The sequence below is a fragment of the Megascapheus bottae genome, chromosome 13, assembly GCF_031878675.1.
Source record: "Megascapheus bottae isolate mThoBot1 chromosome 13, mThoBot2.hap1, whole genome shotgun sequence".
Lineage (NCBI taxonomy): Eukaryota > Metazoa > Chordata > Mammalia > Rodentia > Geomyidae > Megascapheus > Megascapheus bottae.
In genome coordinates this window covers 48,764,368-48,908,546 of record NC_143521.1, presented here as the reverse complement: position 1 = coordinate 48,908,546, position 144,179 = coordinate 48,764,368, and the positions used below count along the sequence as shown (strand labels likewise).

General features: G+C 39.1%; 1 protein-coding gene and 1 pseudogene across 2 annotated transcripts; both read right to left on the bottom strand.

Annotated features, from left to right (window-relative positions):
- Positions 1-34,999: 34,999 nt before the first annotated feature.
- Adgra3 (adhesion G protein-coupled receptor A3) lies at positions 35,000-133,408 on the bottom strand. 2 transcript variants are annotated; one of them, XM_090343765.1, is made up of 19 exons: positions 133,158-133,408; positions 102,761-102,832; positions 94,910-94,981; positions 91,429-91,500; positions 89,625-89,696; positions 87,275-87,435; positions 84,661-84,874; positions 78,525-78,689; positions 75,005-75,206; positions 73,589-73,744; positions 64,530-64,691; positions 61,060-61,263; positions 55,459-55,672; positions 55,059-55,267; positions 45,397-45,521; positions 44,244-44,367; positions 39,757-39,902; positions 36,679-36,774; positions 35,000-36,540 (listed from the first exon to the last, which is right to left on the bottom strand). In XM_090343765.1, exons 1-19 carry the CDS (start codon positions 133,406-133,408, stop codon positions 35,307-35,309), a joined length of 3,951 nt encoding a protein of 1,316 aa, XP_090199891.1. In that variant the 3' UTR covers positions 35,000-35,306. The 2 variants fall into 2 exon arrangements, with proteins under 2 accessions (XP_090199891.1, XP_090199892.1); XM_090343766.1 differs by lacking the exons at positions 89,625-89,696; positions 91,429-91,500; positions 94,910-94,981; positions 102,761-102,832; positions 133,158-133,408 and having other exon boundaries at positions 87,343-87,416.
- On the bottom strand, positions 47,698-47,787 carry LOC150055933 (small nucleolar RNA U3; annotated as a pseudogene).
- Positions 133,409-144,179: the final 10,771 nt, after the last annotated feature.

Genomic DNA, 144,179 nt, shown 5'->3' with positions numbered 1-144,179 from the left:
TAAATCCCAGATACAACCAAAATATCTGACACATAATAAGTGTTCAATATATTTTAATTTTTTTTGCCAGTCCTGGGGCTTGAACACAGGACCTGGGGACTGTCCTTGAACTTTTTCATGGCTAGTGTTCTACCACTTTAGCCACAGCAACAGTTCTGGGTTTTCTGTGTATGAGGTACTGAAGAATTGAACCTAGGGCTTCACAAATGCTAGATAAGCAATCTACCACTAGGCCACATTGCAGGTCCTCAAAATACATTTATTTAACAAACACAAAAATCAAAGTAAAATGTTTCAAGTATATTCATTCACACTCACATATAAATGTTGTATAATTGAGTGTACTCTTCTACTTTTATTTATTAACTATGGGATTTGTATAGAAGAAGAGATACAGTATACAATAAAAAAACTATGGTTGTGATCTAGATATGTCACAACTAAAATAAACTTCTGTTTAGGGAAAAGAAACCACAAACAAGTTGCTAATGAAGTGGAAATCTTTTGAGCCTATCTGGTTGTTTAGTTTACTTTCATAGAAGGATTTTCATACATACTTATTTCATAAATGGAACTTAACTAGATAGAATATTTTACCTAACAACTTCATTTGGGCTATACAAATTATATATGAGCAGAGTACTTTGGAATGAAGTACTAAAATTCAGGTGGCATTTAAATTTAGTATCTTGGGAGAGAGAATAGTTGATTTTTAAAGACCCTAGCAAGTGATCGATTACTTCTCACACGAACTGACCATAAGGATTGTATTTTCGGGAAGATACAGCACCAGTTGTTTCAGAAGGGTGTTCATTCAATGTAGCACTGATTTTTGTTGCTGTTTCTGCTTTTGATAGCTCACACTTTGCAGAAAAATGGAATGCTTAAACCACAAAAATCCCAGGTGGCTCCATCAACAGGTCTAAAAAGCAATACCATACAAGCATAAAACATTGGTATGTCTTTCATTAACAGTCCCAGAAGCTTTGATAGATCACACAGCTTTGATTCATTTCCCTTCCTTTCCAATGCCGGAGTCTTCTATAAACCTCCACCCACACAACCAAAGCCAGAAAGCACAAAGAAAAATAATTCTCTTGATCGCAGTTGAGAACACAGAGCACTGAAATTCACTCCCTGTTAGCATTGTGCCAGCAGACAGACAGAAAACTATAGATATACAAGAGCCAAGGTGATCATAGGATTTGGTGGCTCAGAGCTGGAAAATGGAGCCAAGGCAGGCTGTGGAATCTATGTTTCTTGATTATCAGGTTCTGCCCAATATGTCTTAGGCAGGGTGGGTTAGAGAAGAAGATGAAAACACAAGCAATGATCCTAGTCCTTAGAGGATCTTCTAGTAAATGTATTCCCTATGACACCTACATTGTTGTATTTAATACATTCCTATCATCATATTTTAAAGTAGATTTATATACTTTAGGCAAGGAAATTGCAGTTCAAAAATGATGGGGAAGAACCTTACACAAAACTTTTTTTTTCTAATAAAAGCAGGCCATAATACAAACACATGTGGATCCAAACACACCATCTATCCTTGTTTCAAATACATTCTGGATGTGTGCAGATGGATCCCATAGTGAAGCATAGCACACACATCTAGACTGAGGTGAGTGATGCATGCGCTGGTACCATCAGAGACAAGAGTCAGAATAAAAGAACAGCTCCACTACTTTGTCTGCTAAAGGTTGCATTAGTTCTAGGGAGAAAGAACTAGATTTAACCCAAGAGGGAAAATCAACTGAGCATAAGTACTCCCGAGAGTATGCATTTCATTCCTTGATGTATATAATAAATGTGGCTCCAAAGCATAAGCTGTTTTTCTCTTCACTGATACTGACCATACCAAGTAAACCTCTACAGGTTGGGTGCTGTTGAGAAATATAGCTGAAGTCAACTAATCTATCTGTTCAGGAAGTTAGGAGTTTCATTCCCTAAAAGGAAATATCAACTGAGCTTAATTGCTGGAGAAGCTGTTCCTTAAAGAGGGTCCATCGCAACTTGAATATACCACATGCTAAGACAAGCACCAGTAGCTCATAATCCTAGCTCCTCAGAAGGCTGAGACACAAGGATCAGAGTTCAAAGCCAGCCTAGGCAGGAAAGTGCATGATTCCCTTATCTCCAATTAACCACCACATGGTATAGGGCCAGGCTTTAGTGACAAAGCTAAGGTCCAGCACCTAAATCCTGTGTTCATGCCTCAACCCTGGAACAAAAATAGTAAAATTGTGTTACTGTATTACTCTGAGAAAAATGTACATATCTATAGCATTTAGAATCTGAGCCTACCTGTTCCCACCTACACAGCTTAAAAAGCTATCATAAATAATACTGACCCCAATTCATCATAGCCAAACAAGAGTCACTGGCTTTCTAACCTGTGTCTGCTGTTCACTGCAAATACTGGCTGACCCAATATCACATTTTTAGGTTCAGAGAAGGCCAGGAATCTAATTCAAAGTCTGGAACTCTGATAGTTTGACTATCAGAGTCTCATAGATCTTAAACAAGGTAGTGCTTTATTTTTGTCTCATATAAAATCCAAATGAGAACAGTGTTTCAACTGTGCAAAAAGTCCTTAGAGGCAGGATGACATTCTACTTGCTTTTCGATCAGTACTGGTCTATGGTCCTTTCTACACAAAGTCCAAAATGGTCCACTACCACAGCCATTCTCTTAAGCAGTGGAAGTTGAGTTGTGACATTTTTTTCCTTCTTTTTTTTAAATAGACTATTTTTAAACAATTTTGTGTGTCAGAAAAATTATGCAGTAAGAACAGCAAACTCTTTTATTCATATTTTATGAGCCAGATTTCGTCACTTGCTCACACCTAGCTCGAATAAAGACTAAGAAGTAGAGTCATCATTCCTTGTGGCTTTTTTCCCAGCTTACAATAATGAGAGAATAATGGCCACTAAGCATCAACTAGAGCTCTATCACAATAACTATATCATAATTATAATCATATACTAATTTACATGATTATATACAAGGTCTCTATTTCCTACTGTATTTTAAACTCTGTTAGGACACACACTGATCTAATTTATCGTTAAGCCCTCACCACAAAGCATGATGCCTGGTATTTGACAGACATTTTCAAGAAATCTTAAAAAGTTAAATAACATACTAACTTTAGAACATTTAAATAAAATTTGCTGATAAAACATACTAGAAGTTAGATGTCAGTGGCTCTCATCTTTAATCCTAGCCACTCAGGAGGCCAGGATCTAAGGATCACAGTTGAAAGCCAACCTGAGCAGAAAACTCTCTGAGACCCATCAAGCCAATTAACCACCAGTAAACTGGAAGCGGTGCTGTGACTTAAAGTGGTAGAGTGCTAGTCTTGGGCAAAGGAGGAGCTCAGGGTCAGTGCTCAGGCTCCAAATTGATTCCCCATAACTGACCAAGAAATAAAACAAACATACTAGGAAGTATGGGCGACTACAAAATGTATGAAGAAATATTCAACATCCTTAGCTACAAAAGAAAGGCAACCACTCAAAACCATGTCACTCCAGTGAGAATGGCCAACATGAAGAACAGCAACAGCCACAAATGCTAATGAGCACGTGAGGAAACAGAATCCTACTACCATTAGTGAGAATATAAATTAGTCCAAGCACTGTGGGAATCAGTATGGAGACTTCTCAGGAAATAAAATTAGATTCAAGCACAAATTTAAAGGACTGTCAATCAACATACAAGAGAGCAAATTGCACACTATTTACAATAGCCAAGATATAGAACCAGGCTCGGTGCCTGGTTCAATGACTGTCTAAAGAAAATATAATAAATATATATAATGGAGTCTTATTCAGCTATAAAAGTGAATGAAATTAGGAGGTATACAAAAAATGGATATGTGAGATAAGTCAGACTATTACAGGTTTGAACTCATAGAATCTTGTCATACATTTGTATATGTATATATAGATGTAATATGTATTAAACATCTATTTAATATGTATATACATCTACATATACATGCACCTGTAATATATATCTATAATATATCTATCTATGCATGTACATGTAATGTATATGTGTGTATGAATGACATGAATGTAAAAGAAGGAGTATTTGAGGGGCTCCAGCTGGTGTGGGGAGGGGTAAAGAAGAGCATAATGGAGCAAATATTATCAAAATACATTAAATACATGCATGAAAACTGCATGGTGAAAATGACCAAAAAATGTTTCAAAGGAGATGGGAGGATGGAGAGTAGTTAAGAATAAGTGATATATACATATGGAGAATTTGCCCCAAGTACTTTATAAGCATTTTGCAAATATTACAGCTAAGCCTCTTTGTATTGTTAATTTATGCCAATAATTTAAAAAAAGTAGTTGGGTGACTGAGACTGGAAGATCTCCAGCTCAAAGCCAGTTTGTTTTTTTGAAACAGTCTCATATAGTAAGCTCCTGTCTCAAAAACAAACAAGGAAATGCATACTAAGGAACAGAAAGGGAAAACTATTTCTTTGAGAGAGATTTCTAAATACCAGAACTTGCCATTTGTTGTTTTTTTTTCTATTCCCTATTTCCAAAATTTTCTGTAAGAACTCCAGTGTCTTAGAAGGTTTACTATATACTTCATGAGCAAAAAGATTTATGGTAAGATAATATAAAACACACTACCTGATGTAATTTATTTCATATATAATAATTTGAAACACTGAAAAATCCTGTGCTAATACATTCAATTAACTGAATATTTTTCAGAATAACTGGACCACAATCCCCTTAAAGACCTCTCGATGAACACTAGTGCGCCAGTGAGCTCTCACTTTGGAACAGGATGCCTTTGGAACAGCTTTTGAATGCTTTAGACCAGAGAGAGTTCTTTGTCAACATGGCATTTGTTAGAATCTTAAACCACGGGCAGGAAAGTCAGTGTGGGTGACAGGCTTATTGATAGTTCTCTAATGCCTATATTTTCAAAGATAGGCCAGTAATAACTTGGATTTCTTCAACTCCAGCAGAAAAAAAATCTTGTGTATTTTTCCTGGTTTAGTTAATTTTTCTGTAGTTTTTCTCCTCTTCAGGATCTTACCAAAGAATATTTAAATTTCATTCATTAAATCATTAGAAGTTCATTTTTTAAACTGCCTACCTATCTAGCCACAACACATGCCATATACTGAAACTTACAAAACGATGGAACTAATTCAAGTATATGAAGCTTACTGTAAAATGTTGTTTTCTCTTTGTATTTATTTTCAGGTTACAATCTGCCACAGCTAAGAATGTGCATGTTGTTTTAGCATCATACTCATATCATGCCTTCTGTAATTTCATAATTTAAGCTAAGTAATTTTTCCCTTTCTTCTTTCCACCATTTCACTACACTTGTTTGAAAAGAAAAGGTTCTTATAATTTAAAAAAGATTTTCTTTTATTTGTATAATATAGGGAATCTCCTCAAAGAATTCCCATTCTTTTTCCTCTTCTCTTCCTTTTCATATGATATTGTCTCATGTACAGCCTTTATAATACTTAAAGAAAATAAAATTTTGTAAATACTTTTTATGAATCATTTGAGATTTCCAATAGACTGTTAATCACTCTCTTGCTGTACTGTGTTGCACTTACTGATTTCAATATATCAACAGATCTTATGCCCATGGAGTGAAACCAATGTGATCATGAGGTGTTTAGGGGAGGAGAGTTATAGGGTTTGACCTCAGTATTTTGTATTTGCCAGGCAGACATTCTGGGAGAGTGGAGATAAAATCTAGCACACTTCTTTTTTTTTCCAGATTGGCTTCTGACCACAATCCTCCAATCACTGCTTCCTGAGAAGCTAGGATTACAGTCATGAGCCACTAGTGTCCAAATTGTATCATCTTGTGAATGCATTATTGAATTCAGTTTGAAAGTATTTTGTTGAGAGCATTTGCATTTACTTTCATCAAGGAAATCGATCTATAACTAGCTTCATAGAATAAGCTTCATAGTATTCCTTTCCTTTCTAGTTTATGGAATGATTTGAGGAATACTATGCTAAATCTTTTTTTTTAATTTTTTTATTGTAATTAGTAAAAGGGTTACATGATATTTGCCAGATAGAAGGTGCATTAATTCACATACATTGATACCCTTTCACATGTCTTGGTGCCCATTACCCTACCCCCCGCCCCCCCCCACCCATCTTGGTTTTCCCCCCTTCCCTATCAAATTTCAAATAACCAAGTACAACTAAATTCGATATATCAGATAACAAAGTGAGATACTGTAACAATATGAGATGACCAAGTGACAGCAAAGGAGATGAGAGACAACATAGTACATTAAGGACAACAATCGTTTGTTATATGGCTTTTGTTTCAATATCCTGGAGGTCCTTTCAATTAGTTTCATACTATATGGCCTTATGTATCAGGATTTTGCTCTATTGCAGATCTCTGCTAATAGAGCCCAAGGTTTCTACTGATTATGACAAATGAGGGAAACCATTGAGCCTAAGTTCCTTTGAGTCTGGCTTACTTCACTAAATATGATTTTTTCTAAGTCTTTCCATTTCCTAACAAATGGGGCAATGTCATTCTTTCTGACAGCAGCATAGAATCCCATTGTGTACAAATACCACAACTTGTTGATCCACTCTTCAACTGAGGGACATCTAGGTTGGTTCCATATCTTTGCTATGGTGAATAGTGCTGCAATGAACATTGTTGTGCTATATGCTAAATCTTATTTAATTGTGAAGTTGGCTTTGGCAGTAAAATCATCCAGTCCTACATTGTTGGGGAAATCTTTGTTACTGCTCCACTATTTTTAAGTTCCATTCTGGTAGGTCAAAGGCACATAGAAATGTATCCACCTCTACGATTTTGCCAGTTTATAAGAACCTAAGTTTCAAAGTACTCCCTGTTGATTCTCTGGGTTTTATTATTGTTTGTTGTTGCAATATTCTTGTTTTTCCGTTTTAATTCTGTTCATTTGGTTAATTTCCCTCATTCTTTTGGTTAGTTTGGCCAAGGGCCTATTTCTCTTTGCAAAGAACCAACTCTTTGTTTCCTTGAATTCTTCTTGTTATTTTCCTTTCATAAGGAACAGGGAGGTAGAGGATAACTGGTTGCATCTCCTATTTTCAGAGCACTGGTGAACATCACAAGTGAGCAGAAGAGACACTGGGAAGTTAGCATCATCATGGTGCCCTCTGCAATGCTGCTGCGAGGTTAGGTAATTGAACCCCATTTATAAGGATGCTGATTGCCTCTCCTGAATAACTTGGGAAAGTCATTTTGGTGTCCAGACAGTGAAGTAGGGATGCAGAATCTAACTGGTGCCATCTTGGCCAGGTGGTGGACGTTAGTGTGTTGGGTTCATTTGGCACCATCTTGTCTTCATGGTGGAGTCAGGAAAGTCATCTCCTGGGTGATGGAAATGGTTAAATTCCTAGAAGCAGGGGTGGGGACTTGAAGAAAAGGTCACTAGACCTGCCAGCCTTGGGTCATCAACTCTCAAGTTCCTTGTGACCCCTGCCCCCTGACTTTCGTTCTTTCTTTCTTTCGTTTTTTCTTTCTTTCTTCCTTTCTTTGTTTATTTATTTATTTATTTATTTATTTATTTATTTTTGCCAGTCCTGGACTTGAACTCAAGGCCTGAGCACTGTCTTTGGGTTTTCTCAAGGCTAGAGCTCTACCACTTGAGCCACAGCACCACTTCTGGCTTTTTTTTCTATGTGTTTGGTACTGAGGAATCAGGCAAGCACACACTACCACTAGGCCAAACTCCCAACCCCCCCTGACTTTATTTAGGCCTGGACCAGTTCAGAAACCATTATACCATGCCACATGTCTCTGTGTTCATGGCCTGTCTCGTGGTTCCTGGCTCTTCTCCAGTCACCATGGTGTCCCACTTCAGCTTTCCATTGTAGCTGACCTGGTTTGTTGGTATTGTTGTTCTGCTTTTTCTTTCCTCTGGCTCTTGTGGTTCAGTTTTCTGACAATGCTAAGTGTATTCCTGAGTTTGCACATATTTGTGACAAGAGTCCATTCGCAGACTCTGGCCTTTTTGACCTCTCAAAATGTGGCTTCTCCATTTTCTTGCCTTACAAAAACAGGATTCGGGTCTGCAGATTCCGGAAAATAATATATGCCTATTTCTTTTTCTGTGACTATTCTTCCTCCTCACTATCTCTATGATTTTTCTGTGAGTGGGTGTGTGTTTATATGTAGGTGTGCAAGGCATATGAAACACAGCCTGCCTCTACTATAGGGAAAGTGCCAAGGATAAATGTCAGGCTTTTCAAAGTCCTGCTTTAGGTGGGCCAGGTGCTCAGGAACACTATAAACCATTTATCACTTTTCTTTTATATGAGCAGATATTCCTATTTCCAAACAGGAGAGTCACAAAATAGTGGTTGAAGTAAAACTGGCTCATAAATTGAGAAATGTCTATAAAATTAGAAATTTAAATTTTTCAGTCACAATTGGAACACCTAGGGGACAAGCCAAAACATTTTCTGAAGGATAAATTACACAACTCTTTATCTCTCTTTTATTGAAATATGAACTGAGGATCATGGAAACCATGCATGACTCTTAGGACAATGTAAGAACTCAAGAAATCTTAAGTGTGTTTCAGGAATAGCACTGTTTTTAGTGTTTGACCTGGAAAATGTAAGAGTTCATAATAGTGGTACTGAAACTTCCCAGTCTCCCAAACTATGAGTGAAATGAACTTCAGTTCTTTACAAATTACCTGCTATCTGATATTTTGTTGGAAGAACAGAAGACCCGCTAAGATCAGGTGACTTCCATGGTCATTTCTATGTGTACATACATTTTCTGGTTCTTGACTTAGGAGTAAGTTATTGGAAGCAAATTTATTATATAGATCCTGAAGATGAATTGCCTGAGATCTCAGTCCTAGCTACTTGCTGGGCAACCTTGCATAAAGTAATTTACCTGTGGGTACTTCTGATTTATCCTTTATACAACAGAAATCATATGGAAACACCTCACGGAGATGTCATAAGGAGTTAATAACTATAAAGGCCTAGGATAGTATCTGGCTCATTATGTACACCCTAAAAATGAGTTCCATGTAATTATGAACTATTCTTATTACTGTTATTATCACAATGGTGACTAGTATCACTAGTACTATTTGTAATCCCACAGACTAATGCAATGCCTTTCAATTATAAGCACCTTTCCATAATAATGACTCACTCAACTATTATATAAAAGGATTTTAATACAGTATTATTTTGTTGCATTGTGTAATTTTTCACAGGAACCAACTACCAAATCACCATGAGGCAGAACTTGCTTACTCAGAATTCCTTAAATGTTTAAAATTTTCCCACCTTGTTTCAGGTTCATTCTTCACCTTGCAGTCCATTCCTTCATTTAATATATCTTTGACTTTTTAGCATAAATCCCTCTTTCCTACCAGCCAATGGACCCTAGAATGTAAGTGACAGATTTTTAACCTCAGCATTTTTTTTAGTCATTATTAGTTACTGATCTGCCTCTTTGTCTTAAAAATAGTCTTGTGGCCAGTGAAGTCAATGTAATTCCATTTTGAAAACAGGACTACAAAGCCATTCACTGGTGGTGCAGCCTGGAATCCTACCTACTCAGGAGGCTGAGATCTGAGTATGCAGTTCAAATTCAGCCCAGGCAAGAAAGACTATGAGACTCTTTATTCCCAATTGACCAACAAAAAACTGCAAGTGGTACTGGGGCTCAAAGCAGTAGAGTTAAAGAGCTCAGGGGCTGTGCCCAGGCCCAAAGTTCAAACCCCATGACTGATAAAAGAGAAAAAGAAAGAAAAAAGTAAAGTAAGAAAGAAAGAAAGAATATAAGACTACACTTCAACTCTAAAGGAGAGTCCCTTGTTATTTAAATTATTAAAATATACTACCCCTAATAAAGACAATATTTTAACTTAAAAAAATAGTCTTGTGGGATTACCACACTCTAGCCTTTCATACTAGAGGATCAGTTGATATCAAAAGACTATCTGTTCAGTTCTAAGTTTAGTCCAAACAGTCATCAGAGTATAACCTCTAAGACACAGGAAGTAGTTGATAGTATGTCTTTCAATGGGTTAGGAATGGAAGTATACAACAACAACAACAACAACAACAACAACAACAAAATGAAAGTACAATTTTTCTTCAGGTAATATTTTGAGGTTAGAAAGCTCAATTTTCTTTGGCCAGTATTCTAAAGGAAAGGCATTGATGCAGATGGGTTTATGTCACTATTCACAATCAAAGAGGGAAGAAGGAAAAAAATGCTGGTTGCTAGCACATCATGAGGCCTATTGAGCTCTACTTAAAATAATACAATAGTTAGTAATGGCTTGGCCATTTGTAATTGCTGATCATCATCACCAGCCCGGAGGCAGAATAATTCCTGAAGTAAAGTAGAAGGCAAGATTAGAAGGCACAAAACCCACAAAGGCATCTATTGATATAAACATCAACTGTTTCCCATGTGCTAAATTTGCAATGATTATCAGTAGGCCCACTGGAAGAATAGAATGCTCAGCTAAGGAAGAAAGGAAACATTAATGTTCTATTCGTAATGTTATGAAAGACATAAGTATCTTCACCACGTGAATGCAAGATGTACTCACTTTACTAAAGCACATTTACTATACTGGGAATACAACTAAAGAACATAGAATTCTAAACTCCCAGAAGTTCAATAACAGAATTTTAAAAGGAATTCCGAATTTTCATGTAACCAACACACAAACTATGCTTTTAAATGTGAGTACACTGAACAGGAAACTCTTTTATATAGTTAATTCCAAACTTATTACAGGTACAATTACATCTATTAAGAAGTTATATAATGTAAAGGGCTGGTTTTGAACCTCAGTCCTCAGAGCTCTACTTCCTGAGTAGCTAGAAATATAGGTATGAGTCAACAGCCTCCAGATAGAAAGTGACTCTTTTTCTTTTACACAAGAAATATATCTTTATTTGGATACATATAATCTGATTTCGTTTTTTTTAAGTTTATTATGGCTTGACTTTATTTTAAAATGTATATTTCATCGTTATTATAGAGGTTATACTGAGTGGTTACAGCTACAGTCAGTTAATGAGTCCAGTTCTTTTTGAACCATGTCTTCCCTTTCTTCACTTTGTCCCAGTTTTTCCCTTCCATCTCTACCCAAAAGATGTATACTTCCTTTTCCCCATAGTGTTTAGTGTTCATCCTTTGTTCCATCCTTTTTGGTGCCCTCTCTCACCCTCCCAAAGACAAACTAACAAGATAAAATAAAGAAAACAAAAACAGCAGAACTCCTGAAGCAGATATCTAAATATGGAGACATTTCAACAGTAAAAATTATAGATAAAAAATACGCTATGAGTGGAATTATTCAAGGGAGCAATGACCCAAAAGTATAAAAGAATGACAGAATTCTGGGTACTTCTGATAGAATTATGTGCTGGGCAAAATGGAAAATGTATGTACCATAGCAGACTGGGAAACGGATTCATGTAGACCATAAGTTAAAAGTAGGAGGCTGGACATTTTTACATAGTTAAAAGAATCGTTAGCTATCTGGAGCATCACTTTTAGAGCTATATCTTAGAAAAAAAACTCCAGTGTCAGAGTGGAGTCTATATTAGGGGAGGACAGATTACTGTTTGGGATGCTTATTTTTTTTTTTTAAAGCTCTTGGTTCCATTTTTTTAAAGTTCCTTTCATTTAGTGTAAACTGATTTTTTTGTCATCAAGTGATAAATCAGAATTGGACAGTGGTGACTTTTCAGGATACAGAGGACTACCTATGAATATCATATGTAATCCAGATGTGTTTTGAAACTAAGCAGGATATGAAGAGCAGATCAAAAGAGAGTGGTTCATGGAGTGCTGTGATGTCAAGAACTAGCACCCAGAATCCCTAGGTGGATGCTTATTTTTTATGTATTTTATTAAACATCAACTATAAGTTTGCTTTCTTGTATTGCTTATCTTTTCCTTGTTAAATGTTGGCTTATATTCTGCTTTCAAAGATATTAAGTTCTTAAAGACAGTGGCCATTTTGGTTTCCTGTCAAGCATACTATTTCATTCCCAAAAGTTATTACCCTGCCTTGAATATTGTCATGATCATTTTCACTATTATTGTATTAGCTGGGGTGCCATGAAATGTCAGTTATGTACATCACCTTTAAAACTACTATAATGTATATTCTCTTCTGATGAATATGCAAATATGAACTCAAAGTTCTTAGCCATTTGCTCAAAATGGTAACAAAGCACTTGTTAGCCAATAGAGTCAAGATTTGGAATGAGTTCTTGTGACTCCAGAGCTGTTGAAAGCAGTGTCTCTCTATTACGGCCAATCTATAAAAAAAAAATCATTACATGAATAGAGACATTGGATAAAAAAACTAAGCCTTTTTGGATAGGTTGATTAACTAAATGTGTTCATTAATATTGAGAAGATGCCCTGTGTTTCAACTATGCCAATGTGTTTATTCAGTATGTTAATATAATGATCAGTTAGTCATCATAATGCTATAAGGTATTGCTTACATAGATGAAGAAGTACATAGCAAATATATCTGTACTATCCTTAGACTTACTCTTATTTTTTATATTGTTTTTGCATTTTCATAGGCTTTATTAGGCTTTTGTTTCAATTACTGATAAACTATAGAAAAATTTTTGTTGTTTTTAATTGTCAGGTTGATGTATAGAGGGGTTACGGTTACATTCCCCTTCCCTTCACTATTTCAACTAATCAAATAAATGTATATAAAATATATTAGATACCAAAGTCAGATCCAGTAACAACATGAGATAAATCATAAGGGAAGAAAAAGGGAAAAGAAATAACATAGTATATAAGATCAACAATCACAAAGGTATACCTCTTGCTTCCCTACCCTGGAGTTCATTTTGCCTGACTTCTTCCTATATGGTTATATGCATGTAGCTTTTGAGCTATTTTGCTCCTCTAATAGGAAAATCCTAGATATGTGATAATTATTACAAATGAGGGAAATCATGGAGCCTGTATTCTTTCTGATGACAGCATGGAATTTCATTGTGTGTATATACCACATCTTTTTGATCCATTCATCTACTGAGGGGCATCTGGGTTTCTTCCACATCTTAGCTATGATAAGTAATGCTGCAATAAACATGGTTGTGCTGGTAGCTTTAGTATGGCCTTGTTTCTGGACATTTGGGTAAATGCCCAGGAGTGGGGGTCATAGGGGAGCTCTATGTTTAGTCTTTTGAGGAACTTCCATACTGCTTTCCAGAGTAGTTGAACAAGTTTACATTCCCACAAACAGTGTAGTAGTATTCCCTTCTGGCCACATTCCCATCAGCATCTGTTGTTATTAGATTTCGGATAATGGCCATTCTAATTGAAGTGAGGTGGAATCTCAAAGTTGTTTTGATTTGCATTTCTTTTTTTTTTTTTTTAGACATTCATTCTTTTTTTTTTTTTTTTTTTTTGGCCCCCTTCTCTTTTTTCTAGCTCCGCTCGCTCCGGCCCTGCTCGCTCCGGCCCCGCTCGCTCCGCCCCACTCGCTCCGACCCGCTCGCTCCGGCCACCACTCGGTTGGGCTCTGCTTGCTTGCTTTCGCTCTCTGTCGCTTGTTGCAGTCTCGTCTCTGGCACTTCCAGCTTGGTTGTGTCTCGTCTCTGCCACTTCCGGCTTGGTTGTGTATGTGGGATACCGAGGAATCGAACCCGGGTCCTTGTGCATGCTAGGCAAGCACTTTAACCGCTAGGCCAAACTCCCGGGCCCTGATTTGCATTTCTTTTATGGTCAGAGATGTTAAGCATTTCTTCATGTGTCTGTTGGCCATTCTTATTTCCTCTGCAGAGAAGTCTAAGTTTTTAGCCCATCTTTTAATGGGATGGTTATTTCTTTATGGATTTGTTTTTGAGGGATTTAATTTCGTGAGACTTCTGTTGTATGGCAAGGGAAGATCTATTCCCTTTCTGTGGGCTTTCTATTTAACTCCATAGAAATTTTTGAGGTCTTTCAATCTACTGAAGTCTTTTTTTAAAATTGAACATATGGAAATTTATATCATGTTAATGTGTGACCTCTTTCCAATGCCTGGTGAGGGAGTACGGAAGTCCAGATCTCCTGACCCAGATTAAAGTGTCTCTGACATATAATGTGCTATTGTCTGGGAGAAAAGAAACAGTGACAATATAAAATAGCTGTAGTAGAATCATCACTCAGAGTACAAACACAATTAGGAGACATGGTAATTGGTGGTGAGAGGATGAGGAGATTTATGTCATAAGAAAGTAATAGAGATTTTCTAGAACTCTATTTTTGTTAAGCAATAAGGGGAAATGACTCATTTTTGAGACAGTGATTTAAAATGCTGGAGAACTGTTGGAGAAGAAGCTGGTTTTCTTTGAACTTTCCTCAAAACTGATTATAATTAACAAGGCGGTTGTGTAATTCCTGTAATTTGAGAATATGGAAATTATACATACCCTTGGACTTTTTGCAATACAGCATTTTTCCATACTATGGGTAGATGTGCATGTTTGAAATGCAGCAACAATTGCTTGCCATCATTACCTATCTTAGGATAATTATCAACCTGGATGGAAACAACTTGGTCTAAAAGGTTTAGGTTCTTTCTTCAAGCTCCCAGGCCTACTCCAAATGTCAGAACAGGCACAGCAGCCTAGATTCTGGACCTTTGGAGAGCAGTCTTCACATCCCTGGGCAGTGAGTTAGCAGATATACTCATGGAAGGCTTGCTTATCAGTGGTCACCATGCATAGAAGGCTTTTCATTCCCCTCTTCTATCAAGGCATCCATAGTGTGATCTTTCCCTCCACTCACTACTCTGCATTTCCCCTTCCCATTTCCCAGACCCATGAACTCAATCTTATGTTTTATTTTTTAAAGGGGAAAAATTTAGAACACAGACCCCAAAAATCCACTGTTTTAAATTCTGTTTTGTTTTGTTTGATGCCATACCAGAACTTGAACTCAGGGCCCTTGGTTGTTTGGCTTTTTCTCTCAAGATTGATATTCTACCACTTGAGCCATGGATTTCTGGATTTCTGGTGGTTTATTGGAGATAAAAAAAAATCTCTTGGACTTTCTTACCCAAGCTGGCTTTGAGCTACAATCCTTAGATCTCAAATTTCTGAATAGCTAGGATTACAGGTGTTCACTACTGGTGTCTGAGAAGTCAGTATTTACTTTTTGATCAGTCATCTGAGTTATACTCTTGCTATACTATCCAATAGATGCATAATGAAGAAAACTAATTTCTGAGAGTTTACTGGCCTCAGCCTTAATACACATAATATATGGGTAATTATTATAACAGACCAGAAAAAAATACAAAATTATTTTTGCTATTTTACAAATGAGATACTAGCTCAGAGTGGTTTAATATTTTGCCCAAGGCTACACACTGATGGAACTTGAACTCAGAGCTTAAGTTGTTCTGTTCTAGAATTAGGCATGCTCTGCCATTTTTGGGGGGGTGGGTCATGGGCTTGAGCTCTGCGCCTGGGCACTGTCCCTGAGCTCTTCAGCTCAAGGCTACCACCCTACCCCTTGTGCCACAGTCCCACTTCCCATTTTCTAGTGATTAATTGGAAGTAAGAGTCTCAAGGTCTTTAGTGCCCTCCCTGGCTGGCTTTGAGCCTTGATCCTCAGATCTCAGCCTCATAAGTAGCTAGGTATGAGCCAAAACACCCGGTGCTCTACCATTTCTTAAGGACAAAATTGTATTGCCAGTTTTACTGAATTATTACTTGTTATAAGTAAAATCACAACAATTATAGGTACTATTCCAAAATCAAATAGTATTTTTGCATTAGCATCTTATAGAGAAAGATTATTGAAGTCAGAAATTTTAAAATGAGATTCTTTGGCTCATTGGACCAGCTACAAAAAGAATATTCATAGACATCTAGTGAACAGAATCATATTGAGAATATTTTCTGCTAGACTCTGAGTGGGTTGACAGCAACTAGTTATGATAATTAGTCTGATTTACATTTATGACTTTCAAAACCACATATAACTTGCTGTGAATGCATGTAGGTGGTTGTTAGATCTATGGAGAAATGTGGGAATTCACAAAATAGATTTGTCTCAGTTGGATGATATCAATTAAGTTTTTAAATAAGTGCTTTATACAACGCTTGAATAATTTGGATCTCATCTGTAATCACATAGTGTGGTTATGTCATATGAGTTCTCAGATAGATAATTATAGCTACCTTTATGAGCTCACTATAAATATTCACCAATATCCAAGTCAAACCTCCCAGAGAAAATCATCTAGGGATATGGAGATCCACTTTTTTCCCCTGTGAGGAAACTACAAACTGGTAATTATACATCTGTTTTCCATAGAATTTCTATATAGAGTTATTCCTTCTTTAATGTCAGCATTTAAAACCACAGCTCTCAATCTCTCATTTGCTCATTCAAAGCTGCTAGTTATGTCTTTAACCTGTAAATTTCCAGACACCCCCAGAGTTTTGATTTTGTTGGGTCTGGGAAGGATGCCAGAATCGTTATTTTAAGCAGGCTCCAGTAGGATTTCTAGTGCAGATGGTCAGCTCACCTCACGTTGACAAACATAAGTCAGACAAATGCAGTCGAGGTAATGTATGACTGTTCCTTGCTAACTTGCTTTTCTCTGGTAAGCACATAGTCTGCTGGCCACTTACCTGTATTTTTCCACTGTGAAAACCAGCTGAAAGGGTATGTGGTAAGTGTGGGGCTGAGCGGTGAAAACACTACTAGAATATCCTATATCTTGAGATTTCAAAACTAATGCAAGAATTTATTGAAAAGGACTGAACCAGGAATCCAGAATAAAGTACTATAAACAGTAATTGAAGAAAATGATATAAACTGTTCATTTCTATTCTATCTTCACTCAAGTTTAATAAAACTTTTGCCCAGATGAGGTTAGGGATGATACTTTTATCCTATTACTATATGAATCAACTTCTTTTTCTCTATGTGACTTACTGGGATCTGATTTCCATTTCATCTCATAGGGGTTAATATCAATTCCGTCATTTGATAACCTGGCAGAATTTAATATTTTAGAATAACCTGTAATTGTTCATAAAGTCTTCATCAATTATATATCCACAGCTTTGGGTATTCATCCTTTTGTGATAAATCATCTCTAACTGTATGGAATCTAAGTGTGATTGTCCACTCACATGGTAAATATGGGGACTGGGTCCAGGGTGACAGGCCAGAGACAGCTAGCATCTTTGTTATGACACAGGATAGCAGAGACAGCCTTGTCTTTCCCCAGAAAGAGAGGCTGCCAACTCAGGATGGCTGAAACAGTTTTGAGCAATGGCCAGAAGGTCTTCCTGTTTTTAGTGTGTGTCCCACAATTTGGTACCCAAATATATGCTAATCTTCCAGTCATTCTGCCTTCCTTTGTGGGCCACCCCATTTGCTAAATGCTTCCATGTTGGTTCTTGAGGGACACACATTGGGCTGACTGAAATCTTGTTGCATACTTTAAGGGTTACAAAAAGAACGTATTTTTTCGTGTTTTTCAGTTTGATATCTCAGATGGCCATATAAAATCATACAGGATAAGTTTTCAATGTGCTAAGACCTGGAGAGAAGGTTGATCATTTTCTTCGATTACGTTTTGTAAGGATAATGTAAATTCCCAGGAAAAAGAAGGAAAATATATGACTAGAGTATTTTTCTTTATATAATTTATATGTCTCATTGCATGGAATTTAAAATTTGTTTGAAATACAAACACATCGACACTTTTTGTTTTCTTTTTGTGCTGGTATTAGGGCTTTACCTCAGGGCTTGATCATGGTACATTAGTTTTATTTTTGTTCAACACTTGCACTGTACCATATGAGCTGCAGTTTCCATACCATATATATTTTTGACACATAGTAACTGTATGTATTTCTGAGCTAGAGTGTGGCATTTCATCACACACACACACACACACACACACACACACACACACACACACAATGGATAATAAACGTAATTTTACATATCACTTCAGAAATGCATTTTCTTTGTGTTGGGACCATGAAAGGGGATTCTTTGTGGCTACTAAAAAGTTTTAGTTTATAAAATATATAGTGTCAAAGGATCAAGGGTAATTGTATATACAGCTCAGTGGTAGAGCATAGCCTATGTTAGGTCACTACAATCACAAGAAAAAGACAAAGGGAAAGGAAGAGTAGTTCTCTTGGGATTCTATAACAAACATTTCTTGTCTTGAAGGCATTTCAGGTAACTGATGCAAATGCAGTAATTTGCACCTTAGGTAATTACAATCCACATAGGGAAACTCCAAAGCATTCAAGGCTAATTATCTGCAACTCAGAAGTATATCAAGGAACAGTCAGTATCCAGTCAGAAAGAATTCTATGTTTTAGTACATTACAATCTATATCGAGAAACTTGATGTCCTAAATACAAAGAAGTCAAAATGAATCTTGAATTTGTCTTTGAGGCTACTCTTTTAACAAGAAAAAAATAGCGGAGCAGAAGAGCATCTGTTCATTATGTGTTAACAAAACTCATTATAGTTATTTATTGTAGCTCTGCTGATTTTTCAAAAAAGCAGTTGTCTTAGTATTTTTTTTATTTCCATATACCTCATTTTGCCCTGGGCTACAAACCTGGGCATGACAGGTACACGCCACTGAGCTTCTGCTGTAGCTGTGATAAAGATAGGCACATGCTGCTGCCCAGTCATTGGTTGAGATGAAGGTCTTGTGAACTTCTGTTTGCCTGATTTTGAACTACAATCCTCAGTCTATATCTCCTGACTTGCTAGGGTTATGGGCTAAAACCACTGTGCTTGGTGTTCCCTTGTAATTTTGATGGTTATTTTCAAATCAAAGAATCACTCCAACATGTTTAAACCAAAAGCAAAATAAAAAATGCAATTAATCTCCAACAAAAATTCAAAGTTCAATAGGACATTTCTTCATTAGCTCTGACAAATGAATTGCTTTTAGACTTTTTGTTTCATAGTTATAATAAAACTCATGGGGTCTAGTGATTTATAAAGAATTTTACTTGGATCACAGATTTGGAGACTTCCCGATATGTCAACTCATGGCAGGAAGCAGAAGGGAAGTGGGTATGTGCTGAAGAGAAGGGATGCTTGAGGGACAGAAGGAAGGCCAGGTTATCTCATAACAACCTCCTCATGGATATAAAAGATCTAATCTCCTAAGTCACTCCGTGAGAAAAGCAGGAACATTTCTTAATGACTCAATCCCCCATTAAACATGCCACTTCCCAACACTACTGCACTGGGGAACAAACCTCAATGTGAGCTTTGGTGAAGACAAACCATGTTTATATAACAATAGTACCATAGCAATGTAAGATGAAAAGAATAAAACTGAGATTCAGGAAATGAGAGGTCTGAAGAAACTAAGAAAAGAAAGAATATATCCCAACATAAACAAAGGCTATACATGATGAATCTAGAATCAGCATCACATTAAATGGGGAAAAAATGAAACCATTTTTCCCTAATCAGGTCTAAAACAAGAATGCTCATTCTCCCTATACTTGCTACATATAGTACAGGAATATTCGTAGGCACAACAACAAAGCAAGAGGGACTCAAATAGAGAAGAAAGAAGTCAAATGCTCCCTGTTTTTTCAGATGGCATGAATCAGAAATCTTGTACCCAAATGCTTCTACATCTGATAGCATCTGAAAATCTGCAGATTCTCTATATGCCAACAAACTTGCTGAGAACAAATCAGATGACAATTCCAGTTAAACTAACCTCAAAAAGTAAAATATGCAAGAATAAACTTTACTGAGGAGGGGAACAACCTCTACCATGATCACTCACTATTGGACCTTGAAAAAGGAAATTAACGATACCAGAAGATGGAAAGACACCCCACTCCCATGCTCTTGCCTTGCCAGAATGAGTATCATGGAAATGACTATACTATCAAAATATTTAATACCATTGCCATGAAAAGCACAAAATCATTCTTCGCAGAGACAGAAAACTCAATACTAAAATTTGTATAAAAGGACAAAAGACCCTGGATTACCAAAACAATACCAGACTTCAAATTATATTAGAGTCACAGTAACACACACACACACACACACACACACACACACACACACACACACAAAACCTACATGATACTAGCACATGAATAGACATGAAGTTCAAGGGAAGAGAAGATGCAGAAATAAATCTACTCAGCTATAGAGCCATCTAACTATTGACCAAATATATATATTAAAAAAATAGTGCCAGGAAAACTGGATATTCAGCACAGAGAGGTCTGAAATCAGATCGCAATTTCTCCCTCTGTACTGAAACTATTACAGAGAGCATAGTGAAAATATGAGATATATTGGCATAAATAGTAACTTTCTGACTAGAACTCCAATAGCTCAGCAAATCAGAGCAAGTATTGACAAATGATATTGCATTAAACTAAAAAGCTTTTGCATAGCAAAGGAAATAGGCTGTAAACTAGAGATACAACTCATAGAATGGAAGGAAGATATGCCATTTTTGAGCCTGGCAAAGTATTAATAAAATTATATTCAGGAATCTCAAAAATAAACTCCCTGAAAATCAACAATCAAATGAATAAACAGGCTATTGAATTGAACAGATAACTTCTCAAAAGAAGAAATATTTAACAGCTCTAGCCAAAAAGAAAAAGGAATATTACATTGAAATACCATCTCAATCCAGTCAGAATGGCCATCATGAAGAACACAAACAAAAAATAAATGAAGATGAGGATGTGGAGGAAAGGAACCCTAATACACTGTTGATGAGACTACAAATGAGGGTAACCCTATGGACATCAGCATAGATGTTCCTCAAAGAACTGAAACTGGAAGTACTGTACAATCCAGCAATAACACCATTGGGCATAGATCCTTAGGAATGCTAAACCTAGACCCAACAGAGACACATTCATATTCATTATAGCACTAGTCACAAGAGCCAAACTATGGAAACATCTCAGATGTCCTATACCGGACAAGTGGATCAAGAAAAGACTGTACATATACATGATGAGGCATTATTCAGCCATAAATAATGAAGTTATGCAATGATGTTATTTGCAGGGTAATGGATATAATTTGAGATCATCATATTAAGTGAAATAAGCACAGGTACAGAAGCACAATGAAATATAGATGCACACACATATATGTAATCATGGGAATGCTTGAGTTGAGAAAAAGAATGTTAGAAGATGAACAATAAATACATTGAATTTGTGAGTGAAAAAATATCAGAAAAAATTCACACTACTTAATATAGAGTTACTATGGATGGGGAAGCAAGAGGGAAAATAAGGGGGCAGAATTCTACTTCAAATACTATATATATAAAACGGGGCCAGGAGTTTGGCCTCATGGTAGAGTGCTTGCCTAGCATGCACAAAGACCCGGGTTCGATTCCTCAATACCACATACATAGAAAAAAAACTGGAAGTGGTGCTGAGGCTCAAGTGATAGAGCTCTAGCCATGAGAAAGTCCAAGGACAGTGCTCAGGCCATAAGCTCAAGCCCAGGACAAAAAAAAATACTATATATATATATATATATATATATATATATATATATACACACATACATACATAATTTGTGAAACACCACTGTGGAACACCCTTTGAACAATTAGCATGCATTTAAAAGATGAATAACAAGCATGTAAAATAGGCTTTTATTGGGTGGGGTCACTAGTGGAAAGGGGTAAACAAATGGAAAAAGTGAAGTGATTATCTTCAAAACATGGTCAAAGCAATGAAACTGGTTGAGACTGGTTTGGAAAGGAGTCAGGGGCATGAAGAGTTATGGCAGGAGTATGATGAAGGTATCCATATATGCACATGTATGTCAAAATGAAACTCTTGCATAATTGCTGCTAATAAAGATGTAAATAAAATGATTTTCAATATACTATTATCATCAATTGTTAAGGTAATGAGTAGAATTCTTTTTTTTTTTTTTTGGATCAGTCCTGGGGCCTCAACTCAGGCCACTTGAGCCACATCACCACTTCTGGCTTTTCCTGTGTACATGGTACCAAAGAATAAAACCCAGGCTTCGTGCATGCTAGGCAAGCACTCTACCACTAAGCCATGCTCCTGGCCCCATGAGTATAATGTTTTTTGGACAATGTCATCCCTTTCTTCACATTCCCTCAGTTTCCCCCTCCCATGCCTGCCTGCCCACAAGTTGCACAGTTCATTTTCCTCACAGTGTACACTGGTCCATGAATGCATTTGTTCACTTCCCTCCATTTCTGTGATACCCTTTTTGTGACCTCAACTAACTTTTTTTTTTTTTTTTGCCAGTCCTGGGCTTGAGCTCAGGGCCTGAGCCCTGTCCTTGGACTTCCTCAAGGTTAGAGCTCTACCACTTGAGCCTCAGCACCATTTCTAGTTTTTTTCTGTGCAAGTGGTATCGAGGAATTGAACCTGGGCCTTTGTGCATGCTAGGCTAGCACTCTACCACTAGGCCAAACTCCTGGCCACCCAACTAACTTTTTAAATTATGATTTTTTTAAGTTACATGAATACAATCTCTCTGAAAGCATCTCACTGTACAGTGCTGATCTTAGTTGTGAAAAATGAAGTCACAGGTGAGAAAGGACACCCACTTACAATAAAAATGTTAATAATGTAATTATTCAATACGGTCGTTATCAGGATTTAATATTATTGTTCATGTAATCCACTGAACACATTAGCTAATAAAACAACTTTACTTAGTGCCAGTGTTAATAATAATCACTCTTATTTCTCCTTCAGGCTAAGAAACTCTTATTTTTCTTCTCTGATGAGTCTTTTGCTCCCTCATCCTAAGCTATGTGTCCTAATAGGGCTCCAGGGGGCCTGTGATCATGGATTAGTCAAAGCCTATCACGCCTGTGGGGCTGGATGCATACATCCTAATAATTTTACCTAATAGCCCATTTACTCTTTTGTGTCATATCACAATAAATTCATAGCAAGCTGCCAAGTAAAACCCCTGAGTTTTCTGATCTGGAATCTTCTGTCTTTGGAGATTTCTATCGAGCCAAGCCTCATTCTCATCTATTTTGCAATGCCAATTTCCTATCACCAAAGTCACAATTATTCATTCATCTATATTAAACTTTACCAGGTTAGCATTCCCACCTTCAGCTCATTCTCTCTTCTAGGTGCTCACAAATGATCTCATTTGTGACATGAACAATTTATTCAAAAAAATCTTTCCCATGATCTTTTCCACTTTTCTGATTTGTGTACTGGGCACAGATCAGTGCAAACAAAAATGAACCACAGTTTCTTACCACCTCTTGGGTGTCAAGGAGTGTAGGCCTTCTTTCCTACCTCTACTCAAATCCTCAGAATGGAGCTGTGGAAAATAAGAAGCTCGAGTATATATGTGGTCTCTTACATCCCATACTGCTAGTAGTTCCCTTCTTGATTGCATGCTATACTTTCTGGGGGAGGAGGGAGGCCGATACCCAGGAGTTGGACATGTAGGTCTGTTCTCTTCATCTCTATCAATGGAAACCATCAGTGGTACAAATCTAAACATCACTGTCTTTTTTTCCCAGTACATCAAGAAGCCATGGATTCTGCCTGATTTCCCAAGTATGGACAGTGGTAGACATTTTTGGGTTTTTTGCCAGTCCTGGGCTTGAGCTCAGGGCCTTAGCCCTGTCCTTGGACTTCCTCAGAGTTAGAGCTCTACCACTTGAGCCTCAGCACCACTTTTGGCTTTTTTTCTATGTATGTGGTATTGGAGAATTGAACCCGGGTCTTTGTGTATGCTAGGCAAGCATTCTACCACTAGACCAAACTCCCGGCCCCGACATTTTTCAGAAGTAATCACTTTTCCCAACTCTGAGTCTTCCTAAATTTTTTAAATTCCTTTAGAATTCCTTTACAACTGCCCGTAAGTGTTAGGATTGTTTACTTCCCCATTTCTCTTGGAGCCCCTAGATCATGATTTATAGAGTTGTTTGCTGCTAGTTGCTTTCTTATAATGTCTTCATCCATTTCACTTTTACCCTACGTCAGTCCACACAACAGTTTATGTTGCCTACACACAGTTCTCCTGCCAACATGCCTTATCTGACTGGTTCAGCTCAAGACCAGCCTCTCCCTGCCCAAGTAGGCTCTGGCTTCAATGCTCATCATCCTCAAGGCAGCGCATGGTGCCACATAATCACCTAGTAACTTTATCCATGGCAGTTCTAAAACCCAACAAACTGCAGCTTGTCCAGGAGCAGAAAATATTCCATATTTGGGACCCCATTTTCCCTGAAGGGTACGACCTTGAAGCTGTCTTATTCCTGCTCTGCAGTATCTTTCTCTCTCAATCAATCAATAAATGTTGGGCCAGGAGTTTGGCTAGTGGTAGAGTGCTTGTCTAGCATGCACAAAGACCCAGGTTTGATCCCTCCGTACCACATATGTAGAAAAAGCCAGAAGTGATGCTGTGGCTCAAGTGGTAGAACTCTAGCCTTGAGAAAGCTCATGGACAGTGCTCAGTCCCCAAATTCAATTCCCAGAACTGGCAAAAAATGTCCTATGTTCATGCCTACACTTTTTCTCCTGACATAGCTTCTTTGCCTGCCTGTCTTCCTTCCTTCCTTCCTTCCTTCCTTCCTTCCTTCCTTCCTTCCTTCCTTCCTTTCTTCCTTTCTTCCTTCCTTCCTTCCTTTTCTTCCTTTTCTTCCTTCTCTTCCCTTCCTCCCTCTCTCTGTTTTCTCCCTCTCCCTCCTTCTTTCTCTCTTCCTCTCTGTCTCTCTTTCTGCCTCTCCCCCTCCCAGTATTAGGGTTTGAAATCAGAGCACTCTTCTTGAGCTTTCTCAAGGCTAGCACTCTACTGCTTATGCCATAGCACCATTTCCTGATTTTTTTTCCTTTTCTTTAACCTTTTAAAATTTTTTATTGTAATGAATAGAAGGGTTACATTGTATTCGTCAGATAGAATGTGCATTATTTCACAAATGTTGATACCCCTTCTCATGTTTTTGTCTCAATTTTCCTCCCCCCATCTTGTTTTCCTTCCTTCCCTATCTTAATTCAAATAAGCAAATAAACATATATACAATATACCAGATAACAAGGTAAGATACTGTAACAACGAGATAACCAAGGGATAACAAAAGAGATGAGAAATAACATAGTACATTAAGAACAACAATCACACATTATATGGTTCTTCTTTCCATCTCCTGGAGGTCCTTTCATTTAGCCTCATGTGGTCTTATGTATCTAGATTTTGCCCAATTGTAAACCTCTGCTAGGAGAGTCCCAGGTTTATACTAATTATAACAAATGAAGGAAACCATTGAGCCTTTGATCCTTTGAGTCTGGCTTACTTCACTTAATATGATTTTTCCAAGTCTTTCCATTTCCTTACAAATGGAGTGATGTTGTTCTTTCTGATGGCAGCATAGAATTCTATTATGTATGAATATCACATCTTGTTGATTTAATCATCAACTGAGGGGCATCTGGGTTGGTTCCCTATCTTTGCTATGGTAAATAGTGCTGCAATGAACATCGTTGTGCTAGTGGATTTAGTATGTCCTTGTTTCTGGATGACTGGGTAAAAACCAAGGAGTGGATTTGCTGGGTCATAGGGGAGCTCTATGTTTAGTCTTTTGAGGAATCACCATACTGCTTTCTCCAGCTTTTTTCTGTGTATGTGGTACCAAGGAATCAAACCCAGGGCTTTGTGCATGCTAGGCAAGCACTCTATCACTAGACCATCTTTCCTTTTTATTGTTCGTCATATTTTTTTATAAATTGAATTTTATTGTTGGGATAATGTATAGAGGAGTTACAGTTACATTCATCAGGTAATGGGTACATTACTTCTCAAACCATGATACACCTTCTCACATTTTTGTCCCCCTCTCATTCCCCCACCCCTCCCAATTATCTTATTTCCCCCCTTCTGTTCCCTAGTTCAAATAAAGAAATAAGTGTATATACAATATACCAGGTAATAAACTCAGCTACAGTAACCACATGAGGTTAAGTGTAAGTGGAAAAAAATAGTGAAAAGAAATAACTTCACATAGTACATTAAGAATAACCATCACAAAGATAAACCTCATTTCTATAACCATAAGGGCCAGTGGTGCACTGGATCATGCATCTGACTACAGATCAGAAGAGTCTCTTCTTTTTCTAATGATGTTCAAACAGACTATTCTTTTCGGTCCAAGCTGGCAGTACTTATGTCAGTGTACTTTAAAATTATCTGAGTGTCCTATAAAAATGATTTCATTTCAAACTGCCCAAAGACAGGCCTCTCTGCATCAGGCTGGTTAATGAACAACTGGACAACAGTAATGCAACCCTTAGCTACATTTCTCTGATTCTAATCATAACCGCCCTGGACAACTATGGCCATGTGTGACTGTGACTCTCTGTGACTATGGGTGGCAACAGTAGAGGCAGTATTTTTTTTTTCCTGTCCTGGGGCTTGAGCTCAGGGCCTGAGCACTGTCCTTGGGCTTTCTCAAGGCTAGAGCTCCACCACTTGAGCCACAGCACAGTACCACTTGTGGTACTGAAGAATCAAACCCAGGGCTTCATGAATACTGGGCAAGCACTCTACCACTAGGCTACCTTCCTGGTCCGGCAGTGGGTTTTGATATGGCCAATTTCAAAAGGAAAACTCCTCAGTTTAAGGTGTCAGAAATGATTCTGAGGGGAAACAAAATCTCATATACTTACTTCTCTTTTTGTTTGTATTTTTATATTTCCTCATCCTTTCTAAAATTAGTTATCTACTTATTTGGGACCCAATATCTATGAAAATAGAATTTCTGTAATGAAGTTGAAAAACAAACAAAAATCTCTACCATAAATCTTTGGCTTTTCTAAATGAATAATTTCAAGTTACTGCTCCCCTGAGGGTGCTACATAAAGCTACAAAAAGAGAGAGAGAGAGAAGTTTATGTAATTTCAAATCAGATAAACTGATCCAGGAAAATAAAGTTCCTGAAAGTCATATCAACCACAAATGACTCCTCAGTATGCAGAGATAATGTGTTCAGAAAAATAATGAAAATGGCATTATTGTGAGGCATGTGGACAATAAAAATGTTCTGCCAAATTTAGAAGGGAATAGCAGGATCACACAGTTCTTTCACAATAATTCTTCCTTGACCAACCTAATGGTACTTAATTACATGGTTTAGTTTTGTTAACTGGAAAACACTCTAAATAGCCCAGAGCACCTCTGTTTTTTACCTCCAGTTATATAAATTTCTTAGCTCCTCTAATTTACAAAAATTTATTTTTAATGATCCATTTTACAAATAGGAACTGCATTTTGAATAAAGTTTTTTGTATCTTGGTTACTTCCATAGTGAGTTAATAATCTACCTAAGTTAGAAGTTGTTTGAAAATCTACTGAACTAGAACTTCACATTCAGATGTAAGTCAATGATGTGTCCATTCCTCATAAGGAATTAAAAAGTGGACTGCATAGGAAACAACTGTTTGTTCTGAACATTAAAAAAAAGTACATCAAAGGGTTATAACTCCAAAAGATAAAACAGTCAACACAGACAATCAAATCTGCCTCCTGGGATTTACAGATTATGCTGGGAGAATGAAGCAAAGCCCATTTTAAAAGCATTACAGGGTTCATGACAGAAAGACTGGAGTTCAGGAAAATGCATGCAACTGGAATTTGCTGGAGATCAGCAGAGCTGAGGGGGCATATAAGGGAAAAGCTCTGGAATGTCATAAGGATCTGCCAGACTAACAGATGCTCAGTGGAGGAAAGTAAGTGAAATAATTCTCTGAGCTTCCAGGGTCTGGTGTGCTGGATGGAGTTCTAGCCATCTAGTGTATACAGGCTGTATTGCCTGGTAAGTGTACTGATAGCAAGAGTAAAAAGTCTGAGAAGTACCATGGCTAAACAAGTAGAAGCAATTCAAACTGGTAGCAAAAAAAAAAAAAAAAAAAAAAAAAAAAAAAAAAAAAGCTATACTATGCACACAGCGTTAAGAAAAGTCAGTACTTCTTTATCAACTTCAAGTGTTGTCCAGTACTTGTCTATGGGAGACCACCTCTTTCCCCACATGCTATCCTGTTGGCCTCTGTTGAAATAGCAGCCCTTCTGAGATGGGTCACCGACACATGTGCATTTGTGTTTCATTCCTCAGGGTAAGCATTCATACTGCTGGAGACTGGATACTTAACAATCAGTTTAACAGGGCTAAAATGGAAAGAGATGAGTTCCTCTGCATTTCATGTAGACACTTCTATGTGTCTCTTACCTTTTCAGTATCCTGGCAGCCACTGAATTGGTGTTTTGGTTGACTTGGAAGCAGGATGAATTCTACTCTAACATCCTGCATGCAACTAAAGTAGAAAATATGACATTATAAATGGATTTTCATGAATTGCTAAATTCTTAAAGCATGTCCTCTATGCTATGACAGAATGGATTTGATGACTCGAAAATAATTTTTATATTCAAAGGTGAATGTTAAATAAATGACATTCTACAGAACACAAGTATATTTTTAGGGGAAGATTTTTGCTTCTGAATAGCTTTTCACTCTTGGCTATACTGTTTTTCTTGAATTAAGGATTATAATTCATTCAATCTCCTGCTCATAGGAAAAGGGATAATTTTACTTAGAGAGCAAACTTCACCTGGCATAATATTAAATTCGGATATAAAACAGATATACTATATGAAGAAATATATGAAGTATTTCTTCATTCTAAAATACATCTCTAATAGTCTAATAGTTGACATCATTCAAAATACATAAAAATGTAAGTCAATAAGCTATATCTAAATTATTCTTAGATACATTCTCTCAAACAATGAGAAATAATGAGAATAATTCTTTTTGTTCACAAAAAGAATTAAGCATCTGTCAGATCTGCAGTATTTCTTTTACCAACATTGGAATTAGAACATGAAGCCTGGTTGGGTATTCCTGTAACCCTAGCTACTCAGGAATTAGATATATTTGATCTCAATGCAGAATCTGGATGTGTCAGGTCAAACTTCTAATCCTACCTACATAGGTAGACCACAGACCAAGACTGGTAAAAATGGCACAGAGTGATCTGAGATTGATGGCTACTCTTGGTGCAGCCACGTACATAACAGGGATCAAGAAGGATGAGACAGAATCATGCGAACACCTGGAATTCCTGGAGACTGTGAATTTGCCTCCTTGCCCCTGAAGTGCCACCTAACAAGGACACTTATGTGGCCATTTCTGGTTGGGGACAACCACAGAAGGACGTGGCAGTGAAGTTAATCTGTACAGTCATAAACTAGGAGATCAAGAATGCAAATGAGGATGGATAAACTTCACAGTTCTCAAGTCCTAATGTGAAGGTATTTCTTCCTGGTGAGGTGGCTCCCCTGAGACCCTAAGCTTTATTTGGTCATCTTGCTTACAAATCCCTGTAACTCTGGGCATTTTCTATTCTGTTCCTGTGGATATATTAACAAATAAGGTTTTTAGTTTAAAAAAATTAACAATCACCTACCATAGTGTGAGCTTGCCAGATTAAACCTTTATTCAGTAAAATGAAGGAAATTTGAAATAAACATTGCTTATCAAGCATGATTTGCATTTAATGTTAGGAAGATTAAAGTAAAAGAACTGTATTTTTTTGGTTTGTTTTGTTTTTTGCCAGTCCTGGGCTTGGGCTCGGGGCCTGAGCACTGTCCCTGGATTTTCTCAAGGCTAGGGCTCTACCACTTGAGCCACAGCACCACTTCTGGCTTTTTTTTGGCTACGTATGTGGTACTGAGGAATTAAACCCGGGTCTTTGTGCATACTAGGCAAGTACTCTACCACTAGGCCAAACTCCCGGCCCTAAAAGAACTGTATTTTATCTGCCATGCCATTTCCTCTTTAATATTTTCCTTTCATTGATTATAGCAAGTCTGGGGTTTAAAGGATTCACCACCTGTTCATAAAGCTAACCTGTTTTGGGGAGGGTTCGGTGTGAGGAGAGCATATAAATTGTGTCTTGAAAGCCATTGTTCGGCAATTACATACTTTTTAGCATTTATCTAAGTGGAGGTCCATGTACACGAGACAATGCATTTTCAAATGGGAGCCCAGTCAAGAATCTTCCGCACATTGAATTCACTTGGGAAATTTCTAATGGCTTAGAAGAGGAAGGAGAAAACTATATAAACAGAGAGTTGTGCAATTTAAGTAGTTAAGGCAATCTGGCAAAAAGGTAAAAACAGTTTTAAAAAAATAGTTTCTCACTGTGCTTTAGGGAAAAATAAAAGTAATGACTTATTGTCTCCATAGGAAAACAGGTAAATATCTGTGTTTGGTGCTAACATAGTATCACAAAGTGGATAGCTTATAAAGAAGTTTTATTTTGGAGGTCTGAAGCTGGGGAACTGCAGCTAGTAGTCACAGTGAAGGTTATTCTTGTACACACACACACACACACACACACACACACACACACACGTGTGCATGTACCACATATGTGCCTTTCTATCCCTGTCCGTCTATCTCCTGATATTCTTTCCTCTTCCTTTAGGATTCAGTCATGTAGATTCTATTCTGATGACCTAACTGAACTATTTTACCTCCCAAAGGCCCCACATGTAACTAAACAGAAGGGTAAAACACCTCCCACTCATACTTCACAATGGCAACTACTAAATTTTCCCACATCTCTAGGAGCAGGAGACATGCTCAGACCATCGTCAAGGTGATTCATACATACCTTACAGGTTGTAGATGAATCGATGCATCTTTTGTTCTACATTATTACAGAAATAGTCATTGGGAAAAAATGAAACTGTGAATGCAATTTTCAGAAGACAAAAATGGTTCAAAATCTACTTTATGAAACTTGTGTAACAAAATCCCAATATAAACTCAGTACATTAGAAAATAGACCAGAGAGAAAATCAATAATGCCAGAATTGGTTTCCTAAAAATGTTAAAGTACCCAATAATTATTTTAATGAAGCTTCTCTAAAGGAGGAGAGGACAATATGAAGAACATGTATCACAGGAGGGAGTGATGATTTTTATTACTGACTCACTAAGGTTAATAGTGAGTGTTGCCACTCTCATTTGGAGGGCAAAACGTCAAACTAAGGAGGATTATTTTCAGTTCTTAAAGTGTAATAGGATTTGCCTCATTAGGCTTTAGACTTACTGTATTCTTGTCACCCTTCTCATCCCTGCTTCTCCCTTTTGGAATAGGATTCTTAGTAATATTCTGCCTCACAAAAGGAAAACAACACAAATGTTTGGGTACCATAGAGATAACTTCAAAAAATTTAAAAAAGGTTTTCTTGGGATTACTATGGTATATATTTTTCCACAATTATTTAAAGTAAAGTAACATATGCCTTCAGTTAATTTACTTCCTTATCTTTTATGATTGTTACCAAATAAATTCATTTTGGGCATTCTAAAATCAATACCTGAAGCATGGGTCTACTTTAATGTTGTTTCTTCATACCATTTGCTCTGCTAGTCAGCAGTGCTCACATCCTTTCATCCACCTCTCCACAGGAAGTGAGGCATTTTCTTTCGCATTTTCTTCATACTCTTCAAGGGTACTAGCATGTATGTTGCCTTCTATGTCTCTTATTTGTAGAAATACAATGAACATGCATAATAGTTATATGAATATTCAGGATATCTAAATCTTCAAGATTCAGAGATCAGTTACATTAATTACTTCAAATATTAATACATATGTTTACACAAACAGAAAGCACCACAAAAGTACTCAAACACAAAACAAAATTTGAACTAAAATGTAGGTTAGCGTAACATCAAGTAATATATATATACATACATGTTTGTATATAAATAATACACACATAACATACATAACATGCTTGGCATACATATTACATGGGATGATTAAAAAACCTTTTATGAAACAGCATAAGAAACTGTATGTCCCCACAAGTATGTTCTATTACATGCCACAATGAAACTACACAGGATGAGAATTAAGTAAACATATCAGTAAACACAGCTCTAATCCTGGACATGGTATAATGGCCATCAAACAGCTCAAATTTGTTGTCAAAGTTGTCAAAATTTTTAAATGAGGGGGAAAAAAAGAGACATCCCAAAGAAAACAGAGATATCTTTTAACAGTTAACAATTTCATGAAAAATAAACTCTTAGCCCAAAACATCATAAATCATAAATGGCAAAGGTAGAAAGAGACAATGTATTATTTACATCCTGTGTGTTAACATCAAATTTTAATTCTATCACATTCTGAAGAATGCACGAAGTGCTTGCTCATCACTTTCTAGAACACAACCACTCTGGATATTTTTAGAGAAGTCTTCATTTTCTTCAAGTCCTTGTTGAGTTCTTTCCAGGTCCTTTCCTACCCTAACTCCTGTTCTTTCTGCTCTACATAGGAAGTTATACAGGATTTACTACTTAAGGAAAGGGAAGGTCTCACTTCCTTTGGAGAGGTGGCAAAAAGAAAAGTAGCAAGTTCTCTCTGTGAGTACAGCTGACCAAGAGGGTAAATAGGCTCAACATTGTGAAATTACACAACATGAAATGCACTTCAAAAAAAGTAGTACAGAGACAAAATTGGTTTATTTCATTTGGAGAGGTAGTACTGGGATTTAGACTCATGGCCTTGTGCTTGCTAGACAAGTTGCTTTACCACTTGTGCTACACCTCCGACCCATCCCACTTTAGTTTATTTTTCAGAGTCTTGTTTTTTGACCTGGGGCAGTCCTTAAACTATGATCTTCCTACCTTTTTTTAGCAGGATGACAGATTCATACTACCACATCCATCTGAGATCTAACTTTTTCCCTAAGCTGATTTCAAATTGCAAATGTTCCAGAGTGGCTGAAATGGTAGCCATTAGTCACTGTATCTGACTGTACATTTTTTCCTTTCCCTTGTTCACTTCATGTTCATTCTTCTTCCTTTCCTTCCTTTTGTTCCCCTATTTTCTCCCCGCCCCATACTCTTTCTTTGCTAGTACCAGATTTTAAATCAAGGTCTATAACTCGCTTAGCTTGCTTGCTTCTTCTGACTTGGCTAGCATTCTCTCTACTCCTTGAGCTACACTTCCAGCATGGTTTTTTTCTGATTTTTTTTTCTTTTTGAGATGGAGTCTTACCAAAGTTCATGCCCAGGTGGGCTCTCAATTGGCTCTCAACTGTGACCCTCCAGATCTTAGCTTCCTGAGTAGTTTAGATTACAGGTGTGAGGTACCAATGAGTGCCTGGCTCACTCTACTTCTTACCAGTTAATCTTTGTCATTCTCAAGTGTCTTGCCCACAATAAATACATCAATACATCAGAAGACCCTGTAAATCTAAAGACACCATGTGCATTTTTTTTTTTTTTGCCAGTCCGGTGCTTGGGCTCAGGGCCTGAGCATTGTCCTTGGACTTTCTCAAGGCTAGAGCTCTACCACTAGAGCCTCAGCACCACTTCCAGCTTTTTTCTATGTATGTGGTACCGAGGAATCGATCCTGGGTCTTCATACATACTAGGCAAACACTCTACCACTAGGCAAAACTCCCGGCCCACCATGTGCCTTTTAATATGATTGTATATTAAAAAGTACAAACAGGTACCACCTCGGTACCACATACATAGCAAAAAAGCTTGAAGTGGTGCTGAGGCTCAAGTGGTAGAGTGCTAGCCTTGAGAAAGTCCAAGGACAGTGCTCAGGCCCAGGACTGCCAAAAAAAAAAAAAAAAAAAGTACGAACAGCAAATCTTTTGGTTAGCTGCCTTGCTTCTGCCCAAAAAGGAATGTCAGTAATATCTTTAAACAGGGTTTAAATAGAAGTACCAGTATTATTCTTGTAAAGCAAAATAACTTGTTAATAATGCAGGCGCCTAATGAAAAGTGAATGAGGCCATGACAATGGTAGCTCTGTGGTGTCGCTGAAAATTGCTCTGTAAGGAAGCAGTTAATCTCAGAATTTGAGGTTTATCAAGTTAAGCTGCTTGCCTCCCTTAGCACTTTGTGAAATATGTACTTTGCCGTCTGATTTGATTTAAACCTTTTGACTTGGCTGAAAATAGACCTAAGCTGTGAGTATTTTGAAACACTGTCTTGCATCCGTGCAGGAACTGGGAATCCAGGGAGTTGGAGGACAAAAAGAGAAGGGACTGCAGTATTGGTGGCAACTTCAGATGCAAAGTGGACTGGTGCCACTTTGACACCAGCGTGGAATGTAAAGGTCAGGACTTCAGCATCCACCTAAGAAATGTGTTCTGTGTAAGCACAAACAAAAGCCAACATCCACACTCATTTCGAATGAGTGAACATGAACTTTATGTGGTAATTGTGCACTTACAGTCCTGAGTAACATACCTGCAAGAGCCAAAATACTCAGTAAGAAACACATACTCATGGCCGGGAGTTTGGCCTAGTGGTTAAAGTGCTTGCCTAGCATGCATGAAGACCTGGGTTCGATTCCTCGGTACCACATATAGAAAAAAGCTAGAAGTGGTGCTGAGGCTCAGGTGGTAGAGCTCTAGCCTTGAGAAAGCCCAAGGACAGTGCTCAGACCCTGAGCTCAAGCCCAGGACTGGCAAAAAAAACAAAAACAAAAACAAAAAAAACCCAAACACATACTCAGATATAAACAACCCCAAAGCCAGAGACATGTGGGAAGCTGTGTTAATAGCATCAAAGGGATGTGACAAAATTATGTAGCTTCTGACAAGTTTTTAAGGCATTTCCATTGAAAAATAGTATTCTGAAATGATTTTTAAAACTTGCAGATTCAAAGATACATTTATAAAATATGCCAAATCAAGAATCACATTGATTCTAATGTCGTAATTGGTACAGTTAACTCATGGACCCAATAAGAGGCTGATGGATAATTCTCATTTAAATAGCCTACTGCAGAAAATATGAAAATAGTGAAATGCTTTTACATGGATAAAATATGAAAATAAACATGACACAAAGAAAAACACCTTATTATTTTATTAAATACAAGCTTGAAATGCTAAGTAGATATTATTACAGATTCTAGGAAATTATAGTTCAGGTTCCCAAAATGTCCTGTTGCTACTTTGACATGTAAAAATAATTCTTTCAGGGATTCTTCCACTTTCCTTGCAAAAAAAGAAAAAAGAAAACATTAGGGATATAAAATAAGTAAAATCAAAAATTCAAAATTGTTTTGAATCCCTAAGGTGGCTGTAAACAGTTTGGTTTTTGAATGTCCGTAGCTTAAAGGAATGTGCCAATCACAGTTTGTAGCAACTTCTGCCAAGGATATGCCCAGCAACACTACACAGTAGTTTCATGTTTCCATAACCCAGTCCTAACATTGCCAGTGCTGTCAGGAGGTCCTTCCTGCCCACCGCTTTTCACTGGTCCATTTTGAATGGCCAAGTTGAGGCCGTAAGACTTCTGCTGACTTTCAAGTTCAACCATGGTTGACTTCCTTAATGTATCCTTTTTGCTGCTGGTTGAAACAGGCTTTTCAAAATTCCGGCTACTTTTGGGCAGCGTGCTACAAGCATCGCTGCTGTCTTGCTGGGGTGGGTTGTACTGTCTTTCCCTATAGGCTAAATAAGCTCTCCGACTTCTCGAATGGCCTTCGTTATTGCCTGGCCGGCTCCTTGGAAAGCCATTCTGCACACTTCCTTCCACGCTAGTGGGGACGTCGTAGGCATATTCTCTGAGGACCGTGAGTCTGCTTGCCCGGTGGCCTTTACTTCGGTTTTTATGATGGCGACCTGAATGCCCATTGGTTCGAAATTGTACATCCACAGGCGCCACATGCATTTTAATGTCATTATCCATTGAGTGTTCAGTTAGACTATTATCGAGCTGAGGCGTGGAGTTCAAAGGCAAGGAGTTGGCATGGCACTGCACAGCAGCAGCCTGAAGATTGGTCAGCTTGCAGCCCTGGGAGGAATTTTTGAAGCTTGAGGCACTTTTGTTGGTGCAGGAAGACTCTGCACTACTGTTGGTGCACTTGGGTGCCTCGCCATTCGTCCCACTAGAATTGGGGGGCTGCACATTGACCTGCACCGAGTAGGAGCTCCGTCCAGGGCAACAAGTCACCATCCACGCGAGTCTGACGTCCTCCCTACTGACACAGTGGTGAACCATGATGAAGGCACTGAAGCTCAAACACGTGGCTCCAAAGAAGAAGCTGAAGACCAGGTCCAAAGGGTAATACAAAGAAACAGCCAAGGCCCCGAACATCCACAGGGCGACGTACAAGAGCAACGTGAGGCTGGCCCCCAGGAGTTGAGAGTGAAAAGGGTGCTCGTTTTCCAAGGCGGATGTGGATATTAGAGACAGAGACATGGAATCCTGGTGGTTCATTTCACCATTTTCATTGGCTGCCAACCTCTGCTGCTCTTCCGTGGGCTCCTTCAGCTCATATTTGCGCTCAGGGTGTCTTTTCAACTGAATAAATATGCTTAGAAAGTACATACAGTTTACAAAAGTGATGAAACTGGCAGGTCCATAGAAGGCTCCCAGGGAGGGTTCCCATGCCATCCAACAACTAGGAAAGAACACAGCAAGCCGGCTTAGAGGTCAGGCATTTCAACACCACCTAGGAGGCTATGCTAAACCCTGGTATCCAGAGATGCTCACGAGAGGAGAGAGGGGGTCAGGTCTACAGAGAATGCAAAATACTCACTAGGGTGCGCTTGGGCGACTGCCGTAATTCCTGATGTTTGCTGCGGCGGTTATACCGCAAACAATGATGGGAATCCCACCACCAATCAGGTAGAACCTGTGAAGAAAAATAACAGGGATACATGCTCATTAGCCTGTTTCCTTTCTTACAGGCACAGTTTGCAGTGCCACCACACTTCTGAAGTCACTCCTTGAAAATCAACTTTTTAAAACATTTACATCAATAATACATTGAGACTTTGAGGTTGCTTTATTTAAAAAGAAAAAAAAAGACTGTGAGGAAAAAAATTGTTCTTAAAAAATCCAGCATCAATATATATATATATATATATATATATATATATATATTAAGGATAATGTACAGAGGGGTTACAGTTACATAAGTAAGGGAATGAGGACATTTATTGCCTAGCATTGTTACTTCCTCCCTCCCCCTCCAAATCTCCCCCCCTTCACAGCTCCCCTCCCTTCCAACTTTGTGTCTTGTGAGTATTGATGTTGAACTTGAACTGGTTTCTGGTTTACCCTTTTTCCTTTCTCACCATTTTATGATTCCCCAAATCACAAACATATATACAAGACATAGGGTACCAAATCAAAAAACAGTGATAACAGGGGATAAACCAAAAGGGGGGAAATGAAGGAAAAAAAGAAATAACCTCAACAAAGTACATTAAAAAAAATACACACACAAAATAATAAACCAACCAAACAAAAACCCTCCTGTTTTTCATATCTTGGAGTTCAGTTCAATTAGCATCATTTTTATGGTCTAAGCAGAGGATCACAATAGCTTAACGTATATACATTTTTTTTTTTTTTTAAGTTTGCAAGCTGGGGAAAGCTGGTCAACTCCTGCCACCCTGTGGACAGGCAGAGGAACAGTCAGGGTTTTTTTAGCTTTGTTTTTTTGTTGTTTTAGGAGGAAGAGGTGTTTTAGGAGGAACTTTACGGCTGCTACAATTAAGATCTTGTTGGACTAAAGTTCAAATAGAAAACTGTATACTTATGTATTTATTAGTGATTAACTTGGCGCATCGTGGGCCTCCAGGATCCCCTCAAGTCAACAGAGAGTAACAAAGATTTGGGGAGGCCAGCTATCAGAGTTCAGAATGCCCCGATTTCTCGCCCATGCAGCAGTTAGGGACAACCAAGAGGGACACAGTGTAGTGATAAGAATGCAGGGAGATAGGGTGGTAGCTGCACTTAAAGAAGAAAAACTGTTTTTCCTTTGTGGGTCATGGGGTTTGAACTCAGCCTGAGCTCTTCAGCTCAAGGCTACCACCCTACCTACCCCTCTGGGCCTGGGTATTGTCCTTGAGCTCCTCAACTCAAGGCTACCACCCTACCCTTGAGCCAAGCCCCACTTCCCATTTTCTAGAGGTTAACTGGAGATAAGACTCCAAGGTCCTTTTGTGCCTGGGCTGGCTTTGAACCTTGATCCTCAGATCTCAGCCTCCTGAGTAGCTAGGATTACAGACAAGTGAGCCACCAGGCCCAATGTAAAAAGAAAAACTTTGTGCCTAGAAGACTATCTGAGCTCTCTGTAAAAACAAAGCAAAACAAAACAAAATCAGGGAAACAGCCCTGGCTAGTTAGTCATCATAGAGCTAGAATCTGACTTCTGCATCTACCCATTCCTCAGAAACGGCTCCACTCCTAAGTGAAAGGAAAAGAGCAAAGACTCTGCCATGAACCAGCAGCTGGGCCACCCGCTGCCTTCCAGAGAACATCTACACTGTCAGGTGTTATGTCTCCCAGAAGTTCTTCCATGGCCTACCTATGAAGACAGGGATGTAGCCCAGGTTCTACTTTTTCTTTACCAACCATTCCTACTGCTCCAACACAGCACGTGGAAGCACTGGAGCTCTAAAACCAAATGTTTCCCACTGGAAAGCGCTGGTGAGCTCATCACCCTCTACCTCTTGTCTCTCCCTCTTTCCATGTTCCTCCACTGTTTTTAGTTTCCCCTACTTTCTCATGGGGTGAAAATACCATCTCCATGGAGCCCAGTGATCTGGAGCAGGCTGTGTGCAGCCACCTTCAACTTCCTCACTCTCACTCATTCTTCTACCCTGTTTGTCATGAATCCAGAAGAAAGATTTTCATGGCCCCTGAACATTTCTCATGTCTCTGACACTCTCCGGCGGCAGTTCTCATAAGGATCACAGTAATGACCTCAGCAGATTTCCTTGTTATCCAGTCAAACATGCCAACATAGGCTCCATACTAATATAGCCAATCTAAAACAATAGTTGTGTTCATCTATACTCCTAGTTACACATCTTCAGAGGCTGCTCACATTTTAATGTGATGCCCAGAGGTCTGGAGCCTAGAGTCCAGCCAAAGTGTATGCATAACCCACAGGTCACCTAATAGATTGCAAAGCAAGGTTCATATCAGAAGTTCAGTGCACAGTCCACCATCCCTAGCTAATGAACAGTTCCTTTCTTTGCAGAGTCAAGGAATCTTTATATTTTCAAGGTTTCCACACCACATTCTCCCAGGTCCACAGCCAGTTCTGCTCCTGCAAAAGCCTCAAGGACAGGGTATGTGGGGAGCTCTCAATTTCAGTCCATTGCCAGGCACTCACCAGATATCCCCAAAACTCAGTGAGCATAGAAACTCAGGGATCACAGATAAGAGTTCTACTCATCCCAGCATGATGATTCACTTGGACATCTTTTTATTGCAATGGGCTAGAAGGACATCACTCCAGATGTGTTTTATCTTTCATAAGAATTAAATTGATGTTCTGGTGAGATTAAAATCCATGACACACGCATGACCTCAAGGCAATAAAAAGTTACCATTTCAGAGCCTTCTAAGCCACAGCCAGTGCTTGCATATGAAATCTGCCAAGGATAAGGCAGTGTCAGACCTGCTTTGGCATGAATGTGAGGCGTGTGTTTGGGGTGCGGGGGAGAGGAAAATAACCTATATTCACAAGGAGGACAGTAAAGTTCATAGATTCATTATTTTATGCCTATACGTTTTGTTGTATCTTGTGATCATGATTCAATTAAAGCAAACAAATCATTGGATACTCATTTAAGAAAATTCAACAACAACCAGATACCTGAGCATGGGTCTTGGTGGAGGGGGCGGCTCGTCAGGATCCTGGCATCTTTTAGCTTTCTTAGTGACTTGTTTATAAATATTTCGAGCGGTTACTCCCACCCATAATACTGTGGCAAGGGTCGAATAATGAAGGATTATCCCAACCTACAGGGAAGATTGAAAAACATACATTATCTAAAAGAAGATGAAGCTATCACATGTTTGATTAAAAAGCAGTATAAAGGTGTCCTTTGATGCTTGAGTCCTTCAGCTGCTAACCACACTAAGCATGCTTAAGAGGTCACCTTCCAGGGGCCGGGAGTTTGGCCTAGTGGTTAAAGTGCTTGCCTAGCATGCATAAAGACGCGGGTTTGATTCCTCGGTACCCCACATACATAGCAAAAAGCCAGAAGTGGTGCTGAGGCTCAAGTGGTAGAGCTCTAGCCTTGAGAAAGTCCAAGAACAGTGCTCAAGCCCTGAGCTCAAGCCCAGGACTGGCAAAAAAAAAAAAAAGAGGTCACCTTCCTCTAACAGTCTAGGAAACCCACATGTACTCAAGATGACCCCTAATACACAACAGGGTATATACCGGCTGGGTACTGGGTGACATGAGGTCTAACATGGCTTTTTCAAAGATGCAGCATATAAGCAGGCACACAGAGAGTAAAGGTAATTACTCATGTATGAAAAGTAAGTTTTAGAGTATGTCATCCAAGCTCTAATTCAGGGCTGTCATACACTGGTAAGAGTGAAATAATATTATGTCCTGTGTTTGAAGCAAGTCTACTCGAGGATGAAATTCTAGATGACGATGTGAGAGGAGATGAGATGCTTAAAACTTCTTATCTAAAGAAAAGGAAGTTGGGAGTATAGTGTAGTGATAAGAGTGCTTGCCCGACACGCAGAAAGTCTTGTGGATGCTGTACACAGAGAAAAAGGCAGAAGTGAGTCTATGGCTCAGGTGGCAGAATGCTAGCCTTGAAAAAGCTCAAGGACAGTGCCTAGGCCCTGAGTTCAAGCCCCAGAACTGACAAAAAAAAAGATGAAAAGAAGTACCATGTATCATGAAGCATCCTGGACAAGATCTAGGACTCTCTGATGAAAAGACTTGGTACTTTTTTATCCTTTCTTTTTGTTCTAACAGATGCAGATAAAATTCTACTAATAAAAATGTCCAAGAAAAAAATGTCATTCTAAATGGATGGCTTTCCAACGTCAAGAGAAACAAAAACAGTATGCACCCCATTGTCTGGAGTGTAAGGGGCAGCAGACTCCTGCTCACAGCAAAGCCTCATTCTTATCATATAGAGTAAAAACTCAAGGCAGTCAGGGTCCAGGGTAAAGCTCGTTACAACTCTGGAGGTATGAGGAGAGTGGATTCCACTGGCCAAAATAGCCAAGTCACAAGTTATCTTCTTCCTTAGGACAGAAGAGGCTCCTTGGGCCCTGGTAAATTCTGTGAGGCCACATGGAAAAGGAAAAAAAAATATAGACAGAAGTGGAACAAGAGGCACAAAAGAACCCACTGAGCTCTTTGCAGCCACACCAGATGTTGAAAGTAAGTAAAAATAGCAAAAATGAATTCAGTGCATAGAAAGCAACATATTTACAGCAAATCACTGATTTTGACTCAAAAGGACTGGTTCTACTACTGCAGGAATATTTTTGAACGAAGGTCAAAAAAAATGAGCTAGAACACTGGACTAAACTACTTTCCACACCAAAGGTATGGTGTAGCGTTTTCTAAGGAGGGAAACTCAATCATTAAGGCTGTGAAATATTTTCTGTGGCATTTCTAAATTCCCAGAAAACTAATCACTTAAGGATATTAAAAATTCATTTAAATGGCTGTGGCTAAATGGGAAATTTTAGGAGTCTCATTGACATCTGACAACAGAGTTACATAAAAGAAAAAAAATCACTTAAAATGAAAAAAACGAACAAACAAAAATCACACACAAGTGTGGGAACTGAGATCTCAGTAGAGACAGCCTTCTCTGGGATGTGGAATTCCCTGTTGGGCCTTCCATCCTACCTCGGTCTGCACGCTAAATATATTCTCGCCATTCTGTTTCCTTCCAAGTCACCAGCAGCCTACACAGAAATTTTGTGAGTGGTTTGGAAACAAGTAATCGAATCCACAGGGCATGTAAACCATTAATAAATGCAATGCATTAATACTGTAGAAAGACTCTTAACAATTTTCACAGCTATACAATAGGTAGAATGACACTAAAGACCTACATTTTCTTGTATCCGCTACTCAACTATAAACTCTCATAAACAGGGAGAGCTTTTTCAACTGGAAGTAACCTACAGGGTAGCATACACAACTATTATTAAAAAATACTGTGGTAAAGAATATACTTAGATATGAGCAGAGAAAAATTTAAACAACAGTCTCCACCAGCGAATGTCTACGTTTCTGGGTATGCTTTGACTTTATCTTTGTAGCAGCTATACTCCTATTTGGCCAGTGGTATTAGCTCTGTGTTCCATACTCAGATTCATCTAAGAGGTCGTATGGTCAGCAACTGGTCTCCCAGGTCTCCATCCTTGACAGTGCTGGGTGCAAGGGCTCAGTTACACAGACCCACTATGAGTCATGTCTCTGCCGTGAAACAGTTCCAATGATCTAGACTAAGAGAATTTTCTGTGCCTTACCTTATATAATTTAAATATATGTATTTATGTACTAATAAGTTTCATACTAACCCCTACAAGTACGTTAAGCTAAAGGGCTTTGCTACTAAAGTTCTTTGTAAGGGTTAGTGCTTCAAGACCTCAGTGAATATCTTTAGTTAACACAAATACAGTCAAACTCACAATGGCCTGTATAGTCAGCAGACAGACTTCTTTTTGTTCATAAATATGTATTGGCTGAGTACCTACTAAGAGTCCCTGGATGATACAATACACATCGGTAAATCATACAACTCTTCCTCAGAGAGTCCAGAGACAATAGTTACTTGTAAGGTTTTTTGTTTTGTTTTGTTTTGTTTTTCAGTCAGTCATGGGACTTGAAATCTGGGCCTGGGAATTGTTCCTGAGCTCATCAGCTCAAGGCTACCAACCTACTCCTTGAGCCAAATTGCCACTTTGCCAATTTTGGGTTTTCTGGTTATTAACTGAAGATAAAAGTCTCATGGACTTCAGTGTCCAAGCTGCCTTTGAAGCATGATCCTAAGATCTCATCTTCCTGAGTAGCTAGGATTACAGGCATGAGCCACCACGCCTGGCTTACTTATAAAGTTTTTATGGGCACCATGAGATTATTTTTTAGCAATATAATGTTTTAGGAGTGGTAGGTGAGAGGCAGGATTTCTGAAACAGTAATAGTAAATAGGAACCAGTCATGTAGAACAGAGGAGAAACTGAAAAGAAAGAGGCTATGACTTCTGTCCAGTTGTCAAGTGCCTTCCATCCCATTATCTGACTTCCCAAGAATACAGCAATATAGAAAACAGAAATACACGGTATCCCTGAGCCACCTCACCTGGATCCTATCTGTTTTTCTTGTTGTTAAAAGCATGCTGTTTAAGCTGGGCACAGTTGTGGTATGTGCACACACACTCACACTCCCTTTGAAGGGAAGTAAGTTAATCACAGAAAGATAAATGTATATTTCTACTTAGGGCATAGAGGCAAAGGGTAGAATTATGATAAGCTACTGGGGCTAAAAGGAGAAGAAAAAGCAACTGTTGTTCAACAGGTACAAAGTTAAAATAGATGGTTTCACAGATACACACTGTATGTAGTTGGGCTTTATAATTAACATTACTGAACTGTATCTGGAAATTCTGCCAAAGGCAGACTATGATTTCTTTGCTATAATTTGAACAAAAAAGAAGTTAAAACATATGGACCATAAAAGCACAGCCAGTAAATAGTGCGGCTGAGACCCAAACCCAGGTGGTCCCAACGTAAGTTATTACACTCTGCTTCTTGCTGTCATGCACGGAAGAAATAACACAGAAAGGGGAGATGGGCATTAAAATGGTACAAATGTTCTAATTTTAATCTTAAATGGAAGCATTTCCATTCTTTATACTTATACAAGGAATAGGCTGTACATGTTATTAAAAAAAAAGTACGAATGTAGTAACATTTGAAAACAAGAGTTCAATATTTAATTCTATTTATAATTTAATTTTACATGTTTAAATCATTACATTTAAAGTGTTATTAAAAAAAACTAATGTCTACTGTTTTCATCAACAGATGAAGTCAATCTCCAAGTCCTGTAGAAAATGACACTTTTGATTCAAGTTATGATTTTTTAAAGTATTTAAATGAGCTCTCAGGCTCTGTGACAGACATGGGGAATATCAGCTGCCAAAGATGCTCCGTGAGGTGTTGGGTGGTGAAATGGTAAAATTCAGTGTGTGAAGTATGCTGGTCTCCGCTCAGAGGGAAAGCACTTAGGGTTAGTTCTAACTCAGCAGAGAGTAAAAGGAAGACATGCTCCAGTATCAGCACTACTTTCACATTTTCTCCAGGACTTACTGCTTGGCAGACGCTGGCATTTCTGGTTTGGGTTATTCCTCCCACAAAGACCACACAGGTCAGGAAAACATGGAGGCACAGGTTCACAAGCATATGCCAGCTCTTGAGGCTGATCCGGATCACACTTGGTTGAGAGAGGAGAAATGTTAAGGAAAATAATCAGTCTGGTACAGCTGACGTAGGACACTGTGACGTCTATTTACAAGTTCACTCCCTATGCATGAAAGGTCAACTTTAAATTAAATTCAATATTTGATCACATACTTACTATCACACACACCCAACTTGAGAAATCATTTAACTTAATATAGTTTCTTCATATTTAATTTTAGGTATTCAAAAGATAAGCCATTTATGGAACCATTGCCTAGAGCCAAAGCTAAGCAAATTCTCCGCAGTAAGAAGCAACTAAACTTACATCACTTACCATGTCTCAGGGCTGGATCTACTGCCAGGGCACTTAGGTGGCTATGGGTGTTATTCTAGACCAAACAGGAAAACATGGCCTGGATGCCCAGTATATTTCTGCTTGGCCTTTCCCAGTGAAATGTTCAAGTGTTTCTTTTCTTTTCATGTCAAAACTGCTTTTTGTTTTTTAACAAATGTCAAGAAATGCCACCGCTGGCTAGCTTAAAGAGGAAAACAGGTTCTAGCAAAATCTTTTGCAGAGTGTGTTTGTGCTTAGCAAGTCCTTCATTATTTCTGATGATAAAATGAACATTTCTATAGCTTTGCATCCAATTAAACAAACAAAACACCATATTATCTCTTGATTAAATGCCAAAAACTCTCTGAGCAATGCTAGAGTATTACAACAGGCAAACAGCCACAAAACTTAAGTACTAAGCCATTCCACTAGACACCTTCTTAAGGGAATAATACTGTCCCTTTTCTCATGGCTTCTAGTTCTTCTGCTCACTTGCCTGTGTTCTTTTCCAGATACAAGCCCAGCAATCTGTATCCTACAGAAAAAGCTCCCATCTCTTATATTGACTACTCCTGACTATGCTGGCATGAAACACAACTTGTGTATTTTCTACGATATTCATCCCATCTTGGATAGGGTATCACAGCATCCAACCTATCATCAGCATTAGTGTGAAATGAGTCATGCAAGGCACAATCCACAGAGCTGTATCTTATCCCGTCTTACCTGTGATGGTATATGTAGCTCACAATGACAGCCAAGAGGCACAAGAGGAGAATGACTGCAGTAGTGTAAATCACAGGGTGTAGGAGACTGGCTGCTGGGGTGTACAGTTCAGATCCTGTCAAATCCTGAGGGAAGAGAGACTCATTCTCAGCACCCTTCATAGACCACAGGGATTTCAAGTGATTGAATCATACTTGTTCATCAAGAACTCTGGTTCTCCATCTCTGCACTTTTCTCAACGACTAATATCTTGTCTTCACACTACGTATGATTCTGATTTTCTACTGTGTTAACTGTATGCAGTTACACACAACTGAGACTAGGAGCACCTAATGCTGTTCTGTCATGAGGGTAAGGGAGAGTGATATTTCACACACATGGGAGTTTTGATTCCCAAGGACAACAACAGGCTCCACCCTCCATGATGACAACCTGGCTGAGAAAACACAGGCAAGAGCAGGGTCTGAGTGCCAACCAACCCCGAGGACAGAGGCTATCAGAAGTCAGCTCCAAGTTCCACTAACACAAATGGAACAAACACCACAAAAAGTCCTTGGAGACATAATGCTAAGATATCTCCTGTCCTGACAGAACACAAAGCCACAGGAGAGATAAAGACAAATGATGTCAGCAAAAATTTGCTGGCAAAATGAGTGGCGCAGTTATGGGAGTAAGGAAGAGTTTTAAAACAATCAACAAGTAAGTCACTCACAAGTAAGTCATCATCTGGGCAATGACTGTGCCCAACACTTCACCCAAGTAGGTATATTATTATCCCCATTTTACAGCTTGGAAAACTAAGTGAGACATGCTGTGCATGGCTGCTGAGTCTATATTTCTAAATACACTACAGACATTGCCTGGCTGAAAGGACAACAGCAGGCCGAAACCTTAACTCTTTCCTTCCTTACAGAGCCTGGGCCATCTCACCTGGGCTACAGGTCACAGATGTCAAAGCTGCTGACTCATCAAATCCCTTCTCTGGCTTTTCTTTCTGCACTGACCCCTCAAACGGTTATGATTTAGGGCTTTAATCACAAAACTACAGAACAAATAAACAAAAGCCAGAGCAAAGGTAGGGAAAAATTGGCCAAATCAAGGATATGGAAAGTGGCTTAGGATACAGAGGGAATGAGCCAATGTTTCCAGGGTACAATCAGAAGAAGTAATTTGAAAGTGTAAATAGACAAAGACTGCAACAGGACAATTAATGACAATCAAGACAAATAATGAACAATTCATGACAAATTCTGAACACAAGATCACTGTTACAGGAAGCTGGTGTTGAATTACAACTTGATAGCCCCACAATAAACTCCAATCTGTAACTCATCTGTTTACCTGACAGATATGACTGTGGTTCCCAGCAGGCAGGAAACTGTGCTGGACATAGATCCATAGGGACCAGTAGGACACATTTGCAGACCTCAGAGGAATCTGGTGTATAAACTCAGTGCACAAAAGGGCAAGGCTAAAGGAAAGCTATCACAAACAACAGTTTATATCCTCTGTGCATCAGGACATGCGCATTCTGCTAAAAAGTCCAGAATATTAGTAGGAGTTTTTAAAACGTCAGGAAGATGAAAACGAGTGCAGACATGTTTCTCCTGGGTTTCTATAAAAAGCTGTGGTGGAAGTGTTGAGTTAATGAGTGAGGATGAACTTTCAATATCTGGGACTTAGCATTCAGACTACCTTTGTGCACTGCCGGCCTCAGATTCTGGAAAAGACGGAGGGATTGGGGACCAGTGCCTCTCTGTAAGTCATCTCACAGTACTGAGAGGCAGAAAGAACATGAAAATGTAACTTCTACCATCCGAGGCAGAGTATAAGGTTCAAGTTTGGAAAAAAACAAAAACAGACCTTTTCAAAAGTCATGCCCACGTAATACAGAATGAGAAAGCGATTATTTGGCCACAGTCACAGGAGATGCCACTCCCTGGGTTGTCCCAGCTGAAGACACACCCAGAACTCCAGCTGAAGACACACCCAGAACACCAGCTGAAGACACACCCAGAACGCCAACCGAAGACACAACTAGAACACCCAGCAAAGAGACACATAAGAGGCAAATTGCAGCTTTTATACAGGTACATATTAACCTTTCAAAAAAGTATAAATCCATTTGAACTTTTCACTTAAAAAATAAAGAAAGGAAAACCCAGCAACTGAGTACATTGAGCAACACAAGAAAATGGAGGAATACTTTAGACAATTGAGAAGATTAGGATTTTAGTACAGTGAACATGTCCAATATCTACAATGAGAGATAAAGCAGAAATTTAAATCAAATTATTCCCAATTACAGTGGCAAGCAAATACAGATTCTGCCTTTGATATTAAAAACTACTAAACACATACTATAGAAATGATCCCTGAAAATATAGTCTTGTTCTTCTTCAGGTACTATGTTATCTCTCATCTCTTTTGCTGTCCCTTGGTTATCTCATATTGTTACAGCATCTCACTTTGTTACCTGATATATTGGATGTATTTGTATTTGGTTATTTGAAATTGGATAGGGAATGGGGGAAAATAAGATGAGGGGTGGGAGTTGGGGGGAGGGAACGGGGACCAAGACATGTGAAAGGGTATCAATGTATGGGAATTAATGCACCATCTATCTAGCAAATATCATGTAACCCTTCTATTGATTACAATAAAAATATATGAAAAAAAATTACTAAACACATTGCACAAAAGCTATACTGAAAGAGTCACTGTAAGTAGGAAGGTAGCCCTCTTGTTTATATGAGCAGCGTGGCCATCAGTAACACAGGCAAAGTCCTGACCCCAGACACACTCTCCACCACAGCCTATGGCCAATGCTGACCTTGGTCATCATGTGTCTAGATGGCTCCAAACTAAGGAAAATAAATAAAGCAGGAGGTCAAAAGCATTGTGCTCCACAGAGGTTAACTACACCTATGCCAAGAAAATGAAAACTCCCAAGTGTGGGAAATGTCACAGGGTGATCTGTCATATTAAGGGTCCAAATAAAGAAGAGAAGAGGTTTCGAAGCCTAATCTTGACAGAGGAAGGAGAGGCACTTGCAGCCCCAAGTATTGTAAATACAAAGCCCATGGAAGTTTGAAATTATTTACCAGCACTATACCAATAACAAGAATAACTAAGATCAACAATTACCTTAATTCACTGGACTCAGAATAAGGGATGCAATCCATGCTTACCAATAAAATCCAGTTCAAAAAACAGAGCTGAAATCCAAAGTGTTTTAGAAAAAAGGTGAGAATCAAAGAATAATTTAAAGATCTTGAAGCCCCTACTTGTCTTCTGACTTGTGGACCTAAAGGTAAAAAGCAAAAGAAAATGGAAAGCCTTGAAACTGAGAAGGAAGCAGATTCTCATGAGCTTATCCAAAACAAGATTTCTTCAACAGAACATGAAAAACACTGCCTACTAAAAAAGAACCCTTAAGTTTAAGAAATCAGATTTCAAAAACACTAAGCTACTCTGTTTACAAAAAGGCTCAAGAATGAAAAGGGAAAGGCATGGATCAAGCTGACACTCACAGTGCATCTCGCGCAACTCATGCTCAGAACTTTCTATCAAGAGTCTCTATACAACAAACCCAATAAAAAATAGACAAGATCCATTTCGAGCTTCACAGATTATCAGTAAGATACTGAGGTGCCAACAACTGAATTTAGTTACCACTGAATGAACACTAGCACCCTGATAACAAGTCCAAATTCTATCACACGAATACCTATCACAAAAACCTTGAGGATGAGCCAGAACCTGGAGCAACTGGCACCACCACTGTGGGGGAGATTGCAGACCAGTGATGACCACTTTATCAACTCTGATACTAGCTCTTGAAGCTGAAAACACGGCTGGACTATAATCCAGCTTGCTACCTTCCTGAGCACCCATGCCCATCCAAAACACACATGCAGATATGTGTAGAACTTTCCTTGGTAAGCAAATGTCCACTTACAATACTACATGTGCAGATTTAGATGATTGCAACCAATGGATTGCTTCACAACAATGAAAAGGCATACTGCTCTACATGAAAAAAAACAAAAGATAAATCTCAGATGTAATCAAAAAAGAAACTAGGCACAGAGAGTACACATTCTACATTTCACTTATATAAAGTTAAGAACAGGAAGCTTTCCTCTGTCCTCACACAACAGAAGTGTGGGCACTTCTTGAGGTGGGAAATGACTAGAAAGAAACATAAGTACTACTTCCTAAGTGTTGGAATAAACCTTGATTTTGGTGTTGACCTCATATGTGTGTCACATCATAAAAATGTAGCCTACTACTGAGAACAAATACAACAGAGAAATATAGAGGGAAACTATGGTGGAAACATAATATAACACTGAAAGGAAAAGAAACAAAAAGGAAAAGGAAGCTCTTTTATATTGATATTGCTATGAAATTTGAGAAAGGAAACTGAGCAGAGTAGTTAAGAACACAGAGAACGAGATTGGCCCAATTCAAACCCCAATGCAAAACCAACTACCCTCTCAGTAATGTCACTTGACTCTTCATACCTCCTTTCTCTATTCACCACTAGAGGGTGGTGGTGGCGGCTCCTAAGGAGGGTTTGAGGACCAAATCAGTCAGTGGTACCATAGGTACCACAGTGCCTGATGTATAAGGGTCAATTACAACTAACTACCACTTCCATTACAATCAGACTCTTCAATAATATATCATCAGGCCAATGTGGTACTACACACCTGCAATCCTAGCTACTTAAGAACTAGAGATACAGAGTAACGCACCTACTACCTGACGGATGTAAGTGCAATCCCGACAATAAAAAAAATAAATAATAATAAGAAGAAATAGAGATACAGGTGGGAGGATCATTGTCTGGGCCAGTCCAGGACAGAAAGAACAAGATCTTCCCTGAAAAATAACGAAATCAAAAGCATAAAGGGTAGAGGGTGTGGCTCATGTAATACAGCAAATATAATGAGTTCAAGTGTCAGTGTCAGCCAATGAAAGTATAATAATTTTATGCACACATCCATATATATTCATGCATATACACACAATTATCACCTAGTTAAAATTTATTTTTACATCTAAAAAGTAAAAATAAAATATTTGACACATGGAAAAATGTGGCTGACAACAATGAATTCAACATGCAAACTTTGTGTATGATGGGAGAAAATGAGATATGTAGTTACTTTGTTTCAATTCGCACAATCTGTGATGATGCAGGGTGAGAGTTCAAGTTAATAGTGTATGTGAATGTGCAGAAATAATTTAAAACATTTGATCCGAGAGAATATGCTATGTAAAAGTTCAACATGGCTGGGCATGCAGTCATTGTGTGAATGAAGTGTACCTTCAGTTAGCACACCAACCCTGAGCAAACATAAAATCATCACTAGACAAAGGAGAATAAATAAATGTGCGCTAGGTTTATTTCTTGGTAAAGGGAATGAGGAAAGAGAATGAGGCACATGACTGTTTATCTTCATAGCAATCAATCTAAAACCACATCAGGAAAAGGTATACCGATTATTTCCCAAGAGAGACAATTAGATTTGCACATATAAACAATGTATTAAGATAGTACTCAAGAAGAGATATATGATTTTATTATGAAGAGTTTAGAGGATGATGCTGAGTTTCAATAAAATAGATAATTCTGCTGTAAACATAACTTTACTATTTAAGTGAAATAGGAAAAGGAAGGGGGGAAAACAAGATTGGGGGAAGGGAGGGAAATGGGGACAAAAACATGAGAAGAGGTATTAATGTGTGTGAAATAATGCTTCTTCTATCTGGCGAATATAACTGTAATGCCTCTACTAATTATAATAAATATATATATAAAGGAAAAAAACAATTTTACTGAAAAGTGGACTTATTTTTATTTTTGTAGTGCTAAGAGAGGAACCCAGGATCTCCAACACACCAGGCAAACATACAACTTAGCTGTATCTTTAAACTTAAGTGTAATTTCATTAACTTTGATTTAAAAAAAAAAAAAAAAAAAAAAAGCAGCTCCAAAAATCTCTTCTACCAACTTTATTCTTAGTCAACAATTCCTAATACAATTCGTTCTTCTGCCTCTAGGTGGCACAATTACATCAGGGAAAACAGGGTGTTCTTTGAAAATAAATAGGAAAAAAAAACTTAAACCACTGTATTTTACCTTCAGAAAATTATGTATTACATTTTTAAAAGATTAAAACATCTGAAAGATAAAAGAATAGCTTATTCCTTCTAGAAAAGGATTATACTAATTTTAAGTTTAGACACACAGCTAAGAAGTTCAGAAATGATGTTTAAACTGGTATTAGATTAAGAATAAAAGTTTAGTACAGTATCACACTGAAGCTTATAAAATGCCATTTTTTTGTTTCATTTACTTTTGCTCAACTTTTTTTCTGGTTAGCTTTTATAGACATCTTAGCATTGCTACTCTGTGGTTTCTCTTACAACATATCGGTTTCAGATTATTCTCTATCCAAAAATTCAACGAGAAAACACATATAAACTAAGAAAGAAAAATGCTTCGTATTTTAATGTTTCTTGCTTTAAAGTAAAGGCAACTAAATCATAAAATATGAACTCACAAAAGTGAGACATGAAGAGAATTGTAAACTATCAACACTAACATTACAGATAAAAGAATAAAACATTTAGAATAACAGTACAGATAAAAGAATAAAACCCTTAGGACAATTTAAGGGTCTAATGTCTATAAGAATTCATTTATCATCAACTGGGCCGCATAGGATACATGCACATTGTTTGCAGTTGTATAAAATGTGATGTCATCAAATAGCTAATCTACATCTTTGTAAATAATCTATTCAACATACCAGCACGCAGAGTACCCAAGTCCCTCAAAATTCCATCTAGGATTCACAACCCATCACTTTGTTTCTTCCCTACACCCTCAACACTTTTGGGTGGAGGGGGGGCGGTGGTCATCCCTTGTTTGGATGCTTGCTGTCCTTAAAAGACTATGGGCCTAGCACAGGTGGCGAAACTTTTTCTGGACACCAATGGCTCCCAGTACATGAAGAAATGAGTTTACAAAGTAAAAGCAGCACAGGAGTAGAAAACTGACCTTTAATGGTTGTCATGGTCACACTTATAGTACTAACATGAACATCAGTAAGTACAAGAGACTCTGGCCAGACTGTCTGTCTTAAGTAGTGCTGTGATTGTACCAGGTACTCAAGGCCATGGACAAACGCTTGGCTAGTTACTGAGCTGTAATCCACATGGAGAAGCTGAATATCAGCTCTGCTACTTCCCAGTCCTGCCTGAACACCGATAAAGCTTCAGTTCAAAGACTACAGGAGACAAAAACCTTCCAGAGGAGGATCTGGACCTTGAATATAGCAATCCTAATGCAGAAGCAGAAGAAAGAGGGTGGCTCACGCCTGTAATCCTAGCTATTCAGGAGGCTGAGATCTGGTTCAAAGCCAGCCCAGGGAACAAAAGGATATGAGACTCTTATCTCCAATTAACCTCTAGAAAATGGGAGGTGGGGCTTGGCTCAAGGTTAGGGCAGTAGCCTTGAGCTGAAGAGCTCAGGGACAGTGCCCAAGGCCCAGGGCTGGGGTGGTAGCCTTGAGCTAAAGAGCTCAGGGACAGTGCCCAGGTGAGTTCAAGCCCCGTGATCCAAAAAAAACCAAAAACAAAACAAAATAAGGGAACATGATGCTTCCAAGACAGTAATCCCACCCAAATAAACTCTGATCATAGTGAAATGAATAAAATCTCAAAACAATTTTTAAAACTGATTATAAGAATGATCACCAATTTGGATACCAGTGACTCAGTCATGAGCAAAAAAACAGAGTGATAGTGTAAGTACACAAATAAAATAAACAGCTGAATCAATCCAGAATGGGAAAGGAAAGTGAAAAGATATAAAATCCTGATAATTAAATTGAAATTCTAGAAATGAAAGGTTCAGTAAATCAAATAAAAATACTGAAAGCCTCACAGGTGAACTGGATGAAATAGAAGATAGGAGGACAGTTATCAGGAATTAAATACCAGACAGATAAATTACAACATTTGATAACAAAGAGAAAAGAGAAGAAATTATTTAAAACACACAAAACCTCTGAAACACTACTAAAAGAAAAAAACCAAATATTTGAGTCTTGTGGATTTTTCAGTCCTGGATGCTTTCAAACAAAGTAGTAGAAAAACCACTGGCATATAATTCAGTGATTGCTCTTAATCATTCTTTTTTGGTTTTTTATTTGGGGAGGAAGGTCTCATACATGGGGCTTGAACTCAGGAAATGGGTTCTGTCCCTGAGCTTTCTCACTCAAGGATAGCATTCCATCACTTTGAGCTAAACCCTACTTTTGGCTTTCTGGTAGTTAATTGGAAATAAAGTCTCACACAGACTTTCCTGGCTGGGCTGACTTCAAACTGTAAAACCTCAGATCCCAGTCTCCTGAGTAGCTACGATTACAGGTGTGAGCAACTGGTGTCTAACTCATTGATTTTTTTTTTGTTTTTAATTCTTTTGAGATTTTATCCATTTCACTACCACTAGAATGTATTCATATGGAGTTACTAGGACATTATATATCCTTGCTTTTTGTTGTTGCTCTTTGTTTTTGGATTTTTTTTTTTTGTTTTTTTACCTGAAATGCCAGGTACTTGGAAAGCAAAGATTGGGAGAATTATGTTTTGAGAGTATAATCTCAGGCAACCAGCCAGATGTTCGTTGTGTTGTGATGTACACCTCCGATGGCTCCTGGTGGGAAGATCACCAGCTGAGGTTGGTTCTGGATAAATGTTCGAACACTACTTGAAAAGGATAGCAAACATGGCTGAGGGCTTGGCTCAAGTATCAGAGCAACTACCAAGCATTAAACATCAATAATCAGCCCCCCCCTCAAAAAATTCAAGTACTATAGTTAAGTTCATCATCCACTACTCAGAATCAAAAATTGTTTTATGTTATCTCATTTGATATTATAAAACCTATACTTCCTTTATATTATTAGCAATTTATTTTCGAAAGCGATTAATAGGTATCGTAAATAAAATAAATATATAAAAATGCTACCAGATGGATGGACATTGAAACTTAAAGACATGTTTTATGTCAACACTGTCACAGTCATAAAACTCAAAATTATCACCATTAGCTTCAAAAGAAATCAATAAGGATGATGTGTCATAGGTAGGAAAAGATTCCAGACAGCAAACTAGAAGGTCTTCTGCTAAGAACCTCTCACAGATAAAGTGAAGTTGTTCCTATATATAATATGCATGTAGGGCAATACACTGAAACGTCTCATATTTCACAGGTTATATGCACTCAGTACATTTCTAACTCACACCGTGTGGACAGAGCTGGACTTACATGAACCTAAGATCATGTCCTATTTTAAGGAGGTCAGCATCAAGCTGAACTGATTCACCAAGCTTACTGAAAATTCCCTTGCTAACTCTATACCATATAGGTTGCACTTGGAAGTAATTCAGTTTCCGTTTAAATCTAGAAATACACCAAACACCATCTCTTACATAATTAAAGGGAACAATTAACATGGAGTTAAAATTTAAATTCTTCATCTTGAGCTTAATTATGCACATGGAGATTATATATATATACATATATATATATCAATCACAATCCTTAGTGCTCATGCACACAGTTAACAATTCCATACCATTAAGACGGCGTAGTTACTGAGGGAGTAGCACTGAATCGTGGTGATGTTTTCATCAGAATAGAGGATACGGCACCCATCTGACTTCCAGCCTCCCTGTCCATTCAGCAAGTCAAAGTCCCACTGGGCTGCCACGGCATCTGCTCCATGTGCGATTCGACGCAGAGTCACATTAACAGGGATGTGGTGGGTATCGACGCTCACACCATCTGGAGGAAATGGGAAAGAGCGGCATTTCAGAAACACAGTTCGTAAACAATAAATGTCAACATAGACACTGGTGGGTACTCAGCAAGATCTTTAGTGGCTGGTGGTTCATTAAAACGAGAAGGAAGGAATACGAGCATTTAAGGAGTAGTAGGCCGTCCCGAGTTCTCTGAGTGAGAGGCTCCCTACAAACCTATTTTGGTGAGAATCACAGGGGTGACCACTGAGCGCCGCTTCCCGTCATCTGCCAAGTTTGTGGAATTTCCAGTGGCAGGAAAAAGCTTGCCGTTGCGAAATGCGATGAGCTGAAGCTTAAAGAAGGAGTCATCGGCTGGCCTGACTTCTCTCTTCTGCTTTGGTGAGAAGAGGGAAGGCGGCAGCTGAATAGAGGCCTCCATGACGGTATTCTGAAGATAAACACACAAAAAGGGGGGAGGGAGGAGGATTTTAAATCATCAGAGATTATCATTAAAAAAAAACAACAAAAGTTACCATAATCAGGATGTAGAAAAGAGAAAATTACATAGTTGTGAAATCCTATCATTTATTAGTTATTATTTATCAATAATATGTTGCATTATTACCTCTTTAATTGTATTGAAAACATTTTCTAAAAAGGCATGTAAAAAACAGGCATACAAACAACTCATTAAGTTAGAGGACAGATTAAGTAATGCTGAACAACATGAAGATAATCCAAGAGTACAGAGACACGCTGAGTGCCAGTGGTTCATGCCTGTAATCTTAGTTATTCAGGAGGCTAAGATCTGAGGATCCTGGTTCAAAGTCTGTGAAACTCTTATTTCTAATGAAACACCAAAAAGCCAAAAGTAGAGTTGTGGTACTAGCTTTTACCACAAAAGCAACTAGGCCATGAGTCTAAGCCCTAGGAATGGCATCAAAAACAAAGCAAACAAAAAACAATAACAAGAGAAGTGCAAACTCTATTTCTAAGAGATTAAAGGAAGTAAGCAAGGTAATTATTTCAAAGTACACAGTTAATTTCCCCATGACGGGGTCTGTAGCTGAGATAGACATCATCAAATAAAACAAGGGCCTATGGATTTTACAATGACAAAGGACAGTAAGCAAGGGCAAATATAGAAAGCAACAATGTGTGGACAGTTCATAGAGGCCGTGTAAGCTTCTCAATTCTGGGTTCTCCTTTCCTAGTCATGCTACCTTACAAGCAGCACAGACCAGGGTACCTGACTGCAGTCCACCACTATTCATTGTTCTACTGTCTATTATAAACAGGTTCTGCAACTAGAAAGGGAAAAAAGAAGAACCAAATGAAAAGAAGGACTCTAGGAAAGACTTTATGAAGTCTTAGCTTTTGTGGACAATGAAATGTGTCTACAGAGCACGGGTCGTGCATCATCCTTGCTCATAGATTCACAAAACACTCAGCACCCACTCCAGCCACTCTGTGTGCTCTATTCCCTGGTCTGCATGCTCCACTCCCTGGTCTAGGAGGACTTTGGCCTGGAGAATACCTCCTTCTTGTAGACCCCCTAAGTTACTACTTCCTGGCACCATACTTGCTAAAAACGCTTCACTGTTTATAAAATTAACCGAGTCAGCACGACATATTTACTTTAAAATGTGTTCTATTAAACCTAATGAATGACTTTAGAATTACTTAACTGCTGTGCTTACAACAAATTTACAAGGTATCTATAAATATCTGCTGAATGAATGGTTTTTGGAAGTTTAAGTGTTATCTTTATGTTAAGGATGCAGTGAAAGTATCTGGCAGACATTATTTAGCTTAAGAAAAAGCAGTAAAAGTTATCTGCTACTCTCACAAATAAACAAAGTTTATTACAAATCCATTCACTAACCTAATAAATTTCTATGAAGTATAAAATTTCTCTTAAGTACATAATGAGGCACATGAAGAAGGGGAAAAAATCCACTAACACTCAAAATTCTAATCCAGTGTTACTTAAATTAATTACTATAAAAAACTCATCAAGTAATTTTAGGCCAAATTTCATGAAAATAAAGTATAACTCTCTTGCAAAGTATTAGTCATGTTAAACTGATTTTTTAAGTCACACTAAATTTTTTTTTCTAAAAAGAAAAGTGGCTTAATTACCTCAGTTTTATATATTGAATATGACATAGACTCTTAAGAAATAACTATTTTATTATTTTTATTTATTCCATGTTTCATTACTTTATTTTTTTAAACTATCTTTAAGAGTTTCCTTTCAACATGCCAATTAATTTGAGTCTTGAATAATGAATCTTGGTCCATGTCACCACTTTCCACCTTCTTTGAAGAGAGAACTAAATACATGGCTCAAGTATAGACTGCTAGCCTTAAACACAGAAAGCTGAGCAACAGTGCCTGGGCACAAAGTTCAAGCCCAAAGCGACAGATTGGGGGGGAGGGAGGGAGGGTGTGAGGGAGAGAGAGGGAGAGAGATGAGAGAGAGGACAAAGAGGAGAGAGAGGAGAGAAAGGAGAGAGGGGGGGAGAAAATAAGTTTTAAAAAAGTCTTTGTAAATCCCAAAATAGCAATAAATGAATTCCCTGGAATGTGGTGGAATGAGAGTTGCATGCCCACTGCCATAGCAAAGCACAAAGGCCTAAGATCAAACCCCAGTACAGTCAAAAAGATTCTTTGGGAGTATTTACAGTGGGGAACTGTGTACCCTGAGGAAAACAACAGGAGATAGGAGGTAAGCAGAGCTCAGGGCCTGGTTTGTCATTTCGTAGCCAATGAACACTGTCAATCCTGTGGAATCCCTGTGGAACAAACAGTGGCGAGGACCAGATGCACCAAGGCTCTGAAAGCACAAAAGGTTATAGGTTTGTGGTAGTGATTTTGTGGGAGATGGAGGATGCTTATGTGGGTGACAGGAAAACAGACAATCCCATGAAGGTACTGACTTTTCAACAATGAGCTGGAACTTCATCTTGCACTGACTCCTCTGCTACTGTTTTAGTAGTAGGTTCATATTGAAACTGCACAGGTATGAACACACGGGAAAGGAATCTTACCAGGCAGCTCTATAAATCTGCTAAACTCAAGTAGAGTTTGCTGTTTACAATGACATGAGGCTAACAAAGAAAGTGGTATAATGGGTATTAATTCAAACAGAAGTGCTTTACCTCAATTTTCACATATTTACCTTATGGAAGAAGACTTCCTGCAATCTTATCACTAACACATTAAAGTTTGCGCAGCTCTCAAATTGTTACAGTCTATACACTAAATTAAGAAAGAGTCGATACCCCTCTATACATCACTCATACAATAAAATTTAAATATAAAAGAAGGAAAAAGTCAGACTGAATCAAAACCACTATCTTTTAAACAATATATTTATGCATGTCTATCTATCTGTCCATCAATCATCTATTTGTGTGTGTGTGTGTCTGTCTACTTACCTACCTACTTCCTACTTGTCCATCGATCCACCATCCATTCATCATTGAATTAGGCTAGTTATTTGTGTGTAGAGATCAAACAGTCCTGGCACTTCATCAGCTAAGTTAAACAATGTCAACAATGCAGAGGTCCATTCATGCTGATTGGTTATTATGCTCAGTAGTAAATATTCAGAAATATTCAGAAATTTTAACTTAGGGTATTTCTAATTTACAGTGAATTTTGGGGGATGTCTCCCACTGTTAGTCACAGAGTATCTATACCCAGAGTGAGAGTTTCAGCCATATGTGTACAGCATTCAGGTAGACATAGATTCATTCCAAAGACATGTAGGAAGCCTGCCTAAGATACTTCATTCAAGCCTGGTGCTCTGCCACTTGAACCACAGCACCACTTCTGGCCTTTCTGGCAGTTAACTGGAGGTAAGAATCTTATAAACTTTCATGCCCAGGGCTGGTTTATCGTCAGATCTGTTATCATCAGATCTCAGTCTTCTGAATAGCTAGGATAATAGACATGACCTACTGACACATGACTAAAGATATACTTTTATGGATCTAACTTCATATGTTAGCACAACCCCTATTTGAAACTATTGCAATCAATTCTTGGGTGTTGTCAAAATGGCATATTCAAAAATTTAATAAAGAGTAGCACAGAAGGAATAAAACCTGCCCTAACATAAAGTTTAAAATATGAAGTTCTGTTAAAAGTGATAAAAATCTTAAGTACATTTTACATTGTCGACATTAAAATCTTCTGCTAATTTTGTGTCCTTCTTTATAAACTGCTTTAATCATGTCCTCAATGAGACTTAGATGACAATGTAATGTAATCTTGCTCTCTGGCCATGCAATGATCATAAAAGAATAGTGTGAAATAGGCAAATCTGTGAATACTCATTTAATGCTTTTGATTACAGCCAGTAAAAACTCCTTGCATAGAGGGGTAGGTACAAATAGATAAAAAATTGAAATCCTACATTTCCTCAGTTGTGGGGCTTGAACTCAGGGGCTGGGTGCTGTCCTGAGTCTCTTTGTGCTCAAGGCTAGTGCTTAACGACTTTGAGCCACAATGCCACTTCTGGTTTTTGAGCGGTTAATTGAAGAACAGAGTCTAAATGGGACTTTTCTATCTGGGATGGCTTGGAACCATGATTCTCAGATCTCAGCCTCCAGAGTAGGTAGGATTACAGGTGTGAGTCGCTGGTATCCAGCTGGGTTTCATCATGTTTAGTCCCTAGCAGCCATGATCATCTAAGCCAGAAGGTTCACCATTTTTTGGTATACCTCAAAAAGACACAGATTTCTTTCTGGGGCTTCAGCAAGTTGCTATCTCTATGGCCTTTGTAGTATAGAATTGCATAGACAACAGAATGAGGGCAGAAGTGCAGGACTACAAGTGGGAGGCTGCGTGAATCAAGTCTGCACACAGGGCTATGAATAGCAGGTAATGCTGTCAACTGTCCTGCCAGTTATCATCAGACACCGTGATGATAGTTTAGATTATCTTAGCAAGCTGCAGTATTTCTAAATTTAGCAAATTAGCTCTCTTGATGGGAGAGTACCAAGGTTAAACGTGACGAAATACAATGATCTATTTGTTCATTTGATACTATGGGGCATTAACACCTCACAGACACTTGGATCAATTATTATTGTGCAGCCATTAAGAAGACTGGAATACTGTTGGTAATGCCATTCAAAGACAAGTTGAAAACAAAAACTGTGTAGCTGTAATCCTCAGAGAACACAATAGCCAATGCCACACAGGCTTAATGAAAAGCTGTGTGTTCATTCACATATTGGGGTTTGCACAGTACTTCACGTGGTTTAATGAAACACATTTATACCTGAACTTTATTATGCCTTCTGTGTGTGTGTGTGTGTGTGTGTGTGTGTGTGTGTGTGTCATATATTTGCACTTCTTTGCCAAATGCCCTGATATACTGCCTGCCTGATTCAATGCTCAGCCTCAGGCCTGATTTCTCTGTTAACAACAGCAGAACAGCAGGCATGTTGCCAAGGGTCCATAATAGCTCTAGAGGCCCATGAAATTGTTTTAATGTCTTAAAGCTAGGATTCTTTGTTTTTAACGCAACATTTACGTGAAAGAAAATGTCTCAGTATGTACTATTAATAAATTTCTGATTTTTTAAAATCATTACATGGTATAAAAAGTCATTTTGTATTTTTTTTCCTGTGGAAAAAGGGAGCCCAAGAGCAAAAATGTCAAGGGCCATGAGAGTTATTATATGGTTCTTCAAGGAATAAATTATCTTTAAATCAACTATCCCCATCCCTTTCACTTCTCCCACTCCTCAATAAGGTACTTTTGCCCAGCCAAAGATCTGAGTGTTCTCATAACTCCAGACTAGAAAATGTAGCATACCTTCAGTGCCAGACTCAGAAACGTGTTGGAAACGTTGCACTTAAAGCTCAGCTGCTTGTCTAGGTTTCCGTCGGGATCTCGCCTCCCGTAGTCTGCCAGCCCTGTGCGGTCAGAGGCGGCCACTTTCTGGAACACGGTGCATGTCATCCCCGTGAATCCAGCTGCCTTGATGACATAGGCTTCCAGAGCAATATTGGGTGAATACTGCAAAAGTCAAGCAAAGGGGAGTTAGGAAGAGATTTTGAATCCAGGGAAAAAGCATTTCCTGCCCAAGAGTTTTCAAACATCAACCATGTGCTGTGAACCAATGCAGGAAGCTGGAGTTTTTAACAAAGTATGCAGACAACTGAAAAAGACTTCAAAAGTAAGAGAATAAGAAAACAAAAACACATCCTAAGAATGGAAAGATGGTCAATGAGGAAGAAAAGGACAAGTCAAAAAAGCTGAAAAGTCAGGTCTAAACTTCAAGTCCATTAAAAGTATTGTGAGGCTGTAGAGTGGTAAAATGTCTGCCTAGGATATGTCAGGCCCTAGTTTCAGTACCCAATGATGCAGAACAGATACAAGGTTTTTCTAAGTGTAAAAAAAGTCCTGTGAAATTATCTTTCAGGAATCTACAAATTAGAAATGTCTTTTTTTTTTTTTTTTGTCAGTCGTGGGGACTGAACTCAGGGCTGGAGTACTGTCCTTGGGCTTTCTCAAGGCTAGAACCCTACCACTTGAGCCACAGCACCACTTCCAGCTTTTTTCTATGTATGTGGTCCCGAGGAATCGACCCCAGATCTTTGGGCATGCTAGGCAAGCACTCTTACCACTAGGCCAAATTCCCTGCCCTAGAAATGTCAGTCTCTTATTGAGAAAATGAGTTGGTCAAATCAGTGGACCTCTTAGTCCTAGAGTCCAGGGAATGTGGAGGAGAAGTGTGAGGACTTAGGATACACAATGAAAACATAGCCACAGTCATTTTCTTGTTTCACGGTGAAATCAGACTAACTCTGTGCAGCAGGTTCAAAGAATAAAAACATTGCACAGACTTGCTCCAAAGCTTCGCTTCATAAAGGGAAGGGAAGGGAGGGGAGAGGCTAATCCAAATAGCAGGAAATTAACAGATTAAAATAGTAATTTAGATCATTTAAGCTGCCTAGAAGAGATGCCACATGCCTGCCCCAGAGGCTTAGAGGAATTCACAGTGAGATGAACACAGGACACCTGCCAGAATATATGACCTGTCAATAGTAAAGGCCGCCAGGCGCACACACTGGAGGGCTGTTAGTGTGTCCAATTTGTCAAAGACACACCAGACAGGGTACAAGAAGTGGCAGGTGACAAGCTTCCCTTTCAAATACAGAAAGAACAGGAATTACTGTAAATTCTAAGGATTAAAAAAAGCCTTCCATTGTTTTGTTTATTTATTTTTTTTAAAGGATCTTTGTAGCCCTGTGCTAAAGGCAAGCCAGTATTTCTAGAATTATATGGACATTCTTCCTTTTTCAAATTTTTTCCTGGCCTGTGAATTTGGGTGCAGTACATTTAAAACCCTATTTGGAAGCTAGAATAAAAATTTAGAAATGCAAGAGGGTAGGATTTGTCAAACATCATGTGAATAGTAGAAAATTATTGGTTTCTACATGTGAAGCATACACAACATTTGCATCAGCTTTTGCCTCACAAATAACACAATTAGTGTTAAAACATATATTTAAAAACAAAACCACAAAAACAAAATGTCAGGCTCCAGTGTCTCCTCTCTGTAATCGCAGGTACTTAGGAAGACTAAGAGGATAGAGGTTCAAAGCCAGCTTGGGCAGAAAAGCCTGAGAGATTGCATCTCCAATTAACCAGTAGAAAAAGAAAACAGACTGGGGGCATGGCTCAAGTGGTAGAATCAGCCATGATGGAACAAGTCAGAGCTCAAGACCCTGAGTTCAAGCTGCAAAACAACAACAAAACAATTCAGTTCTGATGATCAGCAATGATCGTAATGAACAGGTAAAATCACAGAAGAAGCCTGTTATTCCTCATGTTTTCCTGGGCCACAAGTACACATATACCCTTCTTACAGCCATCCCTTATGTGTTTCTCTCTTCCCCAGATTTAGTTACCCACTGTCAACACAGCAGACACTTGTGTCACGGAGTTGTCATTGTTCTATCTTATTATATTTCTCTGTAACCAATTTAGAATCTGAACCTGATGGGTACACATCAAGCTAAGCACATATAGAAAAAGGCACTATCTGTGGTGTCAGGCCTCTGCTGGGGGCTTGGAACACACCCCAGAGGTGAGTGGGGGGAAATCTATAGGAGCAGATTGTAACTCCTGGGACCTGGCTGAATGTTGACATAGTATACAGACACCCACCTCCTTTTTTCTTATAACCTGAGGACCACAAAAGAACCAGTGAGGCTCACAGGAGGGTGGGTAATTCCTCCAATATAGTAATAAGCAAGACAAGAGGATGGGTTCCCTCTGTCAGTGGCTGGTGGAGAGGGACAAGAGGATGGAACAAATGAGCATAGATCCCAGGTAAGTCAAGAATGAAAGCAAAACTACTCTGAACTACAAAGCCAGTATCTTATATTTCATTTTTTATTTAAGTTGTTAATACTAAATACAATTAAATGGATGGTATACTGGGAAATGAATATCATGAATTGTATGAATAGGAAACATGTGAAACCATGAGTATAATTAACTGGACAATGCTCAATACTATGCAAGGCCCTACAATATTAAGAAAACGGATGGCCAGGAGTGCGGCCTCGTGGTAGAGTGCTTGCTTATCATGCAGAATCCTTGGGTTTGGTTCCTTGGTACCATTTACACAGAAAAAGCCAGAAGTGGTGATGTGGCTGAAGAGGGAGAGCACTAGCCTTGAGCAAGCCCAAAGACAGAGCCTTGGCCCTGGGTTCAAGCCCCTAGGACTGGAGTAGGGGAAGGGAAAGAAAATAAAAGGGAAAATATGGGCCAGATCAGAACTATTAGAACATATTATTGCCATATTAACATTTATCTAGAATAAAAAGTAAGCAAAACATAGAGAAAAACAGTTCCATGTAGCATAAATTAACTCTAATGCTACTTAGCTGAGTGCCTACTATGCCTGTGGGTTTGTGAATATTGGAGTATATATCTGAATTCTTTTCCCTAAACGCCCTCAGACCCAGAATGGAACATTACCTCCGATACAACCCTGGCGAGGGCCAGTACAGCGAGACAACAGTGCTGTCATTTCTGCCCTCGAAATACTTTCAAAGCATCATATGGTGACCGCCATTTCGATCACAGAACAAAAGCTATTTTCCAGTTAATGGCAAAATGAACTTTCCAAATGTTTCAGTGAAGGGCATTTTGTACATGCCAGCAGAAACAGAAAATCTACCTTATAATGAAAACAGTCCTGGCCCTTTGGGTTGGAGCTGCCCCCACGGACTCTTTCTCTTAGAAGCACAGGAACCCCCCATACTTACTGTGGAGTACACATGAGCTCCACTGGCCAGCCGGTGCGTGGCAATCCTCTGCAGGCACTGAACAATTCTGCTGCAGGCTTTTGCTTCCCTCTGTGCCAACCACAGCACGCGCTCATCAGCCAACATGATGTTGCTTGCGATATCCACCATCACGTCACCCAGCTGCCACACATGCAGAAGGGAAGAGGAGAGGAGGAGAAAGACCTTGAAAGCCATGACCAGCTGTGTGACCGAGTCAAAGCCCCCAAAGACACAACTAAGCTTGACCTTCCTTTGACACTCTTGTTTACGGTATTTTTGGTTGTTGTTATGAAATCCCACAGGCATTTCAATGTGTTCCTCATTAAAACAGCCCATTTGATTACAGTCATTTGTTAATACTTAGCTCAGAAAGTAGAACAAGGCCACCATATCACCAGCAACAAGATTATCGTGTGGCATTATCTTAGTTTAAGTAGAAGGAAGAAGTTACATAATCCCAGAACTCCCACTCCCACCCCCCCAAAAAAAATCCTAATTTCAATTTGTGTATTACCTTGAATCAAATCATAATTTAAAAATCCACACAATGTAGACGGTTCAAAATTCCAGATATGCATGCTTTCTTATTGGTTTGCTCATCCCTCACAGATAACCAAGTCAGCAGACTACTGATCACAGTGATTGGGATATCCCACCACAGGGAAATACTGAGCCAGCAACACAGTGGTGGGGAACTTATGTCAAAAGACAAAACAAGAGCAGAGCTTTGGCTCGCCACAGGTCCTCTCATTGTCAAGCAAGTATCAAAGGTGTTAACCCCAATGCCAAGCCAGAATGTCATGGCTGCTTTGGAAGATGACTTTTGATCATCCCAGAAGATCAGAGTTAAGATTTCTTCCACCCTGCTCTACATAGCATGTGAATACCCTTCATGGATGTGTGGTTATGAGGGTTGCAGAGGTTTGGGAAGGAATTTAGCCCCCACACTCACAACCCCCCCCTGCAGATTCCCACCATAGACCATGGGCTGAGAACAGAGGTATGGACCAGAACTTTCACGGCAACCATCACAACCTGGGCTGCCTCTCAGAACTCCTGTCTCCTCCATTTACAAGTGAGATACCAACAGTTATGTCTTCTAATTTGCGGCAGAATGAATTCCAATAATATTATAAAGTTCCTGAAACAGTGCCTGGGACAGGCAATGTTGGCTCTTCATGTTGTCCTATTATTTCTTTGTTAAAAACAAAAACATGCCAGCCCCCTAAATAAATCTTACTTGATATATTAGGCCAGCCACTTGTAGACTGCACTGTAATCCTGGCTAATCAGGAGGCTCAGATCTAAGGATGACAGTGCAAAGCCCGCCCAGGCAAGAAGATATGCGAGTTTTATCTCCAATTAACTACCATAAAAGCCAGAAGTGGAGCTTAGATTCAAGTGGTAGAAGGCTACCTTTGAGTAGAAAACTTCACCACCTAGGCTGAGTTCAAGCCTTAACACCATACCTGGATCCAATTATTAAAGAATAATATGCTGAATCTGCACTATCCTTAAGCTTTTGTCTATTACTATGACAGTCATTTCCCTATTTCATTTCCCTGATAATACAGACATCATGCTTTACTTACACCACTACTCATTGGTACATACTTCAGGTTGAAACTATAGCTATCTTACTCAGTGTTTATCAATGTTCACTATTATTATTTATAAACCATATCCACTGGCAAGCTACTAATTGAAGGCCAATGTGAGACACAAAGTGCTGTAAGTAGTTAGGACACAGCAGTGAAAGAAAGGCCTGTACTCTAACTTACAGAACACAATCCATATTGGATTTTAAAACTGACATGAGAATGTTTTGTATTACTGTCAATAGACAATAAGCTTGAATATGAAGCCCTGAATTCCAACCCCAGTATTCCAGAACAGAAGAAGAAAAAAGAATTACCTCTATCTATGAAGGCACAGGGCTAAGAAGCATGAAGGCTTTAGCTTAGAGCAAGCAATTTTCCTCATTATGTGACACCAGATGCCTAAGAAATAAGCAAGGGATTTACTGCCAAAAACACCCTAGAATAGATGATCATAAAGTGCTCTGTGGTTCTGTGGCTCCACTACAGGCATGGCTCTGAATCTGTCCCAGTGGCAAGAAAGAAAGAAAGAAAGAAAGAAAGAGAGAGAGAGAGAGAGAGAGAGAGAGAGGGAGGGAGGGAGGGAGGGAGGAAAGAAAGAAAGAAAGAAAGAAAGAAAGAAAGAAAGAAAGAAAGAAAGAAAGAAAGAACGAACGAACACAGAGGGATAAGAACGTGTGAACAATAATACTGGATTGAAAAGTCTTCTTGAGATCTGACACAGGAAGATAGCATAGAAACTGCAGGCAGCATTAACAGGTATCGCCTTTCTCCTTGGCTTCCTTCCCTGAAGCCACGCTGCAGCCATAAAGGGTCAAAAAGAATCAGACACCTGCTCGTGCACCTGTCACATGGAACACAGGACCAACAGAATCATACAAGAGGGTGCTTCATCAAAGATGCAACCAAGATAAATAGATGCCACCTGAGTAACAATGCCAAGTATCCCTGTCTTGGGATGGCCCATCATCACACATCCCAGGTTCTTCTTCAGATGTGTGCTGCTTGGAATTTGGGTGGAAATTAGTCCCATAGCATGTTTTTTTGTTTTGTTTTATTTTTGGCCAGTCCTGGGGCTTGAACTCAGGGCTTGAGCACTGTCCTTGGATTGGACTTTTCTCAAAGCTAGAGCTCTACCTCTTGAACTACAGCACCACTTCTAGCTTTTTTCTATGTATGTGGTACCGAGGAATCAAACCCGGGTCTTCGTGCATGCTAGGCAAGCACTCCACCACTAGGCCAAACTCACGGCCGAAATTTCTGAGTTTCTGATCTGTTCTCATACTGAACAGATACTATACAATTGTAAATACATTTAGTTTTGATGAAGTATATCTACACTTTGGTTAACACTGAAGATAGAATACTGGTGCGTCTGCAAGTTAAAGTCTGTTGCTAGTCTGTGAAAAAGTAAAACTAGAAGCCCTATGAGAAGTGCTGAGACTCTCATTCCAAGATAAAGCTAAAGCAAACCAATAAAGCTCAGAAGACAGAAAGCCTCCTCAAACAGAAATACAAGTAAGGCAGTGTGTACAATTTTTCAGAAAAGCCCAGTGATATAGATCCCCCCATCTATGTACATCTGCAAGCACAAAGCAGCCAGATACACTTTGTGAATTCTCCTAAACAGACAAGCAGGAATCCTCAACTTTGTGCATAGCTGTGAAAAGCAGCAGGACAACTACTGGGGGAAAGAAACAGCTAAATCACAAATGAGAAACAGAAAAAAGGGACTTATCAACCAAATGATGATTGTCATTATCATCACTGTCATCGTCATCATCATCATCATCATCATCATCATCATCATCATCACCATTACAAGCTGGTATTTCTTATTTACACTCAAGCAATCTTTATCATTTTCTGTTTTTTAATTTTATTGTCGGGGTAATGTATAGAGGGGTTACAGTTACATTCATCAAGTAGTAGGTGCATTACTTCTCACATATTGATACCACTTCTCATGTTTTTGTTCTCGTTTCCCTCCCCTACCCTTCCCAATCATCTTGTTTTCCCCTCTTACTCATTTTCTTTTAATGAAAATTAAGTGAAACAATGCATGCAGGTGCCGTGGCTCATGTCTGTAATCCTAGCTACTCAGGAGGCTGAGATCTAAGGATCTCTGTTCAAAGTCAGCCAGGGCATTTAAGACTCAGAGGCTATTATCTCCAATTAATCACTAGAATAAGGGAAGTGTGACTGTGGCTCCAGGAGTAAGGTAGCCTTGAGCTGAAGAGCTCAGGGACAACACAACACCCAGGCCCAGAGTTCAAGCCCCAGAACCCACCCAAAAAACAAAACAAAACAAAAAAAAAACAGCCACCACAAGTAAAATGCATGGGAACAGGAGGAGAAAGAGCTGAGAAAGAGGATGAGACTAGAGCTGCATGTAGTAGTATTATGTTTCTTTCCATGTAGAAAGGATTTGGGGTAGCTTATGAGAAAATCATCACACAATTGCAATCACTCTTTTTTCACTGATAAAGAGAGAAAAGAGACAGCAGGGACAACCAACCTGTAAACCAGCAATACTGCTATGACTAAGGAAAACCTGGCTCTCTTTGTGCTTCCACTCAGGGAAAATTAGAACATTTTCTCAAAGCAGACAGAACTGTCTTAAGTTCTATATAAGAGCACTAGTGAAGATGGTAGAATTGAACTGACAGCATCCTCATCCCCCTCTTCAAAATATCCCAGGGAAAAGACTTTGGGAGCTTGGATTTTTCTAATTACAAAACTGTAGGCCTGCTTCCCTTCTGGCTGGCCTGCTGAATGACTCTCAGGAGAAAATGGAAAACAATGGAGGAAAAACATATCCATGTAAGTGTGGCACCAGTGGTGTGACAGGCAAATCTCTATAAGGCCAACCACCAGGTCAGCTGGAATCATAGCTCCAGCCAGGCGATAAAGGCTCATGTTTATGATCCTAATTGCAAAAGCTGAGAGGCCAGCCTGGGAAGACAAATCTGTAAAAGTTATACATCTAAATAACCAGTACAATGCCAGACTGATATTGCTCCTGGGCTATTGCAGAAGTGAACATTGACAATGAGCCTCAGAGGGCTCTCATGGAGCCTTTCACCACCAACATCAACCTGTGAGTGCGCAGCTTTGAGCCAATGGGGAACCAGAAAAAAAAATGCAGAAGTTGATAGGCCTATTATCATTTGCTGATGTAAACCACAGATAATTAAGTGTAAAACTGAAGAAAAATAATTCAGTAAACTAGCCAACTTCACAGATGTAACAAGCCACAATCAAGAAAAATAGAATATAGGCTATACAACTGATGATACTGATGATACTAAGAATTACAGCTCATTTGAGTGACCTCATACAAAAGTTCTCTTTATTTTGTAAAAGGAAAATAACTAGACAGCAATCTCTGTATTTAGCAAAACCTCCAGGTGATTTTGAGGGAAGCTCAATTTGAGAAAAACAGAAACAAAATAGGGTACCTACAATTAACTTTTAAATACTGTAGCACTGTGAGGATATTAAAAAAAAAAAAAAGGAAGGGGGGACGGAGACCTGAAGAAACAAAATTGATGGGTGCCTAAAACTGTTGAAACTAGGTGAGAGAAAAACACGGATATTAATATTTTCCACTATTTCTGATATTTTCCAACAACAACAACGACACAAAGTTCTCAAAACAGCTCATTTCAAAGGGAAACATTTTAAAATGAGCAACATACAGGTAGAAAATGGAGATATGATAGTGATGCTCAAAGACATGCACCATTCCCAGCCTACGGGGAACAACCAGAGGTGATATTACTTCTCACAAGCCAGCCTGGAGCTGGTGACTCAGTAAAGAAATGGAAGAGAGAAAGCAAGCTCTGTGAACAACACTGTAGCTTCTTCACAGTCCAGCTGTATGTGAGAGTCGATGTACCAGGAAGATAATTGGGTCAAAGAGAGACTCTAGTTTCTTCAAAAACATAATACAGTCTAGCAAGTAGTAAAACATAATACAGTCTAGCAAGTTGTAAAGTTAGTATAAAAGAATCATAGCTGTCAAAACAGAAGTGATTATTCTGGAATGCATACCTGAAAGAATTATAAAATGTTTACATAAAATAAGCAGGGCATTGGTAACTCATGCCTACAATCCTGGCTACTCAGGAGTCTGAAATCTGAGGATTGTGGTTCAAAGTTGACCCGGGGGCTGGGAATTTGGCCTAATGGTAGAGTGCTTGCCTAGCATGCGCGAAGACCCAGGTTTGGTTCCTTGATACCACATACATAGAAAAAAAGCTGGAAGTGGTGCTGTGGTTCAAAGCAGTATAGCTCTAGCCTTGAGAAAGCCCAAGGACAGTGCTCCAGCCCTAAATTCAAGCCCTAGGACTGGCAAAAAAAAAAAAAAAAAAAAAAAAAGCTGACCCAGGAAGGAAACTCCAGATAGTGACTCTTTATCTCCAATAAACTACTCAAAAATGCCAGAAGTGCCAGAAGTGGTGGTAGTGGCTCAAGTGGTAGCATGCTTGCCTGAAGCCAAACAAGCTCAGGGACAGCGCCCAGACCCAGAGCGCAAACCACAGGTCTGGAAGGGGAAAAGTGTACTAAATGAACTTCAAAATAAACTAGCCTAAAGTGTGTCTCACGTGAAGCAGAGCACAACAAAAAGCATTATAAAATCTAACACGTCTACTCCATATGTGTCTTCTCATCTTTTGAAACAGATATACACTGGCTTTATGAAAAAACTCACACCAGTGACTGTAGAACAGGCCCTTATGTTGCCTGACAGACAACCTTCCAGTTGTTTTTAAAAAACCACTAAGATATATTTTCTAGATCTGGCAGTGTGATATGATAGTTTTCAATAAAATCCTATAACAGGAGACTGTTGGCTTGTATTGGCTAGACTCAATGACAGTTTAAGATAGCAACTATCTCACAGTAGTTTAGTTATGAAATTATCCAAAACAGAACAACTTGTTGGATATAACTCAAAAATCAATTTAATTATTTGTCCATCTAAGCAATATTCATTTTAGGCTATCTTAGCATAATTTAACACTCTGTTAATTAACTTAAAATGAAGCCTTGCAGTTCATAATTTGTTTGGGCTACATTAATGAGTAGAGAAAGGTACAGACTATCATTTTCACAGAATTGAATAGGATGTCAGTTACCACATCATGGGTAATATCCTGAAAATTCCTCCTGAACATCTGACTTATCCTGAGGAAGCTACTGTCACTTGCTTCTGAAACAATCACCAATTTTTTTTTTTATGTTAACTGGTGACAGTAATCTCCTTCAAACTAAATTGTTTAGTTAAATACATATAGTCCTCTGGAATTCTTAAAAAAAATAATTTCCTTATTAGCTTTAAAGATAAGTAAATTTCATTCCCCTGTAAAACTAGACCAAAACTTGACATTATTTTGTAAAGTAAATCCAAATAACTTCACTTTTAAAATAAGAAAGGATTATGGTTAATGGTCCTTTAGTGAAATTATGTCCATCTCTAGTTCCCACCTAAGGACCTATCGAGGTATCAGACTGTTCACTCTGCATACCAGTGACAGCTGAATGTTCACCATGGGCACGCTTGAAAGGGGAGCAAGAATTCCTCACATCACATACGTATTATCACTTGTCAACATTTTCCTCAATACTCAAATTCCAAATGTCATTATAATTATTCTAGAAACTCAAAACATCCTCATTACAGGAAGAACTACTAATCATGTGGCAGCTACCCTGTGATTATAATAATACCAGTCAGAATTCAACCAGCTCCTTCCAGTGCCAAGAAACTTCTGACAGGAAATAGCCATGGCCCAATACAACAGAGTAGCAGAGATAGAACATTAGAAAGCCAGGGTCTCAGTTCAGATAACAATGCTCTTTTATTATCGAGTGAAGTAGCCAGTTTTTCTGAGTCCTATTTACACACACACACACACACACCACATATTAATTTTCCTTTTATTAATAACCATATCAAATCAAGGACCCAACATACTAGGATCATAGTTGTTTGTTTTTCTCTTTTCTTGGTGCTATACTTGGAGTTTGATATCACAGCCTCCCCCCTTGCTTGGCTTTTTTCCTCTACTAATCAGCAACTTTAAAGCTCCACAGTTTTGAAACAACTTATCCACATGCAAGATATTGTCAGCTACTATACAGCATGTTGGTGATAATCCTAGATACTCTGCAGGCTGCTGGGACCTGGAGGATACTGTGATAAAGCTAGGCCAAGCAGAAAAGTCAGTAAGACTTCATCTCCAATTAACTATCAAATAAAGAAACAGTCTGGAGTTATAGCTCGAGTGGTAGAATGGCCAACTATGAACAAGAGAATCAAGCCACAATGTGGGGGGCTCTGAGTTCAAGCCCTGGGACCCAGAAAAGAATACATTATATAAAGAAAATATTGTACAAAGAATTCTCAGTCAAATAAAATAGGAATGGGCTATGTAAGCTGTGTTCACCACAGGGTGAATGGACTAGAAAATCAATGCGCAAGGGCAGAAAGCTGTGGCCCCAGAACGAATCACCCAGTTTCTTCTTTCCCTGATATTTACTGTAGTGTAAGAGACAAAAGAAATCAGAATATATAAGGTTTTCACACCGCTTCAAACATGCAGTTTAAGAAAACATTTAACTTTTTGTCTTAAAAATTGCTGAGAACTTTAGGGGCTGGGAGTTTGGCCTAGTGGTAGAGTGCTTGCCTAACACCCAGGTTCAATTCCTCAGCACCACATACATAGAAAATGGCCGAAGTGGTGCTATGGTAGAGCTCTAGCACTGACAAAAACCCAAGGATAGTTCTCAGGCCCTGAGCTCAAGCCCATGACTGGCAAAAATAAATAAATAAATGAATGAAATCACTGAGAACTTTTTTAGTTTAATGCTCATTATGAAGTCTGTGGTGTGGTGGTTATTATTTTGCCCAAAGACTACCATGTTGAAAAAACGTGACCCTGTAAAAGTCACTCAATTTTAGGTTTTTGACTTATATGTAAGTTGTACATACTTCCATGACGTTTCAACATGTGCAAACATTGTGCAATGCTGAAACCGGGGAAAACCTACTTAATGATCATTTTCACAAAATTTTGATAACTTCTAATTCATTTGGGATCTTCAAAAGAGTTGCAAAGCAACCTCCCATTTCTCCAGGATATTCTGAAAGAAAGTAGGCAATTTACCACAAGATCTGGGTATCCAAGTATAAAGAAGAACACTGGCTATGCCAATAAGAAATTCCAGCAGGCCAAAATACATAGCAATAAATAAACCCAATGCTGCTTTCTTTCTTACTATATCTACCACTATCTCTCAGTCCTTTAATGATTAACAACTTTGGTCTCCAGACACCATCAGGTCATGGATAGGCTTTGTATTTACAGACTCCTACAATAGTACCATTTTTGACACTGCATGCTACACATCTGGACTTGAAAAAAGAAGTACCTCTTTTGATTTTTCCTCTTTGGTAAATCTTCCAAATTTTTCTATCATTTCAGCCACGAAAATGACATCCATCTTGTCAGAGAAGTTGGCTGCTTCCACAGTGTAAGCCAGCAATTGCCGAGCTGTAGCCACTGCATTTGTGAGATTAAGTGGCATCTGAAAAGGAAGGCAAGTGGAGCTCTAAGCAAACATCTCCAAGCTACATCTCTAGGCTTGCCCAGTATGGCAGTGAAACCAACCATTATTCACTTATCACAACCTGAAAATGCTGTTTCACCCAAAGGAACTTGACTTTTGAGGTACACTAATTTGACAGGATCCTTTTAAACTTGAAATGAAATATAACAACACCTGAAACCACTCCTAGTAAACATATTACACTGTCTACCTCTTCCTTTTGGCCAGGAAAGCCTTTCTCTGGATTGCTGAGAGTAATTGATCCTGTGTCTCATGGAAGCCAGACTGCACAACCACTTTCTAAGTACAATCACTTCTGTGTGCTTATCTTTTCTGCTATGCAATCTGGGAAGGTTTTATACCTGCTTATATGCTGACTTTAAAGGGATTAACTAGTGCTAAGGAGCTGAAAAAATACACAACGGAATCTGTTTTCCCGCCAATTATTATCTGCTAATGTTAACAAAGATGTCCTAATGCAAAAGATGAAGAAAGAAAGGAAGCTGAATGGCTTTTATTTATTTATTTTTTTGCCAGTCCTGGGCTTGACCTCAGGAACTGAGCACAGTCCTTAGGCTTTCTCAAGTCTAGATCTCTACCACTTGAACCTCTGGCTTTTTGAATTTATGTGGAACCAAGGAACTGAACCTGGGTCTTCGTGCATACTATGCAAGTACTCTACCACTAGGCCAAATTCCTTTAAAATGACTATTTTAAAGGACTATTTGGGGCAGAGGATTATCAAAAGAGCCCAAGATGTGGTTTTCTACGTGGTCTAGAAGGACAGCTAAGATTCTGTGTGGTGGACACAGATGATCACGTGACTCTAGGAGGAGGCAAGTTACTGGAAAGGACGTCATAAAGCACCTGATCCAGGAGGAAGATAAATCAGCTGAAGAACTTACAAAAAATTAGTATACTTAAAAACTCTGCATGTAAGCTGGGGGTATGTGGCTCAGGCCTATAATCCTAGCTATTCAGGAGGCTGAGATATGAGGATCGGTTCAAAGCCAGCCCAGGCACTTAGAATTTGAGACTCTAATCTCCAGTTAACCACTAGAAAACCAGAAGTGGCATTGTGCTTCAAGCTGAAGAGCTTAGAGACAGCATCCAGGCCGAGTTCAAGCACCGTGACCAACGGGGAAAAACAAAACAAAACAAAAAAAAACCCCTCTTTGTGTGTGTGTGTTGTGTGTGCATGTTTATAGCTTGAATACCATGGGAACATTTTCTAGTTACCTGGTTGAACATGTAAAGAACTCTAGTAACATCATTTGCATACTGGCAACGAGAATAGTCATCATTAGCCCAAAAGCCTCCTCTGTCACATCTTCGCCAAGCCTTTCTCTCATCCTGTGGGGTCCCAGGATAGATCCCACTGCCATGGGTGTTTCGGGAACACTGAAGATAGGCTGTAATGCCTGCTAGTGTACGGGGCCATCTAGAGAGATGAAAACAAAAAGTATGAGCAAACCTCAAGTAAGAGAGGACATCAAGGTCAATGACATGGAGCACAGCCTGAGGATGTGTGCATAGTCAGAAAAATCAAGAAGGTGGCAAAATTCCTTGAAGATAAGGACCATACAATTACATATTTTTTCTAAAATAAAATTCGAAAATCATCTAAGTATTGTTACAAAGGGACAATGAAACTATAATCCCCAGGAAAAAGAAAAGAAAACTAGAGCAACAGATGATTTTTGTCTGTTTTAATATATATTAATGTATCCCTGGGCTCTGTAACATTAGGCCTTTTGTCCATTTTGATATATGAAGAACAAAGTAGTGAGACTCCTAACCCTAGAGAGGAGTGCCTACAAACTTGGCTCATTCATGGTTTAGGAAGCTACAGGATTAAATTAACTAGTTAATGGCCCGTTAATTGATAAGTGTGGTTTACTGGAGAACCCCTGACTTCTTCCTACAGCCTGAGAGTTTGGTATATGTTCAGTTTAGAGAGGAGTCTACATGAGGCCTCTGAGCCTCCCTGCGTAGAAACAGTGTGCTACTCCTACTGCAGAAGCAGAATATACATGACCCCTGCGGCAACTGAGAGTCCTACACATGTTTGTATTTCAATAAATGTTTATTTGTGGACACTGAGAGGGGAAAAAAACTACACATAGATGCTTCCAGAGCTGCCCTATCTTTTCCCCTAATAATTCGCCTATGTCTCATAACACATCATGCATGTTATCTGTGAATGCCTCTCTATGGCAAGTCCTCTAAGTGCTTCTACCAAACTTCTAATAAAGATGGGGTCTTAAAAACCTCCAATACAGCATGTAACAGAATTGATGAGGTAAAAGTTAACCATACAAACTTGTAGACATGACCATTAATTACCCTTTGGGGCAAAGAAAGCTTTATTATTGGAACTCTATTTCTCTAAAATTGAGAAGGCAATTAATCATATTTGATGTAAGTTAGAGCTGATACATAACAGAGAAGCTGCTAAATTATAATATCAATCAAATCAAAATATAATTCATTAACAAGAACTATATACAGATTAAGTAACACGAAACCAAATCCTACAAATGCAGTGAGAGTTCAACTGTAAAACAGCTCAGTGTCAAACAATAAATAATTTATTAATCAGTAAAACTTTAGGTTTTTCTATTTCAAAAAATGTGAAGCACTTAAAAATAGGAGTAAGACAGAAAATTCACCATAAAATATCAGATGATTAATTAGCAAAAGATGTTGACTATGAGAAAACTACCAGTGTAATCCATAGTGTAGATCAATATTCTGGGGCTTTGTGGTTTTGTGGTTCTTGCTATATATCCATGGATGGCCTTGAACTTGCTATGTAGTCTAGGCTTGCCTTAAATTTTCAATCCTTCTGTGTATCTGCTTCCTGAGAGTGAGGATTACAGAAGTGCACTACCAGGTCAGTTTAGGTGGACATTTAATGCACATTAATTTTTTTCTATTGGCAAAAATAGCTAAGTGCTATATTCTAATATATATATATATATATATATATATATATATAAACAAGTTGGATGCTGGTGGCTCACACCCATAATCCTAGCTATACAGGAGGTTGAGATCTGAGGACTGAAGTTCAAAGGAAGCCCAAGTCCATGAGACTCTTATCTCCAATTAACATTAGAAAACCAGAAGTGGTGATGTGGCTCAAGTGGTAAAGCGCTAGCCCTGAGTTGAAGAGCTCAGCAACAGAGCCCAGAACAGAGTTCAAGCCCCATGACAGAAAGAAAGAAAGAAAGAAAGAAAGAAAGAAAGAAAGAAAGAGAAAGAAAGAAAGGAAGGAGAGAGGGAGGGAGGGAGGGAGGGAGGGAGGGAGGGAAGGAAAAAGGAAAGAAAGAAAGAGTTAGCTGATAGCTGGACTCAGCGGCTCATGCCTATAATCCTAGCTATTCAGGGGGCTGAAATGTGAGGATTGTGGTTCAAAGCCAGCCCGGGCACTCACGTCCATGACATTCTTATCTCCAATTAACCACCAGAAAATTGGAAGTGGCAGTGTGGCTCAAAGACAGTAGCCTTGAGCTGAAGAGCTCAGGGACAGCACTCAGGTTCAGAGTTCACGCCCCATGACCCACAAAAAGAAGTATACACACACACACACACACACACACATATATATCCCCACATATATACATATATATGTATGTATGAGTGCTATATAGATAAAATCTATCTATCTCCCTATCTCCCTATCACCCTACTTACCTACCTACCTACCTGTTAAAAAAAACAGCAGTAAAAGCCACGAAAAAATAAAGATAGAATTATTGCCTTTTCTCCCAGGATTGGAATATTAACATCAAACAGTTGTCTTAATCATAACACACTGGTGTGATAATCCAGAAGAGGCAATAGAAGCCACCAGAGAAAATGTACTCAATCTTAAACAATCCTTATGCTGTGTAAAAGAGCCATCGATTTCTTTTCATTTTTACCAACAATAAATTCATTACTCATACCAGTGACTGTATATAGATTCCCTTCTTGAATACTTGTTTGTTAAACACATCATTTGAAATATGATGTAAAAATCAATGTTAATAAACTCTTTAATTAAAAATATTCATTACTCAAATCTTGGAAGATAATATTACTAACCTATCTAGAGATGTGTAAAGCAGTTTTAGAAGGAGAAAATGTAGGAAATAAGTTAACATTTTGATGTGTCCCAAACTTTCTACCAAAAACAATTTATCTCATTCGGCTTATCTGAACTCATTATCCAGCAGACACCCTGGGATCCCAATGGCTCTGAAAGTTTTAGGCTCCCCAGGGCTTGTATTTATCCAAGCCCTACTCATTTAACAGAACTGAATTAGGGAAGGAAATCAGATAGTATCTCTCCAATTATGACATCTAATCAACCATCAGTAGTTAAGAGGGACTTGGCAACAAAACTCTCCAAAGTTCACTTGTAAAAGATCCTGAAACAAAGGCCCTATCAATAACCTGTCTGAATTCTCTACTATATCAACAGAAGATCAAACCTACTGTTCTAAAGTAGTAGATTCTAATACTTACAACAAAAGCATTCCTCAGCAATGACTCTTTCAAACATCTTATTAACTGGTCTGAACTAAAGTTTAGTCATCTTTTCATTCTAAAAGACAGTTCTCGGAGAGATGGACAGATACAGACAGACAGAAAGATACACATACAAACACATGCACATATCTCTTAGTTTATTACTGAGAATAGGAGTCCATTTATATGTGTTTAAGAATAAAAGATTCCGGAGAAATCAGACTTTTTCCATCTCACTGACCTGAAATCACCTTTGTTGTTTACCACCCTCTCTGGTGGGCAGTACTGTGCAGAGCTTTCCAATACCACAATATCCACAGTTCTTGTATTGTTCCCACGTTTGGTCTGGACATGACAGCCCCAATTTCCAGTAGATCCAGCCTGAATATTAGAAATGGTTAGGGCACTGCATAAAAAAAAATAAATTAAAAGGAAAGAAAGAAAATGTGATTAGACAAAAAGAGAGATTGTGATTTCAATTATTCATTTGCCAATATGTCTGAGTGCACACAGCAAGCCAAGTACTTGCTAAGTACAAAGAGGAACAACCAGTACACCAAAGGAGACTAACCCTTTATGTCCTTCAGTAAAAGTCACACAAGTGAGGGAAGAGGCCATAGGATGCAATGACAAGGACAGTGAGGAAGGAGAATCAAAAGCAAGGTCATCGCAGGTGTTAGACCACATCTCTGGTGAAGTGGGAGGAGGAGGGGAGCAACAGGAGAGGCTGGCAGAATGTGTTTCCCCTCCAAACTTGGAAGTATCCCAATCACACCCACCCTGTCAAAGACTGAGTAAAATATTCAAGCCCAAATTAAATACTATCATGAAGCATGTAAATTACTATTATGAAAGTGTGTAATTCAGAATCTAGTCAAGCATACACAGTTTGTAGAACAGGGGTCACACCAGAAATAACCTAGATAAATCTCTGTAAAGGCTTAGTAAATGATCAACTAATGTTTTCATAAAGTAAGCTTCTAAGTACAGAACATTTACATTTATAAAAAAGCAGTATCTCTACTATCAGTAAATCTCATTTTTAAGGTTAAATTATAATTCTCTAATAATAAAGATGTCAAAACCTACAATTAACCTCTACTCCCATGAAGGACCCTATTATGCTTTGCTATTAGATCTACACAAATGATAAGAATTAATGAGACATAAAGCATGTAGCATTTAATTACCTTATAAAAGTATATATTAAGGTTAATACACATTTGTCTGATTTCCTAAATCACTGAGGGCTACAACAAACATGCAAATAAAAACCAAACCATCTTGTCTATGAACCAATAGCTAACAATATTTTCAAGATGGAGAGATGAAAAAAAAAAGATTTGATATTTTTAAACAGCCAGAAAGCCTATTTACATTCTACTTCCTGTAGTTGCACTAAACTACAAAAAAGTGTACAGAAATTCTGACAAAGAGAAAAATCCTTCCTTAATCCAGAGGTTCCCAAACGTTCTCAGTTCCAGAGCCTTTAATGACTGACATTTTAAATTTCATGGAACCTCAATCCCCATAAAGGTATTTCCATGGCAGTTGCAATTAAATCTCAAAACTTAAATCTTAAAACTCTGTCACTGCCGGTGTGGTGGCTCATGCCTGTAATCCTAGCTACTCAGGAGGTTCAAAGCCAGTTCCAGCACTAAGAACTTGAGCGTCTTATCTCCAAATTAGCCTCTAGAAAATGGGAAGTGGGGCTGTGGCTCAAGGGTAGGGAGGCAGCCTTGTGCTGAAGAGCTCAGGGACAGCACTCAGGCCCAGAATTCAAGCCCCGTGAACCTCCTCCCCTCCACCCCCCAAATAACAGAAAAACAAACAAACAACAACAACAAAACCAACTCTATATCTAAGTGGATCTTTAGTTCAAATGGTAGAGTTTTTGCCTTGAGCAAAAACAGTACTTAGGCTGTGAATTCAAAATCCCCTCCTCCCCTCCAACAGCACAAAACAAACAAAAATAACCCTGCACATAGAGCCAGGCATGGTAGAAGACAACTCAGAAGTCTGAGACAGAGGATCAAAAGTTCAAGTCCAGCTTGATAAACCAGACATACACAATGGCATGCTGTTTTAGCACCAAACAAACACAACCAGATGCCAGTGGCTCACCTGGAATCCTAGCTATTCTGCTAGCTGGGATCTTGCACAGAAATTGTATGCAAGATGTCCTCTCCAATTAACATGCAAAAAACTAAGCTGTAAATGTGGCTCAAGTGATAGAATGCCAGTCAAATAAGTAAGCTGAATAAGTACTAGGCCCCTGAGTTCAAGCCCCAGTACTGGGGAAAATAAAGCATTATCTATGGCATAATATGGTAGCCACTCAAAAATATAGTGGTATATATATATATATATATATATATATATATATATATATATGTAATGAAATTAGCCAGATGCGGTAGCTCACCTCTGTAACCCTAGCTACTCAGGAGACTGAGATCTGAGGTTTGAGGTTCAAAGCCAGCCTGAGCACTCAAGACCTTGAGACTCTTATTGCCAATTAACCACTAGAAAACCAAAAGTGGCACTGTTGCTCAAGGGTATCTGAAGAGCTCAGAGACAGCACCCAGGCCCGGAGTTCAAGCCCCATAACCAACAACAACAAAAGGAAATTAAAAACTAATGTTTTTTCTTCATTTGTAAATAAGCATAATCTTTTCCAAATGGGATCTGGCTGTCTTTCAGTACTGAAAACAATAAAATCACATTCTGAAAAAACCAGTATGCCCTGCTTCTTGCTCGACTATGCTTTTCAAACAATACTCAGTGTGGAGAGTGATATAGTCCAAGCAGTCATTGGCAGTCACTAAGAGAAACTGTATCAAGATCAGCATGCTCTCTTCAAACTCTGAAAAGGTTTCTGAAGATGCATTGAGTGTCCCTGGGCCTGGCAGGACCCTCTTTGAACACCATGACATTTTTCTTTTTTTTTTTTCTTTTTTTTTTTTGTGGATAAGTGTTAGCAAAATTCTGAATGCCTAGAAGCAATCAGTAGTGCTCCAAAACTTCCAGAAATATTCCAGACAGTATATCTAGAGATGTAAGGAAATTGAGAAAGAAAGAAAAAAGCCACAGTTGCATTTTCTATCAAAATCACAATCACTATGCTGAAAATGTACATACAACTTATGGGAGGGAAAAATTAGAGATGATGAGGGTAAGGATGACACTGTCCCAGAAGAACTGTACTCTTTACCTGACTTATGTAACTGTAACCCCTTTTGTACATCATCTTAAGAAGAGGGGTTTTTTGTTGTTGTTTTTTACATACATACACACTGATATACATGGATGAAAGATTAACTACTGAGGAGACGGCTCAGGAGCTAGCAGGTATCTCATATTATCCACCTCAGTGATAGCATATATCCTTCTATTTCAGCATTACTCTGAAGCTCACTGGGGAGAGGACTTTGAAGTTTTCATCTGAAAGATTTTTTCACTGTCAAGTGTTCCTACTAACAATGTTAGACAAAATTATTTTTTTATTATGAGGAGGAGGCTTGAACTCAGGGCCTAGGTACTGTACCTGAGGTTATTTTCCTCAAGGCTAGAGCACTACCACTTGAGCACAGGTCCACTTTCCTTTTTTGTTTTGTTTTTAATTGTCAGGATAATGTATAGAGGGGTTACAGTTACATTCGTCAGGTAATGCGTGCATTACTTCTCGAACCTTCATACCCCTTATGTTTTTGTCCCTTTCCCTCCTCCAACCCACTCCCAATAATCTCACTTTCCTCCTCTATTTCAAATAAATATACATACATACACTATACAAATAACAAAGTCAGATATAGTAACCACATGAGATTAACTGTAAGTGGGAAAAAAAAGAGAAAAGCTTTTTTCATATATAATAATTCAAGATAGAAGTCTTACAGTCTCCTGCCCAGCTGGCTTCAAACTGTAATCCTCAGATCTCAGCCTCTGGGTAGCTATGATTATAGGCATGAGTTACTGGGTTTTGGTTGTTGTTGTTTTTTGTTTTTGTTGGTTGTGGGGCATAAACTCTGGGTCTAGATACTATCCCTGTAAGTTGTTATTCTTTTTTTTTTTTTTTCCTGCCAGTCCTGGGCTTGAGCTCAGGGCCTGAGCACTGTCCTTGGACTTTTCTCAAAGCTAGAGCTCTACCACTTGACCTGAGGAACTGAACCCAGGTCTTCATACATGCTAGGCAGGCACTTTACCACCAGGCCAAACTCCTGGTCTGTAAGTTGTTATCCTTAAAAGTAAAAATTTCATACTGCTATAATGAATTCAGGTTAATCAAGAATAATCTCCAGAAAAATTTTTAAAGTAAAACCATTTACTTGGTTGCTCCAGAATTTACACATTTAAATTAATCATAGCTCTTTTGCTACTGTATTGTCAATTAAATTGTCTATAGATGTACTGCTTAAAAGTGTATAATTTGATTAATTTGGACATATGTATATGCCTGTGTAATTATCAGCACAGTAAAAAATTAATGAAACAATGAATATGTTATCTCTAACAATCTTATTACCTAGTAAGGAAATTCTGCTTCAGGTAATGGTGAGATAGTTCACATGATGAAGGCACATTTCCTGTAGTTAGAAATTATAAGCACTGATCAAACTGATTAATTTGCACACATGAAGAGTAATCAAAAGCAAAGATTCAACACTAGGAAGAAAAGATTGCCACATTTCCTTTGTAATGATTTCTGTCAAATAGCACACTCCACAAAAATTCCCTATCTTACTAGCATGAGAAGTCAAAATAGAGGGAAAAAGGAACCTCTCCAGAAGCACAAACCCAATGTACAAAATCCAACTGGATCTCTTACTGATGGCCAAAGCACACAGACAGATAAGGGAGAAACCAAGATTTTAGCAGCCACCTGGCAAACAAAACAGAGTGAGGAGCCTGAGGTCAGTCAGCTAACTGCCTGATCAAACAAAACTCAGCTCTCTTCAGAAGAATACAACAGAATCCAGAGTCAAGAGTCAGCAAATTTTTCATGGTTCAGACAGTAAATGATTTAGATTTTCTGGTTTGAAACAACATAAAAGATATTATGTAAGGGGCCGGGAACATGGCTTAGTATAGGGTGCCTGCCTAGCATGCATGAAGCCCTGGGTTCGATTCCTCAGTACCACATACACAGAAAAAGCCAGGGGCTCAAGTAGTGGTAGAGTACTAGCCTTGAGAAAGACCAAGGACAGTGCCCAGGCCTTGAGTCCAAGCCCCAGGACTACCCCCTCACCCAAATAATATGTATATATACATATATATATATATATACACACACATATATATATATGTAATATAAGTACTTCTATAACCATTTAGAGTACAACCACTTAAAACAGTATATAATAATTTAAGCACAGAGATTCATGGAACAGATTTAGCTCATATACTGTACTTTGCCAACTTCTCCACTATAGTGTATTTATCATAATGTCTGAGATAAACCCACCATTACTAGGCAAGTAAATAATTAAAATATATAGTAAAATATCAACTATATTCAAAAGAAGTCAGTCATAAGGATTGCAAAAATGATTCAGCTGCTAGAATCAGAGGAGGATTTAAAAGCAGCTACTCTAAATATTAGAAGGCATAAATGAAAATATGTTTTGAACAAGCAGGTAGGAAGTCCCAAGGAAGAAAATTATAAAATAGAAAAATTCAACCCTAGAAGTTTCAAGAACGAAATCTCAATTTGGAAAATGTTTACTTTCTCTGCAGCATTTTATAGCCTCTGCCTTGGAAGTTTGGAAATTGCATCCCAACTCTAATTATATACTCTAATTATATGCCCGATCTTTTTACAGTTTACAAAGCTCATCCAAATTAACTAATTTGGTACCTACACAAATCACGGGATTGGCAAGTTCCGATGTTATATTCTTTTATACAGTAGGTGAGGAAAGGAAGTACTCTTAAATTTAGCATTAAAAACAAGGAAAAACAGTGAAAATGAGGTCACCTCCTAAAACCAAACCCAAGCTTTTAGGCAACACTACGAAATAGAAGCCAGGTTTGGCATTACAAGTTTTCCTTTTTTTTTCCCCTTCCAAAATGTTAAACAGAAAGACTTTAACATTTTAAGTATTTCTCTTTCATACTAAGCTTTTAGTTTCAAAACCAGATAAAAAGGGTAATTCATTTTTAGACATGGATATAGAGGAGAAAAGAAATGCCCTATGTATATATACGTACATGTGTGTGTGTGTGTGTGTGTATATATATATATATATGTGTGTGTGTATATATATATATATATATATATATATATGGAAGATGATAAACTACCAATCTAAATTCCAACTATACAATTCCAAAAGGATAAATACTACTCACAAAGATGCTTCATGTAAAATGTTTACCTTGCAATCAGGGAGCAATTGTGAATCATGTTCTTTTCAACAAAGATGCCTTGTGACTCATCCGTTTCAACTATTCGCCCATCCTGATACCACAAGACTTGCATGTCCTGGTCAATATAGGAAGCCATACACTGGAAAGGAAGGCTGTCTCCCTCAAACACGACTTGACGATGAGATGGAGTCATGTAGAAGGATGGTAACTCAAGGGGAGGATCTAGAGAAAGGAAACAAAGACTTAGTAAACACACAGAATCCACTTCTATACACTGCATCTGAAAGTTGTACAGACTCTACTAAGACTACAGAAAACAGAACCAAAAGTATTCCTTTGGTAATCAGCATTCTAAGTGCTGCTATGCTTTGTGGATGTTCTGCAAGGACTGCTGGGCTGGAAGCTTGTTCCGCGAGTAGCCAAAGGCATAGTGATGGATGGAGCCTAGTGGAGGCCACTTCAGTCTCATCTTTGAGGGTACATCCTTGGAAGGAAATGGTGGCCTCCTGAGACTGAGTTGTTAACACCGTCACAACTTGACCCCTACAGTGCACTTTGGGCTCCTTGTCCTGTAATGTGATGTTCCCATATATCCTCCAACCGTGATGTCATCCCCTGTGGCCCTCGACAGGACAAACCTAAAGGACAGCCTGATCAACGCTCAATGCTGTGAACTGAATGAGTCTCTTTTCATTACTGTTATGCAGCTTCAAGTATTTTACTATAGTAATAAAACAAAGACATCAATCTAAGTGGGTAACAGATGGAAGCCAAAGTAAGTAACACTGAAGCGGAACCATTTTGTCCTTGTTTCTGATAGGTAAAACTTCTTGCTGCTGGTGGCACCACAGGACTATCAGACAAGCACAGATGCAAACTAAACAAACAAGTTGTAAAGCAACACTTACATCTAGAGATTGGAACAAAGGAGAAGTAGGTGCTAATAGTTCAGTGTTTTTTTCAGACATTATGTTATTTGTAACTATAATACTGATTGCTGGATGTAAAAATACACATATTGCAAGGTGCCATGGCTCATGCCTGTAATCCTAGCTACACAAGAGGCTGAGATCTGAGGATCTTGGTTTAAACCCAGCCCAGGCACTAAAGTCCATGAGACTCTTATCTCCAATTAACCACTAGAAAATGGGAAGTAGGGCTGTGGCTCAAGGGTAGGGCAATAGCTCAGGGTCAACACTCAGGCCCAGGGGTAGAGTGGTAGCCTTGAGCTGAAGAGCTCAAGTACAGCACCCAGGCCCAGAGTTCAAGCCCCATGACCCATAAAAAAAAATACACATATTTATTGTGGAAAATTAAGAACACTTAAACAAAAAGAAAAATATTTGAAGATAATCTACCTTACAATAATTTTCAAAAATATGATGTCTTCTTGCAGTCAGAAATGCAAAAATATCCACAAATGCCACCGACTCATTACAAGCTTTTAAAATATTTAGCTCATTTGTCAAGCACAATTTTATTTTTAGCAAGATACAAGGGAAAAGTAGTGAATATGTAAATATATCTAAAGAAATTAATCACTGTATTATTTATGGAGTGAGAAATTATGAATACACTAGTTATTCAGTAAGAAAGAAGCTGATAAATTATTGCCAAGTCTTTACAATGCATTAGAATGCATCTCTCTAATACAATAAAAAACACCTTATTTCAACTTCTAAAAAGTTTGTCTCAATATGATTAAAAATATGGTAACATTTTCATGAAAATACAGAAGTACAGAAGTGAGCATACCAAGGTCTCAATCCTGGCTGTGTTTTACATATGAAGTAACATAGGTTTTGTTTTTCTGTTTCTAATTTTTATTTCTTTTTTTTTGGGGGGGGGAGCCAGTCTTGCAGCTTGAAGTCAGGGCCTACATGCTGTCTCTGAGCCTCTTCCAAAGCTAGCACTCTACCACATGAGCCACAGCACCCACTTTTGGCTTTTTCTGAGTAGTCTCACCAAATTTACTGCCCAGGCTGGCTTCCAACAGTGATCTTCAGCTCTTAGCCTCTTTAGTAGTAGCTAGGATTATAGGCGTAAACCACTGATGCCCAGCATCCTTTCATAAGTCCTAATGCTCAAAGATTATAGTTTACTTGTTAAATTGATAGTAATGACAACAAAAAAAGGAAGAAATAAGTAATGTCTAGCTCCAAACATTGGGATCTCCCTGCATTATGTTAGACTTATGGTTTACTGGGTATATTCCATTTTACTTTTTCTCATAACATATGGTCAATGTTATTTCTCCTCAGATATGCTTCAAAATCATAAAACAATAACAACACTAAAAATAACATGTGGGCATCCTGAGACCATTACCATTTACAATTCTGATTAGTCAATTGATAACCAAGTCTTGAGTTATGCTTTGAAACATGTGCTCATAAGGACAGTCATTCAGAACTAAAGCACAGTTACCTTACAAACCAAACAAGAAGATGCTTCCTAACCCAGCTGGTTTAAAGACTGGCATAAGCTAAATATTACAAAATCCTTGAAGATCTGCAAAGTGCTTCGCTTCCATCAAAATAATTTCATAGTTTGTCAAGAAACAAAACAAAGCAGCGAGTCAAAATGCAGTTAATCCATCCTCAGGTTTGCCTTTTCCCTTACCGCATGTCAACAGCTCCTGTTTCACACCTGTGACTGGCTGGGCCTGCAGTGACTTAGGGTAAACACACCTGGTGTCTCGCACAGTGATGTTCCTCTCCTTCACCCAGCGATGCATCCACAGTATGTTACAGTCACACAAAAGATACTCGGTCTGAAACTCTCTGCAACAGAGATGGGGATTACAATAAATAATACTACACAACACCTTTGCTTTGCATTGCTTTACCTTTTTTATGGTAAAATACCATGCCTGTGGGCTATGTTCTGTTTTCTAATGGCTTGTCTTTCAGAGTGCTGGGCTCCAGCCCACTAACCCTGGGACTCTGCTTTTAATCCAAGCTGGTATCTGAAAGGAAAACTACCTGTCAAGTGGCCATTTCCTACACACTAAGTTCCAGAACCCCGGAGTTCTGGAATATCAACTTCTCATCCCTTTTGTTTGTCATGCCTTTACCTCATTTCACAAACAGCATGGCAGTGATTCTGGATCTTGAAGACTCATAATTTTCCATTCTCACTATTCCCTTCCTGGCCTAAACATCCACAACCACTTCTATGTACTGGAGCAGCACAAATAACAACGTGAAGGAAAACAGCACTGTTTGGGACGGTTACATTGTGATCACCTGACTACACCATAGCTCCATGAAGTTGCAGAAAAGTTCTGATATTTTCCTCCTACGTAACAGGTGACACCACAGCTATTTAAAAGATGCAAATTGAAAGGATATAAAAATAAGACTTGTTTTGTACTTAATCGGAAAGAGTGAACTATTTTTATATGCAGTGGACACTTTATAATTTGGTCTTGGTAATAAGAAACAGAGAAAGATTACAGCCAGATATGGACAGGTTTATTAGATGGTCATCTCTTACACATTCCTTTCACTAATACTTTTGTGGGGGGGGGCGGGGGTCATGGAGCTTGAACTCTGGGCCTGGGTGTTGTCCCTGAGTTATTTAACTCAAGGCTACCACCCTAACCCTGGGCCTAGACATTGTCCCTGAACTCTACAACTCAAGGCTACCGCCCTACCATGAGCCACAGCCCCACTTCTTATTTTCTAGTGGTCAATTGGAGATAAGATCAAGTTCTTTAGTGCCCCAGCTGGCTGTGAACCGTAATCCTCAGATCTCAGCCTCCTAAGTAGCTAAGATTACAGACGTGAGCCACCACACCCTGCTCAGTAATACTTGACAAGATATACATGATGCCATGTCCAGAAAATAAAAATAACTATTAAGAAGCTGCTCACTGCCAATATAAGTCTTATGAAACAGCAGAAAGAAATATAAACATAGAGAAATAGAATGTAATGTGTTCTATAAACCAGTAAAGTACAAAGAGCAAACACAAGTATGTGTTCCCAGCTCAGACGATGTGCAGAGTCCATTTCACTAGCTTTTCTTTTCTTTTTTTTTTTCTTTTTTGAGGAGGGAGGAAAAACAACAACAAAAAGAAAAGCAATGGGACCAGAATACAGCAAAGAGATAATGAGTATGAAAACAAAACCAAAATCATGGTCTGATGGACTTCTAATTCCTAAGTACCCCCTTCTTGTCAGTTCATAACAATGCTAAGTAAAAATCTCGATACTGTCTCCTGGTACTTTCTTTTTCTTAAGATGAAAATGCTACTCTTCATGTCAAAAGCCAGATTATCCATTATAATCTAACTCAGCTTCAGAAAAGAGCCAGGAAAGTAGATTGGTGGAAAAGTGCTAATTATATAGAGCTGATTCAAGGCCTTGAGTTCAATCCCCAAAACAATACATTAAGTGGAGGAGAAAATATATTCTGAAAAGAGGGATGTAGTAAAGAAGAATATTTCCCTCCCTACCAAAAAAGATTCAATCCACTAAAGTACATGCATGCATTTACAAACCCAACCAATTCTAAAGCTACAGAGAACTGTGGGGGAAAAAAAGATCTATTCTGACTACATAGAACAGGCATTCTCAATAAACAACCCTAAAACATTGGTAATAAATTACAAATTCAGTGCAGAGCAAGAAATTATAGGATAAATTATAGGACAGAGTATACAATATTTATCACTACAAATTCTTCATACAGAACCAGGGTTTATCCTAAGGGGATTTAATTACCACCAACAAAAAACATTTCATTTAAAAACCAAGTTGAAGAAAAACAATTATAAATGCATTTGCCCTGGATGTAAGGTGGATGATACCAGTACTAATTTTTCCAATTCAATACATGCTTTCATTCTAATCCTTTGCAAGTTCACAAGATATTCCTCAAGAAATTTCATAAAGTGTAATAATAAATATTTTTCATTTTCAAAAACTGATCTATGTGAAGCAAGACAAAGAAAACTCTTACTTACAAAGACCGTAATGAGCCAAGATAATCAAAAGTTCCTTGAGACAATGAAGAAAACAAGTTCCCTGAAAGGTTTCTGGAAAAGAAATAATTTCATCTTTAGAAATACTTATCCATCATTTGTCTACCACTTAATCTTTTCTTCTATCATCATTATATAATGTTATAAAGGACTTCATATGAACATTGTCTAAAATCTATAAAAACAGGGAATAACTAGAAAATAAATTCTGTGAAGACAAAGGACAAAATTATTATTAACCTTATGAGAAATAAGCAAAATTATGAAATATTTTAGTACTCAATAATAATTTTTCTATCAACTATCAGATGAACTTAAGGCACTTTACCGATTTTAACACAATTTTAAATTTTCTTTATTCATTTTCCTTTTGTCCAACAGATTCTTCCAGTTATATACAGATGACATAACACCTGTGCATATATAGCTATGTCTCCTGGGGTAAACATAACCAAATAAAATCTCCACAAAGGAATTGTATTTTGTCCTGTCCCTGGAGTAGTCTAGTATGTAGCCATGGGGGAAAAAATGCATGAAGTGAATCAAATGTTCTCTGTTGAAAAAAACATGTTGGTAATTTTTAACAAGTAGTGGCCAATCATGAGACATTTTTAAGGACCACAGAAAAGAAAATGTGAAAACATGTATAATGGATCATTAACTGAGGCTACCTCAGGGTGATAAGTAAGACAGAAGAGGGAAATGTCATTTTTGCTGCGTATTCATTTCCACAGAGTCAGTATCCCAATCACATCTATGAGATTATTATGAGATTTAAATTCTTTATATGGATTTTCCATATAATTTAGAAAGAAAAATCATGTAAAATAAGTACAAAAAAGTTAAACAACTCAACCCAAACCCCATGGCCAGAGGACAATGACACTAATCTTTGTTCTCAACTCCCTGTCCAGGTACCACTAATTAGGCTTTTTTTTGTTCCCTACTGAAAATTTTGCAAATATTCTGGACTATTAGTATTCTATCACTCAACAGGAATGTGTTCTATTGTATGTCCATTGTGTGTGCCAAATGTATGTGATACGTGTTCATGTGTATGTGTGGTATGGTTATGTACTACAGGTTGAACATGCCTAATAGGTACATCTAAAATCCAAAATGCACCAAAACTCCAAATATTTTAAGCACAGACATGGCTGGGTTCCATGATATAAAAATTGGTTTTATATAATGGACAAAATTGCCAAAAGTACTATATATATAAATAACTTCAGGCTATGATTATAAAGTAGGTATGAAGAGAACCACTGGTGGCTTATACCCATAATCCTAGCTACTCAGGAAGTCAAGACCTTAGGGTCAGGTTTCAAAGCCAGCCTGGGGAGGTAGGTCTGTGATACTCTTATCTCCAATAAACCACTAGAAAACCCAAAGTACAGCTGTGGCTCAAGTGGTAGAGTGCTAGCCTTGAATAAAAGAGTACAGTGACAGTGCCCAGAATCTGAATTCAAACCCCACAACCAATAACAATGAATTTATTCTTTACATTTGGCACTAGCCATTAAGATATCTCCTGATGCATGAGATGTTCCCAAATCTGATACACCCCAGGTCTCAATTAATATGGGTAACAGATACTGAAGATACTCATCACCATGACTGTAACTGTGAGCTTCTTATCCCTTACTCCTTCTGTAACTTCCACTTTTTCCTCTTCTCCCTCCTCCTTCTCCTTGTACTACTTTTATAAACATCTCACAGGTGTTCACAAACATCTGGGTACTGGCCTAAATACTGCCTTACATTTTCATAGGAAGGTACTTACAGTCGAACCAGATTGGTGAGTCCTCGAAATATGTCTGCATTTAGACAACCTATTCGATTATTTGTCAGATCCCTAAAGTGGAAGAGGGGAAATGTGTTTTCAATTAGTTCTCTTAATTAATCCAGGTCAAATACACTCAATACTAAAGAATAACATCCAGGTTTTGTAGCATGCAAGACCTTTGTTTTCGGCATCCTGGAAAGATTTACCCATTTCAAGTGAGATAACAAAGGCACTCGGAGAAAGTGATTCTTACTTTCACTTATGGCACATAGAGTCAACACTACTTAATTTTATTTCAAGCATTAACTCCTACAAAAATCACTCTAGATAAAGCTGAAGTAGTGAGAGCAAGACACAATCTATCTGACTGCCTGTGCTACAATTCCTTAGATGACCTACACAGTTAATTGTACCAGGGTAGCTAGAAAACTAAGTCAACCTCACCCAGCAAATAAGAGATAATGGATAAGAGGGTCAATTACCAAAATAAAGCAATTCTTATTTCCTCTACAGAACTTGAAACTTAATGCTTTCTAACTTAATTCCTTAAATACTCAGAAATTGTGGCTATAATGAAAAAAACAATTCAGTTCGCCTTTACTTTATGAACAGTTCTATCAATTAGTCTCAGGTCAAATGACTTGAACACCATCAGGTAATACCCAATTATTTTTCCAATCAGTTCCATCTTCCAGTTCCTATCAAACGTCACTTGGTAAAAATTTTTCTCTTCAATCTATAATAGGTTCTTTTTTTATGCACAATTTCTAGTTAGAATTTTGTTGTGTCGTGGGGCTTGAACTGTGGGCCTGAGTGCTATTCCTGAGCTCTTCAGCTCAAGGCTACTCTACCACGTTGAGCCACAGCACCACTTTCTGTTTTCTGGTGGCTAAATGGAGAGAAGTGTCTCACACACAGACTTCTATGCCCAGGCTGGCTTTGACCCACAACCCTCACATCTCAGCCCCTGAGCAGCTAGGATTACAGCTGTGAGCCACCCACGCCTGGCTAGACGCTAGACTGAATACACTTTGAAATTTGATACAATAATTGGAGAGGTTTTTTTAAGTCAAACTTACAAAAACATTTTTATCAGTTTTTTTCTTAGATATTATTGTCTATAGGGAGAAATACACATTTAAGTTACACCGTGACTTACTCTAGAAACGTGCTTTGAGGGACCCATTTCCAAACCAAAATAGCAGGATCCCAAACTATATTCGTGGTGGTGGCAGAAAACACTGTACTTTAACTACAAATTACAGGAATACAACATCTGAACCCATTTTGTTCTTCCCTAGTTAAGCCTAGTATCCCATAACTTCACAGAGCTACCTTTCTTCTGCAAAGACTTTTGCTAAAAACATCTTAAGTATCACAAATTTTCAATGGTGCTTTTTATACAACTCAAGCTCCTCAGAACACTGAGGCTAAATATTTAACAGAGCTGGCCTTCTTTTTTATTTCAGTAGACTTTCCTTTTATTTCCTAGTTTTACAGTGTAAGAAAATTAAGCGTCATCTTGTGAATTGTTGCTTCAAAACAATCATTTCTGGGTTCTATTCATTATCTTGTCTCAAGTCTATGCTTTAAATGGTGTAATTACCATTGATTCTTTGGGAAACAATTTCATTATAGTTATACCTACTTAAAAAAGAATTTAGGTATTTATAATGAGTTTTCACTTGAATTGAGAATCAGACTGAATGTGTTGATAAAGCAAAAGAGAAACAAAATGGTCTAGATTTCAACAACTTCTGGTAGTTTAATTTTTTCAGAAAGCCACTTAATCTTCCTGATTTAAATTATCTACATTAAAAAAAAAAGAAACACTTTATGTGTTGCTGTCAAGTAGGAATCGCCACTGAAACAAATAATTTAGAAAAAATTCCTGCCTGGCTAACCAAGAAGCCAACAACACTACTGACAGGTAGATATCTGTATATCCCACAGAGTCTTAAGGTTCCTTTAGTTTGTAAGTTGTGTACTGTAAGTTCAATTACAAGTAAGCTACTTGCAATTAAGAATGTATTTCCTACTGGGAAGAACATTACAAATGGCAATTACCTTCCCAGGCAAGAACACAAGAGACTCCTTAACATGTAGTAAAATGAGAAGACGCTAAGGCGATGCCTAGTATAGTACCAGTAATTCAATTAGATGCTACTGAGTGGGAATTCTCTCACTTATATTAGATGGCAGCCATTCCTCATTTAGATGAGAAATCATTTAAGATAAATGAACTAGACAGAAAAATCTAAGGTATTCAGTATTTTTTTTTATTTTTTTGCACACATCCTAATGAAACTGGGTTACCTTCAACCATTCCCTTGGCACAGAAGTACTGTTAGATTAACTTTTCTATTATCAAGAAAAGCTGTTAATATGGCTGTGTGGGTGACAGGAGAAAAATGATACATGGTCGTCCCTTGAAACATTTTCAAGGAAAATATAATCTAGGACATGAGCAAGTACGTTAGGGAAAAGGACTAAATCAAAGATTGGCCCCAGCCTCAGAGTTCTGAACAAATCAGGTCTACTATCCCTTTCATATGTATTTGCCTTTCCACTACATGCACAAAGAAAACTGTGTCTTTTTCTTTTGTCTTGTCACTTCTCTTAAAAAAAAAAAAAATTATTCCCCTTGAGAACATTTGTTAAGTCAGCATTCTTGAGTATTGTTCAAATAGACACAAAATTTACATGCTAATACATAAGTTTCATCTTCTTCATCTTTTTCTTATTATAAAGTTCCTGGCTAAGAACTCTTTTGTCAGTTTGCTATCAGCCTCTTTGCTCTTCCAGAAAAGTGGAAGTATGGTGAGTAGGCGGCACCCAGTAAATGTGCCAGTAAATGGAGAATGACCAGTCTGTGGGCCACCTAAGGCCCGCCAAACATTTGGTACATGATGGAACACACACATAATGTTCTTGTCAGCTGCCTGTATTGAGAACTTCATGTGACCAATAATGATCTTATTAATGGCCAAATGGGCCCAGTGATAAGGAAAGGGTTTCCCATCCCAGAATCAGTCTCTCTGTAAAAAGAATGTAATAGGGGGCTGCTTCCCATTGGAATTAAGAAAAATTATTCCTTAGGCCTCTAAAAAACAACAATTACACACAAAAGACACATGAACATAGCATTTATGTTATTGATAAAAAAAAATGACCTCAATTTATGTGCTATTATAACAAGATACAGTTTGAAAAGTCATAAATAAAAAAAAGATTATGCTAGCCTGTAAAACTAACAAAATAATGACTTAATTAGCATAAGAACAACACAACTGAATAGCACCAAATAACTCCTAACCACTCTTCAAATTAACCACCTTCCAAGCCAATAAAACTCTGTTCTTTTGGAACAGGGGAATGTCTAAATTTATTAAATATCCTTCTATTTGTTCTCCTAAGATAAGAGCTACTTATATGACAGAGCAGTTCAAACTTACAAGAAAGCAATTTAAGCACTCACAGTCTTTTTAGTGATGAAAGTCCCCAAAAGGCACCTGGATCTATACTACTAATAAGATTGTTCCGCAGGTCCCTGTTAAAAATGAAATAAAAGTTACTCACATATCAGCACTGCAAGAAATATTCAGGCATAGTAGACTTACTTGTTGTGCCAAGAACAAAACTACAATAATGGGGGCAAAAAACAACTAAAGCCAAAAAGTTAAGCTGACATCACCCTGAGGTGACATAATTCAAATATGAGAACTCTCATTCCAAGGCCCTTCACTTTGGTCAATATAAGAATAAAAATAAAAATCATGAAAGGCACATATATCCTTGTAACAAATGCACAGTTGTCACTGAACTATTATATACATTGTTTCTACAACTCCTTTCTTAGTATGTCACATATGGTTATAAGTTTATTATTTTATGACAGCATCATTAACATAATCTCATCAGGTGCTGACGGCTCAAATTCATAGCAACTCAGGAGGCTGAGATCTAAGGACTCAAGTTCAAAGCCAGATGAGGCAGGAAGATCTGTAAGACTTTTATCTCCAATTAATCACCAAAACGCTGGAAGTGAAGCTGTGGCTGAAGTGGTAGACTGCCAGCCTTGAGTAAATAAAAGTTAAGGGACTGTGCCTAGATGCTGAGTTCACACCCCGGTAATGACATGACATGGCTTTTTGTTGTTGCGGTTGTTTTTTTTTAATTTTCCTCTACTTTTTACCCTCCCTACACTTCTACAGTTAGGTTTCTCATGAAGTGAGGGTGTGTGTGTGTGTGAGAGAGAGAGAGAGAGAGAGAGAGAGAGAGAGAGAGAGAGAGAGAGAGAGAGAGAGAGAGAGAGAGAGAGAGAGAAGTAATGATTTTTGGTTCAAAGCAAAAATGCAAAGAGTCTATATCTCTGACTCTAACAACAGACTTATTCTCTACATCAAACAAACTCACAGACATGGTGCTCTTCCAGTGGCGGGCAGCAGTGAGCATGTCATGTATATCTCTTACTAAGGTTTGGGGAAGCAGATTAAGGTTGCTTCTGTCCTCAAAGCATTAGAACCCAAAAGAGATTCTTTTTTTTTTTTTTTGCCAGTCCTGGGCTTGAGCACTGTCCTTGGACTTTCTAAGGCTAGAGCAATACCACTTGAGCCTCAGCACCACTTCCAGCTTTTTTCTATGTATGTGGTACCAAGGAATCGAACCTGGGTCTTCGTGCATGCTAGGCAAGCACTCTACCACGAGGCCAAACTCCCCACCCCCAAAAGAGATTTTTAACAGGTGGGGTTTTTTTTGTTTTTGTTTTTGTTTTTTTTTGCCAGTCCTGGGCTTGAGCTCAGGGCCTGAGCACTGTCCTTGGACTTTCTCAAGGCCAGAGCTCTACCACTTGAGCCTCGGCACAACTTACCGCTTTTTTCTATGTATGTGGTACCAAGGAATTGAACCTGGGTTTTCAAGCATGCTAGGAAACACTCTACCACTAGGCCAAACTCCTGGCCCAACAGGTGTTTTTTTAAGCTATACTTCTGCAGTCATATAGTGCTGTGTCTCTGGGGTCATAATTCTGGACCAGGAGTTACACAAGACTTGCATAAGTCTGTGTGTCAGGGTTCCTCTCTGGAGCCTAGTCCACTGAGTCAAGTCATCTCTAGTCCTGTGTCTGGGAGCCTACGTCATCAGACCATGAACAGACACTCTCCCCAGCTGCTCTTCTTCTGAGGAGCCTGTGTCTACCTAACCATGGTAACCCAGTTTCTTCCTAACACATTTGGATTCCTAGTGTTTTACTTTATAATCATACATGGCTTGGGGCTGCCAGAGTTGAAAAACAACACAAGCCAAGATAGCACATACATTGACATCCTGCATCCTTTATTTATTTTAATGAAGGTTTAAGACCATCCTGGAAGTGGCTCCTACCTGGTACCACAAAGGAAAGTGACTTATAACTCAGGTCTTTCAGGAAATGCTGTTCCAGGTCCGGAGTTTGGCCTAGTGGTAGAGTGCTTGCCTAGCATGCACGAAGACCCAGGTTCGATTCCTCAATACCACATACACAGAAAAATAGTAGTGCTGTGGCTCAAGTGGTAGAGCCCTAGTCTTGAGGAAGCCCAAGCTCAGTGCTCAGCGCCTGAGTTCAAGCCCCAGGACTGGCAAAAAAAAGAAAAGAGAAAGAGAAAAAGTAAAAAAAAAAAAAAAAAAAAAAAAAAAAAGAGAGAAAGAAGAAAGAGAGGAAGAAAGGGAGGGAGGGAGGGAGGGAGGGAGGGAGGGGAGGGAGGGAGGGGAGGGAGGGAGGAAAAGAAGGGGAGAAAGAAATGCTGTTCCAACATTAACATCCGAGCCCATACCAAGAAACAACCCTCAGACTTCCTCCCCAAACCCTATCGGCTTCAAGTACAGCAGACATCTGCTTTCTAAGCAGTCAGATTTTCCAACATGCTCCCTTATATTTCATAATAATTTTAAAGGAAGTAACTGTTAAACAAATATACAAGTCCTCTTTTCAATATATCACTGATTAGAAATAAGATAATAAAATATTCTACAAGAAAACTTTTCCAATATTGATACCTATCCTAACTTCCTTTTTTTATTTTTATTTTTGGAGAGTTTGCACATCAGCCTCTAAAGAAATTTTCTGAAATAGGTAAAAAAAAATCACAAAAAATTAGGAAATTATGTATGGTATTAAATCTTAGAAGGATAATCAAGAAAACTCACAATTCCTACTCTTCTCTCTGAACTAACAAGCTGTTTTTAAGTGAGGTCGAGGCAATCTCTGGGCTACCTCCTGAGTTAATGGAAAATTCAGAAAGGCACCACGGGCCCTGGGAGATCCTCAGTCACAGAGAAGTTAATAATAGGTCTTAGGCTGGCAGGTCTGTGGTGTATGCCTCCACTGGCCACAAACTACAGTGGGAACAGGGCTGTAGAAACAACTCATATGGACTTTCAGCCCCATTCCCAAACACCCAACTGTCTAAACACCTTCCAAACAAGGCAGATCAGTTCCTGCTCACATGAGTATCCTGTTTTGTCCACTCCATTCTGAGGGCAAGAAGTAGAATGAACAGGTTCAAAATCATTCAAATACTTGGCAGATCATCAGTGGTTCACTTCTATAATCTCAGCTACTCAGGATGTTGAGATCTGAGGATAGAAGTTTAAAGCCAGCATGCATGCACATAAACACACACAAACACACACACATGAACACACACAGCAGGGGAAGTGGGGGGTCAAAAAAGGTGACCATCATAAGACATTCAACAAAGATAACACCCATAGTGGTTTATCACTTACTAAATATAAGTCACTATCCTAAGCACAAGTTTTCAGAGGTTACTTCTGCTTTTCTGAAGCCTTTTTTCCTCCAATTAGTTCAACATTCTCCTCAGCGTCCCTCCAGTTAGGGCACCAGACAGAACTTACCCAGATTTCTCAAAACCCCTAGAGTGACTCGGAAGGAGACACTCCATTTTGGGGAGGAATAGACAGACAAACAAAACTATGTTAACTAAATTTTAATACAAGAATATCTATAGTCAATGATGGTTGACCAGAAAGTCATCACAATATTCAAGGTAGAGAATGCTGCTTCTCATTCACTATTATTTACATTTTTCCTTAATACTAGTGTCCTGGTCGGCAGCTGACCTGCAAATGATGCAACAGACATGTGAATATACAGGGATATTCCCAACATAGGAGGGAAGTTAGGCCAAATTACTAATAACCATACAATATAAAGATCATTGGAGAAACTGATAAATTTGTGAGATGATGGCACTTTTTCAATGTCCTGTATGCTTAAAATTTTTCATAGTAAAATTTTAGCTTCGTCCCCAATTTAATAAAATTCTAACTTTTTAAGTTGATAAGGCTGTAGACCTAGAAAGTACAACAAACATAACAAATCCTCTGCCCCACCCCCGTGTGACCCCAAACCTGCATCTCAGAGAGATGGTTTTCATAAGCAAAGCCAATCCAATCCATATGTTTTCTACTTGTTTTGCATAAGATAAAAAGAAAACTCCCACAAATAGAAACACATAATGTCGGTTCCGTTTTTTCCAACATGTAAGTTTTCCATTTCAGATTCTCAGCAGTGTCTATAAGAGGAACTAGTTTAGCTAAAGCAGCACATAAGTCTGTGGTCAATGATGAACTGTGTGAGTTTCTACAAAATACCTCTCATGAATAACAAACTGAGCACTGTACCATGATTTAAAGATACACCTTCTCCTTAATAATAAACACTCTTGCCTTTATATAATATATAATAATGTCCCATTAATCAGGCATTGCCAAAAAATGTTTATAGTTAGACTCTCTCATTTAACACCCATCCCCTCACCCCCCAAACTAGCCCACAGCATCGCAAAGAAGCCTATGTTTAACTTGAAGATAGAGAACTAAACAGAATACACTGAGTTATTATAACTAAGTGAAAAGAAATATAAAAACTGCTTTAACAAAACCCAAAGAGTATTTTCACAGATCTTGGTAAAAGCATGAACAATGTGTGTGATTAGATATCTTTAAAACATCAGACCCTCACTCCAAACACTTCCAGCTATGAAGGAGACAATTCTTCACCATCACAGAAAACCAGAGGAGTGGCCTTTAAGGTTGGGTCTATCTACCTCATGGATTCAGCCTTCTCCGCATGCCTTCAGGATGAGCCTCGGCCATAAACCGACAGCCCAAGTACCAGGCACAAAATCAGAAAAAACAAAAACTTTCTTTATGCATCTTTTCAGAGGTTATGAAATTTATCTTTGGAGTCTCACATCTCTTTTGCTCTAGAACACTCTCATCAGCCAAGAAGAGATGCTCAGTTATCAATACAGCCTTGGTCCAACCCTTGTGAGTACAGTTAAAACCGGGAAGTAAAGCACTGGGATTCTGCCGCTAAGTATCAGTGGATAATTAAACACACAACACAAATCTAAGAATAATGTTACTCTACAAGGAAGGAGGAGAAAGAAAGAAAAAGAAGGGAAATAGGGAAGAGACAGAGGATGAATGGATGTACAGCAAAGAATGGAATGCACTCTCCAAGAATGCTGGCTAGTTCAACTCTGCTAGACTATCCTACCCAACCCTGCCAATCTCACACCCTTATTTCCTATAACTTGATTCCAGTCATTTTAAACCTACTACTTACTTTGCATTTGGTTTGAGTAATTCCTTGTTCTAAACTAGATATCGTTTATATCACATCCCAAATGTGCTACATCCTAATGTGCTAACTGTGGTGTTACTTTGTTTTCGTTGTCAGTGGTCTCTAATTGACTGAATCTGGACTGTAAACTTTATATGTGGTCGACTGTACCTCCTAAGGAAATTCTCCCGGGGAAGTATAAAAATACAGTGGCTTTACCTAGGTACCAGGATGAAGCAACAGGAAAGGGACAGTGTTGAAGGGGTGACACTGTGGTTAGACCCTGAGTCCCCAAGAAACTTAAGAGACCCTGTGGCTCACCGGAGCAGGAAGAGAAGCAAGCAGAGGAGGGATGGGGTCAGCACAGGGTGGACAGAACTGGAGCTACAACAACTCTCAGGCTTCTTTCTGACAGACTTAGGAGAGATACAGAGCAACGATGGGTGAGTCCTAAAAAAACAACATGCATCCTAAGGAACAGTAAGAAGACTGCCTGGACTCTTCCCCATAGGAAGTGCAGGCTTCCTGACTCCACTTCTCTGTCCTTGTCTACAAGGCAGGAACAACAAATGCCCAGCCATATCGTTCCCTGCTTTGTGTCCCTGAAGGGGCTGTTCTTCCACAAAGACACTGCAGGTAGTGGGCCCTACTTGTGCAACCCTGTCCCTGCCCTCCTTTTCTCTCTCTTTTTTGCAATAGTAAAGCTAAGACTGAGATCTACATTTCAGTGTGCACCCAGAGTGCTGTGCTCCGGGTCTGCACAGGTGAAGATGCTCTTCAACAGAGAAAAGACAACACAGGAGACTTCAGCTCCATGGTCAGCACTGAGGTCGTAGGCTGTAGCACTTGCTAATAAGACATCCCCTCATAGCTATATATGTACACACATGTATGCGTGAGCACATCTATTCTTCCAGGCCCTTGGCTAAAACCAGCCATTGAGTCTTAATACCACCCACAACAGCAACCTAATTTGTTTCCACCAGGTTCAGAGATTTAACAACAACAAAAGGCTGACAATCAGGTCAAAGACAAAGGAAATTAACAAGTAATGATAAGAAGGGCAGTAATCCACCATAGCACACACCATCAGTCATGTGGCTACAGTGTCTATAATAACTATAAACCACTATCTGAAGCCTATGACTCAGGAGTGCCACACAGATCCCTTTGGCTATCAACAGGGCACCAAAGATACCTTACAATGTGCTACATGCATGTGAGGTTATCTCGCAGTAACCTTTCTTTACAAGGAACTGAAAACACAATGGGAATTCACTGCCTGACACATTCAGGCAATGAATTGATGTCCAGTGACATCAAGTTTTGGCAGGGACCTCCCAGAATTCGCTCCTGTGTCATATGTGTGATCCTCTCACTCCAATCTCTAGTCTGTCAGCCCCACCTACAGTCAACAGTGACAATTTCTATATCAGAGGTACCTCACTAGAGGGGGAAGAGATTCCTTTTCTCAACACCTCTGGTATATCTTGACTCCATCAAAGTATTCCAAATGTCCCTTTCAGAGCAGCAGTCAGGCAATGGTACAGTGTTCTTAGCACTGTCAGGCCTGAAAGTGAGAACACTGTCCTCGGAGGCTCACATATGGTGTAGAATACAATAAATACCCCAAAATAATCTGAGACTCAAGTAATGCCATGCAAAGAGAAGCTATCATGTATCTCTGTACATATACACATGCACAAGGACATATTAAGTGTATGTATACAAATGTAAGTGTGGGTATAGGCTCTATATATGCATGTGTGTAAAAGGGCATTCATATAACCTAACTTACAGGCAGCGGATATAAAGGAAACCACAAGGACATAAAGGATAAGGAGCTTGCAGTGCTTTGTGATTCCCTAATACATCAGCAGCTTAAGCAAGAAAGTAGTGTGGGGTCTGAGGGCAGAAACCCCTTGGTGAAATGACCAAAGCAGTACTAAGAAGAGAAGAAAGAGTAAAGCGGAGGGAAGAGAAGAAAAGTGTAATTCACAGAAGTGAAGGTGTTCATTGTGGCTGACATTTTCTCCTAACGTGCAGGTAGTATGACAATGTGAAACGAGACCCTTAAAGAGCATGCAGAAAACAAGCAAATTACACAATCCATCTCCCAAAATTCATCGGAATTGCTGTTTGTAACATACTGGATTATATGAAAACTAGACTTCACTAGGCAAAAATATATTAGCATATTCATAGATGGCTGAATAAAATATAATGCTTTCTCCCTTGATATGTTTTTGTTCTATTTACATATAAGATAGATACCATTTTATGATTTAGAATTTCAAAACATTCTCTTCAATTTAAGCCAGTAATCAGCTGACTGTCACATGGCTAGTTTTGTAAATAAACATCCATGCCAATGCATTTGTTCTCGCATTATTGGCATAGTTCAACTTTGATTAAGTAAGTTCTTCCCTATCTATTATCCGTGACTACTTTCACACTTCAGTGGCAGGGGCTGCATCACTGTACCTGATGCATACTGCCACTAAGTCTAAATTTACTTGCTAACCCTTTATGGGCCATTTGCTGACCTCTACCTCAAGCTATGGCTTATTTTTCAAAACTCATACCTAACATATTAGAAAAAATTTTTTTTCATGTTAAGTAGTTGAGGGTTTAGCAACATGTTTAGAATGAAAATGTATTAAGTAAAATAATAAGAAGTGGTAACGAAAGAATACTTACAATCTTTCAAGGAGACTTAACCCAGAAAATGAACCGTTCTTCAGCTCCGATATTTTATTGTTACTCAGAATCCTAAAAATGACAAGAAAAAATATAAGTTGTCTGGTGTACACCATCAATATAAAAGTAATTTAGTTTGTTAAGTGGAAGCCTATGAGGGGTTCTCAGAAATAATTTATTACCCAGAATTTGAGATGGCTTAGAGAATGGGAGCCCAACCCACCCCCCTAAATAGCTCATACATCGTGTAGCATCTTTGATCATTCCTGTCACACTTAACCAAAAACTTTAAAATACAAAGGGGAAAGTAGCCAACAGGCACCAGATCCAAGCCCAATACAGGGGAAAAGAATGGGTGTACATTTAGAGAATCATCAACTTATATAAGTTGAATACTTACTTTAAAACTCGAAAGTTATAATGTACTATGTTATCTCCCATTTCTTTTGCTGCCCCTTGGTTATCTCATATTGTTACAGTATTTCATCTGGTTATCTGATATATTGTATATATGCATATTTGGTTATTTGAAGTCGGATAGGGAAGGGAAGAAAACAAGATGAGGGGTGGGGGTCGGGGGAGGGAAATGGGGACCAAGACATGAGAAAGGGTATCAATATATGTGAGGTAATGCACCTTTTATCTGGTGAATATAATGTAACCCTTTATTAATTACAATAAAAATATATGAAAAAAATTAAAAATTAAAAAAAAGAAAAAAATTTGCAACAGAAAAACATATTACATGTGATTTAACAAAGAAAGTATCTTCTGGGTGTCATTTCAATAATGCTAGCTACTATTTATAATTTAACATAAAAATCTGTTCACATGTCAACAGACACAGAAGGCTATATCACATTCTAGCTGAAGTATTAAAATAATATCCATTTAAACTGAAGGTTAAAAACTGATCCCCAAAAGTGACAGTGGGGCCTAACCACCTGGCAGGCTTTTGTTGGGAAGAAACTGTCACCTAGTTCCCTCTGTACGCTAGACCTTCAGGTCCCCATTTTATCCTGAGTGTCCTTGAAGAGTTTCCAGGAACTAGGTGACAATGGGGGAGTCAGATATCAAGGGAAGAAAACTGACAAACTGGAGGCAAGAGCAAAGTGGCATATAGCAGGGGCAGAAGCTGAACCCAGGCATGTTCTACAGGTCAGGAGCTCTGACACCAGGCTCAAGGCAGACAATTCTCCTTTACATATATGCATGCATGCCTTGCATGGTGTTACTGAACTCAGGAGCAGCCTTCACAAGAAGAACAAAACACGAACTCTAAGCCTACACAGAGACTAACAGATGAGAGTTTTAGGTATCTACTTTCATTGTGTTTAAAAACAAAACCAAAAACTTTCAGGCTAGAGATGAAGCTCAGGAGGATAGAGCACTTGGTCAGTATAGATAATGGCCCTTGATTTGAGGGGTGGGGGAGGGTGAGACAGGCTGATTTTTTTTTAATTAAAACAAATAAAAATGGACAGTTAATGTTAGGTTTGGGTTTTTTTTAATGTAAGTAGAAATCTAAACTAGTCATTCTGTGAGATTAATGTACCAAAACATTTTTATTGGGAAAATTAGGAACTAAAATCAAACCTACCTGGATTTGGGTTAACTCTATTAATCACTTTCAAGTTATGCTGGTCAGAGGCAAATCCCACCAGCTCTGAGTAACAGAGTTCTCTCATTCATAGCAAGGGAAGAATCACATCTACCTCATAAACACTATGAGGCACACCCAGTCAGAAGCTATTAAAAGTTTATATTGTTTCTTTGGTTCTAGGAAACACATCCTTCCTCATTTCAATATTGGTGAAATCAAAGTATAGTTTGCACTCAAAGTCTCCTACTGTGTTCTGCCCCTCACTAAAGCTGTTACTGATCAAGGATCCAGCTTAGACTCTTGGGACCAAGAAAATAAGTGATTAAAAAAATTCCATGTAAAATAAAACATTTTACCTAACCAAAAGGTTTTTGGTTTATTTAAAATAGGAAAGGGAAGTAGGAGGAACAAGATGAGGTGAGGGGGTGTGGGGAGGGAAATGGGAACAAAAACATGAGAAGGGGTATCAATGTGTGTGAAGTAATGCTCATTCTGACAAATATAACTGTAACCCCTCTATAAATTACAATAAAAAATAAAAGTTAAAAAAAAAAAGTTTTTGAAAAGCAAACTGAGACCTGTATGTGGCCACCAGGTTTGAGAAGAACAGGATCTCTCCACGCAGCTCCTCTCTCCCCCCCATCCCTGCCACCCCAAACAGGCATCAGGGATAACTACTCAGTCACCAGATCCCAGAAACAAATCCTCATCTCAAGTCCTCGCCTCAGCATGCTATACCTAACAAAAACTCACACCACCAAAGAGGACAGGCAGTACTCATAATTCAGTTACTCTCCCTCTAAACCAAACAACTTTATGCATCTATTAAAAAGGGGGTCTTTCAAAACAAAAAGCAAAACACAAAACAAAACTAGGAGAAAAGAGAAATGCTGGCCATCAGTGAGAAAGCAAACAAGGAAACTTATGTCACCTAGTGAAGGGAATCCATGTGTAGACAAAACAAAGACTGTGAAGACAGGCCAAGATGATCACCAATCACCTTGCTATTTTAGTGAGGTTCCACTGATTTATTTCCTGTCATCTTTGCAGTAACTTTCATTTTCTACCTGAAATATAATCATCACACTAATATAAATATACCTTGAAATTAAGTTAAATTTGAGTGTACTTTTAATCTTAGGAACGAAAACTGAAGGAAAGAACACCTGGAGTCACATTTACTTTCTTCTATGTAAATAAACTGTTCACATAGTGACCAGAAGTCTCAGAGAACAGTGGAGCTCAAATTCAAAGCGCACAGAATCAACAGAGACTTCATCTTTAAGATGGTGGAGGGGTGGAGGTGGGGGGGGGAGATTAGAAGAATTCATTGTTTAATATGTAAAGTTGCTGAAATCTTCACAGTGATGGGTAACATAACCAATGAGCCAAAATTTGGAAACAAAGGTAAAACATACATATTCCTGGGCTCAGTGATTCCACGAAGCCCCAATACAGAAGGAACATACAGAAGCCAGCCAGGGTGTGCTGGCAGCATGCAATGAAGAGTCAGTATTGCGGGGCCGGGAGTTTGGCCTAGTGGTAGACTGCTTGTCTAGCATGCACGAAGACCCGGGTTCGATTCCTCGGTACCACATACATAGAAAAAAGCTGAAAGTGGTTCTGAGGCTCAAGTGGTAGAGCTCTAGCCTTGAGAAAGTCCAAGGACAGTGCTCAGGCCCTGAGCTCAAGCCCAGAATGGGCAAAAAAAAAAAAAAAAAAAAGCCAGTATTGCTCCAACAAGGGGACTGCCGCTTGCTCAAGTCATAAAGCCTTTGGTACAATAAATGATAGATTTTATTGAGGAGAGTGAAAACAAGGACATTGCATCACATTTAAAAAGTTATAACTGTAACCTTAAAAATATAGTTTACAACCTCAAGTTAATATATTCTGTCTCTACATTACTGGATGCGTTTAGGGATTTCATGCAGGAAAACAGGATCTGTGCAAATAAATCTACTCTGCAGAAAGGTTGTATACTCAATTTTTGAAATGAGGGCACTGTGGAACTAGGAAATGCATAATAGCATAGATCATTATAAACCTGAAACACATTCAAATCAATTTTTTTGCTGACATATTTGAAATTTCAAACTTCCTTGGAGGTAACGCAATGAAAAACATAAAACTTAGCCAAAGTTGTAAAGCTTGTGAATAGCCACTTCTGATCTATACTAGTAGTAACGTTCATTGTACATGATCTATAGTCAACTCAGGAGGATGCTGGCACTCTGAAGAGTCAGAGGTCCACCAACATTTAACACAGTACCAAGGAAGTCCAATGTGGAATGGAACCCCAAAAAACTGTTGAGAGAAAACACACCCTATCTGGCTAAAGTCATAAAGTAATTTAACTTTTAAAGATAAATTTCAAAACTATATCTTACTACTCAGGTCAATATGAAGAAAGTAATTCTTTAACATACTTTTATGTGAATTGTTCATTTTAACATACTTTTATGTTCATTTTGTTTGTTTTTATTGTCGCCACTCCTGGGGCTTGAACTCAGGGCCTGGGCACTGTCGTTGGACACTTTTTGCTCAAGGTTAGCACTTTGCCACTTGAGCCACTTCTGGCTTTTTCTGTGTATGTGGTACCAAGGCATCGAACTCAGAGCTTCATGCGTGCTAGGCAAGCGCTCTACCACTAGGCCATACTCCCAGCCCTACATATGAGTTATGTGTATATATATATATATATATATATATATATTTATTTATTTATTTTTAATTACCGGGAACAGAACCCAGGGTTACATTTCTGCCCAAGAATATAATTCTTGACATCATCTGCTAGAAGGGACAATCAGTCAGGAATATTGTACCAATAGTGAGAAGAATGGTTGTAGTGATAGGACAGGTATGACCCAAATACACACCCACTACTACTACTCTCCCCCACACACTGTGAAGATGCACCTCATTTTGTAAAATGGTGATTGATTAGGGATGTCTTCAGGCATAATTAAGGATCTGAATATAAAAATCATGCTGGATTACAGTGGATCCTAAATTCAGTGATGTGTCCTTAGAGAAAGGAACTAAAACACACAGAGATCACCTCTGGGTACGTAGTTAGACTTGGGGCTCACACCAACAAAACTGTACAACGCTCAGATTGAGATGCCACATTTAGATGAGAAAAGGAGTAAATGACATTTTAAAGCAGAGTGTTTTGTTTCTCCTGATATTCACCAGAATGTTCTTCTTTTTCTGCGCATATACGGTTCTTTTTCTCTGGTCAAGACAGCTCTATACTTTGATCTTACTTTGTCATGGCAGACATTGTAAATAAAATACACATTTGCCTGAACAGAGTACTTTCAAATCAAGACAAGGGCTGTTAAAATAATAATGTCTAAAAAAATAAGTTGAGCCAGGCATGGTGGTCCACACTTGTAATTCCAACTATTCTAGGAGTTGAGATTAAAAGGCCTGTGGCTCATGGCTAACTCAGACAAAAGAGTGAGACCTCCCCAACTCAGGTAACAGGTCATTGTAGTAATGTAGATCAATAATCCCAGCTATGCAGGAAAATGTAGGTAGGAGGATCAGGGTACTAAACCTGGCCTATTCATAAAGTTTTATATCTTATATGAAAAACAACTCAGGTAGCAAGGGCTGGGGCCATAGATGAAATACTAGAGGACCTGCCTAGCAAACACAGAAACTAAGAGAGACAGAGAGGGAAGGAGAGGAGGGACGGAGGGAGGGAGGGCAAACACAGAAACTAAGAGAGACAGAGAAGGAAGGAGGGAAGGAGAGAGGGAGGAAGGGAGGGAAGGAGGGAGGGAGGGAGGGAGGGAGGGAGGGAAGGAAGGAAGGAAGGAAGGAAGGAAGGAAGGAAGGAAGGAAGGAAGCAAGCAAGCAAGCAGGGAAGGGGGAAGGAGAAAGGGAAAAGAAAGGGGGAAGGGGAGGAAGGGGGAAGAAAGAACATTCTCTGTATTCCCATGAACTAAAGATATTTCCTAGAAAATCTTCTGCTTCAGTGAATGAATGTGTCTAGCCAAGAGAGGAGCTTGTGGAAAAGTCAGCAGCATTATTTATGAAAAATCAAACACATAAAACATGGAAGTGCCAATCCTTGCAGAATTCAATGTGGTTCATTCTTATTTTGTTCGTTTTTGTGTGTACTGGTCCTGGTGCTTGAACTCAGGCCCTGGGTATATTATCTGAGCTTCTTTTGTTCAAAGCTAGCACTTCACCTGTTTTTGGACTACTTTTTTTGCAGATGAGTCTCACTGACTTTTCTGCCTAGGCTGACTTTGATCTGCAAATCTCAGATCTCAATCTCCTATGTAGCTAAGATTACAGATAGGAGCCACCAGCACACATGTTATTTTGTTCCTTTTATAAAGCTGTATTAAGTGGGTACATATCACGTCTCAAGTGAAGAGGACAGTGCTTTTCTGTATTTAAACTGCTGGCCACCATCCACAGTGCAACCTTTTCCTGATACACATGAACTTATCCCCACGAGCACTCATTCATTTTCAGCCACCTGCCCTGTTTCCACCAAATCCTTTCCCTCAGCCATCACCTTCTCTTTGTAGATTTGTTCATTCAGTGTATTTTACATGAACAGAATCCTATAACAAATGATCCTGTAATGACTGACTTCTATCATTCTGCATAATCTTTTCAAAGTTCATCCATGATGTAGCAAGATCATTCCTTTCTTTAAAAAATGTTTTGCTAGCCGGATGCTAGTGGCTCATGACTGTAATTCTAGCTACTCAGCAGTTTGAAATTTACAGATCTCAGTTCAAAGCCAGCCAGACAGTAAGTCTATGAGTCTCTTATCTGCAACTAATACCAAAAATTCTACAAGTGGAGCTGTGGTAAGAGTGGTAAGAGTGCTTAACAGTAAGTGAAAAAGCCCAGCCCCCAAGTTGAAGCCCCAGAATGGTCACCCCAAGATAGATACTTTCCTGTTATGGACCAGGCTTTTCAATGTGTGCTTCTGCTATTCAACTGTCCTTTCCTTGTGTAAACTGAGGTGTGTGATAAGGTCGGGTAGATGAGGATGTGTGAGAAATCCTCACCTGTGGGCTACACAGGTTCTCCATGGTCTGGTCTGGTCTGGTCTGGTCTGGCCTGGCCTGACCTCACTGCCCATCAGAGGAGAAGCTGTACTCATGTATGTACTCTCTTGCTCCTCCCATAAATGTTAGATCTTTAGACAAAAGTCTAAAGGCTTCTTCTGCCTTTGTTTTCTAGCCATTTTCTCCAGTCAGTGAGTGGTTTGTAATTCTACCTGTTTCCCAGAGACCAACCAATAAGGTGCTCAGAACAGGTTTTATAAAGGAACGATATCATAGTGAAACACCTTTGCACTATTAATGTATTCTAATAAAAAAATAGAAAGCAAATAAACAACAAAAAAAATATATGGCTGAGCTTAAGTTCTGTGTTCAAAGATCCTTCCCTGAAGAGTACAGAGATAGTACCTGTAATTTACTGGCCCCTAGTGGCATAGGGAAGTATGTCTCTCCAATACTAGTTCATCCTCTAATGTATACAAAATGTATTTCATTCTTGTACTTTTGCAATACATTATCCTAACAAACTTTCCCCCACATTTTAAAGCTTCTTCAGTAAGAATCACCTTATTTTACCATAGGAAATATTTAATTGTCAGGGAAAAGGAGTCACAGATTTATCAGTAGTTAATAATGATGGACACCATTATATATGGATCCTAAAATTTGGCATAATGTTTTCTATGTCCTGAGTTGTTTCCATTTTGCCCTTCAATCCATCTAACTGATAGAAGCCAACTCTTTAACAATGCAAACCCACAGTGAACTGCTCAGAATTCCATTCCTCATCCTCTCCCATGAATGATTCTCAGCCTTATGGATTACTATTCCCTTGAATTATAGATGATGAACTAGAACTTTTCTGGGTGAGTTTGCTTTCTACCAATCTTTCTGTTAGGCTGATTTGACATTACAGGCCGATTCTGTCACATAACAAAAGTAACTGCCTGTACAGATGCAAAAATTTTGAAATCACCTCAGTCTCCTAACAGGAGATGGAGATGCAGGATGAGTACCTGGAGCCAAAGAACTTCTCCCAGCTACCTAGTTTTCCATTGTTAGGTCTTGGCAAACATCCCCATCAGTTTAGAACTAAGCCACAGGCAAACCTGACCACCAACTTCACCAGGCAAACAGAGCAAAGAGCCGCATGAGTTTCAAAGTCATTAATTCCTGGCCCAAGCACTCACCTCACCCACTTTTCTGGCCACTCCCTATAGTTTTGATTCTTGGAACACTTCCAGGCTGTTAAGAATGCTTTTTGTCTTGGGGGAGGAGGAGTGGAAGGGGTGGGGTGGGGTTAACCCTGCTGTAGGTTTCACCAGCAGTCTGATTCCACCTGCCTGGGTCCACAGCACCCACTACTATGAGATCATACCTGTAGGGCACCTTCTTATCTGTCAGTTCGGTCCCCGGGTCTCTTTGTATCTTTACATTTCTGTTATGGGTGTCAAGAAAATGTCTGAACAACAATAACAAAAAGCACAGAAAAGTAGCACAAAGCATATTCATTAACGGGGTCCTAACAGTATCATTCCCAAAAATGATAGGTTCCCTTCCCCTAAGAGTCCTCCGTGGATGCTTGTCTGGGTTTCTAGTGCATCTAGTATGGTATAGGGAGGGAAAGAAAGACAGAAAGGAGGGAGGGAGAGGAGGAAGAAAGGAGGGAAGGAGGGCCTGAAGGAAGGAGGGAGGGGAGAGAAGGGAGGGGAGGGAGGAGAAGACAAAGAAGGGAGGGAGAGAAGGTGCAAGAAATAGAAAGCTAAGATGAACTTCCCTTAACAGAATTATTACTCTTAAAGTCACTCAAGTGCCTGTAGACAGAAATAACAAAGTTAAAGTGGATCAAACAGTTGAGCACAAATTGTTCCATCTCCATCACCATCCTGGTCCACAACCCAACCAAGTACTGGGGAAGCAGCTGAGAAGGAAGATACCACCAGGGCCCCTGGCTGAGCTTCCTGACTGGACAGCCGAATCAATGTTTTGTTTGGAGCCACTTTCCCAGTCCCTGCCTTCTCCCAGGAATGACTAAGCTTGTAACACCAAAACTGTGTCTTGTACACCCAAAAGGTTTCCTCTCTGGCTGGGCCTTTACTTCTGCCCTGATTCTTCTTCATGCCACACCATCATTTTAAAATAAAAACAAAATAGCAATGTATCTGCAGTGTTCTGTTTTGGCAAATGGCTCCATTTGTTTAAAATTTGCTACACAGATAAAGGTGCCTTTTCACACCCCCCCCCCAACTAAATGCTCTCTGTGTTAATTATCTCCATGTCTTAATGGGGTCTAATATCATATAATTTTCCAGGTGATCTGAGTGGAGGGAGGGAGGGAGAGAGGGAGAGAGAGGGAGGGAAAAGGAAATGTCTACAGAAAATCAATTTTACTTGGAACTGGAGACAAAGGGTGAGAAGTTATTATTTAATGAGTAGAGTTTATGTGGGGTCAATGAAAAGATTTTGGGGAAAGACAGTAGTTGTGCAACACTGTCTTTAATGTTACAGAAAAGTACACTTACAAATAGTGAAGACGATAAACAGGAGTCAAGAATCAGTGGCTATCTACACAGGAGGCTAAGATCTGAGGACTGAAATTCTGAGCCAGCCCGATGGGCAAATCTATGAGATTCTTATTACCAGTCAACCAGCAAAAAGCAAAAACTAAAAGCTCAAGCCAATCAAGACTAGAAGGGTATCAAGTTCAAGTCCCAGTATTGGTACAAAAAAAAAAAAGAATAAAGATGGATACATTGTTCATCATAATAAAAAACATATATATAATAAACATGTATGTAACTACAATCACCAAGAGAAAATGTATCTAGTTTGATGAAAAATGTGTAAAGAGTAATTCTGTGTCTCAAGTAAAAGATGTGCACCTGTCCAGATGAAAGTAAAATTTCTCAATTCCATAATGAAGAATATATTCACACAGACAAGAGCGGTTAAGTATTTTTATTATTTATTTTAATTTCCTTTCTAACATACTTGGCAAGCTGCAACAGAAGACACCATATAGAACTCAATCTGTTTTTTTTTTCTAAGTTCTACACAACAATATGTCTGACTTCAATCTTAGCTATTATTTAAAATGAGACATCACATCAAAGATATCAACAGGTAGCATACTATTATGGCAACATGAGATTAAAAGGAAGGAGGTGCCTTGAGTAATTACAGTAATACAACAGATATGACCTGGGTACATGGCCACATGGTGATTACGTCCCCTATGCTCCACAAATGGTTCATTAAGGAACTTAGAAGTTCCCAAGCATTTTCATCAGAGGCCTGACATTTACCAAAAAATGAAGCCCTGTTTTCCTTACTATTTTGGATCCTCTACTTAGCATTTTCATTTATTAAGAGGAAATAACTTATTTCTTTTGCTTCAGCATTCAACAGAGCAAGTTTGCATAAAATTTAAATAGCACTTCGTTTACTAAAAATAAAAAGATCTTAATGTCATACTAGTTATCTTTCAAAAATGTCCAGAAATGAAAAACTGTTTCTTTAATACCAGTCTTTCTTGTCTTCTGAACGACATCACCTCCAGAAGAAGAGGCAGTCCATTTTTCAAGGTGTCTATGCATAATAAAGTATGCCAAGCACTTAATATTTATGAATATAATAAAAGCAACTTTATTTGGCATTTTAATCAAATTGAAAGCTTCCTACTGGGACCACACTGAGGATCTTAAGGATTCTGAGTTTTGATTTTTCAGCTGAAATTTTTGATGAGGTACCAATTATTCATCAATGCAGAATATACTTGAGTATCTATTGTGCTCAGGGAGAGACACCTACTGTATACGAGCAGACCTCAAGGACTAATATTGTGCATGAATCTCAACATTGAGTGCTGTATGAAGTGTGCATAATGGAGCCACAGGGAATACTGAATTTAAGTGCTGTTTGGAAGTAAGATATTAGGGGCAACATTTCTGAACCTCATCATGAGGAGTACAAAATGAGTAGAACTTCAAAGGGCAAACAAAGAAGAGGGAAAGCCTCTTAACTGCTGACAATCTTGCCAAGGCCTGCCCTCTCTTTCTCCCTGGCTCTCGCCCTCTTCCCCTCCCCTAGCATGGGGACAATGGGTTATCCCATCAAGTGGAAGTTCCTACGAGACTGAGACACTGAGACGCTAAGGACACTGCTGTGTTTGAGAAGAGTGGAAGGGAAAAGGGGAGGGAAACAGCCTGTCAAGGATGTACAGACACAGACAGCAGACCAAGTTCTATGTCAACAAAGAAGGAAAACTGGAAAATTTACTAAAGGCTAAAATCAGATAAGCCATTCCTCACTGTAGACAGACAGTAACGCTTCCTGTTGGAATAAACACTTCCTGGGAAGGTCAATAAATTAGAAAAGCCAAGAGCTAAGTTTTTGTTGTTAAAACTGTTACTACTAGTATACTACTAATTTTCATAGTAGTAGTAGTAGTAATAGTAATAATAATAACGTATAACTTTTTTGAAAAGTCCAACACAACTCAGACTCTTCTGAGCCCTCCACTTGAGAGGGCCTTAGCCTAAGCTTCCATTTCTGAATCTACAGAGTCCAATTTAGAGAAACTCTTCCACAGGATCAGTCCCCAAATGGGATGGAATTCCTCATCATCCTCATTCCCATCTAACACCTTGGCCTGCCTTCAGTCAAGAATCCTGCAAGGTCAGTTCAGCACAGGTCCCCTCTTCTTGGCAATTTTCCATCCAATGGCCTCTCTACTCACCACCTTCTTTGGGCTTTAACCCCCCACCTGGTTCCAACTGCAGTGCAGCCAGACACCTTCCCCATTTCTCTAGTCCTAACATCCAGGAAAATAGCCTTGACTCAGATCTTCCTTACCATTTAACAAGTGCTACAATTATTATTATTTTTTTTAATGAGCAAAGTGGTCAACTAATGAGAAGATAATTCCTTTTATTGAGGAGATGGGGAAAGTAAAATTTCACTGAATGAAGTTCTTGATCAAGTCAGTTTCACATGTAAGAACTCATTCTTAGCTCCCAGGCTGTACAAAAAACAGGCAGAGCACTGCTTTGTTGACCCTTGCTCTAGAGAATATACAGCTTGGAGGAAATAAAACTCTACTAAGAAACCCTCCAAGGTACTTCCCACATTATAGCTTTGCAGTAACATAGGGAAATGCATTTGGTATGTGGGACATAATACAGGAATGCAAAGCCTCACAGGGAAAGGCCTATTAAGAAGAAAAACTGTTCCATCTAGCCCTTTGTCCCTCTTATTTCCTTGAGCCTAGTTCCATTAAAAAAAAAGACAGAGAAAACAAAACAACTTGGAAATTGGCAGATTTGAAGTAACAGAAATGTACCAGGCGTATGACTTTAATCTCAGCTGAAGATTAGGCTCTTAAATTAAGTCTAAACTTGTCTCACTACTTGGGTGATAAAGTCTGGCCCAAAGCAGCGTCTATATAATGAACGTAAACAAAGCTTGATACGAAAACAAGCTGTAACTTCACATAAATTATACCACCTAGCCAAACAACCTAAGTGTTGGCCAATCATACCAGCTAAATATGATCATATTAGGAAAATGCTAGCCTCAGCCAATCAGGTTGTCTTTATATGTTGCTTCCTTTTTCTCTGCACATAAATACAACCTGCATACATGGTAGAGCAGGGCATTCTGAACCAACTTCAGTTGCTGTCATTTGCCATCCTGTTCTAGAATCTTTCCTTATTAAAGCTAACTCTGAACTAAGACAATGGTTTGGCAGGGGGCTGGTGGCTCACACCTATAACCCTAGCTACACAGGAAGCCAAGATCTAAGGATCATGGTTTGAAGTCAGCCAGGGCAAAGAAAATCCATGAGACTATCTCCAATTAAGCATTAAAAAAAAAAAAAGCCAGAACTGGAGGTCAAGTGGTGGAACACTAACCTTTATCAGAAAAGCTAAGGGTAAGTGTCCAGAACCAGCACACACACACACACAAAGCCCATAGCTATTGTTTAAACATAGTTTTTAAACCCAACTGCAACCCAGTATTTTCCTCAAAGAACTCAATATTCGTTGGATATTACCCAGTCTTCAAAAAGTTTATGCACTAGTAAGTAAAGGTGAACCAAAAGCAAAATATGGATATGTCAGGTGAAATTTTTCTACTGAGGAAAAAAAAAAACATACAGAGGCCTGTAGAAACCATTTTTTGTTGTTTTGCTTTTTAGACTCCTGTACTCTACTAAAGCCATGTACCTCACCCCACCCCCCGCCACCCCATTTAGTTTATTTGTGCCCAATTCCCATTTTCCTCCCTCTGCCTCTGAGTATCTGGGATTACAGGTGCTCTAGTGGGATTGCAGACAGGAAAGCACCATATCCAGCCTGTTGCCATGAGATAGGATCTAACTTGCTGCTCTCAGACAGTAATCTTACTCCAACTCCAAAAAGGCCATGATTACAGGTGGGAACTACCATACTTAGCCCGAGACCATCTTAAAGAGTACTCAGTGACAATTCTCATTAAAAAGATGGCTTGTAGCCCAGACAGAAAAGTCCTTGAGACTCTTATCTCCAATTAACCACCAGAAAACAGTAAGTGGTTCAGTGGCTCAAAGTGGTAGAATACGAGCTTTGAGCCAAAGAAAGAGGGCAGGGTCAGCACCTAGGCTCTGACTTGAAGCCCCACAATTGCCAAAAAAAAAAAAAAATAGATGGCTTGTTGTACTATGACTGGTTTTTTTGGTTATACTGGTGTGCCATGTAAACAATTAGAAAATAATAGCAAAAACAAAGAAATAAGAGCATATTCCTTCATCTGTAGATAACTATTTTAACACCTTTATAAAGTTATTTTCCCACAATGTCACCACAAAAACAAAGGTGAATTTTGTAAACATAAGACTGTAACCCACTCTTGTTGCCAGCTTTCTTTAGCTAATAAGCTCTGCCTTTTTCTATATTTTTCTACACATTCCAAATAGGGTATTTTATTTCATCCAATATTTAGGCCACGGTCAAATTTCTAATAACTTCAGAGACTTTCCACAGATAGCAAAAAGATGCTCTTTTACTAGCATCTAAGACCACAATGGTGCCCTGATTCTGGGCTTCACAGTGATGTCACAGTTAAGCTCCTTTTTTATTTTTCTCACAGAGGAGAAATAATGGCTGTTCTAAGTGAGTTTTTGTGGAGCAGGGTGTCAATTCCTGCACCTGGAATGTTTCAGCAGTGGAGGAAAAGCCCTGGGAGATCTCCTGTCAGGAAGAGTCCAGCAGCCTGAGTAACAGTCCTCGGAGAAGTGCTGTGCACTCAAGCTTAGGACTACCTGAGAAACGGTACATCCTGTGATACAGAAATGATGACACTGATCACACTCACTAAAAGCCTTTCAAACTGCTCAGCAGAAATTAACCATCACACCGATTTGTTTTATGAGAACACAAATTTTAATGTTAGACAGTCAAACGCTAATTCTGAATAAACCCTGCTTCACTTTTCCACTTAAAAAATTACTTTCAGCTATTTTTAACATGGCAAGTGTGATTCAATGATTAAAACCTATGGAGGTACTACTGGTGGCTCATGTCTGTAATCCTAGCTATTCAGGAGACTGAGATAGATGCACAAGAGCAAGGTTCAAGCCAGCTAAGGGAAAGGGGGAAAAAATCCTGAGATTGCAAATCTCCAAAATAATCATCTCCAAAGTAACAGTAAAAAAAAAAAAAAAAAAAAAAAAAAACACCACGGCTAGATATATGGCTTTAGTGGCAGAGACCCAGCCAAGCAACCAAGCAAGCAATCCAAACAAATGGAAAGCCCTCAGTTTAAACTACAGTACTAGTAAAATTTCAGCGAGTAAGTTAAAAAGGAATGATAAAATAATTAATTTATAAACACTAGTAATATAATGATCTGTGGATGTACCAGGATTTAAATTCTGGGCCTCACCTTTTCTGGGCAACTGCTCTACACAATTTGATTCACATCTCAAATCCTTTTTTGCCAGACTTCCCCCATATATAGAATTACTGGTGTGCACTATCAAACTCGGCCTATTTTTTTTTTTTTGAGATGCAATCTTACTAATTTTTTGCAACTAGACTTTCCTGAAGTCTGTCTGCCTCCTGAGTAGCTGGCAATATAAAAGACTATACAGTGGCTCAAACACTTCTATATGAATATTAAAGACTTCAACATCATGTTTTAAGTAAAAGATGTCATGGACCACATTAAGGTAAACATATACATTATCTCCTTGCCAGAGTCACTCTGCAAATTTGAAAAGGTAAACTCGCACCACACATTTCTGACAGTGCACTTGTCCTTTGACCATGACAACATACAGATTTTGAAGACAGGTTCCAAAGTTCAACTCCACAGGCTCAAATCCTACTGCCAGGAAGCAATGACTACAGCTCCCTTCCCGTAACACACCCTTACACACCTGCTACAAGATCTAACCTCTTCAGTAAAATTATCTGTCATGGAACCATTTGTCTTTTTTCATTCATGTATACGAATGTATGTTCTTAATGTATAGGAAACTGCATCCTTCCTACCCCAAAAGAGACAGCTAAGGAAACAGCTGGTCTGAAATACTGGGAAGCCAATTAGGAAATTATACTTGAACACATTTTAGAAAAGGTAACCAAGAAATGAAATCAATGCTCCTGACAAAAGTAGAGCTTGTTCCTCAGGATAGATCTAAATAATTCCACCAGTAATCATATATTCTGAGACCTCTGAAACTTCAGATGGATGAGCCACTCCTGAAGAACAGACACATATAAAAATGTCAGCACGATGCCGAGGTGGCAAAGCCAGAGAAATAATCAATAAAGCACTAATAGAGTTTTGGGCTTCCTGAGCCACTAGCAAATAATGGAGGGAATGCCATGGCTTCCCTATAGTGCCTGTGTTGGGTCCTGCACAGCCCCAGTACTTTCCTCAGTTCGCTCAGCATCAAGAAATCTATCTGCCCCACTAGTTCTACTGCAGAAAGCATATGGAAAACAACATGAGCACTAAATGCACTTTCCCAACTCAATTGTGGGATCATGAGCAGGAACTGGCCTGCCCAGTAAGAAGGGTGAGTGAAGGAGCGGAGCACAGGAAACCGCTGGGAACTAAAGAAGTCAAAACTGGCATGGGAGGGTTCCCTGAGAAAGATGTGGTAAGAAGGCAAAGCAAGAAAGCATAGGGAAAATGAATTCAAGAAAAGTAACACTGTGATGCAAAACCCATTGGAGGTAAGGAAAGTGTTTAAATAAGAGAGAAAACAGGGGCCGGGAGTTTGGCCTAGTGGTTAAAGTGCTTGCCTAGCATGCGCGAAGACCCGGGTTCGATTCCTTGGTACCACATACATACAAAAAAAATGCTGGAAGTGGTGCTGAGGCTCAAGTGGTTAGAGCTCTAGCCTTGAGAAAGTCCAAGGACAGTGCTCAGGCCCTGAGCTTAAGCCTAGGACTGGCAAAAAAAAAAAAAAAAAAAAAAAAGAGAGAAAACAAAGTTCGTGTTGTATGTGAGAATGTATGCCTCATCAAGGATATGTTCACTATATATATTTATAAAAGTTTATGTCTTCTAAATTTATGGCTAGCTTTCATGAGGTACTCAGAAATTCAGGCAGGAGACTAAGTTGGAATTTTTTGTTGTTTTGGTTTTTTTGCTAGTCGTGAGACTTGAGCTCAGGGCCTGAGCACAAGCCTTGAGCTTTCTCAAGGTTAGTGCTCTATCACTTGAACCACAGCACCACTTCTGGCATTTTCTATGTGTGTGATACTGAGGAATCGAACCTGGGCCTTCATGCATGCTAGGCAAGCACTCTTACCAGTAGGCCAAACTTCCAGCCCTAAGTTGGAGTTGTGGTTTTTTGGGTTTTTTTTTTTTTTTTTTTTTTTGAAATTTATGTTGCTTTGACAAAAGAAGGCACATGAAAATGTCAGGGGACTTCAGGAGTTCACTTGTTAAATGTGTGCTTCACATGTTCAAGTCTTACAGACAGGAACTAAAGGACAAGACAGAAATCCAGTTAACACAATGAGAGCTCAAGGTTCCAAAATTGGGCTTAGCCCTAGAGAAGAAGGGCAGGTCTCAGCTAGCAAGTGAGAGGCAATTAGCACAACCAAGAGTGGGAAGGAAAAGCAGGCAAAGCAAGCAAATGGGCCAGCCGTTAATCACCAACAGCCCAGACTCTTTTCCTGCGCTAGCCAGGAAGGCAGCTCTTATTGGCAGGCACTTACAATCAGCGTGCAATGTAATGATGCATTGAATTTACTCTAATAAAACTACTGGGGCTTCATTAATGTCTGTGGCTTAAAAATAAAACAAAACCAAAAAAACACTTCTGTAATCCTGTCAGGTTTGGTTTGGTGGGGTAAGTAAATTTATAGAACTCTTGGCACTTAAAGAGCCTTTAAGAATAATTGAATTCAAAATTGTATTTAACTAGTCAGAAAAGGCCAAAGTTGCTGTGATTGCTAAGGGAATTTTTCTAATTCCACTTGGTAGCAAAGCCATAAAGAGTTCTCCACATTCATCCTGTCCTTTCAGCCTGTCTTTTGAATTTTCCTTTTGAGTTGAGCAAGAATGACTGTTCCTTGGGTACTCAGCACAGTAAGAGACAGTCTGAATCTTCCTTAACCAACTGCAAGATCACCAAGAATTGTTTCACTTTACATGAGGAGTTAACAAAAGTTATTATGTTTCTGCAACTTGCAACTGAACATAAGGCTCTGTTTAACATAGGGCCATCACTATTCTAGGATACAATGTTCAATCTCAAGAATGCATATAAGCAAAGATAGTTACTCTTGAGTAGTAACCAATAATAAAATACAAGTCTCTGGTCATTTCCACACCTGCTAGAAGATAATACATTGGTGATGATCAAATTCCTTCCTCTGTCAGTCATTTGGACCTAATTTGCACGAGGTGGAAATTCTCAGTTACTGTCTTCCCATCAGTCGATCACCTGTAAAGAAGTATTTCCACAGAAATCAGTCTACAGTATCAACTGTTCTACAAAGACTAATGGCCACTCAAAGAGAGCAGTTAAGTTGTGTGTGACTTTTAAGCATATAACAGTTGTTATAACTGCAGACCCAGAGTCATTGTCCTGAGCGAGAAGCCAGACCCTGCAAACCCCTAACCATGTAACTTGAGATCAATTTATCTATGTGTTATCCATGCTTCAGCTGGCATGCCTGTAAAACATGGACAGTAGGAACTACCAAGAACTATTTTTAACCACTTAGATGATGCTATGAAGCTCTTAGCACAGTCCTTCTACATAGCAAATATGCAAACATTATTAGAACTTTCAAATAAGTTATGGGTGCTGAAGTTCTGAAGATCAGAGTTCTAATCCACCTGAAGTTTCTTAAGTGGTGATACTTCAAAAAAAAAATCCATCAGTTGCTGCTGGGGGTTTGGGGCTTTTTTTTTTTTTTTTGCCAGTTCTGAGGCTTGAACTCCATCAAGGCTAGAGTAGAGCTCTACCACTTGAGCCACAGAACTAATTCTGTTTTTTTTTTTTTTCTATGTATATGATACCGAGGAGTTGAACCTGGATCTTAGCACATGCTAGGCAAGCACTCTATCACTAGGCCAAACTCCCAGCCCATTTTTTTTTTTTTTAGTTTGTTTATTTGTTTTGGTAGGTCTTGGGGCTTGAACTCTGGGCTTGGGAGTTATCCCTGAGCTCTTCAGCTCAAGGCTCATCAAGTCAGTTTTAAGAGAAAGTAAAACTACCACTAAAAATGGTTTTCATTCTTTCCTGATGATTAATTATGTATATAAAGTTAGCTATAGTTAAGGGATGCCCAGATCGTTGTTGATACATTACTTCTGCTGTGTTTGGGAGGGTGTTTCCAGAATTGGCAAAGGCCTTTTTCTAATCCTATGGGACCTGACTATAATAACAAGGGGTAGATAGATGAATTCTTTCCTGCTAGAGCTGAGACATCTTTCTCCGTCCTAGACCATCTATGGTCATAGCTCCCAGCCTTTAAGATCCAAACTGGGACTTGTGCCATCTCCCTCCTAGTCTCCATCTGCTTTTCAGATTCTCAAGCCCTGGACTAGATCACACAACCAGATTTCTGGTATTCTTTCCATCTTGCACATGGAGTCCCTTCTTCCATCCATTAATCTATTAGTTTAGATCCTATTGACTCTCCAGAGAACCCCATTTTACCTACATATAAAGCAAAACTGGTGTTACACTAAAGCTAACTTCATCCAAAGGCTAGTTCTCTGATTATAAATTGTTGTTAAATGTCAACTTCTTTCTTCAACTACTTAAAGGTAGTTTTTTTGTTTTGTTTTGTTTTTTAAAGATGTAGTATCTTTTGAAATCCCTCTCTTGGAAGAGGCAAATGAGGATGAGGTCAGGATCTTTTGTTCTACTTTATCCTCCTACAACAGCCTAACTGAAAAATAATATTTTTTAAAGTAACTCTATGTCAGAATAAAATGCAACTATTAAGGCTGACATCATGACAACTGATGAGTAAGAGAATCTAAGCAAGCCACAGTGCCACAGTAGCTCACCTAACAGCTGGAGGTGAGAACCAGATAGTCACCAACTGTGGGTCTGGGGTGCTCCCCCTGCTATCCTCTTGTGATAACTGTGCTGCCAGTTCCTCTCACTCATGAGGTAACAAGACTTAGGACAGAAGGTCCTCCTCCTATTTCGTCTCTTATTCTTGCAGAACATAGCAAAGACAAAACATCTCCAATTTAAAATACAAAATCACAAAACTGGTGAGATGGAAAAACAGAGAACAGAGACGATGTATTACAAAACAACAAAAAGAAGGGGGGGATTAAGTCAAAGTTCTTCTAGTCATGGCCCAGTCTGTAACTAATGGGACAAGTTGTTCTAATTTATCCTTGAAGAAAGAATTCAAATCTCCCCTTTTGTACTCCTAACAAAGGGGGTACAGAACCACCAGTTCTAATAGAAGATCTTACTATATGGGTCTTTCAGCAAACGGAATTTAAAGCAATCTCAATTTATTGCAGATTGAGAGATGGATGGCACCCATGACTGGGGCATGAAAAAGTATCATTAAAACTACCCTTCCTCATAGCATTAATACTTCCCTGTCCACCCTGAGAGGGAACCTGTACACCCAACCAGCCTAGAACCCCTAAGAGCCCAATCCAAACCACAAGAAGGTGAAAAGAATAGTTCAGGAAACATAGCTGACAAAAATCCAATCAATAACCAGTGAGTGTGGTATGGTAAGTAGAGAAAGAATCTCATGTAAGTACTGTAGTACATTTCAACATCAGTGAGGAGTAGAAAGTAACACTGCAGTGGGTGGGGGCTGAAATAAAAGGTGAGGAAAGAAAACTACAGCTTCTATGTTTCCAGAAAGATTTTTCGCACAGGTTTATTTAAAATACACCCCTCCCCGTACACACACACCCCCACACACAAACATTAGGCAGCTTAAAATACAAATGTAAAAACAAAAAACTACATGACTCTAAGAGCAAAGATGTCTGTCTTAAACACAGCCCTGCAAATGAAGTTACTGGCAGTCAATTCCCTTCACCTTTTCATGAGAAGACAGTGAGGAATAATTGCACAACCCAACAAAGAAGCCTTCTTTATACCTTATCTTGATTGGAAAGAAATCAATTTAATTAGCCTTAGATTCAAGAAGGCTTAAAGACAGAAAACTCTAACAACAGTGTTGAGATCCTGCATTTAGTTACATCTCTAGGTCTGCTCAAAGTTTCCTCCCATTAACTCTCATAAGGGTTTAGTCTGGGCTCTCAGTCAACACGGCTTACAAGCCATCTTCTCTCCCAATCATTGTGAGATCAGCACAGGGGTGACTGGCACATGCCCTTCTAGTCTCTAACATCTACTGTCCTTATCCCACCCTAAATATTAGATCCACTGTGAGCACATCATTGCATGGACCAAGGTAGAAGTCACAAAGAGGAAGAGATGAGGTCCAGAGGAAGCCAGTCACAAGGCAACCACATACAGTCCAACTGAGAAACGCTGTCACATCAAAGCAAGATTTCATTCCCACTTGTCAAGGATGCAGTATGTACACTGTGCCCCCAGTCTGGAAGGGCAGGAGCTGAGGAGTCTGAGTAACTCCAGGGATGCTCTCCTTCTCTCTAGTCTTGGACTTGGTGGGCTTTACTCCTGTGGAAAGACATGTTAGTCTGTAGATGGGGGAGAGCACTTTCATACACAAAGCCACTGGTTCTGCCAATGAATTTTTCTCTTGCCATGGTGGCACTGTCATTAGGCAGAATCATAATGGGTTTAAGACAAACTCCAAACGGATTGTGACTGATGGACAAGTCAGCATATATAATTTTGTACACTGGAACACATCATTCTATAGACCTGTCTTCTCCCCTCTCCTCATGATGGTCATTCTGAAATGAATGAACAGGTGGCAGATATGCACAACAATTCAAATATGAAATTTAAACTGAGGAAGATACACTATGATGGGGGGGGGAGGTCAAAGGATATTGAGAATTTTATTTCATTTAAACTAAGGACCAAAAGGGTCCGTCACCTGAATTGCTAAGGAGCCACTGAAAATGCCTCTTGGCTAAGTTGGTTCTCAGGTTCTCAGCCCGTGCTCTGAAATCTCTGTAACATATATCTATCAATCATAGTCTTCAATATAACCAGGCAGGCCACACTTCAGTCTGCTTCAGACCCATCCAAAAAAGAAGCAAAAAAATAATGAAATATATGTAACACAACACCCTCTTTTCCTAGAAACCTCAAGCTGTCATGGAACAAAAGTATCAAAATTAAAATTTTCATAAGTGAACATAAATAAATGGCACTTCTATAGCTATGTCAAATTATATTTAACTTCATTTATAATCAGACTACAAACTAAGAATAAGTTCTTCTATTCCTTTATCAGATTAGAAAGAATGATACATTTTTCCAGAGTTGGTACATTCACAGAGTGATTGGGTCTCTCAATAATAACAAATCTCTAATTTTAAATCTCAGAGAAAGGATTAAAGAGACAGAACTAGACCTATATCTATCTGATTTATTACCTGCCCTTCCCCACCAATCCACATGTAATACCCACTATTCTTATTCCATGTTTGACATGAAATCCAAACTCAACAAATCACTGCCCAACTTCAGAAATTAAGATTCCTACAAACAAGGCTGCATCTTCGACACTGTGTTTTCTGCCCTAGAAACATCTCGTCATATCATCAGTTTCAATACTCCATCCCAAAGAGGCAGCTGTCCTCAATTTGTTCCTCTCCTATTTCCATCTTGTTTTGTTGTAGCAGATGACAGCTGGTGACTACAGTGAACCCTTCAGGTCACTGCACTACCATACAAAGCATTCTCAATCTAGGTGACATCAGAATTCACCAGGAGGCTCTGAAAAATGTCAGCATCCCAGGGCCCTATCCCTTAGCAGTTACATCAGAACACAGGCATGTCTTTGAATTATTAATACTCCCCAAGTGATTCATATGACATTCGGCAACAGCAAACTCACCAACCAAGTTACAGGGAAACTAGGAGCAGGGGTGGATACAGATCTGGGCCGGGCTTAGCCTCAAGCACCCTTCCTCACTTCACTGCACCATGTCACAGAACTCTGTCAATACCTTGGTACTTATCACGTGAATACCTTGAAAAGACCTGTGTAAACAATGAAGTAACTGTGTGCTGCAGCTCTGCCAAACTAAAGGCTGGGGAAAGCTGTGTGCCAAGGAGACAGATGTGACAAGGAAAGCAGTGAGCATCACAGAACAAAAAGATCTATATCACTCAGTCCTTACAGCAAGATCATTCCTAAACCAGTCCAGGAAAAAAAAAATCCCTTTTTAGATACACAGTGTGCATTAAAATTTCTTAAACTTCACTCGTTGTCCTCCAGTTATACTCCGCCAGCGCTTAGCAGTGTGACAACACAGGGGAGAAACAGTAAAATTATATCACAGAAAACTAATCTGGCCCATCATATCTAACCAAAGGTACATAGCAGATACTATATAACTATCAGGCAGGAGGCAGAACTCTAGAACAGCATACAAGGCTAGGTGTATCAGCCAAAATAGTCAAGTATGGTGACTGAGGAGTCCTGGAAATCCACACAAAGTATCTCAGGCAGAGCAGCAATGGAGAACCTGCTTGCTAAAAGAATGCAATTAGTTTAAAAACAAAGGTACTTGTCATCTAGAACACCACTGAAGAAGAAAATTAGAAGTAAATTCCTGCCTTTGGAAGGTACAGACTCACCTCCCCCCCCCCCACACACACACACCCCTCTAATGGTTTGCATACAAATAGGAAAATCAGGAGGTCTGGGAGTGTAGGAAAGAGCAAGAAGGTTCTGGATTCTTTCTATTTCAACTTCTTAAACTTTGTACTTGTCCTCTATGCCCAGAACAGACTTTGCTGCATTAAAAACTCAGATGCAAAGCCTATTGTCTGCTTTGGAGTCGGCTTGATACTGAAAGGGCCCTCTAGGATCTTGCTGCAGCCCACTCTCTGAAGGAAGGGATTCCTTCATAGAAGATGCAAAAAAAAGAAAAAAAAAAAAAACTAAGCTGAGAAGGAATTGCTCATTTTTTTAAAGGCCTCTTCTAACTGAAGCTATTGCAAGTTGAACATATAAGGCAAGCTAAACCAGTCATAAAACACTAAAATGATATTGAGTTAGAAAAGTTACACAGGCTTGGACAACAATTACAAACTTAAGAAGCAAGTGTGTATCTTTAGCTCCATAATCTTTGTGAAAACTACTAAAACTTAAAAAAAAATAATAATAATAGCTTTCCAAGCTACTGTGCCACTTTCTGAACTACTTTCAGGAGTTTTTGCTTCTGTCTTTTTTTTTTTTTTTTTTTTTTTACAAAACAAACAGAAAAGAAAGTCATCTTTCCAGGCTCCAGGGACCAGAAGCTAGAATGGCATTAGGACAGGTCTCTCCAACCATTCTTGTATTTGTGTGTGGACTTGGCACAAGGCCAAACCTACCGTCTTCTCTGCTAAACTCCTCAGCTAGAGGATTCCAAGCAGGCAAGAAGCAACAGGATCCGGACACGGCTGGGTCATGCAACACTGTCGTCATATCAGAAAAACTTCAGACATACATCCAAGAACCAAATGCCCCAGTTTATAACAAATTCCTCAATATTTCTGAGTATTATTCCTGGTAGTGATGTAAGCTACTTCAAACTAAATAAGCAAAGATTAGAATACCTTAATACATATTCCTCTTTCATCCTCCCCCACTTCCTCTGATTTCTCAGTTCCCTTATCATATCATTGCTAGAAATACTCTTGCCAATTTAAAAAAAATTAGGATGTAGACACGCATACTGCAGGTGCTATGCTGAGCTAGGTCTGAGTCCTCCCCCTCAAGGGTATGTGCATTTTGACTGCAACACTGGTATCATGGAAAGAGACACAAGAGTTCCTGGGATGTAGCTCAGTGCTAGAGCACCTCCTTAACATGGGAGAGGGGTAGGTGATAAAGATACTAGAGCTCAGAGACACAAGCCACTAATAGCTATCGAGTTATAAAAAGAGGAGCATAGAGACAGTGAATGAAGAATCTGTAGTCACTGAGCTGGTTTGTGAAGGATCTAGAATTTATCACATCAGATTGCAAGGAAAGGATGACAGGAACTCCACAACCAACTCTCCATGGGAGAGGTAAGGCAGGGAAGAGAGTCAAGTACCTAGAAAGAAAGCATGGGACCCTCTCATTTGACCCCTGACCCCTAACTCTCAGCAAAGGCCTATCAGGCAGTACCATCTCAACAGATGACCATAAAAAGTGTGGAGGGGCAGGGGAAGAAACCTGCTGCAAGTACTGGGAAATCAGGTTATAGAGAAATGTAAGACCTGAAAGTCAGAGATAACAACTTTTGTATTTTCTTTTCCACCCAGTGGCTCCCCAGGTAGGGTTCAGGCCATCAGACCACAGCAGGTCGCTGGTCTATCTAGTCAATGAATTCCCTGTGCTCCTTTCCCCCTGGATGCTCTCATCTGGCAAAGACAGACCTGACCTGCTACACATAGTTACATCTCCAGGCCAAAGCTGCTAGAATAAGACAATGTGGACCACCCACCTTTGAATTTAAATCTGATCATGAGGCAAAACTGGACAGTTTCACCACCAATTCCACTGGGCAGTGCACTGCCCCAAAGGACCTTTCCACACCTCTTCCCACCTTGCTCCTCCTACCTTTGTGTCTTACAACAGAGAGGCAATGGGGCAGGAGCTGCTTCTCCCTGAAGTTCAGGCTTCTCTCCTATTGCCATGGAGAGAAAACACCTTTTGCCATCAAGAGCCAAACCTTCCACCTGTTTCTCACTCCAACCCAATGCTCTTGCCACAACCATGTCTCACTCCCTTATGAGATATCCCCAAACCTATTCCCAGGCTCTCAAAATCATCCCCAAACCCAAACTTCCCCTCAAGGCTGCATCCCAAGAGAAGGTATATGTACCTTCTCACTATCCTTAACTCCTGTGGAAGCTTTAATACCTGAAGACTGTCAGAGCTAATGGTATGTATGCCATGCTAAAAAACCTCCCCCCACTCCCAGCCTTGGTAATTTCTCAAGTAGGGTTTCTAAGGAAAGGGTTAATGGGTAGAGTGGGGCCTTAGATAGTCATTCTTCTACCAAAGTTTTCCGTATAGCTGGACTTAGTGGCAGGTATCATCATACCCAGCTAAAACTATAGGGGTTTTGATCCATGATGGCTCTACCACTGCATCCACTCACATTTGGAAACATTAACTTCTTTAGGATTGGATAACCAAGACCTCTCTCTGCTTCCCCAACCTCAGCAATGCTCTTACTGAGTCTCCTTTCTGAGCTTCAGTGCTCCAGAGCTGTTCTGCCTGTTCTTCTTTTTCCTTTCTGTCTAATCAGCTTCCCACAAAGGTTCCAGTCCAGCAAGCCTCTGAAATAACATATGCAGGTCTGTGCCCCAAAGGCAGCTCTCCTATTAGTGGCCCAATACAGTCATTGCGCTTCAGCTGGGTAATTCTTCCTCTTTTGCCCCCCAGTGGCCTTTTGCCCCCAGTCCCAAATTCTCCCTTCCTACAGGCCACACTCCATTCACCACTTCTTAGGAAAAAGAAAAACTCTCCCACAGGACCTCAGTCCCATAGACCTCTACCCCATTCATTGTGTTTATTCCTGAGTTACAGATATCCTTTCATTGCACCTTCAAAGTCTGCTTCCTACGTATGTACGTATGTTACAAATCTTCTCTCTTCACAAATGTCCGTATTTCTGAACAACACACATTCATTTTCTTATACCTGATAATGGGCTACTCCAGCAAAGTCCAAATATTAACAGTTCTTTCACAGCAAACAAATGTAACTGTTTACAAATAGAAACAATAATTCATGTCAAATAATCTGAGAGAAAGGGAGATTTCATCCCTATAATCCTTGACAAATTGGAAATAACTTTTAAATTAGTATATGTTCGAAGTGGTGCTGGGGCTCAAGGGGTACGGAGGTAGCCTTGATCTGAAGAGCTCAGGGACAGTGCCCAGGCCCAGAGTTCAAGCTCCATAGCCGCCACCACCACCACCAGCAACAACAACGAAATTATTAGAAGTAGTCTAGAATCACCCGGAAGCATTTGAAAGTACACTAAGCTTTTAAAACTTTCTCTTAAAATTTGCGTACCCAATGCTATGGACATGGTATTGGAAATATAAACACAACTACATAGACATAACAATTTGTGACTCTATACATATAATGTTTTATTACATATATTATTATGTATCTATGACATACAAAACCTCAGCCTAATTTTAATTAGGTTCTAAAATCTAAGTGCCAGTGATTGTATATAGAGATTCCATTTCTGAATACTTGTCTGTTAAAGATGCCATTTGAAATATGATGTAAAAACCAATAATAATAAATTCTATAATAAAAAAGAAATTTAAAAACTTTCTATTAAAGAAGTTGCAAGCAGCGTTTCATGTCAAACATACACGGTAAATAATTTATATTTCTGCAGAAATAATTAATTGCAGGTAGATCTTCATTTAATCTGCAAGCTAAAATAAGAAGTGCTATCTAATCCTCAATAAAAGTGTACACAAGAGCCTGGAAAAACCTGATCAAGGACTTTTATTCATCTGTTTTTGGTAGACACAGCTACAAAAATGAGGGTTATAACACAGGTGATAGGTCAGAGCTTTGGAGCTAGAAGTCCAGATCATCAGCCAAATAGAAATCTATCCTTTGTTTGTCATCTTCCCAGTCTTCCCAATTGACTGTCCTGGCACTGCATGACAACTCACCGGCAACCTTTAGCCACACTTAATGAACTAAAAACTGGAACAAAAGCTGGGCACAGGTAGTTCATGCCTGTAATGAGGATGGAGGTTTTAAGTCATTTCTGACAGGTAAGTCCATGAAACTCTTATCTCCAATTATCCAGAAAAAAATAAAAAATAAAAATCTGGAAGTGGAGATGTAGCTCAAATGGAACAGGGCCAGCCTTGAGTAAAAAAGATAGTCATGAGTTCAAGCTCCAATACCAGCACACACACCACACACACACAGTCACACAAACACACAAACCAAGTAGCCTGCCATCTTTTCTCTGTCTACATGAACACTTACCCTGGATATTCTAAAAACACCACTCCAAAGTACTCCATCCCAACAGTGGTCTCTGCAAGTCTGGGCCTGCTGGGTCCCACACTCCAGCTCCCCTCATTCCTTCCCTTGCCCCCACCACAAAAAATATTATGCATATATGTGTATGTGTGTGTGTTACATGTCCAAATCCTAACCTCAAATCTCTTTTTTACTTTTGAAAATAGGACCTTGAGGTGAGACCATCCTAACTTTATAGTGAACCCTAAATTGAATGACTCAAGTTGTTATGCGAGAAAACACACAAGACACAAAGGCATCCAAAGAAGACATCCAGGAGCTGGAGGCTCATGCCTATAATCCTAGCTACTGTATAGGCTGAGATATGAGGATGAAAGTTTAAACACAACCTGATCAAACAAATCCAGGAGACTGGGGACCTGAACTCAGGGCCAGGGTAGCTCAAAGCTATCATAGTACCACTTAAGCTACAGCTCCACTTTTGGCTTTTTTGCATTTAAATGGGGATACGAGTGTCTAAGACTTTCCAGCCTAGGCTGACTTTAAACCAAGATGTCAGCCTCCTGAGTAGTTAGGATTACAGGAGAATAGGTAACACTATAGGCAAGTAACTAGGATTATAGATAGGCATGAGCCACTGGTGGCGAGCTTCCAAGACACTCTTATCTCCAACTAACTAGCAAAAAGCTGGTGGCAGAAGTGTCTTAAGTGGTTGAACACCAGCTTTGAGGAAAAAAAGAGAAAGACCAAGCAAGAGCCAACTCAAGAGCACAAGTCTCTTGAGTTCTAGTCCCAGTATGTACACATGTACACACACGTACACACGTACACACGTACACACACACACACATACGCGCGCGCGCGCGTGCGTGCGCAGGCATAGGCAGAGTAGAGTCATACTTTAACAAACCAAGGAATGGAAAAATCACAAGCTTGGTACAGCTGACATCTTGATTCCAAATTGTGGACTCGAGGGTGCAGAAAAATAAATGTGCTATTGTAAGACACCAACAGCAGTTCACACACACACACACACACACACACACGCACAAAAAGAGTCCAATCTTCAACATGAGACCTATTCCAAGGGGCTATTCAGGAAAAATTAGTTTAATTAAGAATTATGATATCAGGAAAAAAAGAGGAGAACGTATGAGAACTACAGAGCAAGACCAAAGGTCGCAGGCACCAAATTACCTACAGGAAACTGGACCTACCATTAATTCATACTGAGCTCCATTCCTTGTACATTAAACATGAGGGAACTGGGCCAGAACAATGTGGAACGAATTTCCATCTAACTTAACAGATTTCATTTATCTTTTAATAAACTACTTCCTTTCACTAAATAAATCTTATTCATTCTATTTTCATTCAAAAAGCTCTCCGATTAAAAAAAAGGATTAAGATGACATTTAAAAGGACCACCTTGTATCTTAGCTCACAAAACATTTAGGACAATAGTTCAATTGATAACAGGCCAAGATGTGATTTTACATATATTTTTCTATACATATATATATTTTTTTTTCCTGCAAAGTAAAATCAACAACTTGTAAGTAGTTAATCAACAGCAGCTGGGATTGTTGACATTTCCCAAAAAACTGGACCTAAACAGGAATCAATGTAAGTGCACTCTCTGTCTGACCCAGAACCTAAAATGTTTACAGTGTCACTGCAAGATGACTAATTTTTGCAGACTTACAAGGAACCTCAACACTGGGGTTTTCTTTCTTCACTAAACTCAGACTGTAATTAAAAGTCCCATAACCCAAAGTTTCCACTTCAAAGCAACTGCCCAAGAAAGAAATGTAACATGCCGGTAACTGAGTCAAACAAATAACAACAAAATGTCATCCTCAAGCCTCCATAAACAGAAAGATGCACAATTTTCCAGCTTTCCTAAATTAAATAATGGAAATCAAGTGTAAACAAAGGTGTTAGATATATAACTATTTCGTCTATATATCCTCTGAATTTGTATTCTAAGCCTCATTTTTAAGTTGTTCCATAAATCTTGCAGCCGCTCTGACTTCAGGGTTTCCCAGTGGTAGCCTTGATTCTTTTTTAGGAAACCAACCAAAACAACGTAAGAGGAACATGGAGCCTGGGGACTCGTATTTCAGTCTGACAAAATATCCATTAGAAACACTTAAAGACTTTTCCAAAAGACTTTTCCAAACCAATTCATCGTTCAAGGGAAAAAAAAAAATTAAATCTAAAGTCATCAGGGCCAAAATGTGCAGCTTAGAACTGGCAGAATAACGCCTGCAAAAAAATTAAAATTAAAAAAAAGGAAAGAAGGAAAAAAAATAGAAAGAAGAGGGGAAAGCTAGACCATGAATCTTAAGCACAGTGAATGATCAAAAAAAAAAAAAAAAAAAAAAGACTTTTTTCTTCCAGGTGGAAATTCAATCCGAAAACCCAGTGTTCCCTGGAGTTAGAGAAGTTTAATCCTGAACTTCTTGGCTTTTCCATGTGAGCAGATGTGAAGAAGGGACTGCCTGGAAGGCGGGTGCGCCACTTTTCTCCTGCCCTCTTTTCATAATAAATCACTTTTTCGTTTTGTTCTTTTAAGTGATCTGTAGAAGTGTAGAAGAAACTAAGACAACGAGCGAAAAGGGAAGATTCTTGGGGGGGGGCGGGGAGAGGACGTGGGAATCACACGCCCTGTGGAAGCCACAGACTCAAGCTCGTTGACAAAGAAGCCGTGGGGAGCCCGGCCCGGGGAGCCCAGCCCGGGGAGCCGGGCCCGGGAGGCCGTCGGCCGGGCCCCGCGGCGCCAGCCGGGATGAATGGGCTTCAGCTCTGCCCGGAGCGTGTGCACTCGCATCCTCACGTGGGCCCCGCGCAGCCCCGCCAGCGCCGCCGCGCCGGGGAGCCCGAAAACTTTGCAAACTAGCGAAGCGGGCAGTGGGAGGTAGCGAACCCCTCGCCGGACCCCGGACCCCTCCCGCCGCCACTCCTCCCCTCCCCCCGCTCAACCCCATCCCACCCCGCAAGCTCCCTCCACACAAAGGCGCGGTGGGGCGGGGGGGTGCCTGCCCCGAACCCCTTGGCCCCCAGGGAAGCCTCAGAGGACCCCGGGTGGGGAAAGAGGACCGCGCGACCCCGAGATTACTCACAGGGTGACCGTGCGGTTGGGCAGCGTGTCCGGGGGCAGGACCTGCGCGAGCTCCAGGCTGCTGCACACCACCTTGCCCTCGACGGCGCCCGCCGCCCGGCCGCCGCCGCCGCCGCCGCCGCCGCCGCGGGGCCGCCCGTCCTGCTTGCAGCCGGGGGGCAGCGCCGCGACGCCCCCGCCGCCCGCTCCCAGCACGGCGAGCAGCGCCAGCGGCAGCAGCAGGCGCGGCGAGCGGCCCCCAGGCGGTTCCATAGTGCGAGCCAGGCCTGCGGGGCCGAGCGCCGGGCGGGCGGCGCACTGGCCTAGCGGGCGGCTCCGGAGCGCGGGCGGGTGAGGGCGCAGGGCGAACCCCGCTTTGCCCGGAGCCTCATGGCAGCCGGAGGACGGGCCTGCCTCGGCGCCGGCATGTTCCTTTGTCCGCTCGGCCTCTCTGAGGAGCGGCAGGGTCACGGCCGCCGGGTCCCCAGAGCCGCTGCACAGTCCAGCGGGAGCGCCGCCTCCTCCTCCCCGAGCCCCGCCCGGCCAGGCTCTGCTTCGCCCCGCCCTGCCTGCCGCGTGCATCCCGCCCCTACCTACAGACTCCGCCTATATCGTTCTAGGCCCCGCCCCTTCTCTGTTTTCCCCCAGTTCAAAAGCCCCGCCCAAACCGGCCAGGCCCCGCCTCCAACCCCGCCGCCGGGCTCCGCCCACCCCCGAGCCTGAGACGCCTCGCGCCTGGCGCCACCCTGGCTTCGGGCCCCCAGCTGGGCCCGGAGGTGAGGGGCTGGTACCGCGCTTGTGGAGGGTGCTAAGAAGTTCTACTCACCATCCAAACTCTGGCTGCCCTCTCCTGTCGGTGTTCCCCTGGCAGACAGAGCCGCCCTGGGCGCCCCTCGTTCCTGCCTCTTGGGTTAGTGGAGCCCTGGGCTGGAGCACTGAATTTCCTCCCCTTGATCCCAGGGAGAAAGTGCTGGAGAACCAAGTTATCTTGAAAGAAGTCACCTTCCCACCACACTATGGTAAGGTCTTCATTGTGTCTTGCACCTGGATCCGGAGACAGGTTTCTCCCTCCACCTCCTTTACCCCACCCTCACCCCACCCCCACTCCAAATCAAGCAGTTTCTGGACTTCAGCAAAAGATGCCTGAAACCTGGCTGGCCTGGCTGCCTTTTGAAAGAAATTTCTTTCCAGTCAGACGATAGCTCAGATGGAACAAAACAGCCAAGAAATCCCAGCCTAATTTACTGTTACTATATTGAAGGGCGCTGGCTTCATCCTAACACTTGTAAGACCTCTGCTCACCTACCCTATGCTTAACATTGACAAGGTATATATATAATAAAATGGGCTTTATTCTGTCTTGACAAATACACCTTCATAGACAACCCGCAGGGCCAGGTTGTGCACAGAACTCTCAGCTACCTGGGAGTTCCACTTTGAAACATGGCAAGTGAGAGAAAGTCAGTTCTTCAACTGTTGTGTGTATTGTCTCTAAATGCCATTGTTTCCTGGGATAGGTCCCCTCAAAAAAGAGGGACTTTCTGCAAATGATGTTTGTTCTTTAGTGAGAGCATGAGAAAATGCTGTGTGAAGGCCCCATAAAGTGTTTCAGAAGCAAGTGTGTGTGTGACTACATAGCACTCTAGAAGTCCCTAGTGTATTATTGACACATTAACTCTTTCTTTCAGTTTAAATAAAGTCGAATGTAAATAAATTCCTAGTGTCTACCATATCAGAGTTGGCCACCACGGGTCTTCATATTTCAGTGGATAACAATGGTGTAATCTTTTTTAAAAAACTGTTAATTGAGTTTATTAAATACAGTGGTGTCATAAAGAAAGGTTTACCCAGACACACATGCTTGCCTATAATCTTAAATCTATTTTAAAAAGCTTCACAAGGCAAACTTGCTATTGAATTTATTTGGAAATTATATCCTAACAAAATCATTATCATCAACTTTTATTTCCATCCCTTTATGTAGATAAAACTTCTTACTGTAGCAATATGGCAGTTTTTAACACCCATGTTACTGTTGACGTAGTCATAGGTTGGTATGTGAGTTTAGAGTCTAGGAGCAGTTTGAAACCTATAGTTGAAGTAAGTGTGCTTGTCTGCTCTGAAATGTGTTTATCATGAGCACTGACATCAGTTTGGTATTCATTTCCTTTTTGCCCACCGCAGTTGAGAAAGTTAACTCAAGTACAGAATTCTCCAGAAAAGCTATTGGAAGTTGGTACCATGGGTCCAAGAAGAAATACAGAGTAAATGTCTTCACTAAGGAGATCATGTCAGCCATTCTCGCATAGATAACTCTCAGACTATCCTTGAAAATGAAGGTTGTTGTTAAAGATCAGGAATGATAGTTCAAAACTAGAATGTGACAACACTAAAGTCTTTGAAATGCACAGAACCCTGTTACTATTGTGTCACTCTGTGATAGACAGTCCTTTCCACCTACAAAACTCTGGGAGGATGACATTGAAACTTATTCTCTTACCCTTAATCACACCACAATCTATGTTTGCATTAAACTACTCCAGGCCTTGAACATTTCTTGCTGGACTGGTCTATCTACTGCTCCTTCCCCCATTGGGCCTCAGAATACTACCACACCACCTGAAGTTGTGACTTCCTGGGATCTTTCAGATTTCTCACCGTGTATGTGTGTTTGTCCCATGAAGGAAATCCTATAGAAATAGAGACACTGCTTCTTAACTATTCTTATGTACATGGAGTCTATTCTGTCATCTGTTGCCTCAAGATTGGTAGATGGATCACATTCCAACACATCTGTGCTGCAAATCCTGTCTTGTCACATCACATAAATCTTCTAGAAGATACTAGAGAAATATCCAGAGATGCTTTTTCTTCTCAATAGAGAAACTGTATTAACTAAGTGCATATATGCATGCAGATATAGGTAGTAAACATGTATACCCATAAGTTTAAAGGTATGTGCTAAAGACTATACACATATATAGCCATATATACTATTAGCATTTTTCTTCCATTGAAGATGGTGCCTGCCACCTGGAATGAACTGAAAACATTTGCTTATTTTTTATGCCTCAATCATCTAGCAAAATTCACTGTGTATAAGCCCTTCAAGAAAGTTTTACAGAGGGAATGAGAATTTAGCGTAGTGGTAGAGTACTTGTCTAGCATGCAGAAAGACCTGGGTTCTATTCATTGGTACAGAAAAAGCCAGAAGTAGTGCTGTGGCTCAAGTGGTAGAGCACTAACCTTGAGGAAAGCTCAAGGACAGTGCCCAGGCCCTGAGTTCAAGCCTAAGGATTGGCAAAAACAAAAATGAAAAATGTTTATCTGGACCGGGAGCATGGCCTAGTGGTATCGTGCTTGCCTAGCCTGCACAAAGCCCTGGGTTCGATTCCCGGAACCACATACACAGAAAAAGCCAGAAGTAGTGCTGTGGCTCAAGTGGCAAAGTGCTAGCCTTGAGCAAAAAGAAAAAATAAAAAAAGTGTTAAAGAATCCTTAGCCTAATTTTGATTATGTTCTAAAAATTAAGAGCCTGTGATTGTATAGAGAGATTCCCTTCTTGAATACTTGTTTGTTAAACACGTCATTTGAAATATGATGTAAAAATCAATGTTAATAAATTCTTTAATAAAAAAAAATATGCTATCAAAAAAAAAGTGTTAAAGGACAGTGCTTAGGCCCTGAGTTCCAGTCCCAGGACTGGAAAAAAAAAAGTTTTACATAAATAAAACTTTTCTTGACTTAAGCATTTAGAGAACTAGGTATAAACTGAAAGCTAAAGTTCACTAACTTGACATGATTGACTTTCAGTCTTCAGTGATGAGAAGGAAAAGTGTTCTAACACGATCAAATTAACAGTAAGAAAGAACTACGAGTCCTAGCACTTAAAATGTCTCAGTGACACCTCTAATAACCCCTGCTAATAAACAGTTTGTTTGTATATCATTTCATGTTAATCTGTTAATTGTGTCAGCTGTAGTTTATATTTTCAGTCATTACACAGCTTGTGCTAGAATGTGTGTGTGGTCATTGCCCAAGATGTAGACAGGTCAGCAGTATGATCTCAAATATCCCACGGCTTCTTTAGATAGTGCTGGCTCCTGTTCTAACTTACAGTGTCCTCCAGTAAATGCTCTATCTCACATCCTAGGTCACTTTGAACTGGGACTAGTTTTAAGAGGCTATAATTTTGTCTTGCTGAATTATGAATACTTTTACTTGTCTGCTGTAGTCAGTGTAATACGTATCTGTGACAGTTAAGTGCTCTCTTTGGATGATCAAATACTGTGTGTGCGTGTGTGCGTGCATGTGTGTGTGTGTGTGTGTGTGTGTGTGTGTGTGTGCATGCGCAGTCCAGGGAATTGAACCTTGATCCTTGCATATTAGACAGCGCTTTAGCGCTTTGCCACTTGAGCCTCAGCCCTGAATAAATAAATACTGCTCTATAATGCTTTATTAGCTGGGCGCCAGTGGCTCATGCCTGTAATCCTTGCTACTCTGAAGACTGAGCTCTGAGGGTGGTGATTCAAAGCCAGCCCTGGCACAAAAGTCTATGAGACTCTCATCTTCAGTTAGTCACTAGACAGCTCAAAGTGGTGCTGTGGCTTAAAGTGGTAGAGCACTAACCTTGAGCTGAAAAGCTCTGGGACAGCACCAAGGCCCAGAATTCAAGCCCAACAACCACCAAAAAAAAAGAAAAAGCCATTTTACTTACCCACTGCTGTGTAATTATTATCTATTATAAACATAAAACAAAAATTGACCAAAAATTCATATGAGAAATAATATTGATTCAACAAACAATAGTTTCCAGGTAAGTTAGTATGGGAAGGCTCTCAGTTGTAATTAAAATGCTTTAAATTGCATCATTTATTCCAATGTGAAAAACACACATTTAGATGTAGGCTAACACAGAGAGAATAATGTACAAAACTGACAAACTTATCAGACCATCTAAATATTGAGTCTTTTTTTTTTTTTTTTTTTTTTTTTTTGCCAGACATGGGTTTGAGCTCAGGGCATGAACCCTGTCCTTGGACTTTCTCAAGGCTAGAGCTCTACCAGTTGAGCCTCAGCACCACTCCAACTTTTTTCTATATATGTGGTACCGAGGAATTGAACCTGGGTCTTCGTGCATGCTAGGCAAGCATTCTACCACTAGGCCAAACTCCCGGCCCCTAAATATTGAGTCTTAGAACATTCATGTAACTATCTGGATTGGCTCATCTGTTTGTTACTACAATTGAATTCAGCCACAATTGTCCTCAAAAAAGGGTGTGATTCCAAGCCATAACTTGAGGTCAGAAAGCAAGGTGGATTGACAGATTAAGATTTGTTAGGTTACTTGTTGCACTGAGAGATGAAATTCAAGGTAATGGTGCTTGTCAATAAGCAGCTAGGGATATTATGCTTCCTGAATGGAAAATATATTGGGCTATCAAGAAACCAAGAGGTGGTTTCTTGTCAATAAAAATCAAGTGCTTTGTCCACCTCAAGTGGATCCAGCAAAGGATTCTGAGGGCCTCCTTAGTTTTTCCATTCCTTTTGTATGCGTAAGTAATTTCCTTGTGTATTCCTTCAATTGTTTCTGTTCTCCACATCTATACTTCACTTACTTTTCCTTTGTCTGACATTATCTCACTGCTATGGCTCCACATACAATATTTTTTTTATCTCCTTTACTTCCCCACACATATTTCCTGTAGAAAAATTAAGTATCTCGGTTAATGCTCAGCTGAGAGATTAGATTAACATACTGAAAGCATATTACATAACAGAAACAACAACAGCAATCTGTGTGGAAAATTTAGAAATACATTCCACTCTAACGATAAAGCTAGTTTTCCTAACAGCAGTATGTTATATTAAGTTGACTAATAACTGCTAATGATATATGCACAGTAGTTGTATCATAGAATCATGGAATTTAGCAATCATGGAATTTAAGGACCGTTAACATAAAATCCAGTTTTGAACTGAGAAGAACAAGAAAGTATATTTAAACTTGTTATTTTTGCAACAGAGCAATTATTAATTTGAATGAACCTCTAGCACACTGAAGCTCTCTACTTATTTGGACAATTATATTACACATATAGGCACACTCACAGACAGAGAAAAAGAGCGAGTGAGGAGAGGAAGAGGAGGGAAAAGGGAGATGAGGGCACATTGAAAATTGAAACCAGAGCTTTGTGCATGTTAGACAAGTACTCTGCCACTGAACTTTACCCCTAGCTCCATTGTTTAAAACTTTCTCGTGTACAGGCCTCCAGCATTATTATGGAATTAAAAAATTGTGTAAATCACTCAACCTTTTGCTTAAATTTAAGTATCTTAATTATTTCATCCACAGCACACAAATAGTTTATATTATGAAAATATTTCTGTGTATATATGGTTGTAATAAGGATATATACACATATACACAAATAAATTACTTTTGACTGTGCTGGACCTCATACTTAATAAACAAGGTATTTACCACTGGAGCCACACCTCCTTCCTCCCCCCACCCCTTCTCACTGATTTATTTTTATATGATTCCAAAAAATGCTAAAAGATAAAGTGCTAAAGTTTGAGGAAAAAATATTGATCTTGAAGTCATGAGATCGGTTCATATGATGACTGTATCTTTAAAGGGTTATCCTCGGTGAATGATATGAATTTTTGAAAAATATATTTCTTCTTATGTTGTGAAGATTAAGTTAATGTAACATTGAACGCCTGTAATACATGACTTGTGAATAGCAGATATTTCCTAAAGGAAAGCTGAATCTGAATTTGGCCTTTGTCTCATATTCCATATGAAGAAACTGAAACCCTGAGAGGTTACTGATCCTACTAAGGTCATATCCTTGGTTTCTATAAATGTCAGAATCAAAGAACTAGGCCTTATAAACTTTTTTTTGTTTGTTTTTTTGCCAGTCCTGGGCTTAAGCTGAGGGCCTGAGCACTGTCCTTGGATTTTTCTCAAGGCTAGAGCACTCCCACTTGACCCTCAGCATCACTTCCGGCTTTTTCTAAGTATTTGGTACCAAGGAATTGAACCCGGGTCTTCGTGCATGCTAGGCAAGCACACTACCACTAGGCCAAACTCCCGTCTGCCTTATAAACTTTTTTAACTGTATTTTTTCCCTTTTCTTTTTTGGTACTGAGGATTGAACTCAGGATATTGCACATACTAGGCAAGTGTCTCTCTAGCCCTTTCTTTGTAAACTTGTAATCAGCCTTTCTAAAAAATAAACCTTGGGGCTAGGAGTTTGGCCCAGTGGTAGAGTGCTTGCCTAGCATGCACAAATACCCGGGTTCGATTCCTGGGTACCACATACATAGAAAAAAGCTGGAAGTGGTGCTGAGGCTCAAGTGGTAGAGCTTTAGCCTTGAGAAAGTCCAAGGACAATGCTCAGGCCCTGAGCCCAAGCCCAAGACTGGCAAAAAAATAAAATAAAATAAATAAACCTCTTCAAGTCCTATGACTTACAGAAGTCATTCACTGAATACATTTGCTTATCTGCAAAGTTAAGGGATTATTATTGCCCCTTGCCTTCTGGTTGTATTAGAGAAGTCGAGATGTAATGTGTATAAGAAATCACTGGGACAATATTTCACCTTGTTATCTGATATATTTTCTATATGCTTAATTGGTTATTTGAAATAGGATAGGGAAGGGGGGAAATCAAGATGAGTGGGGGTTGGGGGGGGGAAGGGAAATGGGGACCATGACATAAGAAAAGGTATCAATATTTGTGAAGTAATGTACCTTCTATCTGGTGAATATAATGTAACCCTTCTATTAATTACAATTAAAAATACATGAAAAAAATCACTGGGAAAACACTATGCAGAGTCATAGCATCTCATTTTAAACATTACAAATTATACAAACTTTTTTTTTATTTTACTAACATTATAATTACATATATCAGCTCCTTTCAGCTCTAGATTTCAAAATTCCAGTAAAATAAGTGTCCTGAACATTCTTAGATAATACTTCCCCCAGCAAGGCAAAATAAGGAACGGACATAATCACACAGCAAGTTCAAGATACAGGGGAGTTTTGCCTAGTGGTAGAATGCTTGCCTAGCATGCACAAAGACAGGGGTTCAATTTCTTGATAGCACATACATGAAAAAAAGCCAGAAGTGGTGCTGAGGCTCAAGTGGTAGAGCTCTAGCCTTGAGAAAGTCCAAGAACAGTGCTCAGGTCCTGAGCTCAAGCCCAGGACTGGCAAAAATAAAAGAAAAAAAAGATACAAGGGGTCGGTATATCTATATAGCCTAAATTTTAGAACTCTGTTGGTTATAGTTATCACAATTGCCTTCATCCCATTGCAAATAAATATCCTGCACACATTAATATATGTACCTTCCTAACTCATTTGATCACAACTGGATGTTTCCCAATGGTTTTAGGTGAGGAGAGTGTTAGCATGTCTTGCTTATTTCTGTAACCCCACCATTTTGAATGATGTGTCTGGTGTTCAGTAGGAGCGTCATAAATATTTACTGAAGGAATGAATGAATAATGAATAAACAAGAAAAGAATAATATTCTTCTATCTGCTAATTTGTCTTTTTGTGTCTAGTAAATAGCCACAACTTAATCCTTATTTAGTAATCTAAACAAAACTTTTCTTAATGAACTCAAGGGTCAGCCTAGTTGGCTGGAAAGACATTTCTTCCAATTTCCACTTACTCCTTCAAACAACTTTCATGTTTGATGTTATCACTCCAAGATTATAAATGGTAAAACCCCAGCAGTTTGACTCCATAGCCAGTTCCAACCAAGAAAATTACTCACCTACTCAAAACCTGTTTAGCAGTAAAAGCCCTATATATTAAATTCTAAATCCACTTAATTAGCTCCTCTAATCTTCATTAAGTAAAACTCTGTCCCTTTTGATGGAAATATATAAAATGAACTTCTCTAGCAATTGAAATGGCAGTGCATGGAGACTTGATATGGAGATTTTGCCTAGGATCCTGCCAGCGCTCTGACTCACCTGTTCTTGAGTCTGATTATTTAGACAAGAGAATAATCTCTATTTTAATCTTTTTTTCTTTGTGGTTCTAATCCCTCCTCTTTTTCCCAGGACAACATAGAAATAGTCAAAAATCAAGTCCCTCACTATGGTACTAGGAAATATTATAAAATACCCAATGCATGTCAAAAGCAATTTCAGTAAAATTGATGCAAGCATAACTCCAACGAATGTAACTCAGAATATATTGGTTCATGAAAATAGGAATTTGCTTCAGGCAGAGTCTGAAATCAGGACTCCAATTCTAGCTCTTAGTTCACTGTTCACTTACTTCTCCAATAATAACTACTTATCCTGTAATGGGAGGGTCAGCTCCTTATCTATAGCATCTTCTCATTTTAAAATGGCAGCTAAATAAATAAATGGCATTCCCAGTGAAGGAAATGATTAATCACTTTAGGATCACATATTCCTGGAGAGAGGGTAGGAAAATTATGCCGCAATGGACTTACCTTGGTCAGATACACACTTGGTACAGAGAGAGGCAAGGGAGTTCTCTACATAAGCCCTACATAGACAAAATCTCCAGTCATCCTTCTATCCTCATTTGTAGGACTATATAGTGCGAACAAAAGAATAAGAAAAAAGAGCAAAAGGCTAGATGACAAAGGTGTGTGGCAGATGAATTTTAATTTATTTTTGACTTATGTGTTATCAAATGGGAGGCTAAACTAACATTGATTTAATTACCGCTTTGAGGGTCTTTAAATTCCTTCAGCCAAGGAGAAGGACCATTTAAAAGTTACCAGCCTTTATAATTGATTGCTTCCCTCTCTTACAAAGCAGAGATCAAATTTAGAATATAAGTATATAACTATAAGCCATATTTAATATATACCTATCTATCTGTAATAGTATAGATGTATCTGTATCACATATATACCACAGCAAAATATGAATTAATAAACTTTATCTCATAATATAATCAAGTTAAATTGATAAGATTTGTGATATTTGCAGCAGTTATTTTCTCAATATGTAAGGTTAAAAAAACCTGACCATTTGATAAGAAGATATTCAACCATCTTGGAAAAATACAAGAATAATGAATAACAACTTTACAGAAGGAAAAAAAATAAGTTTTGCGATATGAAAAGCTGCTTACCAGTTGTTAAAGAAATACGAGCATATGTACCAACCTGTCAACCAAAACAGATAAATTTTGTTATCTACCAGATTAGGGGAAATAGACCAGATAATATTTAGACCTCCAGATATTGGGAAGCCAACACATGGCTGAATGTGTTACTAATAGGATGACATGGTACCCCTCCTTCCAAAAGATGAAAGCAGATACTTTTGATAGAGATGCGTGATTTCTAGAAATTTTTCCTGCAGAACAATATCTGTCTGTGCACAGAGAGAGCACACAATATTGGTGCATATTTTTGTTATGATAAAAGATTAAATCTACAAAAAGAGAGAGAGAGAGAAAAACAACCAAATATAACATGTATGCCCACTTAATAGAGTTAGTTATAGCCAAGCACAGATTGGGGACAATGAAGACTTAAGAAATGCCGGTGACAGGATTTCTGTATGCTGTTTCTCATGAGTTCCTAGATAGGTAAGTATAGAAGTACAACTTAGCCATCAATACATGTTTGTGTACTTATTATATACGCATGGATTGTTTCTGCAGGATAGGTAAACTAATGCACCGAACACTTTACTCCTGAAGTAAGAGTCATTGCTAAAGAGAAGACATTGTGTACTCCCTTCATTAAAATATTTTGATGCTTTAAGAAATTTTATGTTTATTTTTCATAAAAGATCTATTGATTTTAAAAATAGCACAAAGAGCAAAAAGCATCATCATTCTTGATTTTCTAGTATCACTAGATGGCAAATGACCACAAACCATATTCTGTTTATTTCAGAAGGAATCCCTTGAAAGAAGCTCAATTGTGCAATATAAAGAAGATCCCCATTGTGTTGGGGAATGTTCTTGGAATGAGGTGACCAAAATTGCTCTTAAAAAAAAACAAGCTTGTCAAAAACA

Excerpts from the sequence above, each read along its gene's own strand:
- Adgra3 (XM_090343765.1), bottom strand. The coding sequence starts at position 133,408 with ATGGAACCGCCTGGGGGCCGCTCGCCGCGCCTGCTGCTGCCGCTGGCG. Across the intron at positions 64,692-73,588 it reads AAGAGGAAAAATCAAAAGAG|CTGGGTGACGTGATGGTGGA; the intron begins GTACTTCTTTTT and ends CATGTGTGGCAG. Across the intron at positions 61,264-64,529 it reads GAGCTCATGTGTACTCCACA|TATTCACCCAATATTGCTCT; the intron begins GTAAGTATGGGG and ends TGACTTTTGCAG.